Source organism: Coregonus lavaretus (genome assembly GCF_964263955.1).
Source record: "Coregonus lavaretus genome assembly, chromosome: 10".
Taxonomy (NCBI): Eukaryota; Metazoa; Chordata; class Actinopteri; order Salmoniformes; family Salmonidae; genus Coregonus; species Coregonus lavaretus.
Window position 1 is genome coordinate 13,530,516 of NC_139997.1, and position 121,896 is coordinate 13,652,411.

General features: G+C 42.1%; 2 protein-coding genes and 1 pseudogene across 3 annotated transcripts; 1 reads left to right on the plus strand and 2 right to left on the minus strand.

The window, feature by feature from the left end:
* The first annotated feature begins 6,035 nt into the window (after positions 1 to 6,035).
* Positions 6,036 to 8,978, plus strand: LOC311136047 (ubiquitin-conjugating enzyme E2 L3-like). The gene is made up of 4 exons (XM_084170113.1): positions 6,036 to 6,133; positions 7,648 to 7,743; positions 7,907 to 8,093; positions 8,356 to 8,978. The coding sequence occupies exons 1-4, from the start codon at positions 6,107 to 6,109 to the stop codon at positions 8,508 to 8,510; spliced, it is 465 nt and encodes a 154-aa protein (XP_084026239.1). The 5' UTR covers positions 6,036 to 6,106; the 3' UTR covers positions 8,511 to 8,978.
* Positions 8,979 to 14,079: 5,101 nt separating this feature from the next.
* LOC311135539 (creatine kinase S-type, mitochondrial-like) lies at positions 14,080 to 17,947 on the minus strand (the record flags this gene model as incomplete). Its single annotated transcript, XM_084169548.1, has 9 exons — positions 14,080 to 14,196; positions 14,334 to 14,459; positions 14,594 to 14,728; positions 15,037 to 15,160; positions 15,798 to 15,883; positions 16,501 to 16,722; positions 16,812 to 16,907; positions 17,020 to 17,218; positions 17,799 to 17,947. 9 exons carry the CDS (start codon positions 17,945 to 17,947, stop codon positions 14,080 to 14,082), a joined length of 1,254 nt encoding a protein of 417 aa, XP_084025674.1.
* A 34,000-nt stretch (positions 17,948 to 51,947) lies between these two features.
* Positions 51,948 to 121,059, minus strand: LOC311136496 (ras-specific guanine nucleotide-releasing factor 2-like; annotated as a pseudogene). Its single transcript, XR_014615421.1, has 26 exons — positions 120,330 to 121,059; positions 107,789 to 107,894; positions 106,923 to 107,070; positions 106,698 to 106,787; positions 106,333 to 106,586; positions 106,126 to 106,205; positions 104,329 to 104,522; positions 104,054 to 104,163; positions 103,325 to 103,457; positions 102,998 to 103,147; positions 102,582 to 102,648; positions 102,315 to 102,451; positions 102,048 to 102,130; positions 101,654 to 101,902; positions 101,205 to 101,297; positions 63,981 to 64,631; positions 63,633 to 63,861; positions 63,395 to 63,501; positions 58,970 to 59,082; positions 55,416 to 55,467; positions 54,817 to 54,920; positions 54,642 to 54,726; positions 54,066 to 54,343; positions 53,812 to 53,929; positions 53,654 to 53,712; positions 51,948 to 53,545 (listed from the first exon to the last, which is right to left on the minus strand). The product of XR_014615421.1 is annotated as a ras-specific guanine nucleotide-releasing factor 2-like (transcript).
* Positions 121,060 to 121,896: the final 837 nt, after the last annotated feature.

A 121,896-nucleotide genomic window follows, 5' to 3' on the forward strand; every position in this document is an offset into this window, starting at 1 on the left:
AGACCTCTACATGCTTTGTAAGTAGGAAAACCTGCAAAATCTGCAGTGTATCAAATACTTGTTCTCCCCACTGTACATGGGGCACGTGATGTCATCACGTAGGCCTAACTATAAAGGTCCACTCCACATTTAATTCTAAATGCCTACTGCTTGCAAAATCCATTTTTTCAACTATAAAAAAAAATTATGCTTCTTTGCAGGACAATGATTGTCCTGACTTTCAAGAATACCTGAATTGCTTCGCCTTGCTTTTCTGTTTGGCTGGATGCACGTTTCACCATATCATTATTTCAGATCTATAGGAGTGTAAGTTTCACTATGGCGCGGACCATGGCGATACGTTGGTACATGAACATTATTGGAATATGGAGAAATATTAGTCAATTCTTGCATTCTATCCATGCTGGCTTTCGCGTGCTACCTGAGACATGAAACAGATAGGTGGGAGGGCAAACTGGTTATCACCAATTTATGAATGCGCATTGCGCAATTTGCCTAAATGGGTAATGGAAACACGTCAACCACAATTATTATTTATTTATTTATTTTAAAGGTGTGACGTCATTACATCCAGCTGTTTTTAATCTACAAGATAGTTCAATGGAAATGCACCGTAGCAGACAATTGTCACATCTATTTTCTATGTGAACTTTCTAAATGTTGACACACAAAAAAAAAAATCACTGGACAAGTTAAGTTATGTAATATTCTTGATTTGTAATTTCAGAAAATGTCCATAATATATATGCAGTAATAGTGGAATGATAGTTTCCCACTATTTTTCCCCACAGAAAATATTTGGGGGCCCTTACTGGCTACTCTTGACTCCTTGCTCCGGCCAAACACTACGCCACGCCCACAGATGTTAGTTTCTTAGACAAAGTACCTTTAATGGACACATAGCTATTACACAGTTGAGAGAATTAAATCTTCAGAGAAAAACATAAAAATGGGCAATACCTGTCCGTCTACCACAAAAGAGATAATGCCACAGAGTTTCTAAACCCAGAGGCAGAACATCGGGAGTCTTCCGGGAAAGCTTAAGATAGAACTGCATCGGTCTGCGGACCCCAAACTGATCTAAATGTAGCATGCATCGGTCAGAAAATCGATTCAAACATTATGAATCACTGATTCACATTTTTTGTTGTTGCTCATATTACTTTCTTTCTTACTTCCGAAAATACCTCATATTTTGTGACAACTGATGCGTGCTCTCCTTCAGTGTCGAATTAAGCACTTTGTTAACAGTCATTGATCTACAAGTCATTTTGCATGCTGAACAACCCTAGGGAACATCAGTAGCCTAGACAAAATGCGCACTGTGCCCAGCTTTGCGCGTTGACCACTGCGAGGTAGTTGGCCTGTTCCTGATCTTGCACATCTGTGCAGCACCTTCAGCATTCAAATGCTAAAATGACTTGCGCGATATTAGTCTGTATTAGTTGAGTGACAACCTATGTAATTTGCTTGGTTATTTGTATCTATGTGCTGTTGAAAATTGTGTTTTACTGGAATAAAAGTAAGCTGCTGGGGCTTACAATAGATTTGCTTTTGATTGTTCAGGTTCACCATCAGCAATAGTTCTGGTTGTTTTGATTTAAACAATCAGCGTATATGGTAATGTTATGATATACTGGGTAAAATGTATAATGAGGAATCACTTTTGCGAGGCACACTGAATGGCCAAAGCTGGAGGAGAAAAGAAGCTCACTAAACACTTCCAAACAGTCAAAACAATTCGATTTTGAGATGAGGTGAAATCCAAAGTTGTGCTATATATTCATTGGCTATGTCATAGCTCTTTTGTAAATTATAAATATTACTAGCTCAAACACTTAATCTACAAAAATGACAAGTTAATTAGTGGGTAATGGTGATTTCAGAAACAAAGTGGGGGGGGGGGGGGGGGGGGGGGGGGGGACATAGGCTAAATTGCCCCCCCCCCCAAATCTGACAGTGGCAGTGGGGTCGTAGATACCTAGTCTCCTTTATGGCTCAGATCAGGTGCCTACCGTAGTATACACTATAGACATACCTCATTTACACACACACACCATTTACACAGAAGTCAGCTCAGACTGTTCCAGATCAGAGGCCCAGCTCATGAGCTGCATCAACAGCAGATTTGAATTTTGTTCATGAATCGTATCGCATCGATTCGTTCTCTAATCAAACCGAATAGTTTGAAACTAAAACGTAGCGTTTCTGTATCAGAGCCCATGTATCTAGATATGTATCGAATCTTCTTGAAAGGGAAAGATGCACATCCCCACGATATAGCCATTTTGACTTTGTGGCTGTGGTAACTAGTGACAACCCCCTAGCAGAGGGGGGTGAGTGAAGGGATCCACCAATGCCTTTTATTTAATTAGCCTATATTGCTGCGCCAGCCCTGCATACATCAGATTTAAGCTAATTTTTTGTTTGTTTAAAGTTATTTATCCTATTCCAAAACTGTGAAAAACAAACCGAAGGCCGCAATGCACGGGTTAAAAGGAACGCAGGTAAAGAGGTGGTTGCCAAGCTGGCTACACGGGGAGATCTCTCTGGGCATACGAGACAAATGTTTGTTGTTTCTGGTATTTCTTCAAACAACGTAGTGCAAATTCTTGAACATGACTACACACACCAAGTTACATCGCAAAACATACGAGGATTTGAGTAATATGACATAGATTTACCTTAATTCATCGATGAACGCGTTTTTCATATAACATCCCACCTCACAACCCTCTGTTCGCCATCTTGCCACTGCAGGCTATTTCGCTGGGAAGCCTACCCCCCTGGCCCAAATTTAAATAAAAGCCAACTGAAAGGGGGGAGAGGAGAAAAGCCTTGCCTCTGCCTCAGAAATGCCAGACCATCCGCTGATTAGCAGAAGTGCCCTGAACAATCAGGATACAAACCGGATCAATTGACCAGAATCCACAAAGATTACAAATGCCTCTGACACACTGTAGGTATGGACACAAGACATTCTACAAACTCAAATATCCTTGAGACAGGTCCTTGAAACCGACTCTCTTTGATGAGAAAAACTCACTAGTGGTGATAAGAGGGTGTGGTGCAGGCTGATTATAGGTTGCATGTCTCTGTCAGAAAAAGGAGTAAATTCTTTCATGACTTACACCTTGCTGACATGAAGGCACAGCATTCTTTCACCATTGTCTCATTGATTGTATGGCAATAATGTGTTTTACATCTTATAGTGTGAGATGAAAATAACTGACCCAAATAGTTAGTAAACCTCTATCAAATATGAATCTCTCAAAAATAAATGATTTAAAGAAAACACAAGAAATACAAAAATTTTACAAGGTTAATAAACCAAAAGTTGTTGTTTGAAAAACCATTGGTAATTAAATAATAAATATATTCTGCTTTTGAGTTAAGCTGTCAGTGTGTATACATGTGACAAGGAGCAGTAAGAGAAATAGGTGAAACATATTAATTGTAACTAATTTCTTACTGCCTTAAGACAGTGTTATAAACACAGCAAATATGAGTGAAAATTCAATGGAAATTGATTGAAAATTGTAAAAGCAATTTATAGTAAACCACACAAATAGCGCTGTCCCTGTCCAATTACTGGGGAATGACAGACCACAACTAAAATCAACAACTGAAACATTTGGACTACTTAAGTGGAAATGATAATTGTATTATTTTGTTATCAGACAGACTCACCTGCTTCCCATGCAAGTCAGTCAGCAATCCAGGTATGGATTTAAAGAGGCAGGCTGATGATCTTGACTAGGGGTGCATCTCATTAGTCTAAGTACAGTAGCTTCCTCTGCTTGTATCCTCTCTCTCATGTTCTGATCTGTAAGACCTGGACGCCTCTCCAGCAGTGGAGGTTGCTGAGGGGAGGACGGCTCAAAATATTGGCTGGAATGGAGTAAATGGAATGATTTCATTCACTCCATTCCAGCCATTACACTCCATTCCAGCCATTTATTATGAGCCGTCCTCCCCTCAGCAGCCTCCACTGCTCTCCAGCTGTCCCTATGAACAGTGGTTCGTTGACGTCAACCACCTGTATTCAATGGAGAGACATGCTATGCTACTATCCTCATGTCGTTAATATGCATAGTCATCTCGAGACAACTCCGATATAAAGTGTTTTTCACAAAGTGGCCGGGATGTCACGTGTCCTACTTATATCAGTACCCTCATAACAACCTAAACATTACGAAACTTCTATTCGATTAAATAAACCTCACGTAGCAAATAAACCATTCCATTTTTTGTTGATCAAATTCGACACTCTTGACCTCCATACAAAAACTCATCGCTTTGGTTAGCGAAAGAAACGAAACAACGCCACCTGCTGGAGAAGATAGATTTTTGGCCGAGTTGGGCTTCTCGCTTCGTCTCTTTCTCTCTAGTATCGTCCATGCAACTTTTTTGAAGTATGGCAGTTGTGTAAATTACTTAAGTAAAAAATACTTTTTTGGTATATCTATACTTTACTATTTATATTTTTGACAACTTTTACTTTTACTCCACTACATTCCTAAAGAACATATGTACTTCCTACTCCCATACATTTTATTTTACTTGAGTCATTTTCTGTTAAGGTATCTTTACAGATATCGCAAGTATGACAATTGAGTACTTTTTCCACCACTGAAGTATGGAACCTATGGTATAGCATATGTTCCATCATGGTAGTAGGCTGTTCCATAGCTTTTAAAGCAAAAGTTTGATTCAGTGAGGGATCAATTTTTTTTCACACCAAATGTTTATGTTTTATTTTATTTAACCTTTATTTAACCAGGTAAGCCAGTTGAGAACAAGTTCTCATTTACAACTGCAACCTGGCCAAGATAAAGCAAATACAAACATACACATACGAACAACAACTTACAGACCCCCATAAACAAGGACTACATCTCCTCTGCCCATGCGGGTCTGGGCAGAGGAGATGTAGTTGGTTTACACATTCTGATGACAAAAGGAGGGTTGTTTTCACACCTTATATTGTTCCTGGGGCGTAAAACCTTTTGGGAAAAATAAACTCCATCACACTGGCATTCTTGTAAGCTTCAGAATGTTTTATTGATTTGGAATATGAGCCATTCAGATTAGGCTCACCAGGGGGCATGGCACTATACAAACCATTGTTAAATATTTTGTACCATGATCTCAGTGCTGGAAAAAGTACCCAATTTTCATACTTGAGTAAAAGTAAAGTGAAAGCCACCTAGTAAAATATTACTTGAGTAAAAGTCTAAAAGTCTTTGGTTTTTAAATATACTTAAGTATCAAAAGTAAATGAAATTGCTCAAATATACTTCCTTATCAAAAGTAAAAGTAAAAGTATAAATAATTTCACATTCCTTATATTAATCAAGCCAGAAGGCCTGATTTTCTTGTTTTTATTAATTTACAGATAGCCAGGGGCACATTCCAACACTCAGACATAATTTACAAATGAAGCATTTGTGTTTAGTGAGTCCACCAGATCAGAGGCAGTAGGGATGACCAGGGATGCTCTCTTGATAAGTGTGTGAATTGGACCATTTTCCTCTCCTGTTAAGCCTTCAAAATGTAAAGAGTAGACCTACTTTTGGGTGTCAGGGAAAATGTATGGAGTAAAAACTACATTATTTTCACAAGGAATGTAGTGGAGTAAAAGTAAAAGTTGTCAAAAATGTAAAGCGTAAAGTAAAGTACAGATACACCCCAAAAACGACTTAAGTAGTACTTTAAACTATTTTTACTTAAGTACTTTACACCACTGCATGATCTTATTATTTCAACATCAACCTGTTATATGTATGTTTTCAGATGTGATTGCCTCAGCTCAGATGTGATTACACTTTTACTATTTCAATCAAGTGACAAATAGTGGCCCATAATGTGTAGGCTTCGCCCAAAATAGGCTAAATAAATGGACGAATACTCTCATTTGACAAAATAACTTCAGGATAATAACTCAAATCAAAGTATACTCAAAGTACAGTGCGTACACATTACAGACACTGTACCGAGGTGAGAGTGGGTGAGTGGACTGTACAGACACTGTACGGAGGTGAGAGTGAGTGAGTGGACTATTTGGATATCGCTGGGTATTCTGGGTACAGACAGTAATTCCACGATGGCGGCGAGCAGGAGGCTGCACAAGGTAAATTTCCTGATCAATCAAATTAGGATTTTATCTTGTTAGATTAAAGAGAATAAAACATTCGGATTGCTAAATCTCCGATAAAATGAAAAGTGTCGTTAAATTGGTTTAATTTAGCCCCACACTGTCAGAAACCTCATGAAACTCGGTAAGCGGAAAATGAAGCTAGCTAGCTAGACGTTAGCGTGCTAAGCTAACCCGCTAGCAGTTGTTTTTTGGTGATGTTTTGATGTTAGCACCGGTATGTTAATAGGCAAGGTCCGTGTTTTATTAATCTAAATTAATTAACAATGTGTCATCAAATTTATTTAGTTTAAATTAATTATTGTGTCATAAATTGGGTGATAGACGCAGTTAAACATGATTGAACATTGGCTCAGAAAAACTTGGCTGGCTAGCTAACGTTAGCTAGCTTGCGAACCGTAGCATGGGAGTTAATTGTGCAATGCACAGCAGGTACCTAGTTAGCTAACTGTGTGGTTCTATGAGCAAACCAGCTAGTTAGCAACTCACGTTAATTCAACTTATTTTCTCAATGTGTAACCGAGGAATCTGAGCAGCTAGCCAACCAAATGCATTTCCTCTGATTTGGTTTCTTAGTTGAATTGTTTTGAATAGTCATCGAGTGAATCGAAAGCGAAATTGTAGAAATTGATTATCTGCTAAATACGTTACGTTAGCTAAGCTAGTTGAATTTCATTCATTCGACCTCAGTAAACGAGCTAGCTAGCTTAATAGCTAACAGTGATTAACGTTAGCTTACCAACACTGGGTGTAAACAATCCTCATCATGTTCTCAACACTGGGTGTTAACAACCCTTATCATAATTGGCAGCTGGGTTTAATTTGTGTGAAAATAACGTTAGCTAGATATCTAGCCAAAAATATCTAGCTAGTTGGTTAGTCAGCAGTATCGATTAACCTAACTTCTTAGAACGTTTTTACATAGACTTTTAAACCCTTTATTTTCTCAAAACAACCGTAGGACATAGAATAAGGCTACATTCAAGCTCAGATTAATATGGAAAGAAATGAAACCAGGAAGCTGTGTGCCCATGTTTTATTGTTATGGGTGTGTTAACTGTAATGTCCTTGTCACTATAACACACTGTAACACTACCCCCAATCTCATGATTTGTAGTGAACGATTACCAGCCCTGGGATTTATGAGTCATTCCTCTGGTTTGGCAGAGATCAGTGTTCTGTAGTGAGATCAGTGTGAGACTTCCTGGTTGGGTGAATGAGACACAGACAGATATAGGCTAATCCCTAGTATTCGTTCAGTCTGTGTTTACGTGTGTCTGTAGTCATTGGGCTGTTTTGGCCTATTGGACACAGCTTGTTTAGTGGTTACTAAGACTCAGCCAACACAGACATGTTTTATCAGTCCTTTATCTCTAGTTTGATATACACCTCTCTGCTTCCCGTAATGGTGATGTTTATGGTTTATGATTAACTAACATTAATTAGCTGTACAGGAGAACTTGTTCATTATGTTTTTCTCTCTCTTTCAGGAACTTGATGAAATCCGCAAGTCTGGAATGAAAAATTTCCGTAACATTCAAGTGGATGAAACAAATATTTTGACTTGGCAAGGCCTCATTGTTCCAGTAAGTAGCCTAGCGGCATTACATACTACTTTCTCCAGACATAATAACAAGGAGGACCAAGGCACTCACAGCGATGTTACAACTCATTTGTTGCTGTGCCATTTTCAGTAGGACATCAGCTCACCTTTTAACCAAATGTCATTGTCTCTCTCCCCTCTAAAAGGACAACCCTCCATACGATAAAGGTGCGTTCAGGATCGAGATAATCTTCCCAGCGGAGTACCCCTTCAAGCCCCCCAAGATCACGTTCAAGACGAAGATCTACCACCCCAACATCGACGAGAAGGGACAGGTGTGTCTGCCTGTGATCAGCGCAGAGAACTGGAAACCAGCCACTAAAACTGACCAAGGTACGGCGGAAAGTTCTTCTGACTTAACTTTTTAAATAGTAGTTATTTGCAGTTTTTCATAATTTGTAATTGAAAGTCTGAACCCTAACCCTCCAGTCTCCTCTCCCTCGGAGTCTCCTATCTATTTGGCTGGAGAGGATTCCATCCTGTATCCTCTGCCTGGTTATGGATTTCAATGTGTCTTTCTGACCTGGTTCATCTGGACTTCCTCGTGTCATCATCCATTTTTACAGTCTCTTTTATCCTGCTTGTCTCTCTGCAGTGATCCAGTCCCTGATCGCGCTGGTCAACGACCCCCAGCCAGAGCATCCTCTCAGGGCAGACCTAGCAGAGGAATACTCTAAGGACCGTAAAAAATTCTTTAAGAACGCAGAAGAGTTTACAAAGAAACATGCCGAAAAACGACCTATGGACTGAGAACGCAAACGTGTGACTTCCTTTTCCTCCCTCCCCCCGGGATCCTCTCTCAACTCCTCCCTCTCTCCCCCCCTCCAAGACCACCTATACCCCCTCTGTTCTTACCCCGTCCCCTGAAAATGCCCCCCACACACGTACACACATCCTTCTAGCCCCCCTCCTCCTCCTGGGGCGGTATATCTCGGCTCCACTTCGCCCTGGCAACAGGACTTTTTCGTGAATCAGGCAGGTCGTTCAGCTCTGGGTGTTAGCTTGTTGCTGTTAATAACTTTCTACTGATTTCTTAAATTAAATTATAAAAATGTTGAATTTGGGCCAGAGAGAGCAACCTGTAAAAGAGGGAGAGGAAAAAAATACAACGGAAAGAAAGATGTGGATAAAAATGTTGTTCTGCTCAATTTGCTCATGATTTGTTCACAGAAGTGTATTGATTGCTGGTGCAGACCTGTATAAAGATTGTTGACTGTTTTGAAAGCTATTTGCTAAATGCTGAACTTGTGGTCTGATTGCTAACCCTTTTCCGCTCACTCCTTCCCCTCACTAAAATATGTAACAGAAAAAAAACAACCTCAAAGCAACTAAATGATAGAAAACATTTAAAGCATCCAGGTTGAGGAGGTGTGGCAAAAATGTTTATTTTATATTTCTTTTTATTGTTTTGCTTAAGTTGCACTTTGCTCTGTGGAACTAGCTTTTAAGTTCACCATAAAACTTCAGTTTGTCACCAATACAATGTTCCAGATGTTATAAAAAGGAGAAGAAAAAAAATTGTGTGCACCTTAATTGAGAGATTATCATGAAATGTTTTGTTCAGCGGATATATGGCACTTCCTGTAAAGGTCTGACCATGTGACAGGAAGTACCTCTCTATGCCTTTGCCCACTTGCCTCTTACAAGAAGGCAATTAGACTGTCACATCTTGTTCCCATTTAAACTACTCATCAGTCTTCCTCTGTGACTGGGAGGATGGAAAAATTTTTTTGGGTGTTGAGGTGATCAGCCCTAGAAAGGCACTGCACAAATTCACTAATCTTGTTCACATATTTGGCATACAAAGTGATTTGTGAATCAGATTGCAAAAGTTTAGTCATTTAGAAATGCATTTAGTCATTCAGCAACAACCACCTGACCAGTACTGCCATTGGGGAATAATAATGACATTGGACCAAAACATTTGATTACTTTATTCATCAGTTTATGTAATTGTAAATGAAAGTTAACCAGTAACCACTTAGAGGCAGGAGGCAGTTACCCATCCAATCCATTGGGATCTGTAAACACTGAAGGGTTAGGACCAATGATGTGATGTATTGGTTAAGACTGCCAATGAGATGCATGCACGATACTTTGGAGACCTGTAAATGTCAGTCACTTTTTCAACACTAGAGGGTGATACTTCTCTACAAGGGAAATTGAACTCCTTATCCAAAGGGCTTTGTGGGTCTATCTATGGCAGGGTTCCCCAACTGGCGGCCCAGGGGCCAGGTTGTTTTATTTGGCCCCCCAGTTTTCTGAGCAAGAAAAAAATTAATTGTTTATTTAAATGTTTTATTGGTGGGCATAAGACTGTAAAAACACCAGGAGATCAGCTCCAATTGATTTTAATTTGAGAAATATATTCCCAAGTATTCCTGTGCATAACAGAGAGATGTGATCGTATGCAAATGTAAGCAAGGTTTGAAATGGTTGTTTTAGTCAAATATATCTATTTGGGATTCTTGCGGTCAATTTGCAGTCAAATGGTTTGTAATTATGTTCTGAACCCAAGACCATCCGCTCAAGAAAAAATTGGCGTGATTTGCAGATCAGTGATTCTGCACAGGGCTTTGTTCAGACCGATCCCCTCATGTACAGTAAACTAGTGTTGGATTTGTCTTTGGAGTGAATGTGGACTCCGTTTCCCATGGTCCTCTAGTCTACACCTCCATTGGCACATTTCCATTGAGGATTTACCCCAGTGTTTTACCCAAAGAGCTCAGACTTTTATGTTTCCATCTTCAGGGGCCGGCACCCGTGTCACACTGGGCCATCGCTCCGGGGGACCTGCTCTAATTTGGAGACAAGGCAAGGCCCTGGGTACTTTTCAGCTGGCATGTATAATAATGGCTATAACCGTGAACTTTAACACATTCTCACAAATCAACAGACTTGAATGATGTGGAGGTTGTTGATTCTGCTTGCCACAAATCTTTAGTGTCATTCCTGATGGAAACTCAACACTACAGCTTATATTAACATAAAACACTGGTGAACCACTAGTGTGGGGGTAAGTCTCATTGGAAAAGCACTGAAGTTAACAGGCCCGTAGGAGTTGGAGCAGCGAGGTCAGTGAGTTAGAAGGTTGTCAGTGAGGTAACTCCTGCTGCTGACAATGACGATCGACCGAGGACCATAGTTATGGAAAAATACATTTATTACAGACAGCACCACACTGTTATACTGATTTAATATTACATAGCTTGACCATTCAGTGTATTGTCCAAAGCGAAATTAACATTTTAGTAGAGCTTAATGGCAGTTCTGATATTATTAAATGGGATTTATTTTTGCCTTTATTTCAGTGGGTAGTCTAGATTCTACTATACGACATTTTACTTACTGTGCATGAACAGATCATTGTGGGATACGGATGAAGATGCGTGTACGGAAACTTTCAGTAAACTACAAAAAGCTATATTCTGGTTGCTCGTCTGCATTATACCAACCCCCACTACAACCCTCCTCTCTCACATTTCTAATGTCTCCTCCTTGGCATTAGACTAGTGGTCAGCACGTAGACCACCGCTAAAAATACACTGACCAGATTCAGTTTCCTCTCTGGCCATCTTAGTGGTCACAGACCCTCTCACACCTACACACACAAACCCACTGGCACTTGCCCGCTCAGTCACGCTATGTCCAAAGCATAGAAACAGGACATCTAGAGCAGATTTGCCATCTGGTCTTTCCCACTTGCAAGAAATATGTCCTCTCTATGCCCTCTGTTTCTGTGGTCCCCTGACCCTCTCAGTTATGTAAGTATAGCAGGCAGCGATTAGCTGATTAGCTCCACGTCACTAAGCTGCTCCAAGTAGCCCAATTACCTTCCCAGAGACCAGACAGACAGATGGACAGAATCTACCCTTTAAGACAGACAGACGTTTTGGCACTGAGGCTGCTCCCATTCTAGTCTGGAGCCCTCAACTGGGATTTGTATTTTATCTAATTGAGACTAACCTGGATGAATAAAGGTTAGATAAGAGGCATCTGTGTGAATTCTACTGGTACTTTTCCATTGGTGGAATTGGGCTGCTGCCATGCTTCTCTCTGTTCCTCTCTCTGACCTCTAAATGTGCTTAACTCAGGGTTAAACTCTGTTACTGCAGTAAACCCATTATGGCAGATCAGCTGGTGGGAGACAGAGGCCTGCTGAGAGAAGAGACTCACTGGAGCGATTGGAACTGTACACAGACTACATCACAGCTATATACAGTGCCCTCCACTATTATTGGCACCCCTGTTTAAGATGTGGTCGAGGACTTCCAAAAATTCTCCTTTTTTTTTTAAACAACATAGAACCCAAATGCAAAAAAAGAGAAAAATCCAACCTTTTATTTAAGTACATTACTTTGGTGGTAAAAAAAAAAATCACACATTTAGAAAAAAAAATACTTGAAATCATGTGTCCCACAATTATTGGCACCCCTAACAATTCCGCTGAAAATTTTAATTGATTTTTTAAAAAATATATTTTTCTGTAGTTGCTAAAGTTGGTCAGGGTATCTAGGAACTTTTCATTAGTAATTCATGACTTCCTGTTTCCCTGGGGTATAAATATGACGTGACACAGAGACCTAATTCTCTTACCCATTTGTCAACATGGCAAAGACAAGAGAACACACCATTCAAGTAAGGCAGATTTGTGTCGACCTTCATAAGTCAGGCAATGGCTACAAGAAAATAGCCACTCGCCTTAACTTGCCCGTATCTACAATCAGAGGAATCATGAAGAAGTTTAAAACAACTGGAACAGTGACAAACAAGGCTGGAAGAGGTCCCAAGTTTATCTTGCCACAACGCACAATGAGGAGGATGGTAAGAGAAGTAAAAAAAAGTCCTAAGCTCACTGTCACAGAATTGCATCAAAGAGTGGCATCTTGGGGTCACAAAGTCTCCAAAACAACCATCAGACGCTCTCTACATGCCAACAAGCTGTTTGGGAGGCATGCAAGGAAAAAGCCTTTTCTCACTAACACTCACAAACGTAAACGTCTGGAGTTTGCTAAGCGGCACTGGGACTTCAACTGGGATCGTGTGCTTTGGTCAGATGAGACTAAGATTGAGCTTTTTGGCAACAAACACTCTAAGTGGGTCTGGCGTAAAACAAAAGATGAGTATGCCGAAAAGCACCTCATGCCCACCGTGAAGTATGGTGGAGGATCTGTGATGCTGTGGGCCTGTTTCTCGTCCAAAGGCCCTGGGAACCTTGTTAGGGTGCATGGCATTATTAACGCTTTGAACTACCAGGACATTTTAAATAAAAACCTGATGGCCTCTGCCAGAAAGCTGAAGATGGGTCGTCATTGGGTCTTTCAGCAGGATAATGATCCAAAACATGTGGCAAAATCTACACAAAAATGGTTCAGCAGTCACAAACTCAAGGTCCTCCCATGGCCATCTCAGTCCCCAGACCTCAACCCAATCGAAAACCTGTGGGGCGAGCTAGAGGAGAGTGCATAAGAGAGGACCCAGGACACTGGATGATCTAGAAAGATTGTGCAAAGAAGAATGGTCAAAGATCCCTCTCTCTGTGTTCTCCAATCTTGTGAAATGTTATAGGAGGAGATTAAGTGCTGTCTTGTTGGCAAAAGGGGGTTGTACACGTTTATTTTTTTCTAAATGTGTGATTTTTTTTTTTACACCAAAGTAATGTACTTAAATAAAAGGTTGGATTTTTCTCTTTTTTTTGCATTTGGGTTCTATGTTGTTTAAAAAAAAAAGAGAATTTTTGGAAGTCCTCGACCACATCTTAAACAGGGTTGCCAATAATTGTGGAGGGCACTGTATAGTCAACTTCATAGTTAGTGATGCATCTATTACATAGTCATTACACATGAAAAGTCCAATGACATTTATGGGGAATGGAAACTTACTACAGTTATGGAAAGTCCCAGTCAGTTGTTAATTGTAATGGTGTTTAAGCTTTTAGTTAGGTAGGAATATTAGTAGAAGGAGAAAGACAAGCTGTAATATCTCTTTGGAGTCAGGGAATGAGTCATTTTATTGATCAGAGATCAGTGGTTTTATTAGGGTTGATTTTTATTGAGGTTAGTGTTACAGGTAAGACTGTCGCTCCTGGTAGAAGCTGTCCCTAACCACAGATCTAGGATCAGATTACAATACCCCCAGCCTTAACCATCAAGGGGATACACCAACACTTGTCCCTGGACCAGTGGAAAGACATTCTACTTCTACTTTACTCCAAATTGCTCCGTTTGGGGATGAGGAGGGATCAGGCCTAGCTCCTCTCCCTTGGCCCTCTCTAACTGCAGAGCGGGTCATTTCCTCTCAGACGTGGGGCTCAGATGTTTCACTTCCTGAACTGGGTGATGGGGGAGGGGACTTTGATGTCCTGGCCCCTTTCCAGCTTCTTCTCACAGTCAATCAGATAGTTGACTCCATCAACCAACAACTGGACCAGCTCCACCTATACACACGCACCGATACACACAGTTATCAGCGGTCAAGGTGAGTTTAATCTTTGGTCCAGATAGAGTTAATTTGAGATGGTTTACAGTTTCATTCATTCATTCATTCATTCATAGAATATGGTTGTAGTTTTACCTCAGATTTTCCCAGACGGTCGTTGTTGGAGATATCGAAGGTGTCTCCAGTTGTGGCCGAGTCAACTCCGCCTGTCCCTCTCTTCTGCAGACGCATGTTGTCCAGGATCTTACCAAAGCGAGGGTCCTGCAGGGTAAGTACAGAACTTTTATAAATGCTTTGTCTAGGGAAAGAGGGGTCAATGCACAGGGACAATCCAAGCAAAAACGTTGGGGAAGAGAAGAAAAGAGAAAGAGAGAGAGAGAGAGAGTGTGTGTTACCTTGCTGAGGTTGGGCAGTCTGACATGCACTCCAGCCCTGAGTCCAGTACCCAGGTTAGAGGGGCAGGTCAGGATGTAACCCAGGTGCTCGTTCCACATGAACTCCCAGCCTCTCTCCTGGATCAGCTTCTCCACCTAGAGGATGGAAGGACACATTAATAATCTACTGTATATGTCCATGTATATTATAGAAAAAAGGGTGCTATCTACATCATAAAATGGTTCTTCAGCTATCACCATAGGAGAACCCTTTGAAGAAACATTTTTGGTTCCAGGTAGAACCCTTTTGGGTTCCATGTAGAACCATTTTTACCCTTTCCCGTTCTACCTGGAAACAAAAATGGTTCTCCTATGGGGACAGCCGAAGAGCACTTTTGGAATCCTTTTTTTAAGAGTGTAGAGACGAGCATCATTAAATCACTAAGATGTGACATGTAAAGTACCTGTTGGAGTCCTCTGCAGAACCTCTCAAACACTCTCTTCATGTTTCCTCCCTTCTCCATGGAGATGACCCTGGTGTGGTCCTCCTCATTGACCCAGATCAAGAAGGTCTTCTCATTGTTGTGCCTGGAGAGAAAGAACACATTCCTAAGAATCTATAAACATTTGTTGGTTGCACTGATTGTCAACTTCTGCGATCACAGCACACACATGCTGGTTAGAGGAATCTGCTGATGAGAGCCTTGTAGACCCTACCAGAGGCCCCTGCCGTCGGGCCAATCACGGGCCATGAAGGCACACGTCAACAAGGGGGAGACAGGCTTGTCAAACAGGAAGTGGTCCTACAGGGGAGAGGAGGGAGAGGAGGAGGAGAGGGAGGGGAAGAGGGAGAGGTGGAAGATGAGGAGATGGTCACGGAAATGGGAATTCAGGGTTAGAAGGACATTGATGTAATGATACTTTGGGGAGAAGAGGACGAGAGGAGGAAGAGTAGTCAGAGGAAGAGACCTTTCCCAAAGGCCTCTAATGCTATGGGAACATGGTTCTGCTCTCTACTCCTCTGATCTTACCAGATGCCCCTACTCACAGATAGTACTATCTCTACAGCTATTATGATACAAGACAGTGCTACAGGCTTTTAAAGCTACAAGGACAGGTTTGGGCTCTCTACTGCTCTGGCCTTACCAGATTCTTAGTACTAGGTCTCTCTACAGGTAGTGTAGTTTTGGGGACATGGTTTGGCTCTCTACTACTCTGGTCTTACCAGATGCCCCTGGCATCAGGCCAGTCACGGGCCATGAAGGCAGAGGTCAGCAGAGGAGAGACGGGCTTGTCGAACAGGAAATGCTCCTGCGGCAGCGTGAGGTTCAGAGGACAAAGGTTAATGAGACAAAGGTCAAGACTAGTCTAATCTCTCCCAAAGATTACCTCTATTTCCAATCTTAATCGTAGCCGTTAGGATGAAACGCAAAGTCATCCCAGTCTGTCTAGACTGAGTGGATTAACTTGGTAACTAAGCCCCTTTTTGTCCATTGTGCTAAACTTTCCTGAAATAATTGGTAGGCCTACCACTGGGGAATGAAGACAAATTAGTGCAATCAAGAACCATGTCCTCAGATGAGTCACTACAGTTCAGGTTACAGTTGCACTATTTCCGCATAATCTTTACAACAATCCCTGCTATTAGTATGGCAATATAAGTAGATATTATCATGGATATGAGGAATCCCGCATGCAGTCAGATTATGATAATACATGTAGTTATGTACATTTTTGGATAAAAGGAGAAGAGAGACAGACAAAGAGGAAGAGAGATTGGGATGCAGACGGACGGACAGACAGACCCACAGACAGAAAGATAGATAGGTACATTAGATAGATAGATAGATAGATAGATAGATAGATAGATAGATAGATAGATAGATAGATAGATAGATAGATAGATAGATCCTCTGTGAGTGTCGCACATCAATAAGCTGCTGCTGCTCCTTCTCGGTCATGTCTCCCAGGCTGTAGTAGCGTCCAGCCAGGTCACCCTTCAGGCCGGCCAGGGCCTGCACGGTCACACGCTCCACCTCACGGCGCTCCGAGCGGGAGCAGCACGGGGGCAGGCTCAGACCGCGGATACTACGGCCTGTACGCACGCGAGACGACAGAACGTATTTCTCATCAAACATACCGTTGGTGATCTGAGGAGAGAGAGTTATCATTAAATCTGAGAATAATGGACTATTTCATGTAGTGTGTAGAGGTTCATGGAGGTGTGTGTGTGTGCTACCTTGGATGCGTCCAGATCAGTGGGGTGTTTCATTGTTTTGGGGTCGTAGCCGTTGTGTCGGTCTTTGATGACGGGGTCAAAGATATCAGCAAACACCTGGAGAGGACAGGATGGACAGTTAACTGCTAACCAAAAGGAGATACCTCCTTCAAAATATAAAAAAATGCACACACACACAAACAAACACACACACGCACACATACAGTACCTCGTAGCTCTCCTCGTCCCCAGCCACCATGCCGACAGTCTTGATGAAGGGGTGGCCTGGGTTGTCCACTCCGGTCTGGATGCACTGGTCCAGGGTCCAGTTGTTAGGGGTCACTTTGTCTCTCAGCTTGCCGTAGATAGCAGGGGTCAGGGAGTGCGCCATGCAGTTGTTGTGCCTCCTCAGGTCAGGATAGTCAGCGCTGGGGATGATGGGAAAAGTCGTTTTCATTCAAAAGCTGTGCACTATGAAGAACCTTTCAAATAGGGTGTGATTATGGACACACCCCTTGCCAAGAGGGCTGCGGTTTTAGATGTAATGTGGATGTAGTTTTTTTGGACAGGTACATATTGATTGGTTGATTGGTCGCTTGATTGATTGAGATAAGTAGAGGAAGTTATTTTAGAGTGTTGGTGATCTGTCTAATCTGTGGCTCAAGCCTTAGTTCCTGATCTGATCTACTCTTGGCTCATGTCCCTGTGTGTGTGTGTGTGTTTACTATATGCGAATGAAGGAAAGGGCAAAGGAGGTGACTGGCAAGACTTGTATCTACTCAACCTCTAAGGTTTCATTCCCTGCCCCGCCCCTCTACCTTTGACTTACATTAGGACTGACTGCACACTGTGTGTCAGATTCTGGTTGTTCCTATTCAACAGGTGCAGCTATCCCAGGCCCAACACCTGTATTCCAAATTATTTATCCAACCTTTGTAGGTCGTCTGTATAAAGCCATCCTATGTGTAGTCCACAGTCCATTAGAGGCCATGTTGTTTGTAGTCCTACCTGGGTGGATAGAGCTTCCTCCTCTCCTCAGCAGACAGGATGTTGCTGTCGGTAATCAGGTAGCCGGTTGCCATGGTGCCTGCTCCCAGGCTGGCCAACAGCACGGCCGTATTACGGCCGGACATCATTCTTGTGAAGGAGGTCGCCATCTTGGACAGTTCAGAGGTCAGAATCAGGTCAACTGGGGGAGAGAGAGCGAGATAGAGCGAGAGGAATTAGGGAAGAAGAGACAAGATAAAAGTTACACATTTCAAAGGCTGTACTTCTTAAAAATTCTTAAATATGCATTTATCTATGCATTAGTTTCTTGCTGTGTATGTCCTTCACATCAGGTGAGCTGTGGGAAGAACCTCCTCCTAAACAATACACTTCCTTCCTTTAACCCTTTGGCCACTACCTTTTGCCAATCACATACAGACTGCGGATGCTGCAGCTCAAACTTACTCCATGTCCTCAGTTGAGTTACAATGTGCTTCCAGTTGGTTGATTGTACTGTATTCAATTGTATCGTAACAAGTCAACAAAAAAATATGTTTCTATATCTTATAGAGTAGATGTAGGTCGTTGATAACGAGCTTACAGTATAAGACGGGAGTATCAGCAGATGGCTGATTAAGCTCAGTCTCCTAAACTGGTCTCACAGGATGGCCTCTTAGCAAGCATAATATGGCCGCCACCATCAAGGAGGAGTAGGTAGGATGAAGTTGCCCCTATACACCGATCTTAGGTCACCAAGATAAAACAAACTCTGGTTTAGGTCCTGCCCGAGCAAGGTATTACTCTCAGTATATTCTGTGACTAAAATCTAAAGGTGAAAGCTTGTTCTCACTGACTTGTCCTTCGCTGCAGCACAGAGGACAGAGAGAGAGGGAAAGCTGACTTAAAATAGAGAGGTCTACTGTATATAGGTCTATAGAGGTCTGGTAGAGGTCTAGTCACTAATCCCTGTCAGAGCTGAAACAAAAGCTGGGATTGACTTCCTGTCTTAATAATCATTCTACACATCTATTACATCATGATCTGCAGTCGTCAGTTGACTTAGTTCCATGTGATTGTTCATCATTAAGAATACGGGAAGATTACTATTCCGTTTGATCGTCAGATCGTCAGTTGGCTGCAAAGCTAACGATCCACCCTCTCTGCTCTATGATCAATATCAAGGAAACCTACATGCATATCAGCGTCTGAACACAGGATAACATTTCTGGGTCATTTCAACTCTATTGACCTCGAAGTTGTGGCCGTGTTTTCCCCTGAGTGAAGTAAAGTAGACTAGAACACACTAGGTGGCTGAGGAGTCAGAGAGGAGGAGGCTGTCAGCACTGAAAATACATTATTATTTATAGAAATCTGGAGGAGAGAAACAGTGCCAGATGGGTCTAATGCCAAGACCGCTCTTTCTGGAATCAAAGCACCACAGGCCTCGTGTTCTGTTCTGCTCTGACATTCTGATCTGGTCACAGTCTCTCAAGACAGGACACAGCCAAGACAAAGACAGGGGGAGGGGAGAGGAGGGAAGAGACACACACACACAACGAGAAAGAGAGACAGAAAGAGATTGAGAGATAAGTGAGAGAGAAAGAGATATAGAGAGACAGAGAAAGAGATTGAGAGATAAGTGAGAGAGAAAGAGATTGGGAGAGATAAGTGAGAGAGAAAGAGATTGAGAGAGAAAGAGAGAAAGAGATTGAGAGATAAGTGAGAGAGAAAGAGATATAGAGAGACAGAGAAAGAGATTGAGAGATAAGTGAGAGAGAAAGAGATATAGAGAGACAGAGAAAGAGATTGAGAGATAAGTGAGAGAGAAAGAGAGAGATGAGGGGGCTGCAGCCTTGATCGCAAACACCAGTGAATCAGTGATAAGGTTATGTCAGAAACAGTGACTAGCTGGTATGACAGGCCTGTATGGTGGTTTAAAGGCCTCCATCAGTCAGTCACATTGGATTATAACGCCTTAAAGCCAGGATTACTACAGATCTAGGATCAGCATATTCTCCTCCCCCAATCCTAACCTTAACCATCAGGGGGAGAAACGTAAAACTGACCTTAGATCAATATCGAGAAGCAACTTTCATCCCTACTAGCCATATGGAGAGGAGTGTTAACACTGTCACACTGCTTGAGTATTTAATGTGGTGATGTAGTTAACAGACATAATACTACTTCTTTGTAAAGCTCTCAAAAATATGCATTACCTCGAGTCATGAAGCAGTTAATAATGTATATAAGGATTAAGCATCACTATGAACATGCTCTGCTGTCCTTCAGAACATCAGACTAGACCAGGGCTCTCCAACCCTGTTCCTGGAGAGCTTTCTTTCCAACCCTAATCTAGCTCACCTGATTCTAATAATTAGCTGGTTGAGAAGATTAATCAAGTTAGTTACAACTGGGGTTGGAGCGAAAACCTACAGGAGGGTAGCTCTCCAGGAACATGGTTGGAGAGCCCTGGACTAGACCAAGTAGACCAGTCTACATTCCAACACAAAAATGCTCCTGTTCTGTCCATCAAATATAATGACAGTCTTACAATGATAGTGACTACATCAGCAAAATCTTATTAAAATATGCAGAAGGAAACATTAACTTCAAGTCCGTCTGTAGTTCTCAAGGTGGGAGGGAGTGACTCTCACCAAAGGCTTTTAGATTTGAACAACTACTTGGCTTTATCTACCATTTAAAAATGTATCAAGTATCTAATTTAAAACAGTTTGTTAATGTCCCCCCTTCCAGAATGAATGAGAGTTAGAGGAGCGCTATAGAGAGAGGAAATATAGAAAGAAGGATAGAGAGAGTACAGTACCTGTTTCACTGCTGGTATCCCTCCCTGCTAAAGAATCTTCTTTCAGGAGGCTTTTACTCTCTTTCTCATCCTAAGCTCCGCCCACTAATGTGGGATTAGGACCTGTGCTTTAAACCAATTAAAAAGTCAGAATTTACGCTGTGGGCCAATGGGGAGATAAGAACCTGTGCTGCTGACCAATCATATTTATTCCTGGTGCAACACCTTGGATGGTCCTGGCTCTGCTGTCTGTCTTGACCTTGATCTTTCCTTAATCTTTACTAGAGGTAAAGATCCCCCCCCCCCCTGTCTCTCTCTCTCTCCCAACTGTTGACTGGTGAGATGTATAAAAAAAGTACTATAGAAGTGACATTAAAAACGTTTCTTTTATTTACAAGCCAGGGGCCTCATTTATCAATCATGCATAGGCACAAATCTGTGCATAAACCAGGCGTGGGATAATTTCCACGCAAAGTGTGAGATTTATCAATATGAATGTATGCTTGAGGGTGTGAGTAAATTTAAGCACAGCCATGACCGTGTGAATGCTCAGTGCCAAGTGGTGGAATAAAGAAACTGCTTGTCAAGGGTAGAATGGGGAAAATGTGTGAAATTGTGAGAGTAATGATTAAATCATTTTTCTATTGAATTGTATTTCCATTGTGAATTCATGCAACATATCTTGACAGACTATATTATATACTTTTACCACATCAGTGCATTTGTAAAATAATAATCCATATAAAGTACAGTGATTTGATAAATTAGAGGCACATTTGAAAGTGCAACCATTGTTGAAATAGGCTACTATAAAAGACTGAGATAATGAGAAATCGAATGAGAGATCATAATCAAATTTTTATTTGTCACATGCACCGAATACAACAGGTAAGGTCTACACTACCGGTCAAAAGTTTTAGAACACCTACTCATTCAAGGGTTTTTCTTTTCTTTTTACTATTTTCTACATTGTAGAATAATAGTGAAGACATCAAAACTATGAAATAACACATATGGAATCATGTAGTAACCAAAAAAGTGTTAAACAAATCAAAATATATTTTATATTTGAGATTCTTCAAATAGCCACCCTTTGCCTTGATTACAGCTTTGCACACTCTTGGCATTCTCTCAACCAGCTTCATGAGGTAGTCACCTGGAATGCATTTCAATTAACAGGTGTGCCTTCTTAAAAGTGAATTTGTGGAATTTCTTTCCTTCTCAATGCGTTTGAGCCAATCAGTTGTGTTGTGACAAGGTAGACAGACAATAGCCCTATTTGGTAAAATACCAAGTCCATACTATGGCAAGAACAGCTCAAATAAGCAAAGAGAAACGACAGTCCATCATTACTTTAAGACATGAAGGTCAGTCAATACGGAACATTTCAAGAACTTTGAAAGTTCGCAAAAACCATCAAGCGCTATGATGAAACTGGCTCTCATGAGGACCGCCACAGGAATGGAAGACCCAGAGTTACCTCTGCTGCAGAGAATAAGTTCATTAGAGTTACCATCCTCAGAAATTGCAGCCCAAATAAATGCTTCACAGAGTTCAAGTAACAGACACATCTCAACATCAACTGTTCAGAGGAGACTGTGTGAATCAGGCATTCATGGTCGAATTGCTGCAAAGAAACCATTACTAAAGGACACCAATAAGAAGAAGAGACTTGCTTGGGCCAAAAACACGAGCAATGGACATTAGACCGGTGGAAATCTGTCCTTTGGTCTGGAGTCCAAATTTGAGATTTTTGGTTCCAACTGCCGTGTCTTTGTGAGACGTGGTGTGGGTGAATGGATGATCTCCGCATGTGTATTTCCCACCGTAAAGCATGGACGAGGAGGTGTTATGGTGTGGGGGGGCTTTGCTGGTGACACTGTCTGTGATTTATTTAGAATTCAAAGCACACTTAACCAGCATAGCTACCACAGCATTCTGCAGCGATACGCCATCCCATCTGGTTTGGGCTTAGTGGGACTATCATTTGTTTTTCAACAGGACAATGACCCAACACACCTCCAGGCTGTGTAAGGGCTATTTTACCAAGAAGGAGAGTGATGGAGTGCTACATCAGATGACCTGGCCTCCACAATTCCCAGACCTCAACGAAATTGAGATGGTTTGGGATGAGTCGGACCGCAGAGTGAAGGAAAAGCAGCCAACAAGTGCTCAGCATATGTGGGAACTCCTTCAAGACAGTTGAAAAGCATTCCAGGTGAAGCTGGTTGAGAGAATGCCAAGAGTGTGCAAAGCTGTCATCAAGGCAAAGAGTGGCTACTTTGAAGAATCTCAAATATAAAATGTATTTTGATTTGTTTAACACTTTTTTGGTTACTACATGATTCCATATTTGTTATGTCATAGTTTTGATGTCTTCACTATTATTCTACAATGTAGAAAATAGTAAAAATAAAGAAAAACCCTTGAATGAGTAGGTGTTCTAAAACCTTTGACCGGTAGTGTAGACCTTAATGTGAAATGCAGATGGCTGATCATGCTCTTTTGGAAGACCCTGCATTTTACAGAGAGCGCGTTTTTATAGACAGGTGGGACTTTTGCAGAAAGTACAGACTGGCTCATCAGATATGGATGAACAAAACCAATTTTATAGGATTTTTCTAGTATTTAAGACCTACTTTAAAAAGGGAAACATGCCATTCCGGTGCACATCTAAGTGCTATCCACCGTCAGGTTTTTGGCAACGGGCACTTTTCAGCTGGATTTTGTCGATCAGCATCTCACAGCCCTTGATGAGCCAATGTTTTGGACGCAATCGTCAGCTAAACGAACAGTAGCAACACATTCCATTTCCATACACATTCACACAACACAAGTCAAGAGGGGTTTCTTTTCCATGATGGCATCAATGGGTTCCCAAATATGAACGGAACAGATGTCACCCACATCGCCATAAAAGCACCATCCCAAAACGAGTTTAACTATGTGAACAGAAAAGGCTTCCACTCTTAATATGTAGGTCCCTCATACGTAACTATGGACCTCGAAGCCAGTTCCACTGTGTTTTTTCATTGTTCACTTCTAATCAGGGATGGATTTAGACCTGGGACAGCAGGTGGGTGCAATTAATTATCAGGTAGAACAGAAAACCAGCAGGCTACGGACCTCGTAGGGTAAGAGTTGAATACCCTTGATGTAGGTGATAGGTTATGTGATGCGCAAAAGGTGGCCAGGTGGAACGCACGACTCTTCATTCTGCCTGTAGGCCTATAAGCCTACAGGCGGGAGCTGTTGAGGGTGGATGGCTTATTGGTGAGAGTTGCCAACACATTTGAAGTATATTTGCCTTTGGTAAAACAACTTGAATTGTCCTAATGGTCTTCTCTTTGCAGCTATGTTTTTATTTCTAATGGTCAAGCCACAACTGAGCGAGCCAAATAAAACATTTTTGTTGACCTCAATGTCTGACACTAGCACCTATTTCAGTCTCGGAAAAGGTTTTTTATTCCTATCTTTTTTTGGTTGTATTTTCTGGTACGGTGTTGTATATTCCACAAGGCTTTAAAACGATTATTATGACCATATGGTTAATTAGATTAATTAGAAATACAAATAGCCAAGGTCGTGCACGGGCACTGAGGCTGAGAACAGTTGGTATTTATCAATGGTTATCGCCTACCGGTGTGAATAGGACGCTCATAGGATTGTTTGACAACACAGAGTTACATATGGGGTAAACAAAACATAAAGTCAAAAATAAAACAGAAAATATATATACAGTGTGTGCAAATGTAGCAAGTTATGGAGGTAAGGCAATAAATAGGCCATAGTGCAAAATAATTACAATTTAGTATTAACACTGGAATGATAGATGTGCAAATAGAGATACTGGGGTGCAAATGAGCAAAATAAATAACAATACGGGGATGAGGTAGTTGGATGGGCTAATTTCAGATGGGCTGTGTACAGGTGCAGTGATCGGTAAGCTGCTCTGACAACTGATGCTTAAAGTTAGTGAGGGAGATAAGAGTCTCCAGCTTCAGAGATTTTTGCAGTTCGTTCCAGTCATTGGCAGCAGAGAACTGGAAGGAATGGCGGCCAAAGGAGGTGTTGGCTTTGGGTATGACCAGTGAGATATTACATTTACATTTACATTTTAGTCATTTAGCAGACGCTCTTATCCAGAGCGACTTACAGTTAGTGAATACATATTTTTTTATACTGGCCCCCCGTGGGAATCGAACCCACAACCCTGGCGTTGCAAACGCCATGCTCTATCAACTGAGCTACATCCCGGCCGGCCATTCCCTCCCCTACCCTGGACGACGCTGGGCCAATTGTGCGCCGCCCATGAGTCTCCCGGTCGCGGCCGGCTGCGACAGAGCCTGGATTCGAACCAGGATCTCTAGTGACACAGTTAGCACTGCGATGCAGTGCCTTAGACCACTGCGCCACTCAGGAGTCTACACAGATATACCTGCTGGAACGCATATTAGGGGTGGGTGTTGCTATGGTGACCAATGAGCTAAGATAAGGCAGGGATTTGCCTAGCAGTGATTTATAGATGACCTGGAGCCAGTGGGTTTGGCGACGAATATGTAGTGAGGACCAGCCAACAAGAGCGTACAGGTCACAGTGGTGGGTAGTATATGGGGGGCTTTGGTGACAAAACGGATGGCACTGTGATAGACTACATCCAATTCGCTGAGTAGAGTGTTGGAGGATATTTTGTAAATGACATCGCCAAAGTCAAGGATCGGTAGGATAGTCAGTTTTACGAGGGCATGTTTGGCAGCATGACTGAAGGAGGCTTTGTTGCGAAATAGGAAGCCGATTCTAGATTTTACTTTGGATTGGAGATGCTTAATGTGAGTCTGGAAGGAGAGTTTACAGTCTAACCAGACACCTAGGTATTTGTAGTTGTCCACATACTCTAGGTCAGACCCGCCGAGAGTAGTGATTCTAGTCACGTGGGCGGGTGCCAGCAGCGTTCGATTGAAGAGCATGCATTTAGTTTTAGTAGTGTTTAAGAGCAGTTGGAGGCTATGTAAGGAGTGTTGTATGGCATTGAAACTCGTTTGGAGGTTTGTTAACACAGTGTCCAATGAAGGGCCAGATGTATACAAAATGGTGTTGTCTGCGTAGAGGTGGATCTGAGAGTCACCAGCAGCAAGAGCGACATCATTGATATACATAGAGAAAAGAGTCGGCCTGAGAATTGAACCCTGTGGCACCCCCATAGAGACTGCCATAGGTCCAGACAACAGGCCCTCCGATTTGACACATTGAACTCTATCTGAGAAGAAGTTGGTGAACCAGGCAAGGCAGTCATTTGAGAAACCAAGGCTATTTAGTCTGCCAATAAGAATGCGGTGGTTGACAGAGTCGAAAGCCTTGGCCAGGTCGATTAAGACGGCTGCACAGTACTGTCTATTATCGATCGCAGTTATAATATCGTTTAGGACCTTGAGCGTGGCTGAGGTGCACCCATGACCAGCTCGGAAACCGGATTGCATAGCGGAGAAGGTATGGTGGGATTCAAAATGGTCGGTGATCTGTTTGTTAACTTGGCTTTCAAAAACTTTCGAAAGGCAGGGCAGGATGGATATAGGTCTGTAACAGTTTGGATCTAGAGTGTCACCCCCTTTGAAGAGGGGGATGACCGCGGCAGCTTTCCAATCTCTGGGGATCTCAGACGTTACGAAAGAGAGGTTGAACAGGCTAGTAATAGGGGTTACGACAATTTCGGCGGCTAATTTTAGAAAGAAAGGGTCCAGATTGTCTAGCCCAGATGATTTGTAGGGGTCCAGATTTTGCAGCTCTTTCAGAACATCAGTAGTCTGAATTTGTGTGAAGGAGAAGCAGGGGGGGCATGGGCAATTTGCAGCGGAGGGTGCAGAGCTGGTGGCCGGGGTAGTGGTAGCCAGGTGGAAAGCATGGCCAGCCGTAGCAAAATGCTTGTTGAAATTCTCGATTATTGTAGATTTATCGGTGGTGACAGTGTTTCCTAGCCTCAGTGCAGTGGGCAGCTGGGAGGAGGTGCTCTTATTCTCCATGGACTTTACAGTGTCCCAAAACTTTTGGGAGTTAGTGCTACAGGATGCAAATTTCTGTTTGAAAAAGCTAGCCTTTGCTTTCCTAACTGCTTGTGTATATTGGTTCCTAACTTCCCTGAAAAGTTGCATATCGTGGGGGCTATTCGATGCTAATGCAGTACGCCACAGGATGTTTTTGTGCTGGTCAAGGGCAGTCAACACTGAGGAGAACCAGGGGCTATATCTGTTCTTAGTTCTGAATTTTTTTATTGGGGCATGCTTATTTAAGATTGAGAGGAAAGCACTTTTAAAGAACAACCAGGCATCCTCTACTGACGGAATGAGATCGATATCCATCCAGGATACCTGGGCCAGGTCAATTACGAAGGCCTGCTCGCTAAAGTGTTTTAGGGAGCGTTTGACAGTGATGAGGGGTGGTCGTTTGACCGCGGACCCGTTACGGACGCAGGCAATAAGGCAGTGGTCGCTGAGATCCTGGTTGAAGACAGTGGAGGTGTATTTAGAGGGTAAGTTAGTCAGGATGGTATCTATGAGGGTGCCCATGTTTACGGATTTAGGGTTGTACCTGGTAGGTTCCTTGATAATTTGTGTGAGATTGAGGGCATCTAGTTTGGATTGTAGGTTGGCCGGGGTGTTAAGCATATCCCAGTTTAGGTCACCAAGCAGTATGAATTCTGAGGATAGGATGGGGGGCAATCAATTCACATATGGTGTCCAGGGCACAGCTCGGGGCTGAGGGGGGTCTGTAGCAAGCGGCAACAGTGAGAGACTTATTTCTGGAAAGGTGGATTTTTAGAAGTAGGAGCTCAAACTGTTTGGGCATAGACCTGGATAGTATGATAGAGCTCTGCAGGCTATCTCTACAGTAGATTGCAACTCCACCCCCTTTGGCAGTTCTATCTAGACGGAACATGTTGTAGTTGGGGATGGACATTTCTGAATTTTTGGTGGCCTTCCTAAGCCAGGATTCAGACACTGCTAGAACATCAGGGTTGATGGAGTGTGCTAATGCAGTGAATAATTCAAACTTAGGGAGGAGGCTTCTGATGTTAACATGCAAAAAACCAAGGCTTTTACGGTTACAGAAGTCAACAAATGATAGCGCCTGGGGAGTAGGAGTGATACTGGGGGCTGCAGGGCCTGGGTTAACCTCTACATTACCAGAGGAACAGAGGAGGACTAGAATAAGGATACGGCTAAAGGCTTTAAGAACAGGTCTTCTAGTGCGTTGGGTACAGAGAATTAAAGGGGCAAATATCCGGGCGTTGTAGAATAGATTCAGGGCATTATGTACAGACAAGGATATGGAAGGATATGAGTACAGTGGAGGTAAACCTAAGCGTTGGGTAACAATGAAAGCGATAGCATCACTGGAGACACCGATTGAGCCGGTCTCCGCGTGTATGGGGGGTGGAACAAAGGAGCTATTTGAGGCAGTTTAAGAGGGACTTGGGGCTCTACAGTGAAATTGTATAATAATAACTAACTGGAACAGCAATAGGCAAGGCATATTGACATGGGAGAGAGGCATAAAGCAATCACAGGTGTTATTCAAGAGAGCTAAGACAACAACTCGTAATGGCGATGAAAGTTTGGGCTGAGGCTAAACAGATAAACAGGACAGGGTACCGTGTAAAAGGAACAGTCCAGCAGGCATCAGCTGTGCAGCTGAGTGATCATAAGTTCCAGTGAACTGCAATATGTGAGTCCGAGAGCAGTTCGAATTGGTGCTACAGCACAGGCGAGCAGGAAGCACGGCTGTTGAATTGCGTGTGCTAGCGGGCCGGGGCTAGCAGATGGATCTTCGTGGTCGTCGCAACGGGAAGCCTGTTGAAACCACAGATGATTACGTCGGCAGACCAGTCTTGATGGATCGGCGGGGCTCCGTGTCGACACTAGGAGGTCCCATCCGGTTGACAGAGAGGTAGATAGCCGTGAGATGGGCCTGACTCAAGGCTAGCTCAAGGCTGATTAGCCAAAAACCACATCCATTTGGTTGCAGCTAGCTAGTTGCGATGATCTGGTGTTAAAGGTCCAGTGATTCAGTGATTCCGGCAGAAAATCCGGTATGTTCTGGGTCGATAACACGCTGTGCAGACAGTGCAGACTGGCCGATAATAGTCCAGGCTAGAGCTGGCTGGTAGGTAGTGCAGGCCACGGACAATGGTGAAAAACCGCTAACGGTAGCTAATAGCAAGTAGCTAGTTAGCTGGCTACTCCCGTCCGGTAGACAGAGAGGTAGATAGCCGGTATATGGGCCTGGCTCGAGGCTAGCTCAAGGCTAACTGGTGCTTGCTTCGGGGACAGTGGTGATTAGCCAACAGCAACATCCATTCGGTTGCGGCTAGCTAGTTGCGATGATCTGGTGTTAAAGGTCCAGTGATTCAGTTATTCCGGCAGAAAATCCGATGTTCTGGGTGAAAACCGCTAACGGTGGCTAATAGCAAGTAGCTAGTTAGCTGGCTAGCTAGTTTCAACTGGAGATTCTAGATAAAAGGTAAGTAAATAATAGAATCCGTTCCACATTGTGTGAGGCGGGTTGCAGGAAAGTATATTTAGTAGAAGGATGAAAAGTGTCTGATAGGGAAATATATACGAAAAAGACAAAAAATAAAAAACAGGCTATTTACACGGACACACTACAGAGTACACGACCGCACTGCTACGCCTTCGAACATTCTAAATTCTGTTCGTAAGTAGTATTTTAGAATAGTTTCTATGCAATATTGATCAATTGAGACCAAATTATGAGACCATTAATGATCAATAATCCCTTTAATAAAGCCTGTGGGAAATATACAACGCTGTACCATGAAATACAACATCGCAACCAAAAAAGACCAAGAAATAAAAACTTTTCCAAGACTGAATAGAGTACAACCAAAATGTTTTATTTGGCTCGCTCAGTTGTGGCTTGACCAGTAAAAATAAAACCATAGCTACAAAGAGAGGACTATTAGGACAATTCAAGTTGCTTTAACAATGGCAAATATGCTTAAAATTAGTAGGCAACACTCACCAATAAGCAATCCATCCTCAACAGCTCCCTCCTGTAGGTGTATAGGCCAACATTGCTGTTCTGCAGAATGAATGAGTAATGCATTCCACCGTGCCACCACATTCAGCAGCGTCTTTTGCACATCACATAACCTATCACCTGCAGATTCAGTGCGGAAACTGTTTCTGTTCACATTGTTGAAATCGTTTTGGGATGGTTATTTTATGGCTATGTGGGTGCTGTCTATTGTTCCGTTCATATTTGGGAACCCATTGATGGCATCATGGCAAAGAAACCCCTCAACTTCAACCTGTTGTGCGACGGTGTATGGAAATTGTATGTGTTACTGTTCGTTTTGCTGATGATTGCATCCAAAACATTGGCTCATCGAGGGCTGTGAGATGCGGATAGGCAAGGTCCCGTTGAAAAGTGCCCGTTGCCAAACACCCCAGGGTGGATAGCACTTGGATGTGCACAGGAATGGCCAGCCTGGTCTCATAGACTAGACATAACATAGTAAAAGTAAATCCGGGAGTCGGGACACTCAAATTAGTATGTTACAGTATGTTATGTTTGACATGGTTGCATAAGACAGAATGTTACTTAAGGCAAAACAAAAGTTGGTCGGGCAGATGGGTGGGCATATAACACGAACATCTAGCAATCCAAAGGTTGCGAGTTCAAATCTCATCACAGACAACTTTAGCTAATTAGCTACTTTGCAACTACTTAGCATGTTAGCTAACCCTTCCCCTAACCTTAACCCTTTTAGCGAACCCTGCCCCTAACCTTAACCCTTTTAGCTAACCCTTCCCCTAATCTTAAAACTTTAACCTAATTCCTAAATGTAACCTGAACCTTAACCCTAATCCCTAACCTCTAGCCTAGCTAGCGTTAGCCAGCTAGCTAGAATTCATAACATATCATGCGTTTTGCAAATTCGTAAAATATTGTACGTTTTGCAAGTTCGTAACATATACTGAACAAAAATATAAATGCGGCAATTTCAATGACTTTACTGAGTTACAGTTCATATAAGGAAATCTGTCAATTTAAATATTCATTAGGCCCTAATCTATGGATTTCACATGACTGGGCAGAGGTGCAATCATGGGTGGGTCTGGGAGGGCATAGGCCCACCCACTTGGGAGCCAGGCCCAACCACTAGGGAGCTAGGCCCAGCCAATCAGAATGAGTTTTTCCCCACAAACGAGCTTTATTACATACAGAAATACTCCTCAGCACCCCTCCCCCTCCCCTCAGGTGAAGGTCCTGGGCTGGCGTGGTTACACATGGTCTGCGGTTGAGAGGCCGGTTGGATGTACTGCCAAATTCTCTAAAACGACATTGGAAGTGGCTTATGGTATAGAAATTAACATTAAATTCTCTGGCAACAGCTCTGGTGGATATTCTTGCAGTCATCATGACAATTGCACGCTCCCTCAAGACTTGAGACATCTGTGGCATTGTGTTCTGTGACAAAACTGCACATTTTAGAGTGGTCTTTTATTGTCCCGAGCAAAAGGTGCACCTGTGTAATGATCATGCTGTTTAATCATCTTGATATGCCACACCTGTCAGATGGATGGATTATCTTGACAAAGGCTAAAATGCTCACTAACAGGGATGTACACAAATCATTTGAGAGACATAAGCTTTTTGTGTGTATGGAACATTTCTGGGATCTTTTATTTCAGCTCATGAAACATGGGACCAACACTTTACATGTTGCGTTTATATTTTTGTTCCTTATAAATAGAGTGGCTCGGATTTAGCTACAGAATAATAAGAAATGCTCTGAGACCAGTTGGAATGGCATGAGTTTGTCTTTTTAGAGTAGGTCTTAAATACTTGCAAAGATCCTATAGGATTGGTTTTGGGAAACAATATCTGATGAGTCAATCTGTACTTTATACATCGGCGCAACCAAAAAAAGAATGAACGAGTCTTGCGTTCCACCTGGCCACCTTGTCACCACATTCAGCAGCGTCTTTTGCGCGTACACATAACCTCACATGCACATAAAGAGTGGAATCCTTTTCTTTTCACTTAATTTAAATCGTTTTGGGATGATGGTGTTATGGCGATGTGGGTGCCGTCTATTGCTCCATTCGTATTTGGGAACACATTGATGGCATCATGGCAAATAAATCCCTCTTGACCTCAACGTGTTGTGCGATGGTGTATGGACATTGTATTTGTTACAATTCGTTTTTCTGATGATTGCATCCAAAACATTGGCTCATCGAGGGCTGTGAGATGCCGATCCGCAAGCTCCTGCTGAAAAGTGCCGGTTGCAAAATACCCAAGGGTGGATAGCACTTGGATGTGCACCGGAATGGCATGTGTTTGCCTTTTTAAAGTAGGTCCTAAATCCGCGCAAAAATCCTATAAGACTGGTTTTTGGAAACGATATCTGATGAGCCAATCTGTACTTTCTGCAGAAAGTCCCATCTGTCTCTAAAAACGTATCTCTGCGAGATGCAGCATGTGCCAAATCTTCCAACTGAGCAAGATAAGCATCTCTCAGTCGATTTCACATTATCTGCGTAAAAAAAAATATATATTTCAACAACGGTTTCACTTTGACATGTGCCTCTAATTTAACAAATTATTGTACTTTATGGATTATCATAACAAATTCACTGATGTGGTCAAATTTTAAAGCATGTCAAGATATGTTGCATGAATTCACAATGGAAATACAATGAAATCGAAAAATGATTTAATTATTACCCTCACAATTTCAAACATTTTCAACTTATATTTTCCCCAAGCAGTTCGCTTATTCCATCACTTGGTATTCTGCGTATGCATGGTCATGACTAACAAGCAAAGTTCATATTGATAAATCTCACACTTTGCGTGGAAATGATGCGATGCATGGTTTACCCACATATTTGTGCCTACACACCGTAGATAAATGAGGCCCCTGGAGTGTAAATATGTACATTCTCTAAGGAAGTGCATGGAACATTTTGTTATGCTACAGTGGGGAAAAAAAGTATTTAGTCAGCCACCAATTGTGCAAGTTCTCCAACTTAAAAAGATGAGAGAGGCCTGTAATTTTCATCATAGGTACACGTCAACTATTTTTTTATATTTTTAAAAAAATTTTTTAGTCATTTAGCAGACGCTCTTATCCAGAGCGACTTACAGTTAGTGAACACATATATATATATTTTTTTATACTGGCCCCCCGTGGGAATCGAACCCACAACCCTGGCGTTGCAAATGCCATGCTCTATCAACTGAGCTACATCCCTGCCGGCCATTCCCTCCCCTACCCTGGACGACGCTGGGCCAATTGTGCGCCGCCCATGAGTCTCCCGGTCGCGGCCGGCTGCGACAGAGCCTGGATTCGAACCAGGATCTCTAGTGGCACAGTTAGCACTGCGATGCAGTGCCTTAGACCACTGACAAATTGAGAAAAAATCCAGAAAATCACATTGTAGGATTTTTAATGAATTTATTTGCAAATTATGGTGGAAAATAAGTATTTGGTCACCTACAAACAAGCAAGATTTCTGGCTCTCACAGACCTGTAACTTCTTCTTTGAGAGGCTCCTCTGTCCTCCACTCGTTACCTGTATTAATGGCACCTGTTTGAACTTGTTATCAGTATAAAAGACACCTGTCCACAACCTCAAACAGTCACACTCCAAACTCCACTATGGCCAAGACCAAAGAGCTGTCAAAGGACACCAGAAACAAAATTGTAGACCTGCACCAGGCTGGGAAGACTGAATCTGCAATAGGTAAGCAGCTTGGTTTGAAGAAATCAACTGTGGGAGCAATTATTAGGAAATGGAAGACATACAAGACCACTGATAATCTCCCTCGATCTGGGGCTCCACGCAAGATCTCACCCCGTGGGGTCAAAATGATCACAAGAACGGTGAGCAAAAATCCCAGAACCACACGGGGGGACCTAGTGAATGACCTGCAGAGAGCTGGGACCAAAGTAACAAAGCCTACCATCAGTAACACACTACGCCGCCAGGGACTCAAATCCTGCAGTGCCAGACGTGTCCCCCTGCTTAAGCCAGTACATGTCCAGGCCCGTCTGAAGTTTGCTAGAGTGCATTTGGATGATCCAGAAGAGGATTGGGAGAATGTCAGATGAAACCAAAATATAACTTTTTGGTAAAAACTCAACTCGTCGTGTTTGGAGGACAAAGAATGCTGAGTTGCATCCAAAGAACACCATACCTACTGTGAAGCATGGGGGTGGAAACATCATGCTTTGGGGCTGTTTTTCTGCAAAGGGACCAGGACGACTGATCCGTCTAAAGGAAAGAATTAATGGGGCCATGTATCGTGAGATTTTGAGTGAAAACCTCCTTCCATCAGCAAGGGCATTGAAGATGAAATGTGGCTGGGTCTTTCAGCATGACAATGATCCCAAACACACCGCCCGGGCAACGAAGGAGTGGCTTCGTAAGAAGCATTTCAAGGTCCTGGAGTGGCCTAGCCAGTCTCCAGATCTCAACCCCATAGAAAATCTTTGGAGGGAGTTGAAAGTCCGTGTTGCCCAGTGACAGCCCCAAAACATCACTGCTCTAGAGGAGATCTGCATGGAGGAATGGGCCAAAATACCAGCAACAGTGTGTGAAAACCTTGTGTGGACTTACAGAAAACGTTTGACCTGTGTCATTGCCAACAAAGAGTATATAACAAAGTATTGAGAAACTTTTGTTATTGACCAAATACTTATTTTCCACCATAATTTGCAAATAAATTCATTAAAAATCCTACAATGTGATTTTCTGGATTTTGTCTGTCATAGTTGACGTGTACCTATGATGAAAATTACAGGCCTCTCTCATCTTTTTAAGTGGGAGAACTTGCACAATTGGTGGCTGACTAAATACTTTTTTCCCCCACTGTATACACTGAGTGTATAAAACATTGCACCCCCCTTTGCCCTCAGAACAGCCTCAATTCGTCGGGGCATGGACTGTATAAGGTGTCAAAAGCGTTCTACAGGGATGCTGGCCCATGTTGACTCCAATGCTTCCGACAGTTGTGTCAAGTTGGCTGGATGTCCTTTGGGTGGTGGACCATTCTTGATACACACGGGAAACTGTTGAGCGTGTAAAACCCAGTAGCGTTGCAGTTCTTGACACACTCAAAACGGTGTGTCTGTCACCTACTACCTTACCCCGTTCAAAGGCACTTAAATCTTTTGTCTTGCCTCTGAATGGCACACATTCATAATCTATGTCTCAATTGTCTCAAGGCTTAAAAATCCTTCTTTAACCTGTCTCTTCCCCTTCATCTACACTGATTGAAGTGTATTTAACAAGTGACATAATTAAGAGATCATAGCTTTCACCTAGATTCACCTGGCCAGTCTATGTCATGGAAAGAGCAGGTGCTCCTAATGTTTAAAACAAATTGAGGGTACATTATGCTTAGTGTAATTTAGACCATATTGCTAATGTTAATGGATAAGGAGCTATTGCTCCTACAGCTATCCTGTTTGACTGTTTAGGCTTGCATTTCTGTTGTTATAGTTAGCCTACTTTTTTTCATTTTCTATTATTTTTTCTTCATTACCCACCCTAACTCATCAAGTCAGCAAACTTAAATGTAAAGGTCTGAATGGGTAAATGGTTACTTATTTTATGTTTTACTTTATTTATTTCTCAATACCTTAAGACCCCCCCCCCCCCCCAAAAAAAAAAGCTGCTTAAGAGATTTCATAGGTATGCTGCAACCCTGTAATGTCCCGTGTGGCTAAGTTGGTATAGCATGGCGTTGTGGATTCGATTCCCAAGGGGGACCAGTACAAAAAAAGTATGAAAATGTATTAACTCACTACTGTAAATCGCTCTGGATAAGAGCATCTGCTAAATGACTCAAATGTAAAATGTAATGATAGGGAAGAGGGGAAGGGAAGGGGGGAATGGAACACAGGGGGGTTCTGGGTGGGGAACTACCAATGGCTGGGTTTCACATCAACAGGCTTATTAACACTAAAGATAACAATTACATTATTAAAAAACATTCTTTTTTTTAAAACAATGGCAGCTCTAGCTATTCTCTCTTGGAATTTGAAAGGCCTAAACTGTCCTATTAAACATTCCAGCTGTCTTGATATCCTAGCAAGAAACCATGTTGATATAGCAATGCTTAAAGAAACACACCTGCTCCAAAAGGACTCACATAGTGTTGGTGCTGTCATCTTCAGGACAGGAATACCGGCTTACTTAACGGAGGAATAAACACACATGTTCATCGTTGGTGTTTCAACCAGAACGCGGGAAAATGCCCTTTCTTTATTTTCGCACATGCGCAGTTGTACATCTCTCATAGGGCATAACTGTACCAGTGTAAGAACACAATTTATAACATATTAGTCTATATGTTAACACCCCCACTTGCTCTTATACTGTACAAGTCGTATTCAACCTAACTATCAACACATTTAGCTTACAGTTATACATCTCACAAATGTCAGTTTACATTCCAAACATATAACCCAATAATTTTTCATTTTTGAACTTCGTTACAGGTTTAGTCAAAACATCTGCAACCATGTCTGCCGTTGGACAATATTCAATACTTATTTTGCCATCACTGAGCGCAGATCGAATGAAATGATATCTGATGTCAACATGTTTACATCTCTGACGACATACTGGGTTCTTTGACAGAGCAATTGCACCTTGGTTATCTTCAAAGATTGTTACTGGTGCATATTGGCACTCACTATCCATCTGGCCCAATAACTGTACAAGGTACAAACTTTCTTGTGTAGTAGCAGCCAGTGCCATGTACTCTGCTTCACATGTAGATAAAGCTACTGTTGGCTGCTTCTTAGACCTCCATGAAATAACAGGTCCACATTTAGTTAAACTAAAACAATACCCTGTTATGCTTCGTCTGTCACTTTGATCTGCTGCCCAATCAGCATCACTATATGCTACGAGGTTGAGTTTTTCCACCCCCTTTTTGTAACACAACTCCTGATTCATTGTCCCCTTCAAGTACCTCAACACATGTTTAGCTGTTATCCAGGGTTGCTCTTTTGGTTCTGATAGGTATTGTGACAGCTTGCTGACAATCCAACTGATATCCGGTCTTGTACATGTCATAACATATATCAAGCTGCCTATCACTTCACGATACCTTTTTGAATCAATAGGTTCACCATCACCATCAAAGTTTGTTTTTTGTTCACATGGTGTTGACCTTGTTTTACAGTCTGACATACCAAACCTTTCCAGTATCTTGGTTATGTACCTTGTTTGGCTCATCTTTATTTTCCCTTCACTTTGTGTAAAATCAATGCCTAGGAAATGTCTAAGCCTCCCAAGATCTTTCATCTTAAATTTTTCACTTAACATTTCTTTTACACTTGTGAGTGAGTCACTATCACTAGCAGCGATAATTAGATCATCGACCCAAATTATCAAAATGATCCTTTCTGTTGCAGTTTGTTTGTTGTAAACACAGTGATCAGCTGGGTTCTGTGTAAAAACATTTTCACTAAGGTGATCATGCAACATTTTGTTCCAGTTCCTTCCTGACTGTTTCAGGCCGTACAGTGACTTGTTCAGTTTGCAGACTAGTTGCTCACCTGTATCTGACCTGACTTCAAAACCCTCTGGTTGCTCCATGTACACTTCACAGTCAATAGGAGCATGTAGATATGCTGTTTTGACATCCATCTGATGTAACTCTAAGTCATACTGAGCTGCTAGCTGCATCAAACAACGTACTGATGTCATATTTGCAGTTGGAGAAAAAGTATCCTTATAGTCTATTCCTGCCACTTGACTATATCCCTTTGCAACATATCTTGCCTTGTATGTCTCAGTCTCATCTGAATTGTTTTTGACCGCATAGACCCACCTGCCCCCCACTGCATTTTTACCCTCTGGCAGTGTGGTCAATGTGAATGTATCATTTTCCCTAAGGGAATCCATCTCCTCCTTCATAGCAGTAGCCCAAATCTCTGATTTTGGTGAAATCATTGCTTCTTTGAAGGTTTGTGGTGCATTGCACATTACTCTGTAGCAGTAGTCAACACTAGGTGGTATCTGGTCATCACACTTCACTTTACACTCATAGTCTTTTAAGTACTGTGGCTTCTTCCTCTCTCTGTCTGGATAGCGTGGACTCTGACTATCTGAAGTCTCGATTTGCACATCTTGTGTCTCTTCGGAATTTTGATCTGCCATCTTGGCTTTTGGCATGGGGGATTGAAATCTCTCCCCATGAAGATCATCACTCATTTCCAAATCTGTCTGAGTTTGGCGTTCGACTACACCTTTTGTAACGAACTTGACTAATCTGTTTTTAAGAACTTTTCCAGTGTCTGGGTAGTAGACTAGGTATGCTGGACTATTTTTATCATACCCGACAAAAATACCCTTTTCACATCTTGAGTCCAACTTTTTCTTGTTCTGTCTGTATGCATAGCAAACAGATCCAAATTCTTTCATCTTTGAAAGATCAGGCTTTCTCCCAGTAAACATGTAGTGTGGAGTCTGTCCTACACGCTTATTGTAACACCTATTGCGAATTACTGCAGCAGTCATTACAGCATATGTCCACAATTTCTTTGGTAGGTTGCTCTCAAGTAGCATGCATCTTGCCATTTCAAACAGTGTTCTCCAATTTCTCTCAGCGGTCCCATTTTGATGGGGTGAGTAAGGGGCTGAAGTTTCATGTCTTATGGCATTCTTACTGAGCAGTGACTGGAACTCTTTGGCTGTGTACTCTGTGCCATTATCTGACCTGACACACTTTATTTTTCCATAAGGGGCCACATCAGCAATAAACTTCTCAGTAGCTTTTACAGTATCACTTTTTGCTTTTAGGAAATACACAAAAACTGCCCCTGAATAATCATCCGTAAATGCTAGAGTATATCTGAACCCATCTTTCGCCTCTGGCTCAATAGGGCCAGCCAAATCAGTGTGCACAAGCTCAAGAGCTGCTTTTGCCTTTTCATCAGGCTCTCTGTTTCTGCTCTGAACAAATTTTCCCTGTGTGCAGATTTCACAGTTGAGGGTAGATTTGTCAATCTTACCTGTGATTTTCATTCCCTCTGTCACATTTTCTAACTTTGACACATCCTCAAAATTACAGTGGCCAAGAATTTTGTGCCATGTGTGAATATCATAGCACCCATGACAGCCATCATCATTTTCATCACTTACAGTGTTAAGATAGTAAAGTCTATCGTACTCCTCGATGTCAAAAGTGGTACCGTTCTTGTGGATGAGCTTGTTACACCCCTGTCGAAAGTTGACTGAAGCTCCGTTGGCTGTCGCTGCTTTAACAGAGAAAATGTCCTGTGGAAACGACGGCACGTACAGCGCCTTCGTCAGCGTTGTTTTCACCCGACGACCCGTGTTGTCTCTCAGGTAAACCTCCGCTGCACCTCTCCTCTCCACGACACCATTCGTTCTTGTTCCGTCAGCCAGCTCCACGGAATGTTTTTCCGGTTTGAAAGTCTCGTCAAACTCCTTAAACTTCCCGATGTCCGTGACTATATGTGACGTTGCTCCCGTATCAACCATCAGCCCTTTATGTTTCAGTCCACGAACCTGACAGTCACTTATTTTGAATGCAAATGTGTGGCCTTCAGCATATGTTGCTTGTTTCACATTGTCTCTTCTTTTTCGTCTGCAATTTGCGTCAGTATGAGTGGAGCGCTTGCAAAAACTACACCACTGTCTCCGTTCTCTGTGCTCTCCAGTAACGGTACATTCCCGGGCCTTGTGCCCTTTCTGGCCACAGTTGAAGCAGGTTATCTCGGTCCCTTTATCTCTTCCTCTTGGCCAGCTAACTTTAATGTTACTTGCCTTCATCACGTTGTCGTCAGTGGAAATGGCGCTAAACTTCTCGGTGCTTTCATAGCTCCTCAACTTGGTTTTGAACTTGCCATAAGTTGTCGGCTCGTCACTCTGCGTTATGTGGATGGCAAACGGCTTAAATGATTCGGGCAAACCTTTCAGAATCATTGCAATCAACAGCCCGTCACTTAAAGTCTCTTCAGCATTCCTCAGTGCTGTAATAGCCGTCTCAGCACGAATGATATAATCCGTAACACTTTCGTCACTGGCTTTCTGAAGAGAAGTTAGCTCAGTGTAGAGGCTAATCACACGTGGCTTCCCTTTACCTGCATAATGTTCCCTCAATATCTTCAACGCTTTTCTCCCATCATCTGCTGCTTCTCTCATTATCAGGGAAAGACTTTTATCATCCAAAACCTGTATCAATTCGGCGTAGGCTTCTTCATTTTTCTCTCCGTCTTCTTCATCTTCATCAACGCTCAATATGGTGGCCTTTAGCCCTAGCAAACGCAAGTGTCCCAAAAACTTCGTCTCCCATAACTCGTAGTTTTTTTCATCTCCGTCGAAACATAATCTATTCCATCGGCTTCCATGTTCCCTCCTGGGCCCATAACCTGTTGGTGCTGTCATCTTCAGGACAGGAATACCGGCTTACTTAACGGAGGAATAAACACACATGTTCATCGTTGGTGTTTCAACCAGAACGCGGGAAAATGCCCTTTCTTTATTTTCGCACATGCGCAGTTGTACATCTCTCATAGGGCATAACTGTACCAGTGTAAGAACACAATTTATAACATATTAGTCTATATGTTAACACATAGAATAGGGAACCATTTTTACAAACTGGCTGCTTTTTCATCAGCCCCAAACAAAACTAAAGGTGGAATCATAATGACACATAAGAAACTCAAAATTACCATCTTGGATAAAGGCGAAGACCAACAAGACAGTATCACAGAATATTGCCTTTATTAATGTGTACGCTCCAAATTAATATGATCCTACGTTTTTTGATTCTCTGAACAGCATATTGTTAGAATTAAGTGAATTGCATCTGGTTATTGGGAAAGACATGAATGCCATTTTGGGACAAATTTAATAAGACCAACTATAATCCACACACTACCAAGGCTCTCCAGCATATACTCTCTGATAACAACCTCATTGATGCTTGGCGGGCCATAATCCTAAAGCAAAAGAGTACACTTTCTACTCAAACAGGCAGAAATCATTCTCACAAATCGATTTTATACTATCATCTACACCTCTACTTTCTTTAATTAAGAAATTCGACATATGACCTTGTCTGACCACCACTCTTACTACTGCCAACTTCAAATTAATTTGACATATGAGCTTGTCTGACCACCACACTTACTATTGCCAACGTCAAATGTCAGAATCTCCTAAAAGAGCCACAAGATGGCGTTTCAACATTTCATTACTACAAAATCCCACATTCTGTGATTTGAAATTGAACTAAATGAATTCATAATGATCAATAAAAATTCAGTTGATGACCCCCAGATTCTATGGGATGCCACCAAAGGTTTAATTAAAAACAACGGAACTGCATTTGCATCTGGATTGAATAAACCACAAAGAAAATATCAGATTTGGAAATGTTGTTAACTGTTAGAGCATTCTCAACAAACACTCTTTTCAGACCAGGTAGCTATTACTCTTTCCAAAGTCAAAACAAAACTTAATTTATTGATAAGACAGGTAGAAGAATTTGCCATGTATCGAGTAAGACTCAACCATTACTTCCTTGGTAATCGTCCCAGTCGTTTACTGGCCAACAAGCTACGCAGTAATGATAAATTAGTTGATACACTGAGTTTACAAAACATTAAGGACACCTGCTCTTTCAAATCAAATCACATTTTATTTGTCACATACACGTGTTTAGCAGATGTGATTGCGGGTGTAGCGAAATGCTTGTGCTTCTAGCTACGACAGTGCAGTAATATCTAACAAGTAATATCTAACAATTTCACAACATATACTCAATACACACAAATCTAGTAAGGAATGGAATTTAAGAATATATACATATATGGACAAGCAATGACAGAGCGGCATTGGACTAAGATACAGTAGAATATTATAGAATAGAATACTGTATATAAATATGAGATGAGTAGTGCAAGATATGTAAACATTATTAAAGTGACTAGTGTTCCATTTCTTAAAGTGGCCAGTGATTTCAATAGGCAGCAGCAGCCTCTAATGTGCTAGTGATGGCTATTTAACAGTCCGATGGTCTTCAGATAGAAGCTGTTTTTCATTCTCTCGGTCCCAGCTTTGATGCACCTGTACTTACCTCGCCTTCTGGATGATAGCGGGGTGAACAGGCAGTGGCTCGGGTGGTTGATGTCCTTGATGATCTTTTTGGCCTTCCTATGACATCGGGTGCTGTATGTGTCTTGGAGGGCGGGTAGTTTGCCCCCGGTAATGCGTTCGGCAGACCGCACCACCCTCTGGAGAGCCCTGCGGTTGCGGGCGGTGCAGTTGCCGTACCAGGCGGTGATACAGCCCGACAGGATGCTCTCAATTGTGCATCTGTAAAAGTTTGTGAGGGTTTTAGGTGCTAAGCCAAATTTCTTCAGCCTCCTGAGGTTGAAGAGGCTCTGTTGCGCCTTCTTCACCAAACTGTCTGTGTGGGTGGACCATTTCAGTTTGTCAGTGATGTGTACGCCAAGGAACTTGAAGCTTTCCACCTTCTCCACTGCGGTCCCGTCTTGAAGTCCACAATCATCTCCTTTGTTTCGTGACGTTGAGTGAGAGGTTATTTTCCTGGCACCACACTCCCAGAGCCCTCACCTCCTCCCTATAGGCGGTCTCGTCATTGTTGGTAATCAAGCCTACTACTGTTGTGTCGTCTGCAAATTATTGAGTTGGAGGCGTGCTTGGCCACGCAGTCATGGGTGAACAGGGAGTACAGGAGGGGGCTGAGCACGCACCCTTGTGGGGCCCCAGTGTTGAGGATCAGCGAAGTGGAGATGTTGTTTCCTACCTTCACCACCTGGGGGCGGCCCGTCAGGAAGTCCAGGACCCAGTTGCACAGGGCGGGGTTCAGACCCAGGGCCTCGAGCTTAATGATGAGCTTGGAGGGTACTATGGTGTTGAATGCTGAGCTAGAGTCAATGAACAGCATTCTTACATAGGTATTCCTCTTGTCCAGATGAATACCTATGTAAGGATAGGGCAGTGTGCAGTGTGATGGCGATTGCATCGTCTGTGGATCTATTGGGGCGGTAAGCAAATTGAAGTGGGTCTAGGGTGACAGGTAAGATAGAGGTGATATGATCCTTGACTAGTCTCTCAAAGCACTTCATGATGACAGAGGTGGGGCTACGGGGCGATTGTCATTTAGTTCAGTTACCTTTGCTTTCTGGGAATAGCAGACTGGGAAAGGGAGAGATTGAATATGTCTGTAAACACACCAGCCAGCTGGTCTGCGCATGCTCTGAGGACGCGGCTAGGGATGCCGTCTGGGCCGGCAGCCTTGCAGGGGTTAACATGCTTAAATGTCTTACTCACGTCGGCCACGGAGAAGGAGAGGCCACAGTCCTTGGTAGTGGGCATCGTCAGTGGCACTGTGTTATCCTCAAAGCGGGCGAAGATGGTGTTTAGCTTGTCTGGACGCAAGACGTCAGTGTTGGCGACGTGGCTGGTTTTCCTTTTGTAGTCTGTGATTGTCTGTAGACCCTGCCACATACGTCTCGTGTCTGAGCCATTGAATTGCGACTCCACTTTGTCTCTATACTGATGTTTTGCCAGTTTAATTGCCTTGTGTAGTGAGTAGCTACACTGTTTGTATTCTACCATATTCCCAGTCACCTTGCCATGGTTAAATGCGGTGGTTCGCGCTTTCAGTTTTGGGCGAATGCTGCCATCTATCCACAGTTTCTGGTTAGGGTAGGTTTTAATAGTCATAGTTGGCACAACATCACCTATACACTTACTTCCTAATAAACTCAGTCACCGTTTCAGTGTATTCGTCTAAATTATTTTCGCAAGCTGCCCGGAACATATCCCAGTCCTCGTGATCTAAACAATCTGCTAGCCCCGGCCCGCTAGCACACGCAAGCCGGGCCTCTTGCTCGCCAGTGCTGTAGCAGCCCCCGAACTACCTCCGAACTCTCCTATTGCTGTTCACCGGACCTTATGATAACTCAGCTATACAGCTGATGCCTGCTGGACTGTTCCTTTATACGGTACCGCATCCTGTTTATGTTTAGCCTCAGCCTAAACTTTGTCGCCATTACCAGCTGTTGTCTTAGCGCTCTCGAATAACACCTGTGATTGCTTTATGCCTCTCTCCCATGTCAATATGCCTTGCTTATTGCTGTTTCGGGTTATTTCTTATTGTACTATTTCACTGTAGAGCCCCCAGCCCAGCTCAACCTGCCTTAGACAGCTCCTTTGTCCCACCCCCCATACACGCAGAGACCGACTCAATCGGTGCCTCCAGTGATGCTATCTCTTTCATCGTTACCCAACGCTTAGGTTTACCTCCACTGTACTCATATGCTTCCATTTCCTTGTCTGTACATAATGCCCTGAATCTATTTTATAATGCCCGGAAATCTGCCCCTTTTTTTCTCTGTACCCAAAGCATTAGAAGACCAGTTCTTAAAGCCTTTAGCCATATCCTTATTCTACTCCTCCTCTGTTCCTCTGGTGATGTAGAGGTTAACCCAGGCCCTGTAGCCCCCAGTATCACTCCTACTCCCCAGGCGTTATCATTTATTGACTTCTGTAACCGTAAAAGCCTTGGTTTCTTGCACGTTAACATCAGAAGCCTCCTCCCTAAGTTTGAGTTATTCACTGCGTTAGCACACTCCGCCAACCCTGATGTTCTAGCAGTGTCTGAATCCTGGCTTAGGAAGGCCATCAAAAATTCAGAAATGTCCATCCCCAACTACAACATTTTCCGTCTCGATAGAACTGCCAAAGGGGGTGGGGTTGCAATCTACTGTAGAGATAGCCTGCAGAGCTCTATCATACTGTCCAGGTCTGTGCCCAAACAGTTTGAGCTTCTACTTCTAAAAATCCACCTTTCCAGAAATAAGTCTCTCACTGTTGCCGCTTGCTACAGACCCCCCTCAGCCCCGAGCTGTGCCCTGGACACCATATGTGAACTGACTGCCCCCCATCTATCCTCAGAGTTCGTACTGCTTGGTGACCTAAACTGGGATATGCTTAACACCCCGGCCAACCTACAATTTAAACTAGATGCCCTCAATCTCACACAAATGATCAACGAACCTACCAGGTACAACCCAAAATCTGTAAACATGGGCACCCTCATAGATATCATCCTGACAAATTTACCCTCTAAATACACCTCCGCTGTCTTCAACCAGGATCTCAGCGATCACTGCCTTATTGCCTGCGTCCGTAATGGGTCCGCGGTCAAACGACCCCTAAAACACTTTAGCGAGCAGGCCTTTCTAATTGACCTGGCCTGGGTATCCTGGATGGATATTGATCTCATTCCGTCAGTAGAGGATGCCTGGTTGTTCTTTAAAAGTGCTTTCCTCTCAATCTTAAATAAGCATGCCCCATTCAAAAAATTCAGAACTAAGACCAGCCCCTGGTACTCCTCAGACTTGACTGCCCTTGACCAGCACAAAAACATCCTGTGGCGAACAGCCCCCGCGATATGCAACTTTTCAGGGAAGTCAGGAACCAATATACACAATCAGTTAGGAAAGCAAAGGCTAGCTTTTTCAAACAGAAATTTGATTCCTGTAGCACTAACTCCAAAAAGGTTTGGGACACTGTAAAGTCCATGGAGAATAAGAGCACCTCCTCCCAACTGCCCACTGCACTGAGGCTAGGAAACACTGTCACCACCGATAAATCTACAATAATCGAGAATTTCAACAAACATTTTGCTACGGCTGGCCATGCTTTCCACCTGGCTACCACTACCCCGGCCACCAGATCTGCACCCTCCGCTACAACATGCCCATGCCCCCCCCCCGCTTCTCCTTTACACAAATTCAGACAGCTGATGTTCTGAAAGAGCTGAAAAATCTGGACCCCTACAAATCTGCTGGGCTAGACAATCTGGACCCTTTCTTTCTAAAATTAGCCGCCGAAATTGTCGCAACCCCTATTACTAGCCTGTTCAACCTCTCTTTTGTAACGTCTGAGATCCCCAGAGATTGGAAAGCTGCCGCGGTCATCCCCCTCTTCAAAGGGGGTGACACTCTAGATCCAAACTGTTACAGACCTATATCCATCCTGCCCTTCGAAAGTTTTTGAAAGCCAAGTTAACAAACAGATCACCGACCATTTCGAATCCCACCGTACCTTCTCCAATATGCAATCTGGTTTCCGAGCTGGTCATGGGTGCACCTCAGCCACGCTCAAGGTCCTAAATGATATTATAACCGCGATCGATAATAGACAGTACTGCGCAGCCGTCTTCATCGACCTGGCCAAGGCTTTCGACTCTGTCAGCCACCGCATTCTTATTGGCAGACTAAATAGCCTTGGTTTCTCAAATGACTGCCTCGCCTGGTTCACCAACTACTTCTCAGATAGAGTTCAATGTGTCAAATCGGAGGGCCTGTTGTCTGGACCTTTGGCAGTCTCTATGGGGGTGCCACAGGGTTCAATTCTCGGGCTGACTCTATTCTCTGTGTCTATCAATGATGTCGCTCTTGCTGCTGGTGACGCTCGGATCCACCTCTATGCGGACGAAACCATTTTGTATACATCTGGCCCTTCATTGGACACTGTGTTAACAAACCTCCAAACGAGCTTCAACACCATACAACACTCCTTCCGTAGCCACCAACTGCTCTTAAACACTAGTAAAACTAAATGCATGCTTTTCAACCGAACACTGCTTGCACCCGCCCACCCGACTAGAAACACTACTCTCGGCGGGTCTGACCTAGAGTATGTGGACAACTACAAATACCTAGGTGTCTGGTTAGACTGTAAACTCTCCTTCCAGACTCACATTAAGCATCTCCAATCAAAAGTTAGATCTAGAATCAGCTTCCTATTTCGCAACAAAGCCTCCTTCACTCATGCTGCCAAACATGCCCTCGTAAAAACGGACTATCCTACCGATCTTGACTTCGGCGATGTCATTTACAAAATAGCCTCCAACAATCTACTCAGCAAATTGAATGTAGTCTATCACAGTGCCATCCGTTTTGTCACCAAAGCCCCATATACTACCCACCATTGTAACCTGTACGCTCTTGTTGGCTGGTCCTCACTACATATTCGTCGCCAAACCCACTGGCTCCAGGTCATCTATAAATCACAGCTAGGCAAATCCCTGTCTTATCTTAGCTCACTGGTCACCATAGCAACACCCACCCGTAGTCTGCGCTCCAGCAGGTATATCTCACTGGTCATCCCCAAAGCCAACACCTCCTTTGGCCGCCATTCCTTCCAGTTCTCTGCTGCCAATGACTGGAACGAACTGCAAAAACCTCTGAAGCTGGAGACTCTTATCTCCCTCACTAACTTTAAGCGTCAGTTGTCAGAACAGCTTACCGATCACTGCACCTGCACACAGCCATTCTGAAATTAGCCCATCCAACTACCTCATCCCCATATTGTTATTTATTTTGCTAATTTGCACCCCAGTATCTCTATTTGCACATCATCTTTTGCACATCTATCATTCCAGTATTAATACGAAATTGTAACTATTTTGCACTATGGCCTATTTATTGCCTTACCTCCATAATTTACAACATTCGCACACACTGTATGTATATTTTCTGTTGTATTTTTGACTTTATGTTTTGTTTACCCCATATGTAACTCTGTGTTGTTGTTTTTATCGCACTGCTTTGCTTTATCTTGGCCAGGTCGCAGTTGTAAATGAGAACTTGTTCTCAACTGGCTTACCTGGTTAAATAAAGGTAAAATAAAATAAAATACAAACGTGTGGATTCCAATTGGTCAGACCAGCGTTGAATAGTCCTTAGCATGGGTACTTCCTGTTTGAGTTTCTTTCTATAGGAAGGGAGGAGCAAAATGGAGTCGTGGTCAGATTTGCCGAAAGGAGGGCTGGGGAGGGCCTTATAACCATCCCGGAAGTTCGAATAGCAATGGCCGAGGATTTTAGAAGTGCGAGTACAACAGCCGATATATTGATATCTTTTCATGACATAGAATGACCAGGTGAATCCAGGTGAAGTTATGATCCCTTATTGATGTCACTTGTTAAATCAATGTAGATGAAGGGGAGGAGACAGTTAAAACAATTATTTTTAAGCCTTGAGATTGTGTATGTGTGCCATTCAGATGGTGAATGGGCAAGACAAAATATTTAAGTGCCTTTGAACGGGGTATGGTAGAACGTGCCAGGCACACCGGCTTGTGTCAAGAACTGCAACGCAGCAAGGTTTTTCATGCTCAACAGTTTCCCGTGTGTATCAAGAATGGTCCACCACCCAAAGGACATCCAGCCAACTTGACACAACTGTGGGAAGCATTGGAGTCAAGTGCCAGCATCCCTGTGGAACGCTTTCGACACCTTGTAGAGTCTAGGCTGTTCTGAGTGCATAAAAAGGGGGGGGGGGGGGGGGGGTGCAACTCAATATTAGTAAGGTGTCCTTAATGTTTTGTACACTCAGTGCATAGCAACTATTGAATCTGAAACAGGGGAATTACTATCTGAAACCAAATGAATCAATCAAAGATTCTCCCGCTTCTATAAAGAACTGTACTCTTCTGATTGTAAATCCACACCAAGCCAGACTAAGTCCTTTCTAACAGAATTAAGAGCTCCTCTTCTCTCAACAGAGGAAGCCACCTCACTGGGAGCCCAAATCTCTCTTAAAGAACTCAAAAGAGCATTGGATAGCATTGGACGCCTTCTTCACAACAATTGAACCTCTCTTCTTGAAGTTCTTGATGATCCGATAAATGGTTGATTTAGGTGCAATCTTACTAGCAGCAATATCTTTGCCTGTGAAGCCCTTTTTCCTTGCAGGTAACCATGGTTAACAGAGGAAGAACAATGATTTCAAGCACCACCCTCCTTTTAAATCTTTCAGTCTGTTATTCTAACTCAATCAGCATGACAGAGTGATCTCCAGCCTTGTCCTCGTCAACAATCTCACCTGTGTTAACGAGATAATCACTGACATGATGGCAGATGGTCCTTTTGTGGCAGGGCTGAAATGCAGTGGAAATGTTTTTTGGGGGGATTAAGTTCATTTTCATGGCAAAGAGGGACTTTGCAATTAATTGCAATTAATCTGATCACTCTTCATGACATTCTGGAGTATATGCAAATTGCCATCATCAAAACTGAGACAGCAGACCTTGTGAAAATTAATATTTGTGTCATTCTCAAAACGTTTGACCACGACTGTACACACAATACCCCATAATGACAAAACAAAAACAGGTTTTTAGACATTTTTGATAATAAAAAAAAACGGAAATATTACATTTACATAAGTATTCAGACCCTTTACTCAGTACTTTGTTGAAGCACCTTTGGCAGTGATTACAGCATCGATTCTTCTTGGGTATGATGCTACAAGCTTGGCACACCTGTATTTGGGGAGTTCTTCTTTGCAGATCCTCTCAAGCTCTGTCAGGTTGGATGGGGAGCATTGCTGTACAGCTATTTTCATATCTCTCCAGAGATGTTCTATCGGGTTCAAGTCCAGGCTCTGGCTGGGCCACTCAAGGACATTCAGAGACTTGTCCCGAAGCCACTCCTGCGTTGTCTTGGCGTGTGCTTAAGCTCGTTGTCCTGTTGGAAGGTAAACCTTCACCCCAGTCTGAGGTCCTGAGTGCTCTGGAGCAGGTTTTCATCAAGGATCTCTCTGTACTTTGCTCCGTTCATCTTTGCCTCGAGCCTGACTGGTCTCCCAGTCCCTGCTGCTGAAAAACATCCCCACAGCATGAAGATGCCACCACCATGCTTCACCGTAGGGATGGTGCCAGGTCTCCTCCAGACGTGACGCTTGGCATTCAGCCCAAAGAGTTCAATCTTGGTTTCATCAGACCAGAGAATCTTGTTTCTCATGATCTGAGAGTCCTTTAGTTGCCTTTTGGTAAACTCCAAGCGGGCTGTCATGTGCCTTTTACTGAGGAGTGGCTTCCGTCTGGCCACTCTACCATAAAGGCCTGATTGGTGGAGTGCTGCAGAGATGGTTGTCCTTTTGGAAGGTTCTCCCATCTCCACAGAGGAACTCTAGAGCTCTGTCAGAGTGACCATGAGGTTCTTGGTAATCTCCCTGACCAAAGCCCTTTTTTTTTTTTTCTCCCACCAAGCCCTTATCCCCCGATTCGCTCAGTTTGGCCGGGCGGCCAGCTCTAGGAAGAGGCTTGGTGGTTCCAAACAGACATATTTTGGTACCCTTCCCCAGATCTGTGCCTCGACACGATGCTATCTCGGAGCTCTACAGGCAATTCCTTCGACCTCATGGCTTGGTTTTTGCTCTGACATGCACTGTCAACTGTGGGACCTTATATATGCAGTTGTGTGCCTTTCCAAATCATGTCCAATCAATTGATTTTACCACAGGTGGACTCCAATCAAGTTGTAGAAACATCTCAAGGATGATCACTGGAAACAGGATGCACCTGAGCTAAATTTTTGAGTCTCATAGCAAAGATGCTGAATACTTATGTAAATAAGGCATTTCTGTTTTTTATTTTTAATACATTTGCAAACATTTCTAAACACCTGTTTTCACTTTGTCATCATCGGGTATTGTGTGTAAATTGGTGAGGATTTTTTTTTTCTCATCCATTTTAGAATAAGGTTGTAATGTAACAAAATCTGGATAAGGTCAAGGGGTCTGAATACTTTCCGAAGGCACTGTATATTAGGTCCCAAAGTTGACAGTGCATGTCAGAGCAAAAACGAAGCCATGAGGTCAAATGAATTGTCCGTAGAGCCCCGAGACAGGATTGTGTCGAGGCACAGATCTGGGGAAGGGTACCAACAAATGTCTGCAGCATTGAAGGTCCTCAAGAACACAGTGGCTTCCATCATTCTTAAATGGAAGAAGTTTGGAACCACCAAGACTCTTCCTAGAGCTGGCCGGCCAAACTGAGTAAACTGATCAAGAACCCGATTGTCACTCTGACAGAGCTCCAGAGTTCCTCTGTGGAGGTGGGAGAACCTTCCAGAAGGACAACCATCTTTGCAAAACTCCACCAATCAGGCCTTTATGGTAGAGTGGCCAGACGGATGCCACTCCTCAGTAAAAGGCACATGACAGCCCTCTTGGAGTTTGCCAAAAGGTACCTAAAGGACTCTAAGACCATGAGAAACAAGATTCTCTGGTCTGATGAAACCAAGATTGAACTCTTTGGCCTGAATGCCAAGCATCACGTCTGGAGGAAACCAGGCACCGCTCATCACCTGGCCAATACCATCCCTACGGTGAAGCATGGTGGTGGCATCTTCATGCTGTGGGGATGTTTTTCAGCGGCAGGAACTGGGAGACTAGTTAGGATCGAGGGAAAGATGAACAGAGCAAAGTACAGAGAGATCCTTGATGACAACCTGCTCCAGAGCGCTCAGGACCTCAGACTGGGGCGAAGGTTCACCTTCCAACAGGACAACGACCCTAAGCACACAGCCAAGACAACGCAGGAGTGGCTTCGGGACAAGTCTCTGAATGTCCTTGAGTGGCCCAGCCAGAGCCCGGACTTGAACCCAATCGAACATCTCTGGAGAAACCTAAAAATAGCTGTGCAGCGACGCTCCCCATCCAACCTGACAGAGCTTGAGAGGATCTGCAGAGTAGAATGGGAGAAACTCCCCAAATACAGGTGTGCCAAGCTTGTAGCATCATACCCAAGAAGACTGTAATCGCTGCCAAAGGTGCTTCAACAAAGTACTGAGTAAAGGGTCTGAATACTTATACAAATGTTATATTTCAGTTTTTTGTATTTTATAAATGTGTAAAATGTCTAAAAAACTGTTTTTGCTTTGTCATTATGGGGTATTGTGTGTAGATTGATGAGGGGGGGGGAACAATTGAATCCATCTTAGAATAAGGCTGTAATGTAACAAAATGCGGAAAAAGTGAAGGGGTCTGAATACTTTCCAAATGCACTGTATATCCCTTAAACAATGTAAACTACGCTTTGGTCCTTTTATTGCTCACATACTATTTATTTGGCGCAAAATGTAAAAACAATGTAACTGGGAATCAAAATGGCATGCCCATACTCCAATATTTCACAATAATGCCTTGCGATCTGTAGGGCGGCATTTTGCATCCCCCCACTGGTCCAAATGTGGAATCTGTACCTTTACCGATATTATGGACAGTAATGGTTTGAGAACATTCCAAGATTTGAAAAATATGCGTGGTGGGAGGCATGGTTTCTGGGTGGGGAGGGAGGATGCGGGGAGGTGGATGGGGACTGAGGAATGGGTTGGGGTTATCTTTGTATACATTTATTTTATTGTTTTTTTGTACCTGTAATCCCCCGTTGGAAAAAATGACCAAAAGTAAATAAAAAGTTCAAATAAGTAAAAAATCTATTAACATACTTTACAAATCAATAGTCAGGTTTTTTAATAATACTGTTGAACAAGTAATCAGATAAAAATCTAACAAATACTAATAAATAAACACATCCAAAGATAAACTACAACACAGAAATATTCAGACAGCTGTTAGTAAACTTTAAAGACTGTACTTCACACTAGCAGTGAGAAATCGTTTGGGTCAAATCTCTTTACCAAAGAACAGAATTTTAATCTTGTCATCTCCAAAACAGAGATGTTACACTGAAATAAACATTGCTGAAACTGCAATTTGGGTAAAAACTGGGGGTAGTTGAGCCATATACATGTATATTCTCTATACTGTTTGGTTCTGGGGAGAAGAAGTTACTGTATATTACGCATTACACGGTTGAGAAAAGTGGCTCTTCATTTGCGTTTACATCGTCATAAGATGTTTATTGTAACAAATAACAGTTTAAAACATTTATACATACAGTACAACAATAGAAATAAGTAAAAGTAAATAAACAAACATGCTAAATGACAGGATGTAGAGTCCATGCTTACATCATCAGTGTGCGTCAACAGGAACAAAGCAGGAACCAATCCAGCAATTGTTCCACAGCCACAGACAGGATAGAATTGGAGACAGACAACATAATGTGGGGGAATTAACAGATCTAAAATGATCATGAAAGTGCAAAAACCTTTAGGGAACGCTCACTATCACTATTGGATCTGAGGCTGACCTTCCACCAGTTCACCAGTAGAGGGCAATATAGAGACAGCCACTGTCCCTCCCCACTAGTCTCTTCCCACGGCTGCCATTTGTCTGGCCAGCTAGACTTCTCCCTCACTAAGTCACAGGCACAGCCAAACCTAAATCTAACTGGGTTCAGTCTTTTTCAGAGCAATGTAAATCCTCTGTAGCTCAGATGGTAGAGCATGGTGCTTGCAACGCCAGGACAGTGGGTTCAATTCCTGGGACCACCCATACTTAAAATGTATGCACGCATGACTGTAAGTTGCTTTGGATAAAAGCGTTTGTTAAATGGCATATATTATTATTATATGTTACACTGTTAATGTATGCAAGATCATCAGGAAATCATTATAACAGTTATTACTAAACTAATACAGCTTATTACTGTATCATGATATGTACATATTTACAAGCAAGGCACTTCTTCACATGAGTTGTTCATTGGCAATTACATTTTTACATTTTACATTTTAGTCATTTAGCAGACGCTCTTATCCAGAGCGACTTACAGGAGCAATTAGGGTTAAGTGCCTTGCTCAAGGGCACATCGACAGATTTTTCACCTAGTCGGCTCGGGGATTAGAACCAGCGACCTTTCGGCGCCTATTCGGTTACTGGCACTACGCTCTTAACCACTAAGCTACCTAAAATAACAAGAACCCTAAACCAGGTGATTCTCAGGGCTCTCCCGTCCATCGGTTCCATGGTTACCAAGCTGATGATAATAAGAATACTAAATACTAAGTGCCATGCAGCTGGAGTGAAACCAACTGTGTGGTGTTTGTGTGTTTAGCCAGGAGGGATACGGGATTCAATCTTCAGGGACAGCTCATACAAAGTGTCTTCATCCATCACCAGAGTCTTATCCAGCAGGAACTGAGTTACCTGGGAGAGAGTAAGTAAGTAAGCATTTCACGGTAAAGTCTACACCCCTTGTATTCGGCGCATGTGACAAAAAACAACTCCATTGATTGACTGTGTAGTGTGTGTTACCTTGGGTTGGTGCTCTATCCTGTAGGGAACTGACGGATCTCTCTGATGATGTGAGAAATCTGGAACAGAGAGAAGAGACAGACAGAGAGATACAGGCTGAGTGACTGACTGTGTGTGTGTGCATGCGTGTGTGAGTTTGTGTGCGTGTGTGTGTTTACCATCCTCATCTTGGAGAAGTTGACGAGTCCCTCCTCAGTGAAGTTGGGTGTTCCCTCTTCGATGAAGGCCAGGTCAGTCAGATACATCCCCAGGTAGGGCACACACGGAGGGTTGCAGCTGCACATACATCAATCCATCAATCAATATTCACATAATATCCATGCTTTCCTAACTTGTCATAAAGTCCTTAGTGATAATCTGGGAGTAAAACCCCAGAGACACACTTTCACCCTTTTTTTCTTCTCCTTCTTAGTTTTTTAGGGTTTCTCTCAGGTTCTTGAATCGGCCTTCTGATGACACTATCTTCTGTAGCCTATCCATCAGTGATTTGGTCTGTTTGCAGACTTTGGCCCATGTCTTCTTCAGCCTGTAGATGGCGCTACGGTTGAGAGCTGAGGTGATCTCTAGAACTCCATTATAGTTGTTGAGGCAGCGACAGATACCAGCCACAGCCAACCACTTCTCTATGGAATTAGCCCTGGAGACCATGTCTGTATGGGCAATGATCTGAGATGCTACCAGGTTACTCATCTACAGCAGGACAAAACAGAGAGGGGAGGGAAGAGGAGCGAGAGAGGGGTTGAGAGAAATGGAGGGTGGGAAAGAGGCAGAGTTAAAGAAAAGACGGGATAAAGAGATATGTTAAGATATGAGTATAGATCTGAAGTGCTGGCTGGTATAGAGCTATAGAGTATAGATCTGAAGTGCTGGCTGGTATAGAGCTATAGAGTATAGATCTGAAGTGCTGGCTGGTATAGAGCTATAGAGTATAGATCTGAAGTGCTGGCTGGTATAGAGCTATAGAGTATAGATCTGTTTTAAATTTTACATCATTAAAGTGCTGACTGGTCTTCATAATGTATGGAGTTCTGTCCAACTTGTCCAGCTTCATCCAGCCCTGGCCCAGAAACTCTCTGGTGGACACAGAACACACCACAATTATGCAAAAACAACAACAACAATAGCACAACAATACTATTCTCCGATTTCGAATATACACTCACTCGTAAGGGATGCTCCTGAACACAATGTGGTCTAGCAAGGTGATCTGTTCAGCCAGCTCCATCGCAGACAGAGAATCAAAACACTCTGCTTTGGGACACTCTGTCTGGTAAACCAATATTCAATCGGTTGATATATTTTCAAAATGCCACAAACAGTATTCCATGTCTACACTCTCTCCACTATGAACTGTATACTTTGGGCTTGTTGACAGCTAATATAAACAAATATACACAAGGACACCAACACTTTACATGTTACGTTTATATTTTTGTTCAGTGTAAATCAAGCACACCTCAAATACTTCTAAATGCATTCTAAAGTATTTAAAATACACAATACACACTAAATACAACTAATTTGTTCTGATTCTTTACGGAGACAACTTTTTCACACAGACTATATCGAGACAACGTCTCTAGTCAACATCTTACCAGGATGAAGTGGAGCAGCGGACTTCTCTGTTCCAAAGTCAGCATGCCAAATTACATCACCATTTATTTACTGACTCAACACAGTTTTTACCACTACATCCCTGTAACTGAAATGGCTTAGCATCTATTCTATGTAGTATTTCTGTGTGTGATTGAACCATACTTACCATCTGTAGGATGTCTTCTATCTTGAGTTGAGCATCATCTTGAGAAAGGGCACTGAGGGACAGGCAGAGTCTCATTAATGAATATAATAGTGTGTGTGTGTATGTGGGGGGGGGGGGGGGGGGGGGGACTTTTTGCCGGTCTCCACAAGGAAAAATGATATTTTAGGCTTAGGGTTTAGGGTTAGGGTTACGATTAGGGTTCAGGGTTAGGGTTAGGAGTTAAGGTTAGGGTTAGGTTTAGGGGTAACGGAAAATAGGATTTTGAATGGGAATCAATTGTTTGGTCCCCACAAGGAGAGTAAAACAAACGTGTGTGTGCGCGCATGTACTTTAGCACAGTGGTTCCTTTTTCGGTTACTGTACCACCAACTAAAGTTTGCTCTGCCTGGAGTACCCCTGAAGTACCCCTTCATGTGGATTTTACCAGTAAGCATATGGTCTCATGAATCTTCTTAAGTCTCCCCTGTGGATAGGCCAAATACCCCCAGGGGTCCTAGTACCCCTGGTTGGGAACAACTGCTTTAGCATGTGCGTGTGTGTTTGTGTTTGTGTCTCTGTATATGTGTGTGCCAGTGGCGGTCAGTGGCGTTTAAGATGAGGGAGGACGATTCTTTTTTTTCATGAGCATGGCCTAATTTCTATTACAGCATATTGGATGACTGTCATTCATATTCCATTCACCAAGCTCAATGTAACATCGATAGGTTTAGGCTACTACATGATACTCAAATGTTCCCCTATACCCATCATGAGGTTGCTACAACCTAGCCTATGAATGAAAGTTTACAGCATACAGTTGAAGTCGGAAGTTTAAATACACCTTAACTAAATACATTTAAACTCAGTTTTTCACAATTCCTGACATTTAATCCTAGTAAAAATTCCCTGTTTTAGGTCAGTTAGGATCACCACTTTATTTTAAGAATGTGAAATGTCAGAATAAGATTTATTTCAGCTTTCATTTCTTTCATCACATTCCCAGTGGGTCAGAAGTTTACATACACTCAATTAGTATTTGGTAGCATTGCCTTTAAATTGTTTAACTTGGGTGAAACGTTTTGGGTAGCCTTCCACAAGCTTCCCACAATAAGTTGGGTGAATTTTGGCCCATTCCTCCTGACAGAGCTGGTGTAACTGAGTCAGGTTTGTAGGCCTCCTTGCTCGCACACGCTTTTTCAGTTCTGCCCACAAATGTTCTATAGGATTGAGGTCAGGGCTTTGTGATGGCCACTCCAATACCTTGACTTTGTTGTCCTTAAGCCATTTTGCCACAACTTTGGAAGTATGCTTGCGGTCATTGTCCATTTGGAAGACCCATTTGCGACCAAGCTTTAACTTCCTGACTGATGTCTTGAGATGTTGCTTCAATATATCCACATAATTTTCCTTCCTCATGATGCCATCTATTTTGTGAAGTGCACCAGTCCCTCCTGCAGCAAAGCACCCCCATGTGCAGTTGCAAACCGTAGTCTGGCTTTTTTATGGCGGTTTTGGAGCAGTGGCTTCTTCCTTGCTGAGCGGCCTTTCAGGTTATGTCAATATAGGACTCGTTTTTACTGTGGATATAGATACTTTTGTACATGTTTCCTCCAGCATCTTCACAAGGTCCTTTGCTGTTGTTCTGGGATTGATTTGCACTTTTCGCACCAAAGTACGTTCATCTCTAGGAGACAGAACACGTCTCCTTCCTGAGCGGTATGACAGCTGCATGGTCCCATGGTGTTTATACTTTCGTACTATTGTTTGTACAGATGAACGTGGTACCTTCAGGCGTTTGGAAATTGCTCCCAAGGATGAACCAGACTTGTGGAGGTCTACAGTTTTTTTTCTGAGGTCTTGGCTGATTTCTTTTTATTTTCCCATGATGTCAAGCAAAGAGGCACTGAGTTTGAAGGTAGGCCTTGAAATACATCCACAGGTACACCTCCAATTGACACAAATTATGTCAATTAGCCTATCAGAAGCTTCTAAAGCCATGACATCATTTTCTGGAATTTTCCAAGCTGTTTAAAGGCACAGTCAACTTAGTATATGTAAACTTCTGACCCACTGGAATTGTGATACAGTGAATTACAAGTGAAATAATCTGTCTTTAAACAATTGTTGGAAAAATTACTTCTGTCATGCACGAAGTAGATGTCCTAATCGACTTGCCAAAACTATAGTTTGCTAACAAGAAATTTGTGGAGTGGTTGAAAAACGAGTTTTAATGACTCCAAACTAAGTGTATGTAAACTTCAGACTTCAACTGTAGGTGCACATAGGTCGAGAGAAAGGTGACACAGGTTTGAGGTGACAGACAGTGACACATTCAATACAGTCTTGCACACTCTTGTCTGCATCTAGCTTATCTAGGGTGTAATCATTAGTCCAACAGTTGCAAGCGTGAGTTTCTATTGGTTCCATTTAAGAAATGTTTTTCAACAGAATCGGCGGAATGAATACACCTCTGATCACGCGTAAACACAGTTCACTTTCATAGCAGCCACATTGTATTCCTTCTCGCATCTACACGCTTTCCTCCTCTCACCCTTTCCCTTCATTTGTGGACTTCAATGCACAACACATCAGCTGTATGTGACCAGGTGAAAAAACCTTTCCAAGCAAAACCATGTCATAACCGCTACACACCGCCTACATCGTTGTCCCCATATTAGCTAAAGTAACATCCTAGTCAACATAGCTAATAGAACTAATGCATTAGTAAACCCGCTACAATCAAGCAGTAACATTACAGTGTATAGTCAGTAAGCAGTTTAGCAGTTACACCGGCGGGCCCCGGTGTCAAAAAATTAATAAAACCCAAAGCTTACCTTGACTTGGAAGAGTTCCAGTGTTGTGTTGGATAGTCATTGCCAGCTAGCTAACATAGCATCCCTCTGTTTGAGCTGGGTGTTTGAGTAGGCTAAACTAGCCAGCTGCATTTGCTAGCAATGTAAGTGAAACTGAAAAGAAAATGGCACTCTCGCTCTCTCTCTCGCTTCTCCTTCATTTTTGAATAAATTAATTTGTTGAAAACTGTTCAACTATTGTCTTTCTCCCTCTTTGAGTCAACTATTCACCACATGTTATGCACTTTAGTGCTAGCTAGCTGTAGCTTCTGCTGTCAGTACTAGATTCATTCTCTGATCCTTTGATTGGGTGGACAACATGTCAGTTCATGCTGCAAGAGCTCTGATAGGTTGGAGGACGTCCTCTGGAAGTTGTCATAATTACTGTGTAAGTCTATGGAAGGGGGTGAGAACCAATAACCTCCAAGATTTTGTACTGAAGTCAATGTACCAAGAGGAGGACGGAAGCTAGTTGTCCTCCGGCTACACCATGGTGCTACCCTACAGAGTGCTGTTGAGGCTACTGTAGACATTGCAAAACAGTGTGTTTTAATCAATTATTTGGTAATATGTGAATATATTTAGTATAGTTTTATCTAAAAAGGATAACTTTTTAAATGTTTAAAAATATATATTTTTATGAAATTCACTGAGGACTCACCTTCCTCCTCTGAGGAGCTTCCACTGGTGTGTGTGTGTGTATGTGTGTGTGTGTGTGTGTACCTTACTATGTTGCCAGTGGCTTTCCTCTCCTGAGGCAGCAGGTCGGGGTCTCGTAGCACCTCCTCCAGTAGAGTCATTACACCCATCTTCAGCTCACTGTTCATCTCAAAGTCCTGACACACACACCATTTTTTGATAATTTCCCCAGTCCTCAGTAATTTCCAGTGCAATACATCTACAGAGGATGCTTTAAACCAGGGGTGTCAAACTCATTTTGGCCCGGGGGCCGCATTTGGTCTTCAACAAGGTCCGGAGGGCCGTACTGAAAATGTGTTATATTTCCTCGGCGTCAAAATTTGCAAAGATTTGTCCTCTATCTATTGTTTTTGGAATGTTCGATGCTCCCTGACTGTCTAGCTTTCATTTTGGTGATTATTAGCGAGCTGGACACAGTCAAGAAACTGTATGAATGTAGGTCCATTATCATTGACCATGATGTCCTTCTGGACAGACTGGAGAGGTGGGTTGGCCTCTTCGGTCCAGTTCTAAATTGGTTTAGGACCTATTTAACCGGTCAAGAGTTTGTCACCCTTGGTGAACATAACTCAGAGAAAATATATATCACATGTGGCATTCCACAAGGTTTGATTTTGGGTCCGGTACAGTTTATATATGTTACCCCTTGGCAGCATTATCAGAAAGCACAGCATTGATTTTCACTGCTAGGCAGATGATACACAACTTTACATTTCTGTGTCACCAGAGGATTTTAGCTCCACGGATAAATTAGACTGTATTAGTGATTTAAATACTTGGATGTCTCACAACTTCCTCCAGCTAAATCAAGACAAGACCGAGGTACTTATAGGCCCTTTTCACGATGACGTCATCTAACTTCCGCCTTTCCGCGTAGCAGGTTAACTTCACTTCCGTTCGCCCGTAACCTGAGACTTCTCAACGAAAATACAACTGTTGACCACTAACTAGCAAGCTAGCTACTTGAAGAAATTCCAAAAGGTACGTTTAAGTTAAATTAGTAAAGTTAAGAGTAATAATGTTTACGTATATGCAATGGTTTGTAACTTGCTAACGTTATTGTTAATTCATAATTGTTCACTGCCTTAGTTACTTAAAAGTGGGCTAACGTTAGCTAACAACAACTTAGTACCAGATACCGATAACGTTAAAAGGTAGCGTTACATTGCTGCCTGGCTGTAATGTAACAAGTTTACTTAGCTAGCTATCTAACCCTTTGTTAGGCAGTTAGTTTATTCATGAATGTATAGTAACTCACCTATTCAAATACTGTTGTGCATGATAGCTAGATAAATATTGATTCCTGGTCAAAGCTGAATGTTAATTTAGCTGTTTCTTTTCTCCCGGTGTCTGTATCGCAACAGTATCCCATCCAACACCGAAGCATGGCACAATCTTCGAGAAGATGCTATTGCAGTGTACCATTTTGTTCAAACAACAAACAGAAATTCCCGTATCTGAGTTTTCACGATTTCCCTGTTGATGGAGAAATACGTGCCCGTTGGGTGAGGGCGATCAGGAGAGATGAGGGACCAAGTTTTAAGATTCTTCGTGGGAGCACCTTTGTTTGCAGTCAGCACTTTCCCCCTGAGGATAGATACACATCGGCCAGTGGACGGATCCGTATTAAACAGGGATCAGTGCCGTCTAGATTCCACTGGAATGATTGGGGTAAGGATAGGTAGACAGCGTTAAACGTAATACCACTGTAATCCAATAATATATTACTTGTACAAAATGTTTAATAATTTAATCCTGATGCAATATAGCTGCTACATTTTGTCATTTTAGGGACTGAAAAGTGATTACCAAAATGTATCATGACAAGCATATGGTTAATTTCACACATATAGGAGGCGGCTCACAAGCTCGGGAGTCAGTTTACCAGCGAGCAAGAAAGCGTCTTGGTGTTGCTGTCCTGGATGATTCTGATCATGAGATGCCTGACAGCACAGAGGGTGCTTTGCCTGCAGTGACAAACGATCACGACTATGCCTGCCGTCCTTCTCCTGGTTAGTATTACAAATAAGAGTAACCATGTATCTGTTTGGCAAAAAAAGTAAAAGTATATGGCAGTTAAGTAAAAATACTATATTTTACTATAGTTTATCTGAGAAACCTGAAGCCGATGAGCCTCCTCATTTTTCTTCATGGACCTGTAACATCGCCCTCTCACTGTCACCTCACCGTTAACTACACTTGAGACTGTTTCAATACAGTGATTGGGAGAAAGGGCGCAGCATTAGCCATTAATACATTACTGACTCTTATCTTACGGTCGATACAAACAGCAGTAATATTAAAAAGAGGCTGCAAAACAGAAACTCGTCAGCTCATAACCTTCGCTAGCATAGGGCTAATTTAAGCTAAATAAAGATAAACACGTACCTTCATAATCAAACAGGTAACCTTCAACGAAGAACTTGTAGCCTTTATCAAGCTTCGATCTTGAAGTAAGGGACCACTTGTCAGCAAGTCGTTCTACGTCGTTAAGTCGTATTGGTGGCAGATGTGAAAGGGACTGGGTGAACTCCATAATGATGTGCTACTAGCTAAGCGTTCCTAAGCGACACCGGATGTAAACATAACCTGCATCGCGGCAGAACGGAAGTTGTCTGACGTCACGTGAAAAGGGCCTATTGTTGGAGCCAAAGCACAGAGAGAGAATCTGGCCACACGTTTTAATTAACGGGCAATAAAGATAAAACACCAGGTAAAAAACCTAGGTGTTATTTTAGATTCTGAACTCAATTTCGAATCACACATTAGGAATGTGACTAAAATAACTTTTTACCACCTGAGGAACATTGCCAAGGTGTGGCCGTTTCTCTCTCAGGCTGATACAGAGAGACTCATCCATGCTTTTATTACAAGCAGGCTTGACAACAGTAATGCTCTCCTGTCTGGACAACCTAAGAAAGCCATTGGTCAACTGCAAAACATAGAGAATGCTGTAGCATGGGTACTGACCAAGACCAGACGTAGAGCACACATTACACCGGTTTTAAGGTCTCTGCACTGGCTGCCTTTGAGTTTTAGAATTAATTTTAAGATTCTTCAATTGGTTTTTAAATCAATCCACGATTGTGCACCCCAATACATGTCAGACATGCTTTTAAGTTATGTACCCAGTAGGTCCCTCAGGTCTTCTGGCACTGGCCTTTTAACTATCCCAAAACCTAGGATCAAGAGGCATGGATAGGCAGCCTTTAGTTACTATGCCCCCAGCCTCTGGAATAGCCCGCCAGAGAACCTGAGGGGGGCCGAAACTGTGGACATATATCTTAAAACACACCTTTTTAGCTTTGCTTTTCCTCAGGGTGTTTTTTAGTCATTCAGTTTTTATTATTATTCTTTAGTTTTTTATCCTCTTATGTTTGTTGTCTGGTAAATATTGCAGTTTTTAGTTTCATTGTTTTTATTATTTTCTTCCTGTAAGCACATTGTGTTGCATTCCATGTCTGAAATAAAGCTTGATGTCTGAAATAAAGCTTGATTTGATTTTTGTCCTTTTAAAGTATATTGAGTTTGTTCCCCCCCAAAAAATAAAAATAAAAACTCAAACCACCCCTGCTGTAAAGGGTACTACAGTCATGTCCTGTCTACTACGGTCAAGTCTACTACAGTCATGTCCTGTCTACTACGGTCAAGTCTACTACAGTCATGTCCTGTCTACTTCAGTCCTGTCTACTACAGTCATGTCCTGTCTACTACAGTCATGTCCTGTCTACTACGGTCATGTCTACTACAGTCATGTCCTGTCTACTTCAGTCCTGTCTACTACAGTCATGTCTACTACAGTCATGTCCTGTCTACTACAGTAATGTCCTGTCTACTACGGTCATGTCTACTACAGTCATGTCCTGTCTACTTCAGTCCTGTCTACTACAGTCATGTCTACTACAGTCATGTCCTGTCTACTTCAGTCCTGTCTACTACAGTCATGTCTACTACAGTCATGTCCTGTCTACTTCAGTCCTGTCTACTACAGTCATGTCTACTACAGTCATGTCCTGTCTACGTCAGTCCTGTCTACTACAGTCTTGTCTACTACAGTCCTGTCTACTACAGTCATGTCCTGTCTACTACAGTCATGTCCTGTCTACTACAGTCATGTCCTGTCTACTACGGTCATGTCAACTACAGTCTTGTCTACTACAGTCCTGTCTACTACAGTCATGTCATGTCTACTACAGTCATGTCCTGTCTACTACAGTCATGTCCTGTCTACTACGGTCATGTCAACTACAGTCCTGTCTACTTCAGTCCTGTCTACTACAGTCCTGTCTACTACAGTCATGTCTACTACAGTCCTGTCATCTCTACTCCAGAGGCCAGGACACCAGGAGGCCCCTGGGGAGCAGGGTGACACAAGCACAGACAAGCACAGAGCAGGTCTGACAGAGGACAGCAGGGGGTAGGCAGTGTGTGTGTGTGTGTGGTTCAGACCTGTGAGTGCTTGGAGACCCAGTGACGCCATACATTGAGGACTCTGTTGGTAGCTGCTCTACGGATGATAAACTCCTTGTCACAGGTCCTTTCACTATTATTGAAACCTAAGAGAAGGAGGTAGAGAGAGAGAGAGAGAGAGCAAGATCGAGAGAGAGAGAAGGAGAAGGAGAAAGCGAGAGTCAGAAAAGGAGATTTACGGTACAGGTATTTACCAGGTGTTGATGTTGTCTTTTACCCTGGGAACTGCTGTGTCCGGCGGCTGCCGTGGCAATAGCATAGGCTGAGGCTGGTGACATCGTACCACGATTGTTCTCCCCCGTGGAACCTCCAGACTGTCTGTATCGCATGTGTCGGTGTGTAGAGGGGGAGCGATAGGGGGACTCTGTCAGGGGGACTCGGTCCTCGACTGACTTGGGGGTTAGACTCTGGGAGGAACTTCTCCAGAGAAACGGTCTCCAGAACAGCTGTTAATTAAAATGCACAGTAAGTGTGTGTTTCTTTGTGTGTGTTTGTGTGTGTGTTCCTGCGTGTGTGTGTGTATGTTTGTGTGTGTATTCCTGCATGTGTGTGTGTGCCAGCCTACCCCTGCGGATGCTGCGTCTGAGTTTCCCACAGAAGGCTTCGATGCGCGGCATGTCTCCTCCCTCTTCCAGCGTTGGGGGGGGTGCAGGTTCTGGTGAACCGGGAGGGCGGTCCAGAGAGGTGGTGGGAGGGGAGTTGGAGACCCCCGGGATTGTTGGTATGCTGGGAGCCCGAGTAGAGGTGGGAGGGGGGGGGGTTGAACCCTGATGGAGCCCAGGTGGAGGTGGGAGGGGGGGAGGAGAACCCTGACGGAGCCCGGGTGGAGGTGGGAGGGGGGAGGAGAACCCTGACGGAGCCCGGGTGGAGGTGGGAGGGGGGGAGGAGAACCCTGACGGAGCCCGGGTGGAGGTGGGAGGGGGAGAATCCTGACGGAGCCCGGGTTGAGGTGGGAGGGGGGGAGGAGATGGAGGGAGGGTGGGTGGAAGTGGGGGAATTAGCAGCAGAGGAGGAAGGGGTGGAGAGGTCTAGGACTCCTGCCTTGGAGGAGAGGGAAAGTTTGCGGGAGGAGAGGGAGAGTTTGCGGCAGTGGACAGGGGAGGAGGGGATGGTAAGAGGAGGAGAGGAGAACTTGCGACAGAGACGGGGAGATTTGTTGTTGAGGTGCTCTCCGCCCCACGTCCCCTGGTTGGTAGCAAAGAACAACTCCAGAGACCTGAGAGGAGGAGAGAAGAGAGGGGTGGGATAAGAAGGAGTGGAGAGAGAGAAGAGAGGGGTGGGATAAGAAGAGGAGAGGAGAGAGAGAAGAGAGGGGTGGGATAAGAAGAGGAGAGGAGGAGAGAAGAGAGGGGTGGGATAAGAAGAGGAGAGGAGAGAGAGAAGAGAGGGGTGGGATAAGAAGGAGTGGAGAGAGAGAAGAGAGGGGTGGGATAAGAAGAGGAGTGGAGAGAGAGAAGAGAGGGGTGGGATAAGAAGAGGAGTGGAGAGAGAGAAGAGAGGGGTGGGAAAAGAAGAGTAGAGAAGAGCGAGAAGAGAGGGGTGGGATAAGAAGAGGAGAGAAGAGCGAGATGAGAGGGGTGGGATAAGAAGAGGAGTGGAGAGAGAAGAGAGGGGTGGGATAAGAAGAGGAGAGAAGAGCGAGAAGAGAGGGGTGGGATAAGAAGAGGAGTGGAGAGAGAGAAGAGAGGGGTGGGATGAGGAGAGGAGAGAGAGAAGAGAGGAGTGGGATAAGAAGAGGAGTAGAGAGAGAGAAGAGATGAGTGAAATGAAGGATGTACTGTATGAGTGAAATAAAGGATGTACTGTATGAACTACTGTATGAGTGAAATGAAGGATGTACTGGATGAGTGAAATGAAGGATGTACTGTATGAGTGAAATAAAGGATGTAATGTATGAACTACTGTATGAGTGAAATGAAGGATGTACTGTATGAGTGAAATGAAGGATGTACTGTATGAGTGAAATAAAGGATGTACTGTATGAACTACTGTATGAGTGAAATGAAGGATGTACTGTATGAGTGAAATGAAGGATGTACTGTATGAGTGAAATAAAGGATGTAATGTATGAACTACTGTATGAGTGAAATGAAGGATGTACTGTATGAGTGAAATGAAGGATGTACTGTATGAGTGAAATAAAGGATGTAATGTATGAACTACTGTATGAGTGAAATGAAGGATGTACTGTATGAGTGAAATTAAGGATGTACTGTATGAGTGAAATAAAGGATGTACTGTATGAACTAGTGTATGAGTGAAATGAAGGATTGCTGTATGAACTACTGTATGAGTGAAATAAAGGATGTACTGTATGAACTACTGTATGAGTGAAATGAAGGATGTACTGTATGAGTGAAATAAAGAATGTACTGTATGAGTGAAATGAAGGATGTACTGTATGAGTGAAATGAAGGATGTACTGTATGAGTGAAATTAAGGATGTACTGTATGAGCGAAATAAAGAATGTACTGTATGAACTAGTGTATGGGTGAAATAAAGGATGTACTGAATGAGTGAAATAAAGGATGTACTGTATGAGTGAAATGAAGGATGTACTGTATGAGTGAAATTAAGGATGTACTGTATGAGTGAAATAAAGGATGTACTGTATGAACTAGTGTATGGGTGAAATAAAGGATGTACTGAATGAGTGAAATAAAGGATGTACTGTATGAGTGAAATGAAGGATGTACGGTATGAGTGAAATTAAGGATGTACTGTATGAGTGAAATTAAGGATGTACTGTATGAACTAGTATATGAGTGAAATGAAGGATTGCTGCATGAACTACTGTATGAGTGAAAAAAAGGATGTACTGTATGAAATACTGTATGAGTGAAATGAAGGATGTACTGTATGAGTGAAATAAAGGATGTACTGTATGAGTGAAATAAAGGATGTACTGTATGGACTAGTGTATGAGTGAAATGAAGGATTGCTGTATGAACTACTGTATGAGTGAAATAAAGGATGTACTGTATGAACTACTGTATGAGTGAAATTAAGGATGTACTGTATGAGTGAAATAAAAATGTACTGTATGAGTGAAATGAAGGATGTACTGTATGAGTGAAATGAAGGATGTACTGTATGAGTGAAATTAAGGATGTACTGTATGAGCGAAATAAAGAATGTACTGTATGAACTAGTGTATGGGTGAAATAAAGGATGTACTGAATGAGTGAAATAAAGGATGTACTGTATGAGTGAAATGAAGGATGTAGTGTATGAGTGAAATTAAGGATGTACTGTATGAGTGAAAGAAAGGATGTACTGTACGAACTACTGTATGAGTGAAATTAAGGATGTACTGTATGAGTGAAATAAAGGATGTACTGTATGAGTGAAATAAAGGATGTACTGTATGAGTGAAATGAAGGATGTACTGTATGAGTGAAATGAAGGATGTACTGTATGAGTGAAATAAAGGATGTACTGTATGAACTAGTGTATGAGTGAAATAAAGGATGTACTGTATGAGTGAAATAAAGGATGTACTGTATGAGTGAAATTAAGGATGTACTGTATGAGTGAAATGAAGGATGTACTGTATGAGTGAAATGAAGGATGTACTGTATGAGCGAAATAAAGGATGTACTGTATGAACTAGTGTATGAGTGAAATAAAGGATGTACTGTATGAGTGAAATGAAGGATGTACTGTATGAGTGAAATATAGGATGTACTGTATGAACTACTGTATGAGTGAAATGAAGGATGTACTGTATGAGTGAAATAAAGGATGTACTGTATGAACTAGTGTATGAGTGAAATGAAGGATTGCTGCATGAACTACTGTATGAGTGAAATAAAGGATGTACTGTATGAACTACTGTCTGAGTGAAATGAAGGATGTACTGTATGAGTGAAATGAAGGATGTACTGTATGAGTGAAATAAAGGATGTACTGTATGAACTAGTGTATGAGTGAAATAAAGGATGTACTGTATGAGTGAAATGAAGGATGTACTGTATGAGTGAAATGAAGGATGTACTGTATGAGTGAAATTAAGGATGTACTGTATGAACTAGTGTATGAGAGAAATGAAGGATTGCTGCATGAACTACTGTATGAGTGAAAAAAAGGATGTACTGTATGAACTACTGTATGAGTGAAATGAAGGATGTACTGTATGAGTGAAATAAAGAATGTACTGTATGAGTGAAATGAAGGATGTACTGTATGAGTGAAATGAAGGATGTACTGTATGAGTGAAATTAAGGATGTACTGTATGAGCGAAATAAAGAATGTACTGTATGAACTAGTGTATGGGTGAAATAAAGGATGTACTGAATGAGTGAAATAAAGGATGTACTGTATGAGTGAAATGAAGGATGTACTGTATGAGTGAAATTAATGATGTACTGTATGAGTGAAATTAATGATGTACTGTATGAACTACTGTATGAGTGAAATGAAGGATGTACTGTATGAGTGAAATAAAGGATGTACTGTATGAGTGAAATAAAGGATGTACTGTATGAACTAGTGTATGAGTGAAATGAAGGATTGCTGTATGAACTACTGCATGAGTGAAATAAAGGATGTACTGTATGAACTACTGTATGAGTGAAATGAAGGATGTACTGTATGAGTGAAATAAAAGATGTACTGTATGAGTGAAATGAAGGATGTACTGTATGAGTGAAATGAAGGATGTACTGTATGAGTGAAATTAAGGATGTACTGTATGAGCGAAATAAAGAATGTACTGTATGAACTAGTGTATGGGTGAAATAAAGGATGTACTGAATGAGTGAAATAAAGGATGTACTGTATGAGTGAAATGAAGGATGTACTGTATGAGTGAAATTAAGGATGTACTGTATGAGTGAAATAAAGGATGTACTGTATGAACTACTGTATGAGTGAAATGAAGGATGTACTGTATGAGTGAAATAAAGGATGTACTGTATGAGTGAAATAAAGGATGTACTGTATGAGTGAAATGAAGGATGTACTGTATGAGTGAAATGAAGGATGTACTGTATGAGTGAAATAAAGGATGTACTGTATGAAGTAGTGTATGAGTGAAATAAAGGATGTACTGTATGAGTGAAATAAAGGATGTACTGTATGAGTGAAATGAAGGATGTACTGTATGAGCGAAATAAAGGATGTACTGTATGAACTAGTGTATGAGTGAAATAAAGGATGTACTGTATGAGTGAAATGAAGGATGTACTGTATGAGTGAAATATAGGATGTACTGTATGAACTACTGTATGAGTGAAATGAAGGATGTACTGTATGAGTGAAATAAAGGATGTACTGTATGAGTGAAATAAAGGATGTACTGTATGAACTAGTGTATGAGTGAAATGAAGGATTGCTGCATGAACTATTGTATGAGTGAAATAAAGGATGTACTGTATGAACTACTGTATGAGTGAAATGAAGGATGTACTGTATGAGTGAAATAAAGGATGTACTGTATGAACTAGTGTATGAGTGAAATAAAGGATGTACTGTATGAGTGAAATAAAGGATGTACTGTATGAACTACAGTATGAGTGAAATTAAGGATGTACTGTATGAATGAAATAAAGAATGTACTGTATGAGTGAAATTAAGGATGTACTGTATGAGTGAAATGAAGGATGTACTGTATGAGTGAAATGAAGGATGTACTGTATGAGTGAAATGAAGGATGTACTGTATGAGCGAAATAAAGGATGTACTTTATGAACTAGTGTATGGGTGAAATAAAGGATGTACTGAATGAGTGAAATAAAGGATGTACTGTATGAGTGAAATGAAAGATGTACTGTATGAGTGAAATGAAGGATGTACTGTATGAGTGAAATTAAGGATGTACTGTATGAACTAGTGTATGAGAGAAATGAAGGATTGCTGCATGAACTACTGTATGAGTGAAAAAAATGATGTACTGTATGAGCTACTGTATGAGTGAAATGAAGGATGTACTGTATGAGTGAAATAAAGGATGTACTGTATGAGTGAAATAAAGGATATACTGTATGAACTAGTGTATGAGTGAAATGAAGGATTGCTGTATGAACTACTGTATGAGTGAAATAAAGGATGTACTGTATGAACTACTGTATGAGTGAAATGAAGGATGTACTGTATGAGTGAAATAAAGAATGTACTGTATGAGTGAAATGAACGATGTACTGTATGAGTGAAATGAAGGATGTACTGTATGAGTGAAATTAAGGATGTACTGTATTTTGTAATTTTTTTTATTTCACCTTTATTTAACCAGGTAAGCCAGTTGAGAACAGGTTCTCATTTACAACTGCGACCTGGCCAAGATAAAGCAAAGCAGTGCAATAAAAACAACACAGAGTTACATATGGGGTAAAAAACATAAAGTCAAAAATACAACAGAAAATATATATACAGTGTGTGCAAATGTAGCAAGTTATGGAGGTAAGGCAATAAATAGGCTATAGTGCAAAATAATTACAATAGTATTAACACTGGAATGCTAGATGTGCAAGAGATTATGTGCAAATAGAGATACTGGGGTGCAAAATAGCAAAATAAATAACAATATAGGGATGAGGTAGTTGGGTGGGCTAATTTCAGATGGGCTGTGTACAGGTGCAGTGATCGGTAAGGTGCTCTGACAACTGATGCTTAAAGTTATTGAGGGAGATAAGAGTCTCCAGCTTCAGAGATTTTTGCAATTCGTTCCAGTCATTGGCAGCAGAGAACTGGAAGGAATGGCGGCCAAAGGAGGTGTTGGCTTTGGGAATGACCAGTGAGATATACCTGCTGGAGCGCAGACTACGGGTGGGTGCTGCTATGGTGACCAATGAGCTAAGATAAGGCGGGGATTTGCCTAGCAGTGATTTATAGATGGCCTGGAGCCAGTGGGTTTGACGACGAACATGTAGTGAGGACCAGCCAACAAGAGCGTACAGGTCACAGTGGTGGGTAGTGTATGGGGCTTTGGAGACAAAACGGATGGCACTGTGATAGACTACATCCAATTTGCTGAGTAGAGTGTTGGAGGCTATTTTGTAAATGACATCGCCGAAGTCAAGGATCGGTAGGATAGTCAGTTTTACGAGGGCATGTTTGGCAGCATGAGTGAAGGAGGCTTTGTTGCGAAATAGGAAGCCGATTCTAGATTTAACTTTGGATTGGAGATTCTTTATGTGAGTCTGGAAGTTGAGTTTACAGTCTAACCAGACACCTAGGTATTTGTAGTTGTCCACATACTCTAGGTCAGACCCGTCGAGAGTGGTGATTCTAGTCGGGTGGGCGGGTGCCAGCAGCGTTCGATTGAAAAGCATGCATTTAGTTTTACTAGTGTTTAAGAGCAGTTGGAGGCTACTGAAGGAGTGTTGTATGGCATTGAAGCTCGTTTTGAGGTTTGTTAACACAGTGTCCAATGAAGGGCCAGATGTATACAAAATGGTGTCGTCTGCGTAGAGGTGGATCTGAGAGTCACCAGCAGCAAGAGCGACATCATTGATATACACGGAGAAAAGTGTCGGCCCAAGAATTGAACCCTGTGGCACCCCCATAGAGACTGCCATAGGTCCAGACAACAGGCCCTCCGATTTGACACACTGAACTCTATCTGAGAAGTAGTTGGTGAACCAGGCGAGGCAGTCATTTGAGAAACCAAGGCTATTTAGTCTGCCAATAAGAATGCGGTGGTTGACAGAGTCGAAAGCCTTGGCCAGGTCGATGAAGACGGCTGCACAGTACTGTCTATTATCAATCGCGGTTATAATATCGTTTAGGACCTTGAGCGTGGCTGAAGTGCACCCATGACCAGCTCGGAAACCGGATTGCATAGCGGAGAAGGTACGGTGGTATTCGAAATGGTCGGTGATCTGTTTGTTAACTTGGCTTTCAAATACTTTCGAAAGGCAAGGCAGGATGGATATAGGTCTGTAGCAGTTTGGATCTAGAGTGTCACCCCCTTTGAAGAGGGGGATGACCGCGGCAGCTTTCCAATCTCTGGGGATCTCAGACGTTATGAAAGAGAGGTTGAACAGACTAGTAATAGGGGTTGCGACAATTTCGGCGGCTAGTTTTAGAAAGAAAGGGTCCAGATTGTCTAGCCCAGCTGATTTGTAGGGGTCCAGATTTTGCAGCGCTTTCAAAACATCAGCTGTCTGAATTTATGTGAAGGAGAAGCGGGGGGGGCATGGGCAAGTTGCAGCAGAGGGTGAAGAGTTGGTGGCCGGGGTAGTGGTAGCCAGATGGAAAGCATGGCCAGCTGTAGCAAAATGCTTGTTGAAATTCTCGATTATTGTAGATTTATCGGTGGTGATAGTGTTTCCTAGCCTCAGTGCAGTGGGCAGCTGGGAGGAAGTGCTCTTATTCTCCATGGACTTTACAGTGTCCCAAAACTTTTTGGAGTTAGTGCTACAGGATGCAAATTTCTGTTTGAAAAAGTTAGCCTTTGCTTTCCTGACTGCTTGTGTATATTGGTTCCTAACTTCCCTGAAAAGTTGCATATCGCGGGGGCTATTTGATGCTAATGCTGTACGCCACAGGATGTTTTTGTGCTGGTCAAGGGCAGTCAAGTCTGAGGAGAACCAGGGGCTATATCGGTTCTTAGTTCTGTATTTTTTGAATGGGGCATGTTTATTTAAGATTGAGAGGAAATTACTTTTAAGGAACAACCAGGCATCCTCTACTGACGGAATGAGATCTATATTCATCCAGGATACCTGGGCCAGGTCAATTAGGAAGGCCTGCTCGCTAAAGTGTTTTACGGAGCGTTTGACAGTGATGAGGGGTGGTCGTTTGACCGCGGACCCGTTACGGACGCAAGCAATAAGGCAGTGATCGCTGAGATCCTGGTTGAAGACAGCTGAGGTGTATTTAGAGGGTATGTTAGTCAGGATGATATCTATGAGGGTACCCATGTTTACGGATTTAGGGTTGTACCTGGTAGGTTCGTTGATAATTTGCGTGAGGTTGAGGGCATCTAGTTTGGATTGTAGGATGGCTGGGGTATTAAGCAGTATTAAGCTGTATGAGCGAAATAAAGAATGTACTGTATGAAGTAGTGTATGGGTGAAATAAAGGATGTACTGAATGAGTGAAATAAAGGATGTACTGTATGAGTGAAATTAAGGATGTACTGTATGAGTGAAATTAAGGATGTACTGTATGAGTGAAATAAAGGATGTACTGTATGATCTACTGTATGAGTGAAATGAAGGATGTACTGTATGAGTGAAATAAAGGATGTACTGTATGAGTGAAATAAAGGATGTACTGTATGAGTGAAATGAAGGATGTACTGTATGAGTGAAATGAAGGATGTACTGTATGAGTGAAATAAAGGATGTACTGTATGAACTAGTGTATGAGTGAAATAAAGGATGTACTGTATGAGTGAAATAAAGGATGTACTGTATGAGTGAAATGAAGGATGTACTGTATGAGTGAAATGAGGATGTACTGTATGAGTGAAACGAAGGATGTACTGTATGAGCGAAATAAAGGATGTGCTGTATGAACTAGTGTATGAGTGAAATAAAGGATGTACTGTATGAGTGAAATCAAGGATGTACTGTGAGAGTGAAATATAGGATGTACTGTATGAACTACTGTATGAGTGAAATTAAGGATGTACTGTATGAGTGAAATAAAGGATGTACTGTATGATCTACTGTATGAGTGAAATGAAGGATGTACTGTATGAGTGAAATAAAGGATGTACTGTATGAGTGAAATAAAGGATGTACTGTATGAGTGAAATGAAGGATGTACTGTATGAGTGAAATGAAGGATGTACTGTATGAGTGAAATAAAGGATGTACTGTATGAACTAGTGTATGAGTGAAATAAAGGATGTACTGTATGAGTGAAATAAAGGATGTACTGTATGAGTGAAATGAAGGATGTACTGTATGAGTGAAATGAGGATGTACTGTATGAGTGAAACGAAGGATGTACTGTATGAGCGAAATAAAGGATGTGCTGTATGAACTAGTGTATGAGTGAAATAAAGGATGTACTGTATGAGTGAAATCAAGGATGTACTGTGAGAGTGAAATATAGGATGTACTGTATGAACTACTGTATGAGTGAAATGAAGGATGTACTGTATGAGTGAAATAAAGGATGTACTGTATGAGTGAAATAAAGGATGTACTGTATGAACTAGTGTATGAGTGAAATGAAGGATTGCTGCATGAACTACTGTATGAGTGAAATAAAGGATGTACTGTATGAACTACTGTATGAGTGAAATTAAGGATGTACTGTATGAGTGAAATGAAGGATGTACTGTATGAGTGAAATAAAGGATGTACTGTATGAACTAGTGTATGAGTGAAATAAAGGATGTACTTTATGAGTGAAATGAAGGATGTACTGTATGAGTGAAATGAAGGATGTACTGTATGAGTGAAATAAAGGATGTACTGTATGAACTAGTGTATGAGTGAAATAAAGGATGTACTGTATGAGTGAAATAAAGGATGTACTGTATGAGTGAAATGAAGGATGTACTGTATGAGTGAAATGAAGGATGTACTGTATGAGTGAAATGAAGGATGTACTGTATGAGCGAAATAAAGGATGTACTGTATGAACTAGTGTATGAGTGAAATAAAGGATGTACTGTATGAGTGAAATGAAGGATGTACTGTATGAATGAAATATAGGATGTACTGTATGAACTACTGTATGAGTGAAATGAAGGATGTACTGTATGAGTGAAATAAAGGATGTACTGTATGAGTGAAATAAAGGATGTACTGTATGAACTAGTGTATGAGTGAAAAAAAGGATGTACTGTATGAACTACAGTATGTGTGAAATTAAGGATGTACTGTATGAATGAAATAAAGAATGTACTGTATGAGTGAAATGAAGGATGTACTGTATGAGTGAAATGAAGGATGTACTGTATGAGTGAAATGAAGGATGTACTGTATGAGTGAAATGAAGGATGTACTGTATGAGCGAAATAAAGGATGTACTGTATGAACTAGTGTATGGGTGAAATAAAGGATGTACTGTATGAGTGAAATAAAGGATGTACTGTATGAGTGAAATTAAGGATGTACTGTATGAGTGAAATGAAGGATGTACTGTATGAGTGAAATAAAGGATGTACTGTATGAACTAGTGTATGAGTGAAATAAAGGATGTACTGTATGAGTGAAATAAAGGATGTACTGTATGAGTGAAATGAAGGATGCACTGTATGAGTGAAATTAAGGATGTACTGTATGAGTGAAATGAAGGATGTACTGTATGAGTGAAATAAAGGATGTACTGTATGAACTAGTGTATGAGTGAAATAAAGGATGTACTGTATGAGTGAAATGAAGGATGTACTGTATGAGTGAAATGAAGGATGTACTGTATGAGTGAAATAAAGGATGTACTGTATGAACTAGTGTATGAGTGAAATAAAGGATGTACTGTATGAGTGAAATAAAGGATGTACTGTATGAGTGAAATGAAGGATGTACTGTATGAGCGAAATAAAGGATGTACTGTATGAACTAGTGTATGAGTGAAATAAAGGATGTACTGTATGAGTGAAATGAAGGATGTACTGTATGAGTGAAATATAGGATGTACTGTATGAACTACTGTATGAGTGAAATGAAGGATGTACTGTATGAGTGAAATAAAGGATGTACTGTATGAGTGAAATAAAGGATGTACTGTATGAACTAGTGTATGAGTGAAATGAAGGATTGCTGCATGAACTACTGTATGAGTGAAATAAAGGATGTACTGTATGAACTACTGTATGAGTGAAATTAAGGATGTACTGTATGAATGAAATGAAGGATGTACTGTATGAGTGAAATAAAGGATGTACTGTATGAACTAGTGTATGAGTGAAATAAAGGATGTACTGTATGAGTGAAATAAAGGATGTACTGTATGAACTAGTGTATGAGTGAAATGAAGGATTGCTGTATGAACTACTGTATGAGTGAAATAAAGGATGTACTGTATGAACTACAGTATGAGTGAAATTAAGGATGTACTGCATGAATGAAACAAAGAATGTACTGTATGAGTGAAATAAAGGATGTACTGTATGAGTGAAATGAAGGATGTACTGTATGAGTGAAATGAAGGATGTACTGTATGAGCGAAATGAAGGATGTACTGTATGAGCGAAATAAAGGATGTACTGTATGAACTAGTGTATGGGTGAAATAAAGGATGTACTGAATGAGTGAAATAAAGGATGTACTGTATGAGTGAAATGAAGGATGTACTGTATGAGTGAAATGAAGGATGTACTGTATGAGTGAAATTAAGGATGTACTCTATGAACTAGTGTATGAGAGTAATGAAGGATTGCTGCATGAACTACTGTATGAGTGAAAAAAAGGATGTACTGTATGAACTACTGTATGAGTGAAATGAAGGATGTACTGTATGAGTGAAATAAAGGATGTACTGTATGAGTGAAATAAAGGATATATTGTATGAACTAGTGTATGAGTGAAATGAAGGATTGCTGTATGAACTACTGTATAAGTGAAATAAAGGATGTACTGTATGAACTACTGTATGAGTGAAATGAAGGATGTACTGTATGAGTGAAATAAAGAATGTACTGTATGAGTGAAATGAGGGATGTACTATATGAGTGAAATTAAGGATGTACTGTATGAGTGAAATGAAGGATGTACTGTATGAGTGAAATGAAGGATGTACTGTATGAGTGAAATAAAGGATGTACTGTATGAACTAGTGTATGAGTGAAATAAAGGATGTACTGTATGAGTGAAATAAAGGATGTACTGTATGAGTGAAATGAAGGATGTACTGTATGAGCGAAATAAAGGATGTACTGTATGAACTAGTGTATGAGTGAAATAAAGGATGTACTGTATGAGTGAAATGAAGGATGTACTGTATGAGTGAAATATAGGATGTACTGTATGAACTACTGTATGAGTGAAATGAAGGATGTACTGTATGAGTGAAATAAAGGATGTACTGTATGAGTGAAATAAAGGATGTACTGTATGAACTAGTGTATGAGTGAAATGAAGGATTGCTGCATGAACTACTGTATGAGTGAAATAAAGGATGTACTGTATGAACTACTGTATGAGTGAAATGAAGGATGTACTGTATGAATGAAATGAAGGATGTACTGTATGAGTGAAATAAAGGATGTACTGTATGAACTAGTGTATGAGTGAAATAAAGGATGTACTGTATGAGTGAAATAAAGGATGTACTGTATGAACTAGTGTATGAGTGAAATGAAGGATTGCTGTATGAACTACTGTATGAGTGAAATAAAGGATGTACTGTATGAACTACAGTATGAGTGAAATTAAGGATGTACTGCATGAATGAAACAAAGAATGTACTGTATGAGTGAAATAAAGGATGTACTGTATGAGTGAAATGAAGGATGTACTGTATGAGTGAAATGAAGGATGTACTGTATGAGCGAAATGAAGGATGTACTGTATGAGCGAAATAAAGGATGTACTGTATGAACTAGTGTATGGGTGAAATAAAGGATGTACTGAATGAGTGAAATAAAGGATGTACTGTATGAGTGAAATGAAGGATGTACTGTATGAGTGAAATGAAGGATGTACTGTATGAGTGAAATTAAGGATGTACTCTATGAACTAGTGTATGAGAGTAATGAAGGATTGCTGCATGAACTACTGTATGAGTGAAAAAAAGGATGTACTGTATGAACTACTGTATGAGTGAAATGAAGGATGTACTGTATGAGTGAAATAAAGGATGTACTGTATGAGTGAAATAAAGGATATATTGTATGAACTAGTGTATGAGTGAAATGAAGGATTGCTGTATGAACTACTGTATAAGTGAAATAAAGGATGTACTGTATGAACTACTGTATGAGTGAAATGAAGGATGTACTGTATGAGTGAAATAAAGAATGTACTGTATGAGTGAAATGAGGGATGTACTATATGAGTGAAATTAAGGATGTACTGTATGAGCGAAATAAAGAATGTACTGTATGAACTAGTGTATGAGTGAAATAAAGGATGTACTGTATGAGTGAAATAAAGGATGTACTGTATGAACTAGTGTATGAGTGAAATGAAGGATTGCTGTATGAACTACAGTATGAATGAAATTAAGGATGTACTGCATGAATGAAATAAAGAATGTACTGTATGAGTGAAATAAAGGATGTACTGTATGAGTGAAATGAAGGATGTACTGTATGAGTGAAATGAAGGATGTACTGTATGAGCGAAATGAAGGATGTACTGTATGAGCGAAATAAAGGATGTACTGTATGAACTAGTGTATGGGTGAAATAAAGGATGTACTGAATGAGTGAAATAAAGGATGTACTGTATGAGTGAAATGAAGGATGTACTGTATGAGTGAAATGAAGGATGTACTGTATGAGTGACATTAAGGATGTACTGTATGAACTAGTGTATGAGAGTAATGAAGGATTGCTGCATGAACTACTGTATGAGTGAAAAAAATGATGTACTGTATGAACTACTGTATGAGTGAAATGAAGGATGTACTGTATGAGTGAAATAAAGGATGTACTGTATGAGTGAAATAAAGGATATACTGTATGAACTAGTGTATGAGTGAAATGAAGGATTGCTGTATGAACTACTGTATAAGTGAAATAAAGGATGTACTGTATGAACTACTGTATGAGTGAAATGAAGGATGTACTGTATGAGTGAAATAAAGAATGTACTGTATGAGTAAAATGAGGGATGTACTGTATGAGTGAAATTAAGGATGTACTGTATGAACGAAATAAAGAATGTACTGTATGAACTAGTGTATGGGTGAAATAAAGGATGTACTGAATGAGTGAAATAAAGGATGTACTGTATGAGTGAAATGAAGGATGTACTGTATGAGTGAAATTAAGGATGTACTGTATGAGTGAAATAAAGGATGTACTGTATGAACTACTGTATGAGTGAAATGAAGGATGTACTGTATGAGTGAAATAAAGGATGTACTGTATGAGTGAAATGAAGGATGTACTGTATGAATGAAATTAAGGATGTACTGTATGAGTGAAATAAAGGATGTACTGTATGAACTACTGTATGAGTGAAATGAAGGATGTACTGTATGAACTACAGTATGTGTGAAATTAAGGATGTACTGTATGAATGAAATAAAGAATGTACTGTATGAGTGAAATAAAGGATGTACTGTATGAGTGAAATGAAGGATGTACTGTATGAGTGAAATGAAGGATGTACTGTATGAGTGAAATGAAGGATGTACTGTATGAGCGAAATAAAGGATGTACTGTATGAACTAGTGTATGGGTGAAATAAAGGATGTACTGTATGAGTGAAATAAAGGATGTACTGTATGAGTGAAATGAAGGATGTACTGTATGAGTGAAATGAAGGATGTACTGTATGAGTGAAATAAAGGATGTACTGTATGAACTAGTGTATGAGTGAAATAAAGGATGTACTGTATGAGTGAAATAAAGGATGTACTGTATGAGTGAAATGAAGGATGCACTGTATGAGTGAAATGAAGGATGTACTGTATGAGTGAAATGAAGGATGTACTGTATGAGTGAAATAAAGGATGTACTGTATGAACTAGTGTATGAGTGAAATAAAGGATGTACTGTATGAGTGAAATGAAGGATGTACTGTATGAGTGAAATGAAGGATGTACTGTATGAGTGAAATAAAGGATGTACTGTATGAACTAGTGTATGAGTGAAATAAAGGATGTACTGTATGAGTGAAATAAAGGATGTACTGTATGAGTGAAATGAAGGATGTACTGTATGAGCGAAATAAAGGATGTACTGTATGAACTAGTGTATGAGTGAAATAAAGGATGTACTGTATGAGTGAAATGAAGGATGTACTGTATGAGTGAAATATAGGATGTACTGTATGAACTACTGTATGAGTGAAATGAAGGATGTACTGTATGAGTGAAATAAAGGATGTACTGTATGAGTGAAATAAAGGATGTACTGTATGAACTAGTGTATGAGTGAAATGAAGGATTGCTGCATGAACTACTGTATGAGTGAAATAAAGGATGTACTGTATGAACTACTGTATGAGTGAAATGAAGGATGTACTGTATGAATGAAATGAAGGATGTACTGTATGAGTGAAATAAAGGATGTACTGTATGAACTAGTGTATGAGTGAAATAAAGGATGTACTGTATGAGTGAAATAAAGGATGTACTGTATGAACTAGTGTATGAGTGAAATGAAGGATTGCTGTATGAACTACTGTATGAGTGAAATAAAGGATGTACTGTATGAACTACAGTATGAGTGAAATAAAGGATGTACTGCATGAATGAAACAAAGAATGTACTGTATGAGTGAAATAAAGGATGTACTGTATGAGTGAAATGAAGGATGTACTGTATGAGTGAAATGAAGGATGTACTGTATGAGCGAAATGAAGGATGTACTGTATGAGCGAAATAAAGGATGTACTGTATGAACTAGTGTATGGGTGAAATAAAGGATGTACTGAATGAGTGAAATAAAGGATGTACTGTATGAGTGAAATGAAGGATGTACTGTATGAGTAAAATGAAGGATGTACTGTATGAGTGAAATTAAGGATGTACTCTATGAACTAGTGTATGAGAGTAATGAAGGATTGCTGCATGAACTACTGTATGAGTGAAAAAAAGGATGTACTGTATGAACTACTGTATGAGTGAAATGAAGGATGTACTGTATGAGTGAAATAAAGGATGTACTGTATGAGTGAAATAAAGGATATATTGTATGAACTAGTGTATGAGTGAAATGAAGGATTGCTGTATGAACTACTGTATAAGTGAAATAAAGGATGTACTGTATGAACTACTGTATGAGTGAAATGAAGGATGTACTGTATGAGTGAAATAAAGAATGTACTGTATGAGTGAAATGAGGGATGTACTGTATGAGTGAAATTAAGGATGTACTGTATGAGCGAAATAAAGAATGTACTGTATGAACTAGTGTATGAGTGAAATAAAGGATGTACTGTATGAGTGAAATAAAGGATGTACTGTATGAACTAGTGTATGAGTGAAATGAAGGATTGCTGTATGAACTACTGTATGAGTGAAATAAAGGATGTACTGTATGAACTACAGTATGAATGAAATTAAGGATGTACTGCATGAATGAAATAAAGAATGTACTGTATGAGTGAAATAAAGGATGTACTGTATGAGTGAAATGAAGGATGTACTGTATGAGTGAAATGAAGGATGTACTGTATGAGTGAAATGAAGGATGTACTGTATGAGCGAAATAAAGGATGTACTGTATGAACTAGTGTATGGGTGAAATAAAGGATGTACTGCATTGTCACAATCGTCTGAGGAAGCGGACCAATACGCAGCGTTGCGAGTGAACATGATGACCTTATTAAATAAAGCAACCACGAAAAACAACAAATGACGAAAGTGAAGTCCAACAGTGACAAAGACTACACAGGAACAAAAACCCACAATACCCACAGGAAAACATACAGAATAAATATGGCTCCCAATCAGAGATAACGAGCCGACAGCTGACACTCGTTACCTCCGATTGGGAGTCATCGACCAAACCTAGAAATACAACCACCAGAAATGCAAACATAGAAATACACCCAAATGCCCAACATAACCAAACCAAAACCCAACAACACAAAATACACCCTGGCTCAAATACAAACGTCCCGGAGCCAGAGTGTCACAGTACCCCCCCCTAAAGGTGCGCACTCCGGGCGCACCAGCATACAGTCTAGGGGAGGGTCTGGGTGGGCGTCTGTCCACGGTGGCGGTTCTGGCCCTGGTCGTGGTCCCCACCCCACCTTAGTCACTATCCGCTTCCGTAGCCTCCTCCACATGACCACCCCCCAACTAAACCCCACTGGATTAAGGGGCGGCACCGGACTAACGGGCAGCACCGGACTAAGGGGCAGCACCGGACTAAGGGGCAGTACCGGACTAAGGGGCAGCACCAGGATAAGGGGCAGCACCGGGCTAAGGGACAGCACCGGACTCACTGGCGGATCCTGGCTGGCTGGCTCTGGCGGGTCCTGGCTGGACGGCTCTGGCGGATCCTGGCTGGACGGCTCATGGCTGGCTGAAGGATCTGGCTGCTCATGGCTGGCTGACGGATCTGGCTGCTCATGGCTGGCTGACGGATCTGGCTGCTCATGGCTGGCCGACGGATCTGGCTGCTCATGGCTGGCCGACGGATCTGGCTGCTCATGGCTGGCCGACGGATCTGGCTGCTCATGGCTGGCCGACGGATCTGGCTGCTCATGGCTGGCCGACGGATCTGGCTGCTCATGGCTGGCCGACGGATCTGGCTGCTCATGGCTGGCTGACGGATCTGGCTGCTCATGGCTGGCTGACGGATCTGGCTGCTCATGGCTGGCTGACGGATCTGGCTGCTCATGGCTGGCTGACGGATCTGGCTGCTCATGGCTGGCTGACGGATCTGGCTGCTCATGGCTGGCGGAAGGCTCTGGCTGATCCTGTCTGGAGGAAGGCTCTAGCGGCTCCGGTCTGGCGGACGGCTCCGGCTCATGGCAGACGGGCGGCTTAAGCGCCTTTGGGCAGACGGGCAGTTCAGGCCCCGTTGGGCAGACGGCAGACTCTGGCCGTCTGAGGCGCACCGTAGGCCTGGTGCGTGGTGCCGGAACTGGAGGTACCGGGCTGAGGACACGCATCTCAGGGCTAGTGCGGGGAGAAGCAACAGGGTATGCTGGACCCTGGGGACGCACATAAGGGCTAGTGCGGAGAGCCGGAACAGGGCATACTGGACCCTGGGGACTCTCATAACGCCTAGTGCGGAGAGCAGCAACAGGACGCACAGGACTCGGGGAACACACAGGAGGCTTGGTGCGTGGTGTAGGCACTGGTGGTACTGAGCTGGAGCGGGGAGGTGGCGCCGGAAATACCGGACCGTGCAGGCTTACTGGCCCCCTTGAGCACTGAGCCTGCCCAACCTTACCCGGGTTGATGCTCCCCGTCGCCCGACCAGTACGGGGAGGTGGAATAACCCGCACCGGCCTATGTGGGCGAACCGGGAACACCATGCGTAAGGCTGGTGCCATGTACGCCGGCCCGAGAAGACGCACTGGTGGCCTGATGCGTTGGGCCGGCTTCATGACATTCGGCTCAATGCTCACTCTAACCCGGCCGATACGTGGAGCTGGAATGTACATCGTGGACCTGGTGCGTGGAGTAGGAACAGGCCGAGCTGGGCTGGCGACGCACATCGTGGACCTGGTGCGTGGAGTAGAAACAGGCCGGTCCGTACCGGGAACACACACCACTGGCCTTAACTGGGGATCAGGAACGGGCCGGACCGGACTGGTTACACACCTCAGTCTCTCATGCCGTGCCACAACAACTTCCCTCCCTCTACTCGCCAATGGCTCCCGTAATCCGATAGCCTTCTCTCCACATCTCCCTGTGGCAGCCTCCTGCTGCCCAACCGCCCAAGCCATGTGCCCCCCCCCAAAAAACTTTTTGGGGTTGCCTCTCGTCCCTCCGACGATGGCCCTGCCGACGCCGTTGTTCCTCTCTCCGTCGCCTCTCCACTGTCTCGCTCCATGGACGGCGATCCATCCCCTCCAGGATTTCCTCCCAAGTCCAGGACCCTTTTCCGTCCAAAATCTCCTCCCATGTCCAGACCTTTGGAGCTGGGTCCTGTTGCCGCTTGACACGCTGCTTGGTCCTCTTATGGTGGGTTTTTGTTCCATTGTTCTGTCAGTGTCACAGAGGACTTCACTATCGTCATTTGTTTTGTGGTTTTCGTGGTTGCTTTAATTTAATAAAGTAAACATGTTCGCTCAACACGCTGCGCCTTGGTCCGCTTCTTTAGACGATCGTGACATGAATGAGTGAAATAAAGGATGTACTGTATGAGTGAAATGAAGGATGTACTGTATGAGTGAAATGAAGGATGTACTGTATGAGTGAAATTAAGGATGTACTGTATGAACTAGTGTATGAGAGTAATGAAGGATTGCTGCATGAACTACTGTATGAGTGAAAAAAATGATGTACTGTATGAACTACTGTATGAGTGAAATGAAGGATGTACTGTATGAGTGAAATAAAGGATGTACTGTATGAGTGAAATAAAGGATATACTGTATGAACTAGTGTATGAGTGAAATGAAGGATTGCTGTATGAACTACTGTATAAGTGAAATAAAGGATGTACTGTATGAACTACTGTATGAGTGAAATGAAGGATGTACTGTATGAGTGAAATAAAGAATGTACTGTATGAGTGAAATGAGGGATGTACTGTATGAGTGAAATTAAGGATGTACTGTATGAGCGAAATAAAGAATGTACTGTATGAACTAGTGTATGGGTGAAATAAAGGATGTACTGAATGAGTGAAATAAAGGATGTACTGTATGAGTGAAATGAAGGATGTACTGTATGAGTGAAATTAAGGATGTACTGTATGAGTGAAATAAAGGATGTACTGTATGAACTACTGTATGAGTGAAATGAAGGATGTACTGTATGAGTGAAATAAAGGATGTACTGTATGAGTGAAATAAAGGATGTACTGTATGAGTGAAATGAAGGATGTACTGTATGAGTGAAATGAAGGATGTACTGTATGAGTGAAATAAAGGATGTACTGTATGAAGTAGTGTATGAGTGAAATAAAGGATGTACTGTATGAGTGAAATAAAGGATGTACTGTATGAGTGAAATGAAGGATGTACTGTATGAGCGAAATAAAGGATGTACTGTATGAACTAGTGTATGAGTGAAATAAAGGATGTACTGTATGAGTGAAATGAAGGATGTACTGTATGAGTGAAATATAGGATGTACTGTATGAACTACTGTATGAGTGAAATGAAGGATGTACTGTATGAGTGAAATAAAGGATGTACTGTATGAGTGAAATAAAGGATGTACTGTATGAACTAGTGTATGAGTGAAATGAAGGATTGCTGCATGAACTATTGTATGAGTGAAATAAAGGATGTACTGTATGAACTACTGTATGAGTGAAATGAAGGATGTACTGTATGAGTGAAATAAAGGATGTACTGTATGAACTAGTGTATGAGTGAAATAAAGGATGTACTGTATGAGTGAAATAAAGGATGTACTGTATGAACTACAGTATGAGTGAAATTAAGGATGTACTGTATGAATGAAATAAAGAATGTACTGTATGAGTGAAATTAAGGATGTACTGTATGAGTGAAATGAAGGATGTACTGTATGAGTGAAATGAAGGATGTACTGTATGAGTGAAATGAAGGATGTACTGTATGAGCGAAATAAAGGATGTACTTTATGAACTAGTGTATGGGTGAAATAAAGGATGTACTGAATGAGTGAAATAAAGGATGTACTGTATGAGTGAAATGAAAGATGTACTGTATGAGTGAAATGAAGGATGTACTGTATGAGTGAAATTAAGGATGTACTGTATGAACTAGTGTATGAGAGAAATGAAGGATTGCTGCATGAACTACTGTATGAGTGAAAAAAATGATGTACTGTATGAGCTACTGTATGAGTGAAATGAAGGATGTACTGTATGAGTGAAATAAAGGATGTACTGTATGAGTGAAATAAAGGATATACTGTATGAACTAGTGTATGAGTGAAATGAAGGATTGCTGTATGAACTACTGTATGAGTGAAATAAAGGATGTACTGTATGAACTACTGTATGAGTGAAATGAAGGATGTACTGTATGAGTGAAATAAAGAATGTACTGTATGAGTGAAATGAACGATGTACTGTATGAGTGAAATGAAGGATGTACTGTATGAGTGAAATTAAGGATGTACTGTATTTTGTAATTTTTTTTATTTCACCTTTATTTAACCAGGTAAGCCAGTTGAGAACAGGTTCTCATTTACAACTGCGACCTGGCCAAGATAAAGCAAAGCAGTGCAATAAAAACAACACAGAGTTACATATGGGGTAAAAAACATAAAGTCAAAAATACAACAGAAAATATATATACAGTGTGTGCAAATGTAGCAAGTTATGGAGGTAAGGCAATAAATAGGCTATAGTGCAAAATAATTACAATAGTATTAACACTGGAATGCTAGATGTGCAAGAGATTATGTGCAAATAGAGATACTGGGGTGCAAAAGAGCAAAATAAATAACAATATAGGGATGAGGTAGTTGGGTGGGCTAATTTCAGATGGGCTGTGTACAGGTGCAGTGATCGGTAAGGTGCTCTGACAACTGATGCTTAAAGTTATTGAGGGAGATAAGAGTCTCCAGCTTCAGAGATTTTTGCAATTCGTTCCAGTCATTGGCAGCAGAGAACTGGAAGGAATGGCGGCCAAAGGAGGTGTTGGCTTTGGGAATGACCAGTGAGATATACCTGCTGGAGCGCAGACTACGGGTGGGTGCTGCTATGGTGACCAATGAGCTAAGATAAGGCGGGGATTTGCCTAGCAGTGATTTATAGATGGCCTGGAGCCAGTGGGTTTGACGACGAACATGTAGTGAGGACCAGCCAACAAGAGCGTACAGGTCACAGTGGTGGGTAGTGTATGGGGCTTTGGAGACAAAACGGATGGCACTGTGATAGACTACATCCAATTTGCTGAGTAGAGTGTTGGAGGCTATTTTGTAAATGACATCGCCGAAGTCAAGGATCGGTAGGATAGTCAGTTTTACGAGGGCATGTTTGGCAGCATGAGTGAAGGAGGCTTTGTTGCGAAATAGGAAGCCGATTCTAGATTTAACTTTGGATTGGAGATTCTTTATGTGAGTCTGGAAGTTGAGTTTACAGTCTAACCAGACACCTAGGTATTTGTAGTTGTCCACATACTCTAGGTCAGACCCGTCGAGAGTGGTGATTCTAGTCGGGTGGGCGGGTGCCAGCAGCGTTCGATTGAAAAGCATGCATTTAGTTTTACTAGTGTTTAAGAGCAGTTGGAGGCTACTGAAGGAGTGTTGTATGGCATTGAAGCTCGTTTTGAGGTTTGTTAACACAGTGTCCAATGAAGGGCCAGATGTATACAAAATGGTGTCGTCTGCGTAGAGGTGGATCTGAGAGTCACCAGCAGCAAGAGCGACATCATTGATATACACGGAGAAAAGTGTCGGCCCAAGAATTGAACCCTGTGGCACCCCCATAGAGACTGCCATAGGTCCAGACAACAGGCCCTCCGATTTGACACACTGAACTCTATCTGAGAAGTAGTTGGTGAACCAGGTGAGGCAGTCATTTGAGAAACCAAGGCTATTTAGTCTGCCAATAAGAATGCGGTGGTTGACAGAGTCGAAAGCCTTGGCCAGGTCGATGAAGACGGCTGCACAGTACTGTCTATTATCAATCGCGGTTATAATATCGTTTAGGACCTTGAGCGTGGCTGAAGTGCACCCATGACCAGCTCGGAAACCGGATTGCATAGCGGAGAAGGTACGGTGGTATTCGAAATGGTCGGTGATCTGTTTGTTAACTTGGCTTTCAAATACTTTCGAAAGGCAAGGCAGGATGGATATAGGTCTGTAGCAGTTTGGATCTAGAGTGTCACCCCCTTTGAAGAGGGGGATGACCGCGGCAGCTTTCCAATCTCTGGGGATCTCAGACGTTATGAAAGAGAGGTTGAACAGACTAGTAATAGGGGTTGCGACAATTTCGGCGGCTAGTTTTAGAAAGAAAGGGTCCAGATTGTCTAGCCCAGCTGATTTGTAGGGGTCCAGATTTTGCAGCGCTTTCAAAACATCAGCTGTCTGAATTTATGTGAAGGAGAAGCGGGGGGGGCATGGGCAAGTTGCAGCAGAGGGTGAAGAGTTGGTGGCCGGGGTAGTGGTAGCCAGATGGAAAGCATGGCCAGCTGTAGCAAAATGCTTGTTGAAATTCTCGATTATTGTAGATTTATCGGTGGTGATAGTGTTTCCTAGCCTCAGTGCAGTGGGCAGCTGGGAGGAAGTGCTCTTATTCTCCATGGACTTTACAGTGTCCCAAAACTTTTTGGAGTTAGTGCTACAGGATGCAAATTTCTGTTTGAAAAAGTTAGCCTTTGCTTTCCTGACTGCTTGTGTATATTGGTTCCTAACTTCCCTGAAAAGTTGCATATCGCGGGGGCTATTTGATGCTAATGCTGTACGCCACAGGATGTTTTTGTGCTGGTCAAGGGCAGTCAAGTCTGAGGAGAACCAGGGGCTATATCGGTTCTTAGTTCTGTATTTTTTGAATGGGGCATGTTTATTTAAGATTGAGAGGAAATTACTTTTAAGGAACAACCAGGCATCCTCTACTGACGGAATGAGATCTGTATTCATCCAGGATACCTGGGCCAGGTCAATTAGGAAGGCCTGCTCGCTAAAGTGTTTTACGGAGCGTTTGACAGTGATGAGGGGTGGTCGTTTGACCGCGGACCCGTTACGGACGCAAGCAATAAGGCAGTGATCGCTGAGATCCTGGTTGAAGACAGCTGAGGTGTATTTAGAGGGTATGTTAGTCAGGATGATATCTATGAGGGTACCCATGTTTACGGATTTAGGGTTGTACCTGGTAGGTTCGTTGATAATTTGCGTGAGGTTGAGGGCATCTAGTTTGGATTGTAGGATGGCTGGGGTATTAAGCAGTATTAAGCTGTATGAGCGAAATAAAGAATGTACTGTATGAACTAGTGTATGGGTGAAATAAAGGATGTACTGAATGAGTGAAATAAAGGATGTACTGTATGAGTGAAATTAAGGATGTACTGTATGAGTGAAATTAAGGATGTACTGTATGAGTGAAATAAAGGATGTACTGTATGATCTACTGTATGAGTGAAATGAAGGATGTACTGTATGAGTGAAATAAAGGATGTACTGTATGAGTGAAATGAAGGATGTACTGTATGAGTGAAATGAAGGATGTACTGTATGAGTGAAATAAAGGATGTACTGTATGAACTAGTGTATGAGTGAAATAAAGGATGTACTGTATGAGTGAAATAAAGGATGTACTGTATGAGTGAAATGAAGGATGTACTGTATGAGTGAAATGAAGGATGTACTGTATGAGTGAAACGAAGGATGTACTGTATGAGCGAAATAAAGGATGTGCTGTATGAACTAGTGTATGAGTGAAATAAAGGATGTACTGTATGAGTGAAATCAAGGATGTACTGTGAGAGTGAAATATAGGATGTACTGTATGAACTACTGTATGAGTGAAATGAAGGATGTACTGTATGAGTGAAATAAAGGATGTACTGTATGAACTAGTGTATGAGTGAAATGAAGGATTGCTGCATGAACTACTGTATGAGTGAAATAAAGGATGTACTGTATGAACTACTGTATGAGTGAAATTAAGGATGTACTGTATGAGTGAAATGAAGGATGTACTGTATGAGTGAAATAAAGGATGTACTGTATGAACTAGAGTATGAGTGAAATAAAGGATGTACTGTATGAGTGAAATGAAGGATGTACTGTATGAGTGAAATGAAGGATGTACTGTATGAGTGAAATAAAGGATGTACTGTATGAACTAGTGTATGAGTGAAATAAAGGATGTACTGTATGAGTGAAATAAAGGATGTACTGTATGAGTGAAATGAAGGATGTACTGTATGAGTGAAATGAAGGATGTACTGTATGAGTGAAATGAAGGATGTACTGTATGAACTAGTGTATGAGTGAAATAAAGGATGTACTGTATGAGTGAAATGAAGGATGTACTGTATGAATGAAATATAGGATGTACTGTATGAACTACTGTATGAGTGAAATGAAGGATGTACTGTATGAGTGAAATAAAGGATGTACTGTATGAGTGAAATAAAGGATGTACTGTATGAACTAGTGTATGAGTGAAATGAAGGATGTACTGTATGAACTACAGTATGTGTGAAATTAAGGATGTACTGTATGAATGAAATAAAGAATGTACTGTATGAGTGAAATGAAGGATGTACTGTATGAGTGAAATGAAGGATGTACTGTATGAGTGAAATGAAGGATGTACTGTATGAGTGAAATGAAGGATGTACTGTATGAGCGAAATAAAGGATGTACTGTATGAACTAGTGTATGGGTGAAATAAAGGATGTACTGTATGAGTGAAATAAAGGATGTACTGTATGAGTGAAATGAAGGATGTACTGTATGAGTGAAATGAAGGATGTACTGTATGAGTGAAATAAAGGATGTACTGTATGAACTAGTGTATGAGTGAAATAAAGGATGTACTGTATGAGTGAAATAAAGGATGTACTTTATGAGTGAAATGAAGGATGCACTGTATGAGTGAAATGAAGGATGTACTGTATGAGTGAAATGAAGGATGTACCTGTATGAGTGAAATAAAGGATGTACTGTATGAACTAGTGTATGAGTGAAATAAAGGATGTACTGTATGAGTGAAATGAAGGATGTACTGTATGAGTGAAATGAAGGATGTACTGTATGAGTGAAATAAAGGATGTACTGTATGAACTAGTGTATGAGTGAAATAAAGGATGTACTGTATGAGTGAAATGAAGGATGTACTGTATGAGCGAAATAAAGGATGTACTGTATGAACTAGTGTATGAGTGAAATAAAGGATGTACTGTATGAGTGAAATGAAGGATGTACTGTATGAGTGAAATATAGGATGTACTGTATGAACTACTGTATGAGTGAAATGAAGGATGTACTGTATGAGTGAAATAAAGGATGTACTGTATGAGTGAAATAAAGGATGTACTGTATGAACTAGTGTATGAGTGAAATGAAGGATTGCTGCATGAACTACTGTATGAGTGAAATAAAGGATGTACTGTATGAACTACTGTATGAGTGAAATGAAGGATGTACTGTATGAGTGAAATAAAGGATGTACTGTATGAACTAGTGTATGAGTGAAATGAAGGATTGCTGCATGAACTACTGTATGAGTGAAATAAAGGATGTACTGTATGAACTACTGTATGAGTGAAATTAAGGATGTACTGTATGAGTGAAATGAAGGATGTACTGTATGAGTGAAATAAAGGATGTACTGTATGAACTAGAGTATGAGTGAAATAAAGGATGTACTGTATGAGTGAAATGAAGGATGTACTGTATGAGTGAAATGAAGGATGTACTGTATGAGTGAAATAAAGGATGTACTGTATGAACTAGTGTATGAGTGAAATAAAGGATGTACTGTATGAGTGAAATAAAGGATGTACTGTATGAGTGAAATGAAGGATGTACTGTATGAGTGAAATGAAGGATGTACTGTATGAGTGAAATGAAGGATGTACTGTATGAGCGAAATAAAGGATGTACTGTATGAACTAGTGTATGAGTGAAATAAAGGATGTACTGTATGAGTGAAATGAAGGATGTACTGTATGAATGAAATATAGGATGTACTGTATGAACTACTGTATGAGTGAAATGAAGGATGTACTGTATGAGTGAAATAAAGGATGTACTGTATGAGTGAAATAAAGGATGTACTGTATGAACTAGTGTATGAGTGAAATGAAGGATGTACTGTATGAACTACAGTATGTGTGAAATTAAGGATGTACTGTATGAATGAAATAAAGAATGTACTGTATGAGTGAAATGAAGGATGTACTGTATGAGTGAAATGAAGGATATACTGTATGAGTGAAATGAAGGATGTACTGTATGAGTGAAATGAAGGATGTACTGTATGAGCGAAATAAAGGATGTACTGTATGAACTAGTGTATGGGTGAAATAAAGGATGTACTGTATGAGTGAAATAAAGGATGTACTGTATGAGTGAAATGAAGGATGTACTGTATGAGTGAAATGAAGGATGTACTGTATGAGTGAAATAAAGGATGTACTGTATGAACTAGTGTATGAGTGAAATAAAGGATGTACTGTATGAGTGAAATAAAGGATGTACTGTATGAGTGAAATGAAGGATGCACTGTATGAGTGAAATGAAGGATGTACTGTATGAGTGAAATGAAGGATGTACCTGTATGAGTGAAATAAAGGATGTACTGTATGAACTAGTGTATGAGTGAAATAAAGGATGTACTGTATGAGTGAAATGAAGGATGTACTGTATGAGTGAAATGAAGGATGTACTGTATGAGTGAAATAAAGGATGTACTGTATGAACTAGTGTATGAGTGAAATAAAGGATGTACTGTATGAGTGAAATGAAGGATGTACTGTATGAGCGAAATAAAGGATGTACTGTATGAACTAGTGTATGAGTGAAATAAAGGATGTACTGTATGAGTGAAATGAAGGATGTACTGTATGAGTGAAATATAGGATGTACTGTATGAACTACTGTATGAGTGAAATGAAGGATGTACTGTATGAGTGAAATAAAGGATGTACTGTATGAGTGAAATAAAGGATGTACTGTATGAACTAGTGTATGAGTGAAATGAAGGATTGCTGCATGAACTACTGTATGAGTGAAATAAAGGATGTACTGTATGAACTACTGTATGAGTGAAATGAAGGATGTACTGTATGAATGAAATGAAGGATGTACTGTATGAGTGAAATAAAGGATGTACTGTATGAACTAGTGTATGAGTGAAATAAAGGATGTACTGTATGAGTGAAATAAAGGATGTACTGTATGAACTAGTGTATGAGTGAAATGAAGGATTGCTGTATGAACTACTGTATGAGTGAAATAAAGGATGTACTGTATGAACTACAGTATGAGTGAAATTAAGGATGTACTGCATGAATGAAACAAAGAATGTACTGTATGAGTGAAATAAAGGATGTACTGTATGAGTGAAATGAAGGATGTACTGTATGAGTGAAATGAAGGATGTACTGTATGAGCGAAATGAAGGATGTACTGTATGAGCGAAATAAAGGATGTACTGTATGAACTAGTGTATGGGTGAAATAAAGGATGTACTGAATGAGTGAAATAAAGGATGTACTGTATGAGTGAAATGAAGGATGTACTGTATGAGTGAAATGAAGGATGTACTGTATGAGTGAAATTAAGGATGTACTCTATGAACTAGTGTATGAGAGTAATGAAGGATTGCTGCATGAACTACTGTATGAGTGAAAAAAAGGATGTACTGTATGAACTACTGTATGAGTGAAATGAAGGATGTACTGTATGAGTGAAATAAAGGATGTACTGTATGAGTGAAATAAAGGATATATTGTATGAACTAGTGTATGAGTGAAATGAAGGATTGCTGTATGAACTACTGTATAAGTGAAATAAAGGATGTACTGTATGAACTACTGTATGAGTGAAATGAAGGATGTACTGTATGAGTGAAATAAAGAATGTACTGTATGAGTGAAATGAGGGATGTACTGTATGAGTGAAATTAAGGATGTACTGTATGAGCGAAATAAAGAATGTACTGTATGAACTAGTGTATGAGTGAAATAAAGGATGTACTGTATGAGTGAAATAAAGGATGTACTGTATGAACTAGTGTATGAGTGAAATGAAGGATTGCTGTATGAACTACTGTATGAGTGAAATAAAGGATGTACTGTATGAACTACAGTATGAATGAAATTAAGGATGTACTGCATGAATGAAATAAAGAATGTACTGTATGAGTGAAATAAAGGATGTACTGTATGAGTGAAATGAAGGATGTACTGTATGAGTGAAATGAAGGATGTACTGTATGAGCGAAATGAAGGATGTACTGTATGAGCGAAATAAAGGATGTACTGTATGAACTAGTGTATGGGTGAAATAAAGGATGTACTGAATGAGTGAAATAAAGGATGTACTGTATGAGTGAAATGAAGGATGTACTGTATGAGTGAAATGAAGGATGTACTGTATGAGTGAAATTAAGGATGTACTGTATGAACTAGTGTATGAGAGTAATGAAGGATTGCTGCATGAACTACTGTATGAGTGAAAAAAATGATGTACTGTATGAACTACTGTATGAGTGAAATGAAGGATGTACTGTATGAGTGAAATAAAGGATGTACTGTATGAGTGAAATAAAGGATATACTGTATGAACTAGTGTATGAGTGAAATGAAGGATTGCTGTATGAACTACTGTATAAGTGAAATAAAGGATGTACTGTATGAACTACTGTATGAGTGAAATGAAGGATGTACTGTATGAGTGAAATAAAGAATGTACTGTATGAGTAAAATGAGGGATGTACTGTATGAGTGAAATTAAGGATGTACTGTATGAGCGAAATAAAGAATGTACTGTATGAACTAGTGTATGGGTGAAATAAAGGATGTACTGAATGAGTGAAATAAAGGATGTACTGTATGAGTGAAATGAAGGATGTACTGTATGAGTGAAATTAAGGATGTACTGTATGAGTGAAATAAAGGATGTACTGTATGAACTACTGTATGAGTGAAATGAAGGATGTACTGTATGAGTGAAATAAAGGATGTACTGTATGAGTGAAATAAAGGATGTACTGTATGAGTGAAATGAAGGATGTACTGTATGAGTGAAATTAAGGATGTACTGTATGAGTGAAATAAAGGATGTACTGTATGAAGTAGTGTATGAGTGAAATAAAGGATGTACTGTATGAGTGAAATAAAGGATGTACTGTATGAGTGAAATGAAGGATGTACTGTATGAGTGAAATGAAGGATGTACTGTATGAGTGAAATTAAGGATGTACTGTATGAGTGAAATAAAGGATGTACTGTATGAACTAGTGTATGAGTGAAATAAAGGATGTACTGTATGAGTGAAATCAAGGATGTACTGTATGAGTGAAATAGAGGATGTACTGTATGAACTACTGTATGAGTGAAATGAAGGATGTACTGTATGAGTGAAATAAAGGATGTACTGTATGAACTAGTGTATGAGTGAAATGAAGGATTGCTGCATGAACTACTGTATGAGTGAAATAAAGGATGTACTGTATGAACTACTGTATGAGTGAAATGAAGGATGTACTGTATGAGTGAAATGAAGGATGTACTGTATGAGTGAAATAAAGGATGTACTGTATGAACTAGTGTATGACTGAAATAAAGGATGTACTGTATGAGTGAAATCAAGGATGTACTGTATGAGTGAAATGAATGATGTACTGTATGAGTGAAATATAGGATGTACTGTATGAACTACTGTATGAGTGAAATGAAGGATGTACTGTATGAGTGAAATAAAGGATGTACTGTATGAACTAGTGTATGAGTGAAATGAAGGATTGCTGCATGAACTACTGTATGAGTGAAATAAAGGATGTACTGTATGAACTACTGTATGAGTGAAATTAAGGATGTCCTGTATGAGTGAAATAAAGGATGTACTGTATGAACTAGTGTATGACTGAAATGAAGGATTGCTGTATGAACTACTGTATGAGTGAAATGAAGGATGTACTGTATGAGTGAAATAAAGGATGTACTGTATGAGTGAAATAAAGGATGTACTGTATGAACTAGTGTATGAGTGAAATAAAGGATGTACTGTATGAACTAGTGTATGAGTGAAATGAAGTATTGCTGTATGAACTACTGTATGAGTGAAATGAAGGATGTACTGTATGAGTGAAATAAAGGATGTACTGTATGAACTAGTGTATGGGTGAAATAAAGGATGTACTGAATGAGTGAAATAAAGGATGTACTGTATGAGTGAAATTAAGGATGTACTGTATGAGTGAAATGAAGGATGTACTGTATGAATGAAATTAAGGATGTACTGTATGAGTTAAATAAAGGATGTACTGTATGAACTACTGTATGAGTGAAATGAAGGATGTACTGTATGAACTACAGTATGTGTGAAATTAAGGATGTACTGTATGAATGAAATAAAGAATGTACTGTATGAGTGAAATAAAGGATGTACTGTATGAGTGAAATGAAGGATGTACTGTATGAGTGAAATGAAGGATGTACTGTATGAGTGAAATGAAGGATGTACTGTATGAGCGAAATAAAGGATGTACTGTATGAACTAGTGTATGAGTGAAATAAAGGATGTACTGTATGAACTACAGTATGTGTGAAATTAAGGATGTACTGTATGAATGAAATAAAGAATGTACTGTATGAGTGAAATAAAGGATGTACTGTATGAGTGAAATGAAGGATGTACTGTATGAGTGAAATAAAGGATGTACTGTATGAGTGAAATGAAGGATGTACTGTATGAGTGAAATGAAGGATGTACTGTATGAGTGAAATAAAGGATGTACTGTATGAACTAGTGTATGAGTGAAATAAAGGATGTACTGTATGAGTGAAATAAAGGATGTACTGTATGAGTGAAATGAAGGATGCACTGTATGAGTGAAATGAAGGATGTACTGTATGAGTGAAATGAAGGATGTACTGTATGAGTGAAATAAAGGATGTACTGTATGAACTAGTGTATGAGTGAAATAAAGGATGCACTGTATGAGTGAAATGAAGGATGTACTGTATGAGTGAAATGAAGGATGTACTGTATGAGTGAAATAAAGGATGTACTGTATGAACTAGTGTATGAGTGAAATAAAGGATGTACTGTATGAGTGAAATAAAGGATGTACTGTATGAGTGAAATGAAGGATGTACTGTATGAGCGAAATAAAGGATGTACTGTATGAACTAGTGTATGAGTGAAATAAAGGATGTACTGTATGAGTGAAATGAAGGATGTACTGTATGAGTGAAATATAGGATGTACTGTATGAACTACTGTATGAGTGAAATGAAGGATGTACTGTATGAGTGAAATAAAGGATGTACTGTATGAGTGAAATAAAGGATGTACTGTATGAACTAGTGTATGAGTGAAATAAAGGATGTACTGTATGAACTAGTGTATGAGTGAAATGAAGTATTGCTGTATGAACTACTGTATGAGTGAAATGAAGGATGTACTGTATGAGTGAAATAAAGGATGTACTGTATGAACTAGTGTATGGGTGAAATAAAGGATGTACTGAATGAGTGAAATAAAGGATGTACTGTATGAGTGAAATTAAGGATGTACTGTATGAGTGAAATGAAGGATGTACTGTATGAATGAAATTAAGGATGTACTGTATGAGTTAAATAAAGGATGTACTGTATGAACTACTGTATGAGTGAAATGAAGGATGTACTGTATGAACTACAGTATGTGTGAAATTAAGGATGTACTGTATGAATGAAATAAAGAATGTACTGTATGAGTGAAATAAAGGATGTACTGTATGAGTGAAATGAAGGATGTACTGTATGAGTGAAATGAAGGATGTACTGTATGAGTGAAATGAAGGATGTACTGTATGAGCGAAATAAAGGATGTACTGTATGAACTAGTGTATGAGTGAAATAAAGGATGTACTGTATGAACTACAGTATGTGTGAAATTAAGGATGTACTGTATGAATGAAATAAAGAATGTACTGTATGAGTGAAATAAAGGATGTACTGTATGAGTGAAATGAAGGATGTACTGTATGAGTGAAATAAAGGATGTACTGTATGAGTGAAATGAAGGATGTACTGTATGAGTGAAATGAAGGATGTACTGTATGAGTGAAATAAAGGATGTACTGTATGAACTAGTGTATGAGTGAAATAAAGGATGTACTGTATGAGTGAAATAAAGGATGTACTGTATGAGTGAAATGAAGGATGCACTGTATGAGTGAAATGAAGGATGTACTGTATGAGTGAAATGAAGGATGTACTGTATGAGTGAAATAAAGGATGTACTGTATGAACTAGTGTATGAGTGAAATAAAGGATGTACTGTATGAGTGAAATGAAGGATGTACTGTATGAGTGAAATGAAGGATGTACTGTATGAGTGAAATAAAGGATGTACTGTATGAACTAGTGTATGAGTGAAATAAAGGATGTACTGTATGAGTGAAATAAAGGATGTACTGTATGAGTGAAATGAAGGATGTACTGTATGAGCGAAATAAAGGATGTACTGTATGAACTAGTGTATGAGTGAAATAAAGGATGTACTGTATGAGTGAAATGAAGGATGTACTGTATGAGTGAAATATAGGATGTACTGTATGAACTACTGTATGAGTGAAATGAAGGATGTACTGTATGAGTGAAATAAAGGATGTACTGTATGAGTGAAATAAAGGATGTACTGTATGAACTAGTGTATGAGTGAAATGAAGGATTGCTGCATGAACTACTGTATGAGTGAAATAAAGGATGTACTGTATGAACTACTGTATGAGTGAAATGAAGGATGTACTGTATGAATGAAATGAAGGATGTACTGTATGAGTGAAATAAAGGATGTACTGTATGAACTAGTGTATGAGTGAAATAAAGGATGTACTGTATGAGTGAAATAAAGGATGTACTGTATGAACTAGTGTATGAGTGAAATGAAGGATTGCTGTATGAACTACTGTATGAGTGAAATAAAGGATGTACTGTATGAACTACAGTATGAGTGAAATTAAGGATGTACTGCATGAATGAAACAAAGAATGTACTGTATGAGTGAAATAAAGGATGTACTGTATGAGTGAAATGAAGGATGTACTGTATGAGTGAAATGAAGGATGTACTGTATGAGCGAAATGAAGGATGTACTGTATGAGCGAAATAAAGGATGTACTGTATGAACTAGTGTATGGGTGAAATAAAGGATGTACTGAATGAGTGAAATAAAGGATGTACTGTATGAGTGAAATGAAGGATGTACTGTATGAGTAAAATGAAGGATGTACTGTATGAGTGAAATTAAGGATGTACTCTATGAACTAGTGTATGAGAGTAATGAAGGATTGCTGCATGAACTACTGTATGAGTGAAAAAAAGGATGTACTGTATGAACTACTGTATGAGTGAAATGAAGGATGTACTGTATGAGTGAAATAAAGGATGTACTGTATGAGTGAAATAAAGGATATATTGTATGAACTAGTGTATGAGTGAAATGAAGGATTGCTGTATGAACTACTGTATAAGTGAAATAAAGGATGTACTGTATGAACTACTGTATGAGTGAAATGAAGGATGTACTGTATGAGTGAAATAAAGAATGTACTGTATGAGTGAAATGAGGGATGTACTGTATGAGTGAAATTAAGGATGTACTGTATGAGCGAAATAAAGAATGTACTGTATGAACTAGTGTATGAGTGAAATAAAGGATGTACTGTATGAGTGAAATAAAGGATGTACTGTATGAACTAGTGTATGAGTGAAATGAAGGATTGCTGTATGAACTACTGTATGAGTGAAATAAAGGATGTACTGTATGAACTACAGTATGAATGAAATTAAGGATGTACTGCATGAATGAAATAAAGAATGTACTGTATGAGTGAAATAAAGGATGTACTGTATGAGTGAAATGAAGGATGTACTGTATGAGTGAAATGAAGGATGTACTGTATGAGTGAAATGAAGGATGTACTGTATGAGCGAAATAAAGGATGTACTGTATGAACTAGTGTATGGGTGAAATAAAGGATGTACTGAATGAGTGAAATAAAGGATGTACTGTATGAGTGAAATGAAGGATGTACTGTATGAACTAGTGTATGAGAGTAATGAAGGATTGCTGCATGAACTACTGTATGAGTGAAAAAAATGATGTACTGTATGAACTACTGTATGAGTGAAATGAAGGATGTACTGTATGAGTGAAATAAAGGATGTACTGTATGAGTGAAATAAAGGATATACTGTATGAACTAGTGTATGAGTGAAATGAAGGATTGCTGTATGAACTACTGTATAAGTGAAATAAAGGATGTACTGTATGAACTACTGTATGAGTGAAATGAAGGATGTACTGTATGAGTGAAATAAAGAATGTACTGTATGAGTGAAATGAGGGATGTACTGTATGAGTGAAATTAAGGATGTACTGTATGAGCGAAATAAAGAATGTACTGTATGAACTAGTGTATGGGTGAAATAAAGGATGTACTGAATGAGTGAAATAAAGGATGTACTGTATGAGTGAAATGAAGGATGTACTGTATGAGTGAAATAAAGGATGTACTGTATGAACTACTGTATGAGTGAAATGAAGGATGTACTGTATGAGTGAAATAAAGGATGTACTGTATGAGTGAAATAAAGGATGTACTGTATGAGTGAAATGAAGGATGTACTGTATGAGTGAAATGAAGGATGTACTGTATGAGTGAAATAAAGGATGTACTGTATGAAGTAGTGTATGAGTGAAATAAAGGATGTACTGTATGAGTGAAATAAAGGATGTACTGTATGAGTGAAATGAAGGATGTACTGTATGAGTGAAATGAAGGATGTACTGTATGAGTGAAATAAAGGATGTACTGTATGAACTAGTGTATGAGTGAAATAAAGGATGTACTGTATGAGTGAAATCAAGGATGTACTGTATGAGTGAAATATAGGATGTACTGTATGAACTACTGTATGAGTGAAATGAAGGATGTACTGTATGAGTGAAATAAAGGATGTACTGTATGAGTGAAATAAAGGATGTACTGTATGAACTAGTGTATGAGTGAAATGAAGGATTGCTGCATGAACTACTGTATGAGTGAAATAAAGGATGTACTGTATGAACTACTGTATGAGTGAAATGAAGGATGTACTGTATGAGTGAAATAAAGAATGTACTGTATGAACTAGTGTATGACTGAAATAAAGGATGTACTGTATGAGTGAAATCAAGGATGTACTGTATGAGTGAAATGAATGATGTACTGTATGAGTGAAATATAGGATGTACTGTATGAACTACTGTATGAGTGAAATGAAGGATGTACTGTATGAGTGAAATAAAGGATGTACTGTATGAACTAGTGTATGAGTGAAATGAAGGATTGCTGCATGAACTACTGTATGAGTGAAATAAAGGATGTACTGTATGAACTACTGTATGAGTGAAATTAAGGATGTCCTGTATGAGTGAAATAAAGGATGTACTGTATGAACTAGTGTATGAGTGAAATGAAGGATTGCTGTATGAACTACTGTATGAGTGAAATGAAGGATGTACTGTATGAGTGAAATAAAGGATGTACTGTATGAGTGAAATAAAGGATGTACTGTATGAACTAGTGTATGAGTGAAATAAAGGATGTACTGTATGAACTAGTGTATGAGTGAAATGAAGGATTGCTGTATGAACTACTGTATGAGTGAAATGAAGGAATTACTGTATGAGTGAAATAAAGGATGTACTGTATGAACTAGTGTATGGGTGAAATAAAGGATGTACTGAATGAGTGAAATAAAGGATGTACTGTATGAGTGAAATTAAGGATGTACTGTATGAGTGAAATGAAGGATGTACTGTATGAATGAAATTAAGGATGTACTGTATGAGTGAAATAAAGGATGTACTGTATGAACTACTGTATGAGTGAAATGAAGGATGTACTGTATGAGTGAAATGAAGGATGTACTGTATGAGTGAAATAAAGGATGTACTGTATGAGTGAAATAAAGGATGTACTGTATGAACTAGTGTATGAGTGAAATAAAGGATGTACTGTATGAGTGAAATAAAGGATGTACTGTATGAGTGAAATGAATGATGTACTGTATGAGTGAAATGAAGGATGTACTGTATGAGTGAAATGAAGGATGTACTGTATGAGCAAAATAAAGGATGTACTGTATGAACTAGTGTATGAGTGAAATAAAGGATGTACTGTATGAACTAGTGTATGAGTGAAATGAAGGATTGCTGCATGAACTACTGTATGAGTGAAATAAAGGATGTACTGTATGAACTACTGTATGAGTGAAATGAAGGATGTACTGTATGAGTGAAATAAAGGATGTACTGTATGAGTGAAATAAAGGATGTACTGTATGAACTACTGTATGAGTGAAATGAAGGATGTACTGTATGAGTGAAATAAAGGATGTACTGTATGAACAACTGTATGAGTGAAATTAAGGAATGAAAGAGTCTGTGGAAAGAGGAGAATGTTTGAGAAAGAAAAAGAGTTTTACTCTTGTTGGTCCACAGTAAGCCGTGTGATCTTCAGACTGTAGTCAGGACAGAGAGACGTGATAGACAGACGATCAGAGGAGTGATACTGCACCCTGTGAGGAGAGGAGAAGAGGAGGAGGAGAGGACAGGAAAGGATGGGAGAGTAGGTGTTGGAGGGAAAGGAGTGGAGCAGGGGGTTGGAGGAGGGGAGTGGAATAGGGGGATGGAGGGGAGGAGGACGGGGGTGGAAGTGGGGAGTGGAGGGGAGGAGGACGGGGGTGGAGGAGGGGAGTGGAGGAGGAGGTTGGAGGGGGAGAAATAAGAGTGAAATAGAGTGATAGTGATGGTCAGCATGCATGTCTAATATATGAGGATAGAGGGAGGAAAATAAAGAATGAGTGATGGAGTGATGGATGAATGAGAAGACACATATTGTGTATGTATGGTTTCATACTGTGTATCGTTCTACCTGACAGGTATAGAGGTAAAGGGTTTCTTGTATATGTCGGCCAGTTTGTCCATGACCACAGCAGCGGTAGTAAAGATCCTGTACGTGTGGAGGAAGGTGTTGAGGAAGTCGATGGACAGGAAGCGCAGGTCAGTCAGTCTCTCCAGCAGCCGCTCCACGCTGGCGTAGCGGATCTGGGGGACCTTGCAGGAGTTGAGCGTCTTGCTGAAGCAGATGTTCACATCATTTTTGTGCAGCCGCGCGTCTGACCTGGTGGGACACGTATGAATAAGCTCATCAGCCATTGGGTGATCTCCAAGAGAGGGCAAAGGGAATTGGATAACCTGGGGATTATAAACCCTCACTGGTGTGGAAAAGGAAATAAACTCTATTTAAACTTTATTTGAGCTCTTACTTGATCATGTGCGGCACAGTGACTTTAGAGTTCTCCTCAAACACACTGGTCATCAGGCCATTACAGCGGATATTATCTATACACTATAGACAGAGAAAAATAAATAGGTACAGAATGAAAGACAGAGGGAGAAAAGAGAGAAGGTGAGACAGTCATGTCCCGGTCCATGGTGCTGAACCTCTTTCAAATCAGTGGTTAGAGGCTTGCAGAAGCAGTAGGGGTAGTAGTTGATTTGGGACTGGGCACCTCATCCCCAGGTGCGTTTACCTGACTGATGTCACTGGTCCAGCCAGCTTTCTCCTGGCGGGAGGGAGCCAATAGGATGACAGAGAAGGCGGAGCCATCAGGGGGTTCCACCATGATCTTAAACTCCAGGTGGTTGAAGCCCTGACTTCCTGCATTGTCTACAGAGGGGAGAGGGGGAGAGAGCGAGAGAAAGCGAGAGAGCGAGAGAAAGAGTGAGAGAGACAAGATTAATAGACTTGTTGTTGATTGGATGATTGATTTGATTGATTGATTAAGAAAGATACTTACAGTCCTCATCATTGGCATCCAGGTCCTCTACAAGTGTACATTCTATCAGGGTCAACACCCCACCCTGCTGTTAGGATCAAAGGGAAGAGGTTAGAGGTCATACGTTATGTGTAGAGGGAAGGTCAGTTGTGTTAAAATATATACAAACGTTTCCTACTACATTTTACATTTACGATTTTAGTCATTTAGCAGACGCTCTTATCCAGAGCGACTTACAGTTAGTGAGTGCATACATTTTTCATACTGGCCTCCCGTGGGAAACGAACCCACAACCCTGGCGATGCAAGCGCCATGCTCTACCATCTGAGCTACAGGGGACCCTACCTTTACAAAAACATTTTGTATGTATATGTGTGCATGTGTTTGACCATGTGAAAGTACATGCATGTGTGTCTGCGTGTGTGTTTGACTCTCACCTTGAGCAGGTGCACCTTGCCCCCGGAAGTGCGTGTGCAGACAAGGAAGTGTTTTGTAAACAGGAAGCACTGTCGCTCTCCTTCCTTCCTGAGTGACAGAGAGCCCAGGCGGACCTTACTGAGCATGCCCCGTTCACTGCTGGATGGGAGCTGGATCAGAGAGCCTGTTGGGTGGATGGATAGGGTGGATGGTGTGTGTGTATTTGGTGGGAGGCGGGGAAAGAAAAAACATAGGTTACACATACTGTACTACTGATGACAGTTACCGGCAACCATCTTATAATGCTGTGGATTCTGCCTGGTGTGTGAGTGTGTGTGTTTTTACACGTGTATGTACTCCCCCTGTCTGACGAAGGTCTGGCTGGTATCCAGTAATATGTCACAGCCTTCTACGATCATTCTCTCAATGGCCAGATTCTTACGAATGTTCTCTGTATCGCTCACCTCACAATGCATCATCCTGACAACAAAACCACAGTTAGCTACATTATCAACACAACCACTGTTACCTTCATTATCCACACAGTGACTGTTAGCTACATTATCTACACCGCAGTGGTTAGATACATTATCTACACAACCGCGGTTAGCTACATTATCTACACAACCACGGTTAACCACATTATCATCACAGCCCGTTTTAGCTACATTATCAACACAACCACTGTTTGCTACAGATACATTATCTACACAACCACTGTTAACTACAGCTACATTATCCACACAACCACTGTTGGCTACATTATCAACACAACTACTGTTAGCTAAAGCTACATTATCCACACAGACACTGTTAGCTACATTATCTACACAACCAGTGTTAGCTACAGCTACATTATCTATGCAATCTCTGTTAGCTACAGCTACATTATCTACACAACATCCCGTAGCTACATTATCAACACAACCACTGTTAGCTACATTATCAACATGACTACTGTTAGCTACAACTACATTATCCACATAGCCACTGTTAGCTACATTATCCACACAACCACTGTTAGCTACATTATCTACACAACCACTGTTAGGTTCAGATACAATATCCACACTCACTTTGACAGCTCCTCTAGTTTGGACTTGGCGAACTCCAGGCTCTTGCGCTCCACGTGCTCATGAGGTGTGTGTGCCAGCAGCTCATGGAGAGTGATGATGTAACGAGGAATCTGAAACACAATGGAAAGGTGTCTGTCTGTCAGTCAGGTGCCATATAGCTCTACAGGTGAGGAGAGAGGAGGTCTGGGCCATATGGTAGATGTGGAAGTTGAGGGGTTAAAGGTCAGAGGTTAATGAGGTCTGGACGTTTGTGTGTGTGCGTGTGTGTGTTTTACCTGAAACATGGGGTATGTGAGGAAGGTCTCCAGCATGCGTTCCTCACAGGCAGCATTAGCCTCATACTGCTTCAGCAGCTTGTCAAAGTCTCTGTTCTGTTTACAGTTGGCCAGAACCTGCAGACTGTACTGGTGGTTCCTCACAAACTCCTGGTAGATGTTCAGCATGGGCAGCAGCATGTCAAACAGGTCTGCTAGAGAGAGAGCGAGACATTAACACACATTATACACACACTGAACAAAAATATAAGAAAATATAAACGCAACATGCAACAATTTCAAATATTTGACTGAGTTACAGATCATATAAGGAAATCATCAATTGAAATAAATTAATTAGGCCCTAATCTATGGATTTCACATGACTGGGAATACAGATATGCATCTGTTGGTCACAAATAACTTTTTTTTAAAGTAGGGGCGTGGATCAGAAAACCAGTCAGTACCTGGTGTGACCACCATTTGCCTCATGCAGCGCAACACATTTCCTTCGCATAGAGTTGATCAGGCTGTTGATTGTGGCCTGTGGAATGTTGTCCCACTCTTCAATGGCTGTGCAAAGTTGCTGGATATTGGCGGGAACTGGAACACGCTGTCATACACGTCGATCCAGAGCATCCCAAACATGCTCAATGGGTGACATGTCTGGTGAGTATTCAGGACATGGAAGAACTGGGACATTTTCAGCTTCCAGGAATTGTGTACAGATCCTGGCAACATGGGGCTGTGCATTATCATACTGAAACATGAGGTGATGGTGGAGGATGAATGGCACAACAATGGGCCTCAGGATCTCATCACGGTATCTCTGTGCATTCAAATTGCCATCGATAAAATTCAATTGTGTTCGTTGTCTGTAGCTTTTTCCTGCCCATACCATATCCCCACCGCCACCATGGGGCACTCTGTTCACAACGTTGACATTAGCAAACCACTCGCCCACACGACGCCATTCACGCTGTCTGCCATCTGCTCGGTACAGTTGAAACTGGGATTCATCTGTGAAGAGCACACTTCTCCAGCGTACCAGTGGCCATCGAAAGTGAGCATTTGCCCACTGAAGTCGGTTACGAAGCCAAACTGCAGTCAGGGCAAGACCCTGGTGAGGACGACGAGCACACAGATGAGCTTCCCTGAGACAGTTTGTGCAGAAATCCTTCGGTTGTGCAAACCCACAGTTTAATCAGCTGGTCTCAGACGATCCCGCAGGTGAAGAACCTGGATGTGGAGGTCCTGGGCTGGCGTGGTTACACGTGGTCTGCAGTTGTGAGGCCGGTTGGACGTTTTGCCAAATTGTCTAAAACAACGTTGGAGGCGGCTTATGTGTTAATTCTCTGGCAACAGCTCTGGTGGACATTGCTGCAGTCAGTATGCCAATTGCACGCTCCCTCAAAACTTGAGAAATCTGTGGCATTGTGTTGTGTGACAAAACTGTACATTTTAGAGTGGCCTTTTATTGTCCCCAGCACAAGGTGCACCTGTGTAATGATCATGGTGTTTAATCATCTTCTTGATATGCCACACCTGTCAGGTGGATGGATTATCTTGGCAAAGGAGAACTGCTCACTAACAGGGATGTAAGTAAAATTAATGGGATTTTTTATTTCAGCTCATGAAACATGGGACCAACACTACATGTTGCATTTATATTTTTGTTCATAGCTAGATTCACGCACAGATCCTAGAAATACAATACATTGATAAAACAGGTCGTAAGAAGATTCCATATTGATAATCAAAGAGGTCAGCATTAAATAGCCCACATAGATAGACCCACTGTTCGAGCACTCTACTCACCCAGCACCAGCGTGGGCCAGTTGGCTATCCGAGCCTTCAGCCCCTGGTGGAAGATCTCATGGAGGAACATGATGGTCTCACTGAGGACTGAGAGAAGATGAAGAGATGTAGTTGAGATCTCAGGTCTACCAGTTGAAAAAGATGCTTCTGACATCGTAGTCTGTGTGTGTGTGCGTGCATGCGTGCTTTCATATGTATGTGTGTTACCTGTTGAGGAAGATGCTGCTGACGTCATCGTGGCTGATTGGAGGTTTCTTGGAGCTGGCGGCCATACGTAGCAGTCTGAGGAAGAAGTTGACCAAGACAGAGAGCTGGCAGACGTACTCTGTCTCTGCCTCCACCATGTCAAACACGATGTGGTTCCTCTTCCTCATGTTCTCAGCGTGTGGAGAACAGATGTAGTCCTGAACAATGATCTTCCACTTCCTCCGACACAGCCAGCCTCGCATGAAACTCTGGACCTGGAGGGGAGACAGGACACACCGGTCAGAATACACACATAAATATAGGTCAGAATACCTACCAAGATTTTGCGGAAAGTGATAAAATACCGTAAATGCAATTGCTGATACCTTTTTGATCTTTCTAATGTCTGGATCCTCCTCCTCTTGGTTAGTCTGGTAAGGCAGCATCCTCTCCTTGGCCTTATTCAACAGTACGATCTGGAAGAACACAGTCAACAGTCAGATCCATGTGAGTGTGTGTGTGTGTATGTGTGTGTGTGTGCGTGCGTGTGTGCGTATGTGTATGTGTGTCTATGTGTGTGTATGTATGTGTTTATGTATGAGTGTGTGTACCTCTGCTTTCAGCCTCTCTATCTCTGTGTCCTGGTCCTCTAGCTGGGTGCGTAGCTGGTTGGCTGCCACCTTCTCTGTCTCCATGATCTGGACCAGGTGGATGTACTTCTGCATCAGGACTTCGCGCTCAATGATGATGTCAGAGTAACTAGAGGTGGAATGGTAAGTGTGGAATGTTACGTGTAAACCAAGTTGACATGGTGAACATTGCACAGCGAACATCACAAAAGCATTATGCTCGATACGCATGACCAAGAAACATCATTTTCAAAGTAAACATTATAGCATTCATTTATTCATAATCTATCGATGTACATTGGTAACAGTAGAACATACACATCTAGTTCAGTGGTAGTCTCTTGGAGGGAGGGAGGGAGGGAGGGAGGGAGGGAGGGGATGTGGGAGATGTAGAGAGAGCGAGACAGAGATGTTATGATTAGTGGGATAAAGAGAGAGAAAGGGGAAGGGGGGGGACAGAGAGAGCGAGGTGGAGTGTCGAGGTCAGGGCTGTGTTGTAATCACTGTGGCAGTACAGCACCAGAGTGTGACCTAAATGTGAACCGCTCCGAGCAGAGCACGCACACACACAGTATCTCTTACAAATGGAGCAGACATGTGGAGAGGGGGTTTTGTGTGTGTGTTTAGCGTGTGGATCACTACACAGTCACTGTGTGTCTTAGAGCAGATCAAGCCACACTGGCTCCTTAGGGGAGAGTCAGCTGTTGCATTTACATGTGTGTCATGAGTACAACAAGCAAGCCAGACCCAAATCAAGCCCTAACTCCTATCATTCCCCTTGCCCCTAGCTGCTACCTCTTGTAAAGTGGTGTTGAGGTGTTCTTGTTGGATACACTCCACCCTCTTACCTGGCCTGTTGGTTGACTCGACCCACTTATTGCAGTCTGACTCCTCCTCCGTCCGCAGCTCCAGAGGCTTCTGACCGTCATGGCCAAACACCACCAGGAAGTAGTGTTGGAGGAAACAGGAAACATAAATACTATTACCAGGAAGTAAACAGGAAATATAATCAACATTTTAAGGTGCTACTCAATCAATTGCAGGTATCAGATGTTTGTAATACTTTAGAAGTGTTTGATTTGCACAGCAGCATGTCCTGGAAAGCCACACATACGCACCCACACATTCACACACGCACGCACACATTCACACACGCACACACACAAGTTGCTCTTTCTCTGACAGGAATCCGATAAACACGCAATTTCCTCCAAGTTAGGCGTTCCCACCACATAAACAATACTCTCAGACTATAAAGAATTACTTAATTGTTTAAAACGTTTAAAAAAACATAGAGAACATTTCTTGAGTCCTTGCCACTGTGCACGGAAAGCAGGAAATGCTGTCCCAAATGACCTCTTCTGTCTGTGACTCAGTTCACTGACCAAAACACATTAGAGGGAACAGGAGAGTGCTATAAAGGTCATAGTACAGAACCAGGTTTCCTGCAAAATAAAAAATGGTCTTATTTACCCAGCAAACATGACCCCATTGGCCCCATGTGGGTATTCAGTGGGCAAGGTGGGCACGGGCTAGCCCACACCAGCCCAACATGGGCTAGCCCAGCACAGGCTAGCCCACAGCAATCCCACAACAAGCCCAACACAGGCTAGCCCACATCAATCCCACATCAGCCCAATTAATACATTATTTTTAAATAGCAAAAGGCTCATCGGTCCAATGCGGGCAGCCTACATGGGGACAATATTTTAGCCCACACTGGGCCCACATCGTGTCAATGTGGACATGTTTGCTGGGTAGCTACTGTGTTCTGCCCACCCATTCCTTGGGAGGAAAGGAGACTGTTTATGCAAGAAATACTGTGAAAATAATGTCTCTATTCTATTCTATTTGACAATATTGTTCCATTTTGAATGTTCATTTTCTATTTTAAATTCAAATGTATTTTCATACAATTACAGTGAGGGAAAAAGTATTTGATCCCCTGCTGATTTTGTACGTGTCACGCCCTGGCTCTGGGGACTCTTTAATGTTGAGCCAGGGTGTTAGTTTCTATGTTTAGTTTTCTAGGTTTATGTTCTAGATCGTGTGGATCTATGTTGGCCAGGGTGGTTCCCAATCAGAGGCAGCTGATTCTCGTTGTCTCTGATTGGGAACCATACTTAGGCAGCCTGTTTGGCACAGTTAATTGTGGGATCTTGTTCTTTATAGGTTTGTGTTTGTGAACCTTTAGACTTCACGTATCGTTTTGTTGTTTTTGTGTTGGTGTATTAAGTACTCATTAAAAGATGTACGCCTATCACGCTGCGCCTTGGTCCGGTTCTTACGACGATCGTGACAGAAGATCCCACCAAAGAAGGACCAAGCAGCGTGTTCAGGAGCAAACGCCGGGTAAGGAACTGGAGAAGTTGGCGATGTTCCAGGTGGGCGAATGGTGGTCTTGGGAGGCCATGTTCGCGGGCAAAGGGCCATGGGCAAAAGTTAAAGCCCTGGCGAGAGAGGAGGTACGGCGCCAACCGTGCCGTCGTCGGACAGGCGAGAGGCAACCCCAATAAAACAAATTGGGGGGGCACACGGCATGGACGACGGGGCTGCTGAAGGCAGCTACAGGGCGAGTTTGTGGACTAGGAGAGGAGGCCACCAGGTTACGGGGGCCATTGGTCATGAGGGGGAAGGAGAGTGTAGAGGCACGGCGAGAGGTACTGGGGTGTGTTACCAGTCCGGTCCGGCCCGTTCCTGATCCCCGCGCAAGGCCAGTGGTGTGTGTTCCCAGTACGGTCCGGCCTGTTCCTGCTCCCCGCACCAAGCCAGTGGTGCGCGTCGCCAGCCCGGCCCGGCCTGTTCCTGCCCCTCGCACCAAGCCTTTGGTGCGCGTCGCCAGCCCGGCCCGGCCTGTTCCTGCCCCTCGCACCAAGCCTGTGGTGCGCGTCGCCAGCCCGGCCCGGCCTGTTCCTGCCCCTCGCACCAAGCCAGTGGTGCGCGTCGCCAGCCCGGCCCGGCCTGTTCCTGCCCCTCGCACCAAGCCTGTGGTGCGCGTCGCCAGCCCGGCCCGGCCCGTTCCTGCTCCCCGCACCAAGCCAGTGGTGCGCGTCGTCAGCCCGGTCGGGCCCGTTCCTGCTCCCCGCACCAAGCCAGTGGTGCGCGTCGTCAGCCCGGTCCGACCCGTTCCTGCTCCCCGCACCAAGCCAGTGGTGCGCGTCGTCAGCCTGGTCCGGCCCGTTCCTGCCCCTCGCACCAAGCCTGTGGTGCGCGTCGCCAGCCCGGCCCGGCCTGTTCCTGCCCCTCGCACCAAGCCAGTGGTGCGCGTCGTCAGCCCGGTCCGGCCCGTTCCTGCTCCCCGCACCAAGCCAGTGGTGCGCGTCGTCAGCCCGGTCCGGCCCGTTCCTGCCCCTCGCACCAAGCCTGTGGTGCGCGTCGCCAGCCCGGCCCGGCCTGTTCCTGCCCCTCGCACCAAGCCAGTGGTGCGCGTCGCCAGCCCGGCCCGGCCTGTTCCTGCCCCTCGCACCAAGCCTGTGGTGCGCGTCGCCAGCCCGGCCCGGCCCGTTCCTGCTCCCCGCACCAAGCCAGTGGTGCGCGTCGTCAGCCCGGTCGGGCCCGTTCCTGCTCCCCGCACCAAGCCAGTGGTGCGCGTCGTCAGCCCGGTCCGGCCCGTTCCTGCTCCCCGCACCAAGCCAGTGGTGCGCGTCGTCAGCCCGGTCCGGCCCGTTCCTGCTCCCCGCACCAAGGAAGTGGTGTGCGTCGTCAGCCCGGTCCGGCCCGTTCCTGCTCCCCGCACCAAGCCAGTGGTGCGCGTCGTCAGTCCGGCACGGTCCGTGCCTGTTCCACCTGTGCCTGGTCCGACATCGGTCAGCTGCTCCACACCGGAGCCAGAGCAATCCGCTCCACCGGTGTTCAGTCCAGCTCCGGTCAGCAGGGCCAGACCACGAGGGCAAGAGAGAGAGGGGTGGTCACGCCCGGAGCCGGATCCGCCTCCGAGGCGGAATGCCCACCCGGCCCCTCCCCTGTGGTGTTTGGTTGGCGCGGTCGCAGTCCGCGCCTTTGGGGGGGGGGGGGGGGGGTACTGTCACGCCCTGGCTCTGGGGACTCTTTAATGTTGAGCCAGGGTGTTAGTTTCTATGTTTAGTTTTCTAGGTTTATGTTCTAGATCGTGTGGATCTATGTTGGCCAGGGTGGTTCCCAATCAGAGGCAGCTGATTCTCGTTGTCTCTGATTGGGAACCATACTTAGGCAGCCTGTTTGGCACAGTTAATTGTGGGATCTTGTTCTTTATAGGTTTGTGTTTGTGAACCTTTAGACTTCACGTATCGTTTTGTTGTTTTTGTGTTGGTGTATTAAGTACTCATTAAAAGATGTACGCCTATCACGCTGCGCCTTGGTCCGGTTCTTACGACGATCGTGACAGTACGTTTCCCCACTGACAAAGACATGATCAGTCTATAATTTTAATGGTAGGTTTATTTGAACAGTGAGAGACAGAATAACAACAAAAAAATCCAGAAAAATGCATGTCAAAAATGTTAAAAATTGATTTGCATTTTAATAAGGGAAATAAGTATTTGACCACCTCTCAATCAGAAAGATTTCTGGCTCCCAGGTGTCTTTTATACAGGTAACGAGCTGAGATTAGGAGCACACTCTTAAAGGGAGTGCTCCTAATCTCAGCTTGTTACCTGTATAAAAGACACCTGTCCACAGAAGCAATCAGATTCCAAACTCTCCACCATGGCCAAGACGAAAGAGCTCTCCAAGGATGTCAGGGACAAGATTGTAGACCTACACAAGGCTGGAATGGGCTACAAGACCATCGCCAAGCAGCTTGGTGAGAAGGTGACAACAGTTGGTGCGATTATTCCCAAATGGAAGAAACACAAAAGCACTGTCAATCTCCCTCGGCCTGGGGCTCCATGCAAGATCTCACCTCGTGGAGTTGCAATGATCATGAGAACGGTGAGGAATCAGCCCAAAACTACACAGGAGGATCTTGTCAATGATCTCAAGGCAGCTGGGACCATAGTCACCAAGAAAACAATTGGTAACACACTACGCCGTGAAGGACTGAAATCCTGCAGCGCCCGCAAGGTTCCCCTGCTCAAGAAAGCACATTGCCAATGAACATCTGAATGATTCAGAGGAGAACTGGGTGAAAGTGTTGTGGTCAGATGAGACCAAAATTGAGCTCTTTGGCATCAACTCAACTCGCCGTGTTTGGAGGAGGAGGAATGCTGCCTATGACCCCAAGAACACCATCCCCACCGTCAAACATGGAGGTGGAAACATTATGCTTTGGGGGTGTTTTTCTGCTAAGGGGACAGGACAACTTCACCGCATCAAAGGGACGATGGACAGGGCCATGTACCGTCAAATCTTGGGTGAGAACCTCCTTCCCTCAGCCAGGGCATTGAAAATGGGTCGTGGATGGGTATTCCAGCATGACAATGACCCAAAACACACGGCCAAGGCAACAAAGGAGTGGCTCAAGAAGAAGCACATTAAGGTCCTGGAGTGGCCTAGCCAGTCTCCAGACCTTAATCCCATAGGAAATCTGTGGAGGGAGCTGAAGGTTCGAGTTGCCAAACGTCAGCCTTCGAAACCTTAATGACTTGGAGAAGATCTGCAAAGAGGAGTGGGACAAAATCCCTCCTGAGATGTGTGCAAACCTGGTGGTTCTGTGATTGCCAACAAGGGTTTTGCCACCAAGTACTAAGTACAGTGGGGAAGAAAAGTATTTAGTCAGCCACCAATTGTGCAAGTTCTCCCACTTAAAAAGATGAGAGGCCTGTAATTTTCATCATAGGTACACGTCAACTATGACAGACAAAATGAGCTTTTCTTTTCCAGAAAATCAAATTGTAGGATTTTTAATGAATTTATTTGCAAATTATGGTGGAAAATAAGTATTTGGTCAATAACAAAAGTTTCTCAATACTTTGTTATATACCCTTTGTTGGCAATGACACAGGTCAAACGTTTTCTGTAAGTCTTCACAAGGTTTTTACACACTGTTGCTGGTATTTTGGCCCATTCCTCCATGCAGATCTCCTCTAGAGCTGTGATGTTTTGGGGCTGTCGCTGGGCAACACAGACTTTCAACTCCCTCCAAAGATTTTCTATGGGGTTGAGATCTGGAGACTGGCTAGGCCACTCCAGGACCTTGAAATGCTTCTTACGAAGCCACTCCTTCGTTGCCCGGGCGGTGTGTTTGGGATCATTGTCATGCTGAAAGACCCAGCCACATTTCATCTTCAATGCCTTTGCTGATGGAAGGAGGTTTTCACTCAAAATCTCACGATACATGGCCCCATTCATTCTTTCCTTTACACGGATCAGTCGTCCTGGTCCCTTTGCAGAAAAACAGCCCCAAAGCAAGATGTTTCCACCCCCATGCTTCACAGTAGGTATGGTGTTCTTTGGATGCAACTCAGCATTCTTTGTCCTCCAAACACGACGAGTTGAGTTTTTACCCAAATGTTCTATTTTGGTTTCATCTGACCATATGACATTCTCCCAATCCTCTTCTGGATCATCCAAATGCACTCTAGCAAACTTCAGACGGGCCTTTACATGTACTGGCTTAAGCAGGGGGACACGTCTGCACTGCAGGATTTGAGTCCCTGGCGGCGTAGTGTGTTACTGATGGTAGGCTTTGTTACTTTGGTCCCAGCTCTCTGCAGGTCATTCACTAGGTCCCCCCGTGTGGTTCTGGGATTTTTGCTCACCGTTCTTGTGATCATTTTGACCCCACGGGGTTAGATCTTGCGTGGAGCCCCAGATCGAGGGAGATTATCAGTGGTCTTGTATGTCTTCCATTTCCTAATAATTGCTCCCACAGTTGATTTCTTCAAACCAAGCTGCTTACCTATTGCAGATTCAGTCTTCCCAGCCTGGTGCAGGTCTACAATTTTGTTTCTGGTGTCCTTTGACAGCTCTTTGGTCTTGGCCATAGTGGAGTTTGGAGTGTGACTGTTTGAGGTTGTGGACAGGTGTCTTTTATACTGATAACAAGTTCAAACAGGTGCCATTAATACAGGTAACGAGTGGAGGACAGAGGAGCCTCTTAAAGAATAAGTTACAGGTCTGTGAGAGCCAGAAATCTTGCTTGTTTGTAGGTGACCAAATACTTATTTTCCACCATAATTTGCAAATAAATTCATTAAAAATCCTACAATGTGATTTTCTGGATTTTGTTTCCTCAATTTGTCTGTCATAGTTGACGTGTACCTATGATGAAAATTACAGGCCTCTCTCATCTTTTTAAGTGGGAGAACTTGCACAATTGGTGGCTGACTAAATACTTTTTTTCCCCACTGTAATGTTTTCTAGAGGGGTCAAATACGTATTTCCCTCATTAAAATGCAAATCAATTTATAACATTTTTGACATGCATTTTTCTGGATTTTTTTATTTTATTCTGTCTCTCACTGTTCAAATAAACCTACCATTAAAATTATAGACTGATCATGTCTTTGTCAGTGGGGAAACGTACAAAATCAGCAGGGGATCAAATACTTTTTTCCCTCACTGTATGATTCGAATGTCACCACTGATCTGCTTATTTAGAAAATAAAGATGTGAATCTGTATCCGATACATAAAATGCTGGACTCAATGAGAATATATTTTCATACAATTAGATTCAAATTCCACCACAAGACATTGCTTTATTCAAATAAAATCAGATGCTACAAAAATGTGTGTGTGTGGCGTGCACGTGTGTGTATATAAACGGGTAAGAGACACTAGCGCGTTTGCCTGCTAAGAGACCAGAGAGAGGCTTAAGGGCTTGTTTATGTTGTATGTGTATATGTGTGTTTATGTGTGTATGTGTGTGTGCGTGTGTGTGTGTGTGTGTGTGTGTGTGTGTGTGTGTGTGTGTGTGTGTGTGTGTGTGTGCAGGTTTCATAACCACCAGGGCTTGTGCAGCTCCTTACTGCTGCTAATGCGGCTTCCCCAGCCTAAGGCCTGTGAACGAATAGTTGACTTCCGTTTATGTGTCAGACTGATAAACTGGAGAGGGAGTAATGGTCGCTGGTCAGCATTGAGAAAGCAGCAGCCAGCAGAGCTGTGTAAAGTACCAAAATACAAATAGGCCTATATGATGAGCCTGTGTGTGTGCGTGTGTGTGTGTGTGTGTGTGTGTGTGTGTGTGTGTTTGTGTGTGTCAGGCCTGTGTTCAAATGTGTATTTGAGTATCTGGTATTTAAAATACATTTTGTCTGTGTATTTGAGTATTTTTAATCAAGTACTTTTATTTGAGTATTTGAATGGTTATTTGTAAAAACCAATCTACCAAATTGTATTTGAGGGTATTTTCAAATACTGGGATAAATGAATAGGTGTGTATTTGAGTCAGTGTATTTGAGTATTTCCAAATATATTAAAATATTCAACTACTTGTCTAAAAGATATCTAAATACCTACTTTGAATGTATGTGAAAGTAACTGAGATATTTGAAAAAGTATTTGAACCCAGGTCTGGTGTGTGTGTTCATGCGTTTTAATGTGTGTGTTAATGTGAGAACAGATGAATGATTTCTGCTGGTCAGCTGGATACCAGAGCTGCTTACAGCAGCAAAACACAAACATGCTGATTTCTTCTGAATGATACAACTGGGAAAATAAATACCTACACACACACACAGGGCATCTTATTCTCCAGCAACCTCTATCTCTCACTATCCTGCTTGCTTTTAGTCTCTCTCTCTCTCTCTCTCTCTCTCTCTCTCTCTCTCTCTCTCTCTCTCTCTCTCTCTCTCTCTCTCTCTCTCTCTCTGTGTTTGATTTTTGTGGTATTATAGGCTGCTTTTAAATGTAGTTTCATTGCTTTACTTGACCTAACAAAAATGGTCTCTCACCTTCTCTGTCTCTCTGTAACTGTCATAGTCAATCTTCAGGGTGTAGTGAATCGTGTGTACATGTGAGTAGACACCGTCACAGCAGAGGGCCACACACACAACCTCTAAAACCCTCCCATCATTCCCTCCTCCTCTTCTCATCATAAAAAATAATCACATCCCAGCTCTCACTGACACACTCATTATCATCACCTCTCTCTCTCTCGCCCTCTCTCTCGCCCTCTCTCTCATCTACAACAGATCAGAAAGAGAGAAAGAGAGACAGACAGACAGACAGACAGACAGAGAGACAGAGAGACAAACAGGGAGAGACAGAGAGACAGACAGAAAGAGAGACAGAGACAGACAGAAAGAGAGAGAGAGACAGAGAGACAAGCAGAGAGAGACAGAGAGACAGACAGAGAGACAAACAGAGAGAGAAAAAGAGAGAGAGACAGAGAGACAGAGAGAGACAGAGAGACAGAGAAAGTGAGAGACAGAGAGAGAGAAAGAGAGAGAGAGCGAGAGAGAGAGAGAGAGAGAGAGAGAGAGGGAAAAAAGAGAGAGAGACAGAGAGACAGACGGAGAGACAGATGGAGAGACAGAACACTTACAGGGAGTATTCCCTCTTTTTTGCAGCCCCTCCCTATTTTCCTTCCATCCTTCCCCCTTCCTCCCTCCCTCCCTCTCTATCCTCCTTCCATCCTTCCCCCTTCCTCCCTCCCTCCCTCTCATCCTTCCTCCTTCCTCCCTCCCCATCTTCCTTCCAGTCTTCCTCCCTCCCTATCCTCCTTCCATCCTTCCCCCTTCCTCCCTCCCTCCCTATCCTCCTTCCATCCTTCCCCCATCCTCCCTCCCTCTCATCCTTCCTCCTTCCTCCTTCCCTATCTTCCGTCCATCCTTCCTCCATCCTTATCTTCCTTCCATCCTTACCCCTTCCTCCCTCCCTCCCTATCCTCCTTCCATCCTTCCCCCTTCCTCCCTCCCTCTCATCCTCTCTCCTTCCTCCCTCCCTATCCTCCTTCCATCCTTCCCCCTTCCTCCCTTCCTCTCATCCTTCCTCCTTCCTCCCTCCCTATCTTCCTTCCATCCTTCCTCCTTCCTCCCTCCCTATCCTCCTTCCATCCTTCGCCCTTCCTCCCCCCCTCCCTATCCTCCTTCCATCCTTCCACCTTCCTCCCTCCCTCTCATCCTTTCTCTTTCCTCCCTCCCTATCTTCCTTCCATCCTTCCTCCCTATCTTCCTTCCATCCTTCCCCCTTCCTCCCTCCCTATCCTCCTTCCATCCTTCCACCTTCCTCCCTCCCTCTCATCCTTTCTCTTTCCTCCCTCCCTCCCTATCTTCCTTCCATCCTTCCTCCCTATCTTCCTTCCATCATTCACCCTTCCTCCCTCCCTATCTTCCTTCCATCCTTCCCCCTCCCCATCTCCCTCTCATCCTTCCTCCTTCCTCCCTCCCTATCCCCCTTCCCCCTTCCTCCATATAAAACAATCAGTGCTTTATTTGGCCTCATTTGCGTCTGCAGCTCTCAATGTTGCTTCAGGGACCTTTGCATGCCCCCCTCCCAAAAGCATTAAAGGAAACACTGATTCCCTTCCCAAACTACTTTACAGTCTGACCCCCCCCCCCCCCCCAACCCTTTTCACCAGCGACTGAGCCTTCACACGGAACTATCTCCCCTCTCTGCACAGTCTACAGCCTCAGAGCCCACAGCAAGGCTAAAGAGACACACGCTATCCTCCACTACCTCACAAGACCAGCACCACACACACACACACACACAGACAGACAGACAACCAGGACCAGAGACATTAACACAATGCACAGCCCAAACCCCCCAGACACATACAGTAGCTACAGTAGTTGATAAACGTTTTTAAATGATGACAACAGCAACTTTAAGGAAATGAGGCTGCTGCTAGACACAATATATTCCAAACTGTACCGCTCAGTGTGTGTGTGTGTGTGTGTGTGTGTGTGTGTAATATCTGCAATGTTTTTGTCTGGTTTAAAGGCTTAAAGGCAAAACAGTTAGAAAGGTACTTCTCCGTGCCAGCGGTCATGGGCAGTCGAGCTGTAGGCCTATGGAAAAGAGGGTGCTTCTATGTCCATGAGTGTCCAGATATCCGTGACCTTTGACATGTTTGAATCCTTTTTGACTGTAATTGTGATACATTGGATTCAAATAAAGTATCTAATGTGTGTGTGTGCACGTGTGTGTTACTGTTTGAGTGTGTGTGTGTGCATGTGTGTGTCTTTAAAACCCTCTCACTTTGCAGCGTTTGGAGCTGTGTGTTTGTGGTCCATTAAGGGGCCTTTATCCAACAGGATCAAACACTGTATTGTTTGGGATGTACCATGAATATGCTAAACTGAAGCACCAGGTAGAAATTAATTAGGTTTACAACACATAGACATTATTACCTTAGTAATAACATTGTAATATGTGTGTAAATACAGCGTAATTACAGTAGGCCTATCTATTGTTATAATACCATTACAAGACTGTTCTATACCTGTTTGTTGCTCAGCTGTACCAAACCTGTTTAGGAGCATGTTCCCTACCACGTTGTCAAAACGTTGACCTCACACACACTATAAACCAGGGGTTCCCATTCCCAACTTTTTCCCCCCAAGGCCCCCTTTTTTACCTTTGAAATACACCACCAAAAGCTTGACTGTGTATAATTTGGAGGAACCTAGGAAAGTTTTGATATATTGAAGCTCATTACCTGCAATTCCATGTAGTTTTAAAAACACTCATGACATCTTTTAGGTTGGCTATTTAATGATAATGATAATAATAATGGATAAGGAAAATAAAGTCTAGACCCGATTTCCCCAAATATTATTCCGCTACCAAATATGTTTTATTATGATAATTTATATTAACCCTCAATTTAATTATACATTTGGTCTTTTACAGAAAGTGAATAGATCAATTGATAGCGACAGAGTCACACATTGTATAACTCCTTGAATTTAGGTCATAGTTCATCTTCTGAATGTCATAGAGACAATCTAAAACACACCCCCTTGTGCATCAGTTGCATCTTTCTCCAGCAGTTTACAGCAGCTTGTTTCTAGCCAAAAGCATCACAGATTTAAGTGTCGTTATAGATCGGTATATAAAATCGTGAATACCCCTCAAATCAAGGAAGGTTTCGTGCCCCCCAGATAACTTTGGGGGCGCGACCCCTAAATTGGGAACCCCTGCTATAAACCACATGCACACATCACACACACTTCACCACTAAACCACACACACCTGAGCTGAGCAGAGTACAGTGCACACAGGAGGTTCAGTGACCTCATTTATTTCATGCAATCACTGGAGTAACAGAATCTGAGGGGGGAAGTGAGTTTATACTAGTTGCAATAAGGTTTGTTCAATGTTTAATGGAGACATAACTATAACTGAGTACCACCAGAGCTAGCTGTTAGAGTTAGATAAGGGTGTCAGACATGGGTGCGGGGGGCCATTTGATGTGGCCAAATGTGATCTAATCAATGTGTTTTCCCAACACCAACAACCTCTCAGATAACATGGCCAGATCTGATGTTACAATAAAAATCCCTCTTCCTGGTGCCTCCAGGCTATGAGCTAATCACTGTCTTACTAGATGATGATTGCGGTGGTGTGTTGGGGATTTTTGTTGTTGTCTTATTTTCACCAATGAGCAACCCTTCTGACACTTCTGATCTAATTAGTGTTTTCAAAAATAAATAAAATTAAAAAGCACAAGGAACTGGACACGATTTTTGAAGCTAAATGATGTTGATACCCCTGATCTAGAGACTGTAAAGTGATGTTGATATAAAGTGAGTGTTTTTCCAGTAGCCTATATGTAGTACTGGACACGGATGCAGGTGTTGGTTTCGGGGTTATTACAAAGGCAGGGGTTGAATACTGTGCCAAGGTGACATCAAGCGGCACACATTTGAGATACACAGACTGATACTGAGTATGCAAAGAGCTAGAGAAACACAGAGATATATATATATATACAGATGAATGCAAAAACATTTGTATAAGAAACATTTGCATAGATGAGCATATCCAAAGGTAGACTACTGTACTGTTTACAGAGACAGTGAACATGCTGTCTCCACTCTCCAACTGTGAGGATGTAAAGTAAACAGGAAAACGGCTGTTCAAAGTTACTGACTTCATGCAGCTCATCACAATAAAAAAAATTCGACCAGTAATGGAGCTCTTCATAGGGGCTACTGGACTAGTATTTCCATATTTAGCTTCAGTTCACTACATTGGAATATAGTACAGCAACTGTCATGAGGATTTGGCATAGCAGTCTGAGCTGCCTTGTTCTAAAATCACAACACTTCTAGTGTAAAGCCACATTTAGAAATATTCTACATATTCTACATGTATTCCAGGTGGACTTCACCTCTAATCTCAACTAAAGTGCACCTTCTCGGCATAATCCTCGTCTGTGCTGCAAATCCTTCATCTGTTTTATGTAAGAAAACAGGGTGACACACCCCAGTGTCAACGCTGCGAGCAGAGACCAAAACACAGAACCATGTCTGGTGCAGTGCACTACAAGATACCATGGTAACTTGGGTACCTAACCCACCTGCTGCTTGTCCACGGTCTCCTTGCTGACCGTGGAGCCTTTGTGTGCGGGAACCCTCTCGCACGCGCACCCCTCCAACAAGTAGATCCCAGAGGGCCGCGTGCTCTGGTCGTTGTCGAAGTAAAAGAGCACATTCTGGTAGAGAGCGAAGTACTTGTCGTTCCACCGACTGTTCTCCGTAGTCTTCTTGCTCAGGATACCGCGTTTCGTGCCCTCTTTGCGCGCGACAACCGAAAGATACAGAGCGTGGCCCTCATTATAACGCACGCTCTTCTGCATTTTCCTTGAGACCCCTTCTCTCTCTGTCGATTTCAACAAGTGATCGTTGTTGTTGATGTCATATCTGTGACATATCTCTCATATTTTCGGAGAGAGTTGGACAGGAGATGAGAGAGAGAAAGTAGATGTGGAGGCGAGAGAGATAATCCAAGTTTACCACAGACGTACAGGGAAAAGTTTGGAGTCCTATCCACACTGCGCGCTGCGAAGCAGCAGACTCTAGCGCGTTCTACTCACTCAGATGGACTCACCAACCAGAAATACATCAATAAACCCACGTTGCAATGCCTCAAACTTTCAGAAAGTGTTCAAACCCGCCCAAAATGACAAGAACAATGTATATACAAAATGGAAAATCGCACAATCTTATCGTGCAGGCTGTACCAGCGTAAAACCAAAATAAATTGAGGGAACAGACAGACGGTGGAAACAGCGCTAATCGGCTTTGACAGGTCGCTCTGAACTGGAGCTACTGTCTGTCACTGTAGTTTAGCCTGGTTACTGTCTGTCTTCCGAGGCGGGCCGACTGACAGTCATTGTACAGTTTAGATGCAGCGTTTGCGCCTCCCTCGTGCTCAGTCATGGTAAAAAGGTGAAACTGTAGGTTTTACTCAGGGGCGGACTGGGACAAGAATTCCACCTTGGAATTTTATCCAAACCAGCCCACTGCATGTGCCACCAACTAATCATCAACCATACACACACAACCCATCGCCACAAATACACCCTACACCCTGACCCTACACACCCTACTTAGACACAGGCAATAGTGCTGACACATTACAGCATTTCTCAACCATTTCTGTACCAGTGACTGGCGAGACATGGTCCTCCTCCTCTTTTTTAACCAGCTCATGTTGAAAACAAATTCAATATGTAAAAACACCAGTGGCGACCAGTCATTCAGGGCAGGTGGGTTACCTGTTTTGCATGTTATTTTGGCATTAATACGTGTCACATATCAGTTTGCAAACAATGTAAAAATAAAAAAAAGGAATAAAAATCATTAAGTTAATAAAGCCTCCATACAAACATGGTCTCTTTTTTGCTTTCTTGAGTAAGGCAGCTCCAAAATGCAGGTGTTTCAGCCTAGCTCAGTGCTTTCTGTGGTGGTGGGGTAGCCAGCGGAAAATACGGAGCGTAGGGGTTGGTAATGTTCTCTAGTTGCGCTGTGATTGGCTCATTGTTCTGTCACTCATGGGGACACTACATCACTGCCAAATCTAAGGGTAGAGCTCGAAAATTCAAGCCCCTAGGGTGCTGCCATAGAGTTACATTAGAAGTGCCC

What these genes read in the sequence shown, in the direction of transcription:
- LOC311136047 (XM_084170113.1), top strand. Translation starts at nt 6,107, where the DNA reads ATGGCGGCGAGCAGGAGGCTGCACAAG. An exon ending in CGAGCAGGAGGCTGCACAAG is followed by an intron (nt 6,134 to 7,647) that starts GTAAATTTCCTG and finishes TCTCTCTTTCAG; the next exon opens with GAACTTGATGAAATCCGCAA. An exon ending in AGCCACTAAAACTGACCAAG is followed by an intron (nt 8,094 to 8,355) that starts GTACGGCGGAAA and finishes GTCTCTCTGCAG; the next exon opens with TGATCCAGTCCCTGATCGCG.